General features: G+C 39.6%; 6 protein-coding genes across 9 annotated transcripts in view; 1 reads left to right on the plus strand and 5 right to left on the minus strand.

Moving 5' to 3' along the window:
* Positions 1-2,590: 2,590 nt before the first annotated feature.
* LOC138938070 (KH homology domain-containing protein 4) lies at positions 2,591-11,390 on the minus strand. Of its 3 annotated transcripts, none has more exons than XM_070304802.1 (16): positions 11,001-11,387; positions 10,814-10,916; positions 10,572-10,704; positions 10,364-10,477; positions 10,171-10,292; positions 9,885-10,081; positions 9,662-9,810; positions 9,510-9,575; positions 9,264-9,421; positions 8,224-9,171; positions 7,816-8,040; positions 7,658-7,713; positions 6,081-6,184; positions 4,352-4,396; positions 4,050-4,265; positions 2,637-3,845 (listed from the first exon to the last, which is right to left on the minus strand). In XM_070304802.1, the coding sequence occupies exons 2-16, from the start codon at positions 10,853-10,855 to the stop codon at positions 3,574-3,576; spliced, it is 2,847 nt and encodes a 948-aa protein (XP_070160903.1). In that variant the 5' UTR covers positions 10,856-10,916; positions 11,001-11,387; the 3' UTR covers positions 2,637-3,573. The 3 variants fall into 3 exon arrangements, with proteins under 3 accessions (XP_070160904.1, XP_070160903.1, XP_070160905.1); XM_070304804.1 differs by having other exon boundaries at positions 3,753-3,867; positions 11,001-11,390; XM_070304803.1 differs by lacking the exon at positions 4,352-4,396 and having other exon boundaries at positions 2,591-3,845; positions 11,001-11,388.
* Positions 11,391-11,704: 314 nt separating this feature from the next.
* On the minus strand, positions 11,705-15,380 carry LOC138938072 (BTB/POZ domain-containing protein 1). The gene is made up of 6 exons (XM_070304805.1): positions 14,687-15,380; positions 13,834-14,520; positions 13,609-13,768; positions 13,319-13,476; positions 12,999-13,233; positions 11,705-12,904 (listed from the first exon to the last, which is right to left on the minus strand). The coding sequence occupies exons 1-6, from the start codon at positions 14,968-14,970 to the stop codon at positions 12,743-12,745; spliced, it is 1,686 nt and encodes a 561-aa protein (XP_070160906.1). The 5' UTR covers positions 14,971-15,380; the 3' UTR covers positions 11,705-12,742.
* Positions 15,381-16,739: 1,359 nt separating this feature from the next.
* LOC138938288 (uncharacterized) lies at positions 16,740-82,236 on the minus strand. The gene is made up of 5 exons (XM_070305150.1): positions 79,762-82,236; positions 28,688-28,944; positions 19,485-19,603; positions 18,392-18,728; positions 16,740-18,172 (listed from the first exon to the last, which is right to left on the minus strand). The coding sequence occupies exons 2-5, from the start codon at positions 28,721-28,723 to the stop codon at positions 17,921-17,923; spliced, it is 744 nt and encodes a 247-aa protein (XP_070161251.1). The 5' UTR covers positions 28,724-28,944; positions 79,762-82,236; the 3' UTR covers positions 16,740-17,920.
* A 19,958-nt stretch (positions 82,237-102,194) lies between these two features.
* Positions 102,195-103,147, minus strand: Rpl24-like (ribosomal protein L24-like). The gene is made up of 2 exons (XM_070304985.1): positions 103,027-103,147; positions 102,195-102,713 (listed from the first exon to the last, which is right to left on the minus strand). Exons 1-2 carry the CDS (start codon positions 103,105-103,107, stop codon positions 102,270-102,272), a joined length of 525 nt encoding a protein of 174 aa, XP_070161086.1. The 5' UTR covers positions 103,108-103,147; the 3' UTR covers positions 102,195-102,269.
* A 1,797-nt stretch (positions 103,148-104,944) lies between these two features.
* On the plus strand, positions 104,945-108,496 carry LOC138938438 (neither inactivation nor afterpotential protein G). The gene is made up of 9 exons (XM_070305393.1): positions 104,945-105,324; positions 105,837-106,039; positions 106,318-106,677; positions 106,845-107,015; positions 107,086-107,239; positions 107,363-107,484; positions 107,671-107,854; positions 107,971-108,181; positions 108,276-108,496. The coding sequence occupies exons 1-9, from the start codon at positions 105,204-105,206 to the stop codon at positions 108,409-108,411; spliced, it is 1,662 nt and encodes a 553-aa protein (XP_070161494.1). The 5' UTR covers positions 104,945-105,203; the 3' UTR covers positions 108,412-108,496.
* A 96-nt stretch (positions 108,497-108,592) lies between these two features.
* Chinmo (Chronologically inappropriate morphogenesis) overlaps positions 108,593-144,179 on the minus strand; it is a 53,755-nt gene continuing 18,168 nt past the window's right edge. For both annotated transcript variants that reach the window (XM_070305395.1, XM_070305394.1), the window contains exons 3-7: positions 134,786-135,006; positions 133,997-134,346; positions 133,332-133,579; positions 132,949-133,224; positions 108,593-117,957 (exon numbers count right to left, since the gene is read on the minus strand). In XM_070305395.1, the coding sequence (XP_070161496.1) occupies positions 117,725-117,957; positions 132,949-133,224; positions 133,332-133,579; positions 133,997-134,346; positions 134,786-135,006 (1,328 nt within the window). In that variant the 3' untranslated portion in view covers positions 108,593-117,724. The remainder of the gene's footprint in view (positions 117,958-132,948; positions 133,225-133,331; positions 133,580-133,996; positions 134,347-134,785; positions 135,007-144,179) is intronic.

Here is a 144,179-nt window from a genome sequence, read left to right on the forward strand (position 1 = left end):
GATAGGATACATTGCTAAGTTTAAAATTAACACCGTATGAATGTGAAACGTTTCGAAAATTAATACAGCAGCGGCAAATATTTATTCTCGATCTTTCGCATTCGGAAGAAGAATTTGCCCCACGACAACGGCTCCATGTAACACGTCCCGATAAATTTGAACTTCTCCGAAGTATCGAGTAACGCGATCACGGAACTCGACGAGAGCTGCGAGTTTTCTAACGTAACAGTTAGGAGACCACCAGATACGGGCAACGAGTCCTGAGAACCGCCGATGGCTTTATCGAATTGGTATCGAGCGAAATTTCGCTCCCTCCTGCGTAATCGCTCGTCCTGAAACACGGATGCCTTGGTCAGGGATTTGATTATCGCTGCTGTTACTCTGGTGGTGATCCCTCCTCTCGCTTACCCGACGGCGTTTAACGGGGTTAATTGCGACGATTGCTCGCTGCAAATGGAAATGGTGCGGTTTTACCGCTGTTTATCGGATCGCATCGACGTGGAAAATGGCAATCCGCTCTCGAGAGCGATGAGTACATCGATATAAATTGGCTACTTAATTGACAATAATGATTTATTATGGGGTTTTTTTTTTATATAAAAAATCGCATGCCCACAACCGTTATATCTATACATGTTGTATATCTATTTATAGAGGTAAATGGAGGAATGATATATATTGCTGAGAAAGGAGATATATAAAACGTGATTAATATTCGAGCACGCGGATATAAAATAAGTGGTCTTCGCGAACGCGTAATCGTAAGAATTATATTTGACTAAAATAATAACGCTGTTGTTTCTCTTTCTCTCGCTAGATGTATATTATATCTATACAATAAGTCACACTTCGTGCATATCAAGATAAACTCTGCAATTAATAAATAACTATCTCTCCTTTTCTCTCTCGCCAACATGACGTTATTTTCATTATACAATCTTGTATCTTTCTTTTTTTTTATCTAAATGTACAGGACTTAAATTGTGTAGATAGGATTTGTAGATAGAATTGTATAAATAATCTGTAACATTTACATATACTTTTCAGTAACATCCTTCCTTAGAATAAATAATAGTTAAATTATAACAACTAAGAGAGAGCACAAGAATTATTATAAATAGATTATTAAATTACAACAATTATTCTAAAAAACAAAGCGCAAAAATAGCATGTTGCACTCCAAAATATTCACATTTACTATAAAATTATTAAAATTATATTTATTAAAATTTTACTCATTTATTCAGATTGTTGTGGCTTAATCGTCGCTCTATTTATAACAAGGTCATGTTTGTCAAATACATGTTATCATCTAAATGCAGTTATGCGGGCAACATTAACATAATCAAAAAGAGGTCAAGATAACATGATTGTTAATATAAAACTGTGACTACGACAAAAAGATAATATCAAATAAGGATTAACAATCGTGCTATCTCTCTATTCCGATGATGAGACACGCGAAGTATTAATAGTGAAAAGACAACAAATCACCAAATTTAATAGACATCCCTATCTTATTACATACAAGTATTTGATTTTTATCATTAAATTTATGCATGCTTTTATATATATATTAATTTTTTTCTTAACTATAATATTTTCAGAGATACAACGTAGAAGAAGAAAGAATCTGGAAAACTGTAAAACAAGTGTATTATCTATGCAAAGAATATTTAGACATGCACATAGATTTTAAAGAAACGACAATGAGATAAAAAATAACTGCTTCGTTCAGTTATTTAAATTATTACATAGTAATAACTGCTGGAAATAAAGTACACATAACATTCTAAATATAAATTTAAAATAAAACAAATGTAATCAATGAATAATACTCTCTTTCTCTCTCTCTCTCTCTCTCTCTCTCTCTCTCTCTCTCTCTCTCTGTCTCCCTCTGATGATTATTTGTATAATATATTTTTAGTTAAATCAAAATTTAAAAAAAATATATTAGAGTTAACCTCATGCTTTTGGAGTTTTTAACTTCTCAAGGAGTTCTCCCTAATAGAGAAGATTTTTCCCGAAATTTAAAAACATTAAACATTTTATATTTTTATGCAAGATAAAAAGTATATTTCTAAAATATTATGTCAAAAAAGCATGAAACACATTATAATATGATGGCTCTAATTATTATTAAAAGCTAAGATATTTGTTTAAATTTTTGAGATATCACAAGAAAATTCTTGTAATAAATCAAATAAAAATTGATGAGAAAAACATGAGAAAAAGATATCGATGTAACGTTAAAATATCCATATAATTGAATAAATTATAAAAGTAATTAATATATATAAGTAAATTAATATATATATATATATATATATATAGTACTTACCGTATTGCACCGTTTCATAGATATCGCGAGAAATTCATTTATAAAACAATACAAAAATAAATTCTTAAATTTAAACTATAACATCTCCATATTTTTAATCTAAACTTTGGTTGATATCTTATATGCACAAATATTTGTACATAACTTATTACATAGGCATCACACAAATATTTGAATTATAATACTTCTTCAATTATTTCGCAATTCTCGCGATGTCTCTCTAAACTGACGCTGTCTTTTATTGAAATATACGAAATAAATAAATAAATATTTTTTCATTCCGATTTTTAATTAATTAAGCTATCAGTCGTGCTATTGGCTGCCTTCTTCAATATATGCGTGTTAAAAAAATCTGGGGCAGAAATTACTTTCGTTTAGAGAGATATTTAAAGTTAATAAATTTAATGTTTCGATCTCAAATCGAGATAACGCCTTTGGCGCGGTACATTCTTTTTATAAATCTTCCGAATTTCGTGACAATTGTTTTATACATAATGTTCTTTTTTGCATAAAAAATCACGCACACAACTATTATACATATTGTATATCTATCTATAGAGATAAATAGAGAAATGATATACTATCGCTGAGAGGGAAGATATAACGTGATTATTACTCGAGTGCGGAAACAAAACAAGTGGTCTTCGCGAACGCGCAATGATAACATTATTTGATCAAAGTAATAACGCTGTTACCTCTTTTTCTCGCTAGATGTAAACTATGTCTATACAAGTCACGTTTCGTGTATATCAAGAGCTCTGCAATTAAAGTAACTATCTCTCTTTCTCTTTCTCGCCAACATGACATTATTTTCATTACACGATCTTGTATTGTGTATCTCTCTCCATCTCTTTCTCTCTCTTTTATCTCTAAATGTACAGAATTTAAATTATGTATATAGGATTTTAATTGTATAAATAACCTGTAACATGTACATATATATTTTTATATGCTTTTCTATAACGTCCTTCCTTGAAATAGATAGTTAAATTATAATAGCTAAGACTACAAGAATTATTATACAAATAGATTATTAAATTACAATAATTATTATAAGGAACAATCAAAGTGCAAAAGTAACTTGTTGCACTTCAAAATATTCACATTTACATCAGATCGTTGTGGCTTAATCGTCACTCTATTATAACAACATTCGTCATGTTTGATAATTCAAATTCATCATTCATCGTCAAAGTATTAAAGCAAGAAATGTATTTGTAATTCGATAACTTTCAATTCATCCACGGTGGACAGGATGTCGGCGGTTGATATGTCTGAGAGATTGGCACCTGATAATGCTGCATTGCTTGAGGGGGATGCTGTAGCCGCGGTTGTTGGTGATGGGGCGGCGGTGGTGGTGGCGGATTGCAGATTGACTGCATCAATGGATGCGCATTGTAAGGAGGCGGCTTCGTCGTGTAGGGAGGCATCTGATTATACTCGATGTTTAACGGTTGCTCTAATGCGGTACTCTGAGTAGGAGAACGATTACCGTCAGCGGGACCTGAGGACAGCAGCACCACGTCCTTGAAGATTTTTAAATAGATGTCACATATCGCATGTACAAGATGCAATTAATATCGGATCTTCGATATACAGAAAAAATTGATACGATTTTGCAAAAAACATATAAATAATGTTTAAAATTTAAGGCATTAGATGAAAATAGTTATACGATTCGCGCGATAATGAATCAAATTATTTCTACCTCTTGGCCTAATCTGGGGTGGAGGCATGTTAATAGGAGGTAATCCAGGGCAGATTGAGGGTGGTTCTCCTTCTCTCGGAATCGGCGGTGGTCTACCCCAAGGAACTCTCACGTGATGATTTTGCCACGGCGCCTGCGGCGATGGGGGAGGCGGCAAAGGTGGACCGTTTCCAACAAGAATATTCCCAGATTCCGTCATTACATTCTGCTCATTTCCTGTTTGTAACATATATCATGTTCATTGAAATTACAACACAAACAGGAAATTTTTTACATGATGCGATATCATATACCCGACATACCTGAAGATAGACCTGCGGGCTTTTGATCCAAGTTCCGTTTCTCACCTAAACGATTAAGATGGATGATATGAAGGGAAAAATACGACATATCCTTAAATAACTACAATATATATACAACATAATGTTATATAACATATGGTAAATTATGCGATGAAATATTGTAAAAGAAAATTTGCTATTTCCAACATAATTAATCTTGATAATTTCAATATCTATTCATCAATCACAAACGTAAATTATAAAAGCAAATGTTTTCTAAATTTGGATGCAAATCTAATAGCAAATTAGTTGCATAACAAGATCATATCCATATTATAAGATGACTGCTGCCGGTTTTCTTATCTTCTGCTTGAGAGATCACTGTAGCATTAAAAAGAAGAGTTTAGTTTTCTAAACTCCTGAATCTAATCTTATAGGATTAAATTAGACATTTGCACAATATTTCACGCCATTAACCATTGCCAAATTTGCATAGCAATTTGGCAATCGCTATTAAAGTCTGAAAGCAAGCAATGCAATTTTTACATTCTCATATGTATTAGATGGTTACCATTTAATAAATATGATCAGTTCCACTAAAAATATGAAGCCATACAGTTATATATATATGTATATTTGCCATCTGTAAAATAAATTTATTTATTAAAACTACATTTTTCAAATTTTTTTCACTTTTTTACGATTATTCAGGCCACTGCAACAAGAACGATATAAGGAACATTATATGATATCTATAAATTATGTAATCATTTTCTCCCCCCCCCCTCTCTCTCTCTCTACATATATATATATACATTGTACATATTAATATTATATTATCTATATAAAAATAAGACATGTTTGTTCGAATGCAATATAGATCATCTCTATTCTTCCTGGATAGATATAATCGGGTGCAGACTGCGTTTAACCTAAAAAATATAAAGTCCAAGATATTGAACTTAAAATAGTAATATCAAAAATATATATGTAATATATATATTTCTTAACAGAATCCTAATAAAGTGTAAGCATGGTTAATATTGAATAAACAAATACTGAAGTGAAAAATCACAGGTTACACTTGCACATCTGAAAATGCAGATTTATTAAAAAAGACATTATAAAAAAAGTATTGAAATCAATATACTTGAAGCACTTTCACGATTGTATAATATGTGCAGTGCTTTTTTTGTCTGATCTAAAATAATAATAATAAATAAATTTAAAGATAATTATATACTCCCAAAGCACATTCTATGCTGTATCAGATTGTAATAATCCTTGTTATTTCCGGATGTCCGTTTCGGCAGGTATCCTCAACAAATGCATAAAAAAGCAGTTCGCTAAGACGAAAATTAAAAGATCAAAGAAAGTTGATATAATATGCGCTTAACACAAATTATTATTTATATTAATAATACACTATGATCTAAGAGTATTAAGAAAACAATGCTAGATACCTATCCAAAACATATTTTACTTCTAAAATAAATGATTATCGCATATTGTTCCCAAATTGCATCCATATGAATGCATCGTAGTTATGTACATGATAAAAAATATTATTACCAACAACAAAGTTGTATTCAAGAAGGAATCTGGAATCTGATTAAAAAATTGAATGTTCTTCAAGAATACAATCTTCGTGCTGGTTTATATTTTTTTATACTATTTTATATATCGTATGTTTCATAATTTCCAAAAGATATCCAGCATTTTTTCAAACTAAATACTCTTAGTTACAGACCTGGATGTGGAGGTGGCATTAGCATCTTGTTTCGATCTCCATGTGGCAGACCCGCAGGTATGGGTGATGGACCATGTAAGACTTGTTGTTGTCGATCACCTTCTCTGCTTAAACAATGCAGGTGCGAATTATTAATTCTAAATTAACAATCGTACAGAAACATTTCAAGCATTTAAGACAAAAATCACCTGATGCACACCCTTGGATACTTCTGAAATATGGAAAATACCTGGTTTTACCAGATCACAGTTAATCATATCAAAACTTACGTTAAAATGTTCTTAGAAACATAATTGTAATGTCACAAGACGTTACAACATACATTTAGATAGTCTGTCAATTATTTTAGCTGCTGTACTTTTTTCTGCAAAATAGCAACTATTGTCGCATTCCATCTCTTTTGGCTTATCACTTACACTAAGAGAACATATAATAATTAGTGATTCTGGCAAAAACTGTATTTAGATTTATGATTCCAATGTTATAGAATCATGGACAACATGAGGAAAATGTAAGATAATTTATTATTATCTCTGCAATTTATTTTTGCAAAGATAATAAAATTGTTCTATAAAAAAAGAGAAATCTATATAATTATTCAAAATTCAAAGAAAGAAATAATATTTTGTGGAAGAGCAAGATATATCCATAATTATAAAATTGCCGAACGTTTATAACTAAAGCAAAAAGTTCAAACCACTAGTTTACACTTCGAGTTAAACTATTATTATGGTAAGAACTGCAAAATAATTTATCAATAAGGATATATCCGGATCTTACCAAACCAATGAGTCTTGCCTATAGTTATTATCTGTATTATAAAATTTCGCGGAAAAATATAGCATTATCTGTCTGCAGATATATCAGTCAAATATAAAAAATATCTATTACAAAAACTTTATAAATCTGATTATATTTTTATTTTCCGCGCTTTTAATACTATTGCAATACCTCATTAGATAATGCAAGAAGCAGGTTTCTGTAAGAATACAGTACATAGTTTATATAGTACATGACACATAGCTTACATTTTCTTCATGTCAAATTCTACAATAATTTATAAACATTTACTATAAATGAAGCATAAGCAATCTGAAGCAAATGTTTCTTTATTTTCTTAATTTTTTCTATCAATAAGATCAATTTCATTCACATTTTTTTTTCATAAAGAGTTTTAATCCTCGATTGAACTTATTGCATGTTACACTAGTATTCTGTACTGAATATTTTAAACTTTTCTTAATAGTATTGATTTAAAATTGTTCACTCTTGGTAAACCTGCTTTATTCAAGCATACAAAAGTTTTTTTCTCTACCAAGAGATACACAACTAAACATATAATCATTACTAAAGTTACACACATTAAATTATATACTCCTTATATTATATACAGGTACATGATTTACATGTATACAAGGACTATATAACGTAACTTTATCAAGTTACATTAATTTATACATTGTAATATCTCACTTTTTTTTCTTTCTCTTTCTTTCTCTCTCTCTCTCTCTCTCTCTCTCTCTCTCTCTCTCTCTCTTTCTGTATGAATAAGAATAATTATATTTTCTTCGACTTACCCTGTGCCGTGACGCTGCGCAGGTAGTGGAGCGCATTGGTATGACGGTGATAGTTCCTGCAACATATATTCAAGAGAATTCATTATGTAGATATAACAATTACCATTTATATAATCACGTATTTCAGTTTGTTACATTTGTGGCAGACGATACTTTACCTGTCCTCCCTCAACATCTGAAAATCTTCTCTTTACTCCGTGAGATTTTTGCTGTTCCGGCGACTCGGGTTTCTGCTCGAATTGCAGATGTGGCATCGTATAATGTATTTGCGCCGGTATATGACCGTTCTGATATTGTATGTGCTGAGGATGATATTGTATTTGAGCTTGTACTTGCGGTGGAGGTATGTTATGAAAAGGTATATTCTGCGGCGGCATTTGCATCTATAAATAATTAAAAAAATATATATATATATATATATACCATATGTTATATATCCTTTTCACATATGAGCCTCTCAAAAGCCAAACTGATCAACTCCATTTTTTGTAAATTACTTAATTTTAATACTAGAGCACTACTTATTTTTACAATGGACAGTAAAAATATGAAACAAAATGTCTAACCTGCAATTGTCCTTGTGGTTGCGGCATTTGCTGAGGCTGCTGAGTTTGATAGAGCCAGGGAGCGTTCTGCGGTGGAGGCGGTTGCGTCGGCGGCGGTACGCTGGTAAGAATATTCATGGAATTCGGCATCTGGCTGATTGATGGCGGCGGTACTATTTGCGGAGGTGGTACCGGCTGCGGTAACGGTCCCTGCTCCATCGGACATTCTTGCTGATGCTGAATCTCACCGGCGGGAGGAAGAGGCGGTTGCGAATGATGTTGGGGCGATTGGGCGTTAGGAACTAGAAAAGTTTGCGCGGACGGCGGAGGAGGTACTTGTAAGTGAAACGGTGGCGCATGACCTTCGAATTGCGGAGGTATTATGTGTTGGGCAACAGCTTGAGACTGCTCGTGATTCTGTTGCAGCTGGGGCGGAACAATATGCTCGCCGGGTTGCAAAACAAACTGAGTTTGTGACTGCGACACAGGTACCTGTTGATATTGTATCTGGTAGGTTTGCGGTACCGGAGGCGGTGGTTGATTCGGCGGAAAGTTTGGCGGGGGAAAATGAAGGTGTAACAATGGCGGTGGCGGTTGCTGCGTTATATTGAGCGGCGCTGCAGGAGGAGGTTGTTGCAAATTGACATTAACAGTTTCGATAATTCCCTGGGACGGCGTGGCGGGCCTTTGCATGTTCGGTTGCGTGCACACGTACGATACTGCCCCGCTCACCGGCGCGTTACTACTCGTTATAAAGTTTTGCTGTGCAGGACTTTGCGGTGGCGGTTGACTCATGACGTACATTTGAGCCATAGGCTGCGGTGAGGACTGCGATCCTGGTTGAATTCCCTGGATTTGTAATGACTGACCAGAATGTATCTGATACTGAACTTGACTTACTGTCGATGGAGGACCGATTAATTGTACTTGCCCAACATGTGGTGGTGGTGGCATAAAAGTTTGTATTTCCTTCAAAATATTCATTTATATTACAGGATTTATTTTCTTCAAGCAATTTTATCTAATAACAAAATATCTAATTCGAGTTTAATCATGCATACCTGAGCTTGCGAAGATGGAACTAATGGTCCAGTATGAGATGGTATATGAACTCCTGGAGGAGGAACTGATACACCAGGTCCTGGAGTACCAGCTACAGTAGCCGTAAGAATTGTTGCAGGCAATGTTACAATATTACTTTGTGGATGTTGTATAATATCTGCCAAATAAAATTCTAATTAATTTTTAAAAATATATATATTTTTTTCATAAAAATATATTAACAATATATAATTCATATATCTTACCTTGATGCTGTATTGCAACCATATTTGGTTGGCCTAAGGTACCAATGTTCATAGTTTGGAATTGTGCTATATAAACAGAAAAAATATTATTACAAAATTTCTGTGGATACAATTATTGTAATCTTGAGAATTGAGAGCAATAAAATACATACTTTGCGGTATATGTGATTGTTCTATCACTTGCTGAGGTTGTACTGGTGGTGGCTGTTGTTGAATATAGGTCTGTAATTCGGACTGTATTGTCTGTATTAAGTTAATAGCCAATTGTTTTGCATTTTGCAATGCTTCCGGCTTTGGATGTCTAAACAGGAATATCTTATCAATAGCTTATCTTTACTTAATTATTAAATTGCTTAAAATCTCAGGAATTCTTACTCTATATACAGGTGAAGAGGTTCTGGAGATTCTGCTCCCACAACTGGATCGATAAATTGGGATCCTCTACCTCTTAAAGTTACATTTGCTCCAGTTTCACCTTTAATGTAAACTAAATTTGCATCACCAACACCTAATATTCGCCAGCGTAAATCAAAACCTTGCGGTGCATTCTCGATACCAATGCATATCTTTTCCTAATAATTTGTAAATATTTTCTATTAATATTGCTACATAAAAAAAAATTGTAATTGTAAATAAAATGTGGAATGCAGATATTATTTACCACAGTTGTAATTCCGGAATGTAAACTCATAAGAGGTGGTGGAGCATTTGTAAATCTGCTTGGTCTATTTAAAGAACTTTGATGTTCTGTCTTAATAATTTCATTAATCTTTTGGATTGCCACTGTTAAATAAAATATTTATTACAATAATACACCTTCAATAAATTTAAAAAAAATTATATATAATACATACAGTCAACATTATGTCTTGTATGTCCCTGTATATATAAATACAATGGCCTCTCATTTGGACAACGCAGCTTTTCTTGTTCTGTCATAAAACGCCCACGTGTTGATACAGTTGCTCCTAAATTAACATAATATAGAAAATTAATAAATTTACATAAAGGATATATAATATAACATAACAATATTATATATGTCAACATAAAATAAAATACCTGAATACGAATTAATTTCATCCTGTGTGTAACCCTTGGTAAGCAAAGTTCTAGCACTAGGTGGTGTTTCGTTAATCTCAAACTCCCATGTATATGTCTCTCCATTTTTAAATGCTGCATTTGATGCCGCTATCTAATTGCAAAAGTTCACACATATTAATTAAAAAAATGTACATCTAGAGTACAACTGTGAAAAGACAACAAATTACACACATGCATTACTGCACCCAACATACATGTACCTTATTATTAGAGTCAGAACCTTTTATTTTTCCCTTAGCCATAGAGATAAAATGTATACTACTGTATGCAATATGGCAATTCTCATGACCCTATCTTCAAAAGCTGTAGATTTAAATCAGAAATAAGCCATATGGAGTAATGATACCAGATAAAAATAGAAATATATAACAATTTCTATCAACATACGCGCCACAAAGTTTTACCGAACATCATAGCACAGAAATCATTGGAACGGATTGTCTCAGTATAAAAGAAGATTGACACACAATCTCACACGCGCTCTTTTTATAAAACGGATAACTTTTTTCTTTCAAGTGTTTAAGTTGCATTAAAGTCTACGGCAGTCGCAGTTTTCTTAATCGCCTATCGGTGATTAAGTATTTTTTACGAAATAACTAATTCACTCTCTCTCGATTTTGCAAACTACTCTATCGTAACTAATACACCATCGGAGAAAATAAATTGACATACATGCTATCAAGGCTATCTCTCGGCACTGCAATGCAACCGCCACTGCAATTGCTGCGCACGACATCAAACTTATTCATCAAGGTGACGACGAAATGTACTAGGATAAAAACCAACTGTAGGTAAATTCTTGTATCTATTGAATATTGAATGGATTTTTTAGATATTATCTTACGAATAAAATGAGATAAACAATATACGTCTCATTCACTTCGAAGAATATATCAACATTTTTCAAAATACAATATATACAATACAATTCTGTAAAAAGAATGAAGTATATTATTAGGATGATGTTATGAAATGTTTTCTATGTGTGGAATAAATCTATTTAATTATGTAACATTTTACATGTATACTATCTAAATTTATAATTAAATATAATCACAAATTAGATCTTATATGCGCTATTTCACGAAAAACAGTATCAGATTGACATACTTAAAGTAGCTTATCTCTAAAAATGCTAAAGATAACAATGTTATCTTATATTAGCTAGCACCATTCATTATTAACAAAAATCTAAATATATTTTCTTGAATCATGACAAAAACAAAATTTTATTAAAATTGAAATAAACTATTGAACAAGTAACAATATTATTTTGTCAGAGAATTATAGTATGGTTTACAGTGGTGTTTTATATTACTTTTGTTCGACTATTTTTCATAGTGAGTTGTAACAATCAGATTCTCTCGGATTCTACAATACATTGCTTTTGTGATTATCAAAATACTAACTTGTACTAAAAAATATTCCACATACTTTAGGCTTTATTACATTAATTAATTTTGCATTGAAGTGCTATATACATTTCACTTGTTACATTTGCAAATTATGTATGTTGATATACATGTCCTAAACGAGAAATATTTAGGCAGAGTTTGCACATGACCAATCTTTCCCTCTTGTACTTATCATGATTTTTTAACATTGTTATACAATATTGTTATACTATATTTTTGGTTTCTACATAGATCTCAATTAAAACAATAAAAACAAATTTTGTACATTTCCAATTCTAAACATTAATCCTATTTGTTTAATTAATTAATAGTTAATATATCAACTCTACAGCTGATACATTTAAATCATTTTAATGTTTAAATTTTAAAAAATATACATATAATATATTCTGTATATATATTTGCTGAAAAATTAAAATGCATATAATTTCATTATTAATATATTATAAATATTATCATAAAATTTGCATATTTTTCAGAATATTGTATTTATTAATCATAGCAATCATTAAAGTCAAGATATCTATAAAATTATGAAAAAATCTTGGGTTAACACCTTTGGCATGCCTGTATGTGGCTCACTTAAATCAAAGTATTTTAAATGATCACAAGATATATAATTGACAAAACTTGACATATATATCCAATATAATTTATCTCCAATGGCCAATTAAGCAAATATGAAGAATGTCAATATTACATACACAAAAGATATTACGTGTAAAAGATAAGCTCAGGTATTTGACCTTCATCAGTGGATGTACCATTATTATCTCCCAACTCGCTACTGAATTCGAATTTCACTTTTGTATTTCCTGAATCACAATCCACTAATACTGTTCTTAATCCTTTTGTGCCATAATATGAGCATGGCCCCTGAAATAAATATACATAATATTTTTTATAAAAAATCATATGTATAACAATATATATAATAATCATTGAATAAATAGCAAGTTTGTGATAAAACCTTGAAGGTTGCTGATGCTGTATAAATCGTATTTGGTAAGATTTCCGCTAACTCTTTAAACATTAGACGGTATGTGTACTTTGATCCATCACAGCTAAAACTTGTTGCATTTGTAGCTATCACTTTTCCCGACGCAGTGTGAATTAATTCCACAGATACTTCATATATCGCTGGTTCTTGTGTGCTACCATAAACTCCATAGCCAATAAGAAAAATACGCCTATCCACACTAAATCTACAAAAATTAAAATATTTTATAATATCGGGCATTGCGCAAGTATTGTTAACTATGCGCTATGATAAAATTCAAACTTAATTACCGGATACGATCACTAGTTCCAAAATATCCCCATCTACTTTTAGTATGCTGAAATCTGCACACAGTCTGTTCCTTGCCTGTCACACAACATCGTGGCATTGTTTGAAATCCCACTGAAGGTTTAGGATTCAGTATAAAATATGAGAATAAAGATAAAACCTATAAGATATTTGTTTATTAAATATCATATACATACAATATAGCTCTCCTAAAATTTATAAACTCCTTTTAAGAATGTAATAAGAAAATTTATAAAAAAGATATGTATTTAAGAAGTATTGTAATACTAGCCTCTGAATAATTTAATAAGCCAGATTGTGCCGGACCTGCGGTAAACTCTTCTTTTGACATAAGTGGAAAACGAACCAATGACAGAGCGTTACCTAGGACCAGACGTTGATTTTCTGGAGTAACTGGTGATTGCTGCCTTACACATTCAGCCTCTGACCACCTATACAAAAATTTAAAATAAAAAAATATATAAAATAAAAAAAACATTCTACAGTTGCAACATACCTTAAAACAGCCTGAAACAGCTTAGATTCCCTAACACGAAGTGTATCTCTTTCCAAGACTATCATCAATGTATCGATATCAATATCTGTGAATCCATCTGCATTGAGAGCCTGAGTTGTGAATCTATCTATCGTATCCAAACATACCGAGGCTAATTGCGGTTCATCAAACAGACGGGCTTGTGTTAACAGCAAAAAAGCATTATCACTGGTCAAATTATTTTTTAAAAAGTCAACGCAATGCTTTTCTAAAGCGGATACTGCATATTTTTTAGCAGTATATAGCGTTGTCATCACAGTTTCAGGATCTATCTGTATCTCATCAGTATATAGAAAAAGTAGCACTGCCAAAAATGCAGCAGGCTCTACATCAGGTACTTCTATTTCTGAAGAAGCTGTAGCAAGCGTTCCATTAAACATTGCATCGAATACAGCGCTTCCAGAAGACAGGACTAGTTTGTGAGCTGGTATGCGTTGTTGTTGCGCTCCTCTTCCCACCAGAAAAGTCACATCTGACAGTATTTCATTATTAAAAAGAAATACAATTCTTTCGCGCATCGTCGCCTTTGTACCTTGCCAATTGTATGTAACTGCAGACTGATTTTGTGTGGAAGAGTTTTCTAAGGCGATAGTATTCTGTGGTCGCCCTTCCAAATATGACGTATTCGCCGCATTAATAGGTGGTCGGCTGAAAAGTTTAAGATTATGACAACTAAAGTATCAAACTGATGAATATCAAAGAGCGCACAGTAAATAATACAATATTTGAAACATTTTTATATATAAACAATAATCAGCTATCTCACTCTATGTAAAACTGACGTTTGACATGAAATTGTCGCGGTGCTGCTTACTTATCGCCGTTCGTGTACGAGGCCTCGCTTCGCGCCACGGACGAGCTCGTCGTCGGCTGATCCTCGTCGCCGACAAAGTTGAGCGCTCGTCGTGCCCGGTAGAGAGTGATGTTCCGCAGCGGTTCCCGCAACAATGACGATCCATTGCCTCCGGTGGCCGTCGAACTGCTAGCCGTCGCGTTCTCCGTCACGTCACTTTCGTCCTCGGCGAGTGTCGCCAACCGTAGACCCTGCAGCCTCGACGCGACATTGGGCACCTCGTTCAGGGTGGTCTCCGTAGACATAGCGTTCCCACACGAGAGAGAGACGTAGTACTTGCCGAAGTACTGCCCCGTCTCATTTAATCGCGTCGCTTCGCGCAATCGACGGCCCTGCGTTTGCCGAGTGCGATTCTTATCCTCGTCTTATCTCGCGGTCTCGCGATCCTCTTCGGACACGAGCAAATTCTCGCTCAACGTGTAGACACCGAGAAACGACGACGCACTACAACGACATCTTACCGAATTCCTATCCTCGTCTTCGCTGCAATCCGTTTATCCCCCAAGACCATACGTGAAGGGACTGCAAGCTGGAAGGGATAAATTCTCGTGTGTCGGCACGAACGGCATCGACGATGAAATGTACCCTCGAAATCTGTGTGCTGCGAAATATGTAATTAACCGCTTCGATTATATCTTTCATAATTCGCGGCTTTATATATCTTGATCATTTTAAATATTTATTAAACTACAATTTAACTCTTGGAGATTTTAATATTTTGCACTTTTCGTACTTATTTTCTCTGTTCTTTTTCGCGTTTCAAAAGTATGCTCACATTTCATATTATTAAGTGCAGAGAGTGCAATAGTAGCGAGCAATGAACAGACCGAAGTTGCGAGTAATCGATTATTTCGATACTTCGAGAATCTTTCGAATTATCGCCATTCCCGAAAACGCGCCGCGTACCGCGAACACGTATCTCGAGTTGCTCCGTATTTTTCGAGACGTATCTGTATCTGAAAGTATTTCAATCTCGCGCGCGATAAGTTATTTAAAGTATCTTAGAAATGTTTTGTTCTAATGTACACATTGTGCAATTATTAATATCGCGATTTCGCTATTGGCAATCAGAATCTACGTGCCTGATATCCATTGTAACGATCACCGCCATATTTCTCGCCAAAGTGCATTGTATATGACCGTTACCAAGTATGTATGCATTGTACATTGTTTTCTAATTAACTACATCAATATATTGTATTTTATGTAATTCGTTATTTCAACTATTCTTAATATCTATTGAAATATAATCGAGAGAGAGAGAGAGAGAGAGAGAGAGAGAGAGAGAGAGAGAGAGAGAGAGAGCAGGAGAGAACTTTACTTTTCTTTCTATATATGTTATATTTAAAGAGAGAGAGAGAGGAAATTTATTACTTTGATATTTTACTATATATATATATTATATCCATATGTTTTGATATTGTAAAGTCGCATATTAAATGAATTATTATGTGTATATATGTGTGCATTCTCTTTATTAGGCTATTTTTAACATACAAAATAATCGCCTCTCTCTCTCTCTCTCTCTCGATAATATTGTGGGTAGAATAAAAAAACAAGCTAAAATAGTAACAGAAAAGTTCTAGTCTTTCTACGAAACAGGAAAACTTATCTACAATTACGGATCTTTTTAGCAAAACAAAATTTATTAGAAATTTATTTTTTTCTTCTTCTGTCTTGTTCAACTATTTATTTAAACAAAATCATATATTATAGAAAGGAAGATGAATGATAAAATCAAATTTTATAAACAAGTATATTAATGATATTTATGTACAATGTTTACAATATACGATACAGAAAACATGTCCGCATGTTTATGGTGTTACATATAATACAACAAATATTATCAACTCATTCAAACTATTAATATACGGCAGTTATGATGAGAAATATATGTGTAATCGAGAATAATTAAAAAACCATTAATACTATAAAACATACATAAATATTGTAATATAAAATAGCAAACTGCTTATTTCTCACAAAAATATGTACATTAAAGATTTCTCAGATAATTAATGCATTAATATAGGGTTATCTTGCCAGTATATATAAATTAAAAATACAGATGTTACATTGCGCATCACAATATTGCATAAAGTGATCGAAACTCAAAACTATCAATACGCGGTGCAAGAAATTTACAGGAGGGAGATAAGGAAAATAGTTTATGCATTTTTTTTAATCGATCCGACTGTTGATCCAATTTCTTTTATTTATATGCATTATGTCGATGTGCAATGGAATCTGCAGAGGAAAAAAACTTGATGCTAATAACTTTACAAGTATTTTTCCGCATCTCTTACAATAATCAGATTTATTAATAATTGTCATGGCTGATTGTTGGCACGTCTTACTCATTCTAGTCAGCTCTTTCTATGAATCCTATTAGTTAAAATATGTATGTGTGTACTTTGCACCAGGTTAAGTAAATTAAATAAATTTTAATAGACTATGATTCACACATTATTTCAACGCAATAACGTGGATTACAGATCTATACATAGACGTAGAAAATTAGATACTAATCAAAATACTATATATTCTATTACAACTATATCGTATGTATTAGCAAGTACATACAAATTTATAATATACAGAAAAGTAAAAATACAGAATGAAAACTGGCCGCTGGTAAAATGAAAAATGGATTTGGTAAGCTAAAGTATTAAATTAAATGAAACGCACATCGAGACATACGCTTATTATATTAAAAATTAATGAAATTATTCTGATATTATTCTAAAATATTGCTTTCGCTTATCACCATCTCAATCAACTACTATTCGTTGTCTCCATTTTTCAAAATTTTTCTATCAAAATAATTATGATAATAAATAGGAGGAAATTATAAACACTTTAAAATACACTAAGAAAGGTTTTCATAAACGAAGCAGCAAAAAATATAAATCTATTAATTGATGACAAACGCGTCATTTACGAAACGACGCGTTTCACACGATAATGTCTAATAAATTAATTATGTAGTTAATTGTCATCAGAAAATTGATGATACGATCGTTGGTAACGTTTTCATTGCGCCCTGCTATCTGACGAATGTTGGTACTCTTCTTGTTCTGTATGTAGTCTCGCATTCGCTCACGTACATCCTCTCTCAAGTCATTCGCAAGTCAGTAACACAATTACACATACAATGTCCTGTCCATGTCATTAAGACACGAATCGATACTTTCACATCTCAAAATCCAATTCTGGATCCCTTGATTGACGCTGTTTGCTTTTCGTTCTTCTCGCCTTGGTCGCCGCGATTTTCTTCTTCTTCGGCTTCGGCATGATATGGCAACTACAGCCGCTTCGGATCATGATATGATCCAACGCCCACCCGGACCCGCTTACGTTGTTACCGGAAATCGTGGGAACATCATCGTGTTCCTTGTGATGGTGTTCTTTGTGATGGTGCCTTCTGTGCTCCTTCATTTCAATCTGTACGAATTGGAGAATTATCATATTAATTACATTAATATCTCCTAATTTCGATTATACATATTAACATTTATAGTTATACGTAGTTTTAAATAGATTGATAATACAATAGCAAAAGATATTGTAATGGTGAAAATATTAATATATCTCATCTTTTTATAATAAGAATCTATTACTCTTAATGATAGAATTATGATAGAGAATTTTTCGCGATCGCACCTTCGGTCCAGGATTTTCGACGATAGCGTAAGAATACGAGAACGTTTGCACGCATCTGGACTGGTTGCTGAACTTCCGGTCGATGAACCTGCACGGCTTATCGAGAACGTCTGGTCTGCAAGAAATCTCGTAGAAGCTCTGAACATTCTTGCCGTCCCGATAGAGCGCGACATACATATCTTCTTGATTTCGACCCCCGATCGGTTGTATTACCTCCTTTACCGTAGGACAGCATTCGACCGGGAGGCCCTCCTTGCCTCCTTCCTCACGTATAATCTTATGCATGTCTCGATATGTCATCTGCTTGTTCGTCGGCTCCTCCAGTGGCTCCTCTGTCCTACAATGGCAGACATTTCTCCTGTTTAATCGATTCTTATTTTTAATTAATTCTTTCGTAATCAAGCGTCTCTTTTCACTCTATTGATAATTTTCTTCGAAAATGCAAGTAGAGGGCATATGTTATTTACGAAATTTTTGTCGGATCAAATTCTAATCATTGCCGAACAACATGTACGATCGTCGTGTTAACAAGCGAGTTAATGGAGAAAATATGCAAAAAAAAAAAATTGAAAAATAAAATCATGTTTCGTGCTACGCCATGCTGGAGCCCCGTTGAATTTAAATCGGATTTAGCTCGCCATTGGAGGAAACGATATTCCTCCCATGTTGACCGCGCCCGTATCTAAATTACGCTGTAGAATGTTGTAGCGATTTCAAAAAGTTCCGCGAGACACGATATTTTACTTCGTTTCGAATACATTATTAGCATTTTATGCACAGTAATGATAATAATTAAGATAGCGTACCGAGAGAAAACTACCGAATAAAAAATGGACACGAAATAACAAATACGAGGTACATCACGTTTCAATCAATCATTATTCACAATTATTATTGAACAAAGAGCCATGATTACGAAAAGCACAAAAAAAGGAGAACATACAATATATCTTAATTAGAAGTTGTTGTAAATATTGAAAAATATTAATTTTGATTTTTGTATGCTTCAATTAGATCGAGTAAAGGAAATTTAATAACGACAATTATTTCCTCGTTTTATTCCGTCATATTTTATTCGAAAATCTTTACTTACCAGCGAGAGATATGTCCTCTGGAAGGCTGTTCCCTGGGCCTTCGAGAGGAGAAGGCTAAAGTCAGATTGTTGGCGGCAGTAAGCCGCGGGCGACACAGGACTGCGGTCAGCCAAACCACCTGTAACGAGAATCATGAGAACGCATAAATTATTTGTTCACATGTTTGACATCTATGATCTCTCTCTCTCTCTCTCTCTCTCTCTCTCTCTCTCTCTCTCTCTCTCTCTCTCTCTCTCACTCACTCACTTGACGCGACGCGATGCGAAGGAATCATGTCTGTCGCTCACTGGCAAAGATGCATGATCTTACAATAAATATTTTGCGTATTGTCGATTTGGAATCGCCTTGATAATAATATCGACGAAGGGATCGCGCGTGAGAAAATACTGGTACGCGACTGAGACTGGTACGCGAGAGAACGCGCGAATGAAACACGGTGTTAGTCACGCATCTCGCCCGAATCCGCGGCACACGTGAACGGGCGCGGTATATACGTGTGAGCTTACGTGGAGGTGAAAACATTAATTCGGCTTATAATTTTTATGCAAAACAGGCCTCACGGCGCCGCCGCCGCCGCCGTCGCCGCTCGCTGCTCGTTAATACGTAAGCGTGCCTCTTTCTCGCGCGGTACACCACACTTTCGATTTAATTGCGCCGTATAAGTCGTCATCGCAGGAAACACGCGGAACCGGCCTGCTTCATTCACCGAACTGAACCTCTTTCTTTTCTTTATTACTTCGCAAGAAGATTCTCTCTTACGATTCGCGTAAAGTGTAATATTTACAGCTCTAAAAAAATACGGGAAAGAAAGAGCGATATCGATAAATAACTGCAGAAAGTATATGCACGCAATATAGGAAGGAGCATGAATATTTCACAAATGGATTCTCTCCACAGCTAATTTTGAACGAAAAATAACGCGTATCGACAGAGATTTCTGCTCATAATTTATAATAATATACTGCGTTATTATATTATCAAGTATAACACTTTCCTTCCATATAATACATTAGGAATCCCTGTCAAAGGATAGAACGAAAGCCTCTCGCCGAGGTTTATATAAACGAGACAACGCGATATAAAGCCGACATCGCCGACGTTTAATTAAGCCATCGTTTCTTCGGGTGAACAGTTAACTAAGCGGCGGCGCCTCCCATACGAGGAACTCGCATTCGACAGAATTGCGCGTTCGGATTAAATGGATGTTTAATCACGCATCGAGACCACACATCGCGTACCCCGCGATTCTTATGGAATTCTTGCATCATTCGGGGAAGGAATTCTCTTGCTGGCAGTGCGATTTTAATCGCATAAAGATGTATTGGGTACGCGGTGGCAACACGACTTAACGATACTTCGCATTAATTGCTCGCTAAATCAAGATAATGATTATTACCACAATGCGACCAAATTGTCCGATCATGTACACGTGTGCCAATAAAAAGATTCGGTTATTAACATTTGTATTAAAATCGGATAAGTATATAACCGGCAGATTAATAAACTATATCATCTATATGAATTTAACGCAGCCTCTATGTTTAATATACTATATTTTCAAGAAAATGATGATATTTTATTTATAGCTGTCCTTAGAGACAATATAATTTCGTTCGTCGTCGAAGCCATAAAAAGATTAACATTTTGAGAAAATGACTGTTATATCCGACTTTAAGAGAAAAAATAATAGTAATCTTTGATATATCTTGATTCAAAATTATTTGTAATTATTTGCAACAATTTCTCTTTCGTTTTTAGTTGCGCTGTTTAAAAGTTACAGTATATACGCAATATTAAAAAATAGTTCATACATAAATAACTATAATATATCAACCTGCAGTAAAGATTATACCTCTTATACGCGAAATCACGGCCGCAAGATTTCACGGCGATGCTCCTAAAAATACGAAGTTAAGCCGTTACCTCCATGTCATGCCCGGACCAAGAGGATGTCAATTAGCGCCGTAAATTCTTTTCTCCCTTTTCCCGCATTTTTTACGATAATGAAACGAATGCTTTCTGCGAAAGTTGAATTTAACCGGACGTTTGTCGAGCCAAAAAGTACGATGAGATAATCCCGGATATATTTCTCTGGCCAAACGCGCACTCGTAATCCCTTTTCAATCGCCAGGCGATCATTATCCGTCTTCGCAAGTTTATCTAATGACAGTTCGCAGCTATCCCCATCTCGATCATTTTCAATCGTCGGCAAATAAAGATTTATCGCCACGACGCATCCGCGCGACGTAAAAAGTTGCTTGAGCTACGGCTACGCATTGCAAACTCGTTCCGCTTTTACGAGAGTACGCTGTATATATTTTCATACAGAAGGAATTCGTACGTTGATTACCGGACGAAAATACGAACCGGTCCATTATACGCCTTCACGCAACGTGAAGTTAACCGGAGATGACATTTTTATTGCTTCTTTGCATTCCAAACACTTTCGTTTTCCCTATAAGTAATTTATGTACATTCTGATTTACATTTCAAATCTCGGCCGCATGTATCTCTTATCTGAAAACGTTTACCGATCACTCTGTATCGATCAGTAACAATTATCAGTGATATCCTATCTTCCCGCCATTTGTCTAATTGTTTGAATATCTAATATGGAAAATTAATCGTTAGAGACAGAGAACTTTCACATGTTCGTATCGCTAGCATAATTAATCACAATCTCATTGACCTGATAATACACGATCGCACTAATGACACTTAATTCCAAAAGTTACTTAAATTATTCAAGGTGACGATAAAGCAACATTCTTTTCTCTCTCTTAATCCGGTTGCCTTGATGTATCAAATAGAGGTGGAAATATCGTCCCTCCCACGTGGAAGCGGCGGAAATAATTTGTGACGCAATTAGAGTCCCATAATGCATTGACGATGACGGCGAGGCCGGCGGTCGGTCCGGCAGCGGGGCCCGAGACTAGCCCCCCAGCTCTTCGTATCTCATGCCTCCCGGAATGCACTCCGGATTCGAGAGAGTTGCGATATACATACAGCTACGATATACTCGGGATATACCGATAATGTTCGGGGAATCGTGGAGACCGGTATCCGGATGAGAACGCTGCTTATCGGCCGACCGTGTTTATGTCGCCACGTGGGTGCCCACCCGAGTCCTGTTCTTTCTTTCTATCTTTCTCTCTTCCCATTGTAAGCTGCCGATCCGAAAAATCGGTCATGATCGATCTCATGTTCATGTATACACCCAAGTGTATATATACGCGAAGTCATCGGCGACTATATCTCAGCGGTTGTCGACGACTTAAAGTCATCTCTCGAAATGTATTTAGAAATATTGGAAAAGAAAAGAAACGAATTTCGATCAAATTACCGATGAAGAGGTGAGATCCGAGGGAGGATATTTCGTATTATATGTCATTGTTATAGACATTAAAAATTTTCAACTTTCTCCGATAATTCATCGGTCCACGAGCATGATTATTAATCCTTGCAGCGAGAAACGCGAGTAAACGGTTAATTAAAATCTCGACATTTTTCAATTCTCAATAGCGTATATAATCGGCGCGCGTTATTTATCGTTACCGGCGATAAGATTTACAGGGTACACCGTGCTGATCTAGGCAAAGATGTTATTATACATCTAAAACGTACCGGAAACACTAGAGAGATTACCGATCATAAAATATACACGCGCATTCGCGTAACAAGAGAATGATATCGCGCGAACGTAAATTCCATTTCAATGTAACGATACGCGCAGCTCGCGTAAAAAAAAAATCGCGAACGGCTAAATCGCGGTAAAAATTCGCGATCCTTCTATCACGATCGGAGGCGGCATTTAATGCGCGTACAAACATAATCCAGCGGGCATTCTCTTTCGCGCCATTGGCCGCGACTTTTTCACCTCCGGTTACCGCGGGTGCCGCGATTGGAGAAACGCGTGCCGATAATTTATGAGTCTGCTCGAGTGTAGCCGATGCGGTTTCCCGTTCGCAGAAACTACCATATACGTTTACATTGTGCGCCTGTCGCCGCCTGTGTCCGAGATGTCTGCTACGTCGTAAATAATAAGATATTGTCGTGTCTCCCTCGTTAACAAGCTATTGATTTGAATATCAATTCCGAATGACGAAAGATATCTCTTTCGAAATGCGCGCGGAAAAACGCACCGCGTCCCACTTGATTCGATCATCGTGGCTCGATTATGCGAAATACTGCGATAAGGCGTAATATAAATACGCGTAAGAGTTGCCTTTATTACATTGAAAAAATATCGGCGATTGATTAAACACATCGCGCGTTTATAGAGCGTAGGCTTCTGAGTTACATGAACATTGAATTGTGAGAAATCATTCGCGTTATTCACTCTGTAAAGAACATATTCATGTTAGGTCTACGTATATAATTGATTCGTCATGGAAAAATGTAATCTTCCGCGACTTTTACTGCTCCATTCATTTAAATTAACGTATATTCGAAGAAGAATAAGCACACTTTGGCACACAACGTACTTTCGGCTTTTACGCGTCTGTAACGATCCACGGATCGCATTCCGGCAAGATTTTACGACATGTTCGACTATAACACAGATTAGACGTCGTAGATAGTGTACTTTATACATACTTCTATACATAACGAAAGTTGAAGTATGAATACATATACAATTTCGATAAACACTTTTCAATATTTATTATTTATTCTTATCTCCTTTCTTAAAAAAAAAAAAAAAAAAAAAAAAAAGTGTTTTTTGCAAAAAATTTAAGTACCCTCGTTAATTCGTTTATAGTCGTGACAAGTAATCTGTCATTCCCGTCGAGAGGCGACAGATCATCGCTAATGATTCTTTAAAGGATCTCCACACGTTGACGAGCATGCGATAATTATCGGTGCTTCCGGATAATTAAAATGCTTGTACAGCGACAACGACAAATTAAGCTCGAGCCGCTAAAATAGCAGAGCGTTAAAACGGCCGGTTAGTCTTTGCTGGCAATCTCATTAAAGGTAATTTACACGATAAACTCGCGACAAGACTCGAAGCAGTGGCCCGTGTTTACCCAACTGTCAATGCAACGCTCGTATCATTAGCATAGTCTTTGTGCATTTATAAAGACAAGAGGTACTCCCGGCTTATTGCAGCGCCAAAGGTGGTTTCAACACCAGCATGTTTCGCCATTTATTAAACATTTCGTAAGAGTCACTCGATGCCCATCATTTTTGACGATTTCGTCAGCGCGATCCGATCTGTAATCCTTTATATTTTATACGATGTTAAAAAAAAATGTCATTACATTATTTAATATCTAAGAGAGAATACGAATTATATTTTGCATCCAAATTTTTTTATACATTCTTTTCCGATAACTGATCGAGAGCCACTTTGTCATCCGCGAGACGGATTACGATAGTGATTTAAGTCCTTAGCCATATACATCGTATATCGCTCGCGTCTAATTTCGTTCGTTCAAGGAATCGAAAAAGACATGACAAATAACATACGACGAGTCCACAATATATATTGCGCATCGACGTGTGACAACGCGACGCACGGCGCGAGTTAAGCGAGCGCAATGTGATTTTTTTCACCGTGGAAAGGTAAACATCGTGGAGCGCATGACAAACGGCAACTATCGAGTGCCTGTTAGAGATAGGTAAGGAGCAATGAAAGGTCCTCCAGCGTGCCGCCCGGCACAATAAACGGCCAACGTCGAAGTGGCTCGCACGGGAGGGCACAACCCGCGGGCTGTTTAGACAGCGAATGCTTCGCCGTATGTTATGATTGACGTGTATAAATATTTGGTTAGTCGCCTTGCCATCTCGTGCGTGTGATGCGCACGGTGCGTAAATCGTGCGTACAGTTACACGCGCGCGCGCGCGTTTCCATGAGACCGCAGGACTCCCGTTCTCCTCTATACTCTCGTTGACGACGGCGAATTAAATGACGACCCGTTCGTTACGCGCGAGATTTCACAGATGGTCGCGAGTGTTGGTCGCGATCGGAACAGGATCTGACAGATCGGAGCGGAACCGACCCAAAGGGGTGTATAGGCATCATATAAATTCTTTTTTACATACACTCCACGCGCTAGTCCGGCGCAAAATCGCGATTCGAGTACATGGGAAGCTGAAGAACGCGACGACGTATTTTTATAAAATAAATGTCTAGCAGTATATTCCGTCGCGACGACACCTGTCCCCGGCAGGGTAGCCGCGGCTGTTTTGTATCAGTCGAGACGAGTGAAATGTTAATTGGGAAAACGAGGAAACGCGACTCTTGCCTATGTTTCTTATATTATAATTCGAGAAAGAATGCCGATCTCGCGATGTATGCGCCCGGCTATCTCGCGTTGAGATATGTGCTTTTTTTCTCTTCTCTGCCAATCGGGTTTAATCGAGTTAGAACGTAGGAAAAAAAGAAACTATTGGAAGGGGTCGACGTCCCGGCGGCAAATACACCCACGACGACTCACTAAATCATTTGCGCAAAAAGCACGAAGCCGAACCACCTGCGTACAACTCTGTAGAGATCCACCCTCTTTTATATTATACAATATTATGCCTAACTACGATTCATAATATATTATTTCCAAATTGTTTTAAATTACAGGCTACGCGACTACGACGGGCCCATACGATAATAGAAGAAGGCGTTCACGCACACGCACACACACACACACACACACACACACACACACACACACACACACACACACACACACACACACACACACACACACATCCGACAAATATCTTTTATTGCGAGACACTCATGAACCCCTGGAGCATTATGCCAAATTGTTGAATAGCTAATATAAGTAATATATACCCAAACATCGTAGTTTTCTTTTTTTTTTGCCATTGTATGCTATTCAAAAGAAAAAAAAATGACAAAAAAGAATAAATATAATTTTTTAATTAAATATAATTTAATTAAGGACTATAAGTTTTTATTATATGATAGCAATCAGAAAAGAAATGGTTGTTTCGATGGGTTTTATAATTTATATCGAAATGCAATTGTGAGTCATCATACAAATTATATAAGATTTATACAACCTCATTTGTCTCTAATAAATTTGAAAGTTTACGAGTGCGTTTAATGCATTCTACCTGTGAATCAATCTGTTGCGTTAGCATTTGTATAAAAGCCAAGACGGCGAAATCACGTCTCGTTTCTCGTTGGTCTGCTGCCAATCGTCAGTTTTAGCTCTTCCCACATATTATCCGCGACAAGGCGTGAAATTCGCCTTACTGTCGCTGATCACTAACGATACACGTAGGTGGATGATTCAACAAAAGTAATTGGTAGACGGCTTCGAAAGCGATACCTGAAACCGTAGTCGGCATTCGATTTCCGATAGGATCCAACCGATAAATATATATCGATCTAACAAACCGGAAATTGCTTGTAGAATCGTTTCTCGATCATTCGCGATGACTTTGCTTTATGGCTGACTCTCGTTTCGAAAACCGAGACGCATTACTAAAAAATATATCCGCGCGCTATTTCGATTAAAATCTGATATAATAAGTAAAAATGAAAGGCAGAGATTTACTTTTACGCTCTTAAAATAAATTGGGACGTAATGAGCGACGCACTTTTGCATAAATTAAATTTAAACGCTCTTTCGCCAACGCTCCGCACGAACGTGTTGGACGACGCGCCGACGGCGTAATATTCACGGTAATCCGAGGCAACCGGGAATACATCGAAGATCCTAGCTCTCCAAAAATGCCGGCGGTATCTTCATCGCGCGCCAGCCAACATCCGGCATTCGCGCAAAACGGGAGACTCGTCGTCGCCTCGTCCTTTTCCGCGCAACGACACATATCCTTTTCAGAGAGGATGCGTTAAGAGGATTATTTATTGAAGGCACATCGGCGCCGATGCCGGATCGATTAGCATAGTAATGCCGCGCGGTGAGGCCCCGACGACCCCGATGCCGCGTACACGATTTACACGCATGTGCGTGCGCGCCGCTAATCTACCATTATTAAATTATCGGTGCAACGCGCGCGCGGGCTGCACCGGCGATTATCATTTATCAATATCACGGGAGCGTAGTAACTTGCCGCCGATCGACCGTGTGTCTGTACGTTTCGTCGGTGCATAATGTATGTAAGATAACCCTGGTATGTGCGAGACGAACGATCGATGATAGGGATATTGCTTTTTTTTCGCGATGCTGTAAAACTGCCGTCTAATCCGTGGATACTAATTGCGATCTCGATACATGTAATGAATAAATTTTCATAGTTCAATTTATCGCGCTAGCTGAACAGATTCAATTCTTAAACGAAATATAGTTTCCAAATTAATCGATTGATTCTGCGCACACAAGCTCATATAGCTTGAAAATTAGATATTTATCACTAAAAATCTATACCTATAGATACCTGACAGATTTAATCTTGGTAACGTTCGAAAATATTTTGAATATTATTAGAGATTCCGTCGCCTCGCGACTCGGGCTCGTCTAACAAGCGAGAGAATGATGCCGAAAGACAGCTGTGGGAAAATGCGACGAGGCGCGGACGAAGGGAAGATGAAAGGAATGAAAGCGCACGATCCACGCCATAATTCTAGGAGTTTATCGATGCGCCTCCGTGACAGGCGGTGGCTGAGGAGAGAAAAACACACATCGTTCACCGCTCTATCGGCCGTCCGTAGTTGGCGCGATTGTGTGCGCGGGCACCCTACTATCTCGATAATATGCTAATAACACACACGGCGGGCGGTACTTTACGATCGATGCTGGATATCGTAATTATTGTTTCGCTACGTCCATTCGTCCGGCGCAATGCGACGCCACGGACGTCGATTGTTGCGTCAATCGTACTGGGAGTGCACAATTGTAATTACCAGTAAGCTTATATTACATATTCAACTACGCAACAGATGCACGAGTGAGAATTTTATTAACATGTATCTCTTACGCTACTGTTAACACTTTGAGCACCGAGCAAATTTCAATTGACTTTAAAAATTAATTTTACTAAATGATTATATAAATTAATTATGGGGGCAGTTATTAATTGTTAATTTCTTATTTCCTCTAGATTTTTCTTTTCAAACTTTAGTTCCAAATTTTTCAATTATAATTTTTTTTTTTGCATATATATATATATGATTCTCTAAACGCGCTACAGAAGAGTGAATTTCGAGAGACGTATCAACTTTAAACGCACAGATCGCAATTTATCCAATATTCGTCTTACAATTAACACTTACCGCGACGAGGAGGGTGCTGAGAGCTTCAATTCGCATAGTAGCTGGCCAGGCCAGCAAAGAGGCCGTAGGTTGCGAGCTGGTGGATCGATCCGCTCGTATCGATCCTTGAATTACCGATCCTTCGACTATCGGTTTTTTTATTCGGCGGCTCTAAGTATACTTGGTCGACGACGATGAATCTCTCCCGGCTCCACGTCGATTTCTCGTGATGATCCGCCGCGCCGATCCGGCGATGACATGGCTACCGCGCCGCCAATCTGTCGACAGATAAACGTACATACATATATTAAGGGCCTCTTAAAACGCCGCGTTAATCGCAACGAGATAATCATCGACAAATCATCGCCATGTTAGAATCGTAATCGACGCCGGCGATCGATTTCATTTCACGATGCACGCTATCGTTCGCGTGTATTTATTACAGAGACTCGGCTTCTGAATTATTCAAATAGATTTCGTAACATACATTATCGATATTTAAAGACTATAATCCAGTTCGGTCACTTTCATCTAATATCTAATAGATAAGATTATTATTCGGCGATATTACGAAGTAAAGCTCATTATATTGTGTTTTTATATTAATTGCAAATGTCAAACATATGATATTTTAATTTGCGATATGTCTTTTTTACACTATCATAATCTCGTGATCTACCACACGTTCTCACCTTTCATGTGGAAAAGTATATTTAAGCAAACTTATGTATTATAAAACAGCCACGTCACTTCAAACTCGATTGAGATTTCGATCGGCCGTTCTTTTTTTAAAATGCTCAAAGTTCTATATATCAGGATTGATACTGCGATTAAGACGATTCTTCGGTAAATCATCCGCGAAAATGGCGAACAAATCGTGCAAACGACACTAGACTTTCAAACTGCGTGAATTGTTTGAGAAGACAACGCGATATGTCAGGACGGACTATGGATCTAACATTAAGTCTACGGCAAATCATTTCGTGCAAAAGAGGTGCGGGCGTCGTTTACGTTTCGTCACTCGATGGCGACGACGCTGCAAATCGATATCTTATCTCACGTCTCGCTTGTTTCCGTCGATTTACATCGCGCAGCGACGTGTTACTGACCTACCGGAGAGAAATGTTGTTCCTCGTGGGAGGCTCGACGAATATTACTTGCGCGAAAAACCCCTTTTCCCTTTTCTTTCTTTCTTTCTTTCACACTATTTCAGCATCGTTTCTTTCGTTATTTATCGTTTATTCGCTTGCGCTATATCCATCAGACTTCGGCTATCGCATTATTGGTTAATAATAACGATAAAATGTCAATGTGAACGATAATTCCTGCTTATTGTCCGTATCCTGATAATTCCGCATATAAATTCCGATTGATAAAAGTCGAAGAAAATACGAACGACATACGTAGCAGTATGGCGGTGTCGACGCTCTCCTGGCATCATTCGTTATGCGAGTTAATGACTCTCGAGAAATCATCGATTGGTCCCCGTCTGGAAATCGCGACGCCTCTCACACTGTGGAAACACGCCTTCTCACCGTGTTGTAATGGACGGGACTTCACGCGTGCGTGCGTTCGCCGTTCAACCAGCAAACGAACAAGACGCCGAGCTGTTTCGATAACGGGCGAGAGATGCGAAAGGAAGTCCGCGCCGCCAACACTTCCCCATCCAGGGGAGGTCCCATCCAGGGGAGGTCCCATCCAGGTCCCTCGAAAAATCAGACAAATTGACGCGGCTAAGATGAGATCTGTCTGCAATCGCGTGTTTCCTCGATCATTTTGAATCAATCCCAGGCAAAATGCCGAGATCGAGTTGTTATTGTGTTTAAGATGTAAGAAGAAAATGGATTTGAGAAAAGACGGTGCTCTCTTAATTCTTGCTTATTGTTAGTTATATAATCCCACGTATCCAAACGAAGTTGCAAATAATCCTGAGCGAAACAAAGTTTCACGCTAAGTGTTGCTCGAGTTATTAAACATAACCAGGGATTAATTGGTACCACATATTTGTAGTATTTCAATATTTATATTAAATATCCCAAATCGCTTATCCCAGATAGTTAGTCACAGTTGATTATTAATTACAATACATATTATTTTTGTTGAAAATTTGCCTAAATCGATGAATTTCTACAAGTGATACAATCAAACACACATTTATCAAATCCAGTTATAAATAATTATGTGACTCTATATCATACATATTCTACGACAAGATGATCGGTCTGTGTATTCGAGCTACCGCGAGTGCGTCCATCGTCGTGAATCATCGACATCCTCCTTTCGGTGATAATCAAAATTCCGTTGACGATCATCCATTCGTTTCCAGAGAACGACCGATGAAAGCGGCCGCGGCGCGTAATCATGAGCGGATTAGAGTTATAATTTCGAATTATCGCGCCGACATAGCGTGGCAGAGATGTGTAATACACACCATATGATATATCGTTGCCAGTGAGTCATGGCGCGTGGAATTTATTTGATAAGACACATGCACCGGTTGGCGAATCGTGTCGCCGTTTTTTATCATACGGTGTCTCCTCGACATAATCGATGATATGAAAGGGGTAAAGATCTGACGTGTGAGCGGGGATATTCTCATTTCGTCACCGAATGCATTATCGCGGATATTATCGGTGCGATACGTGGAATTCGGTCAGAGTCTGCATACCTTCGCGATTCGCGCATCGTTCTCGTATGCGTACCCGCGTATCGCATGCCGAATGACAGAACACGGTGGAACACGTGTGACATGATCGATTCTACGCCGATCAACGATAACCGGAGGCGCGCCGTTATCGCGTACCACAGACTAATGCATTCAAGAAACACACCGAGCCAGATTTACAGTCAATCGTTGTCGCGAGCTATCGGCGAACACGAACTATTCTTCGTGAACATTTTACGCATAAATTATAAATCTCTTCGAAGTTATAAAAAGAAATACAATTTTATTAATATTTTATAGGGCAAGTAAGATTTTCAAGAAATATAGATAATGATAATAGATACATATACAATCGACAATGCGATGTTATTTAAGTGAGATTAAAATAGAAAAATAAAAGAGCTTGGGGTAAGGAAAAATGAGAGAGAAAAAGAATTAGATATGTAATAGTGTAGATTTATTTAGTGAAATACTGTAGCCGATGACTGGCAAATAACTTTGGCAAATAGCGTCAGATGTACAATAAAATTGGTATAGTTAAAGTTTCACGCGCACAAACGACGTCGATATTAAAAAACTACACAATCCTTGAAGGGAAATAATTATAATAATCCGAATCTCCCCAATAAATCATTCCAACATAAATCCGTTGTAATACCGGTGCTACGATAACGATGGCACAATAATCGCGCTGTCCCGACACTCCGTTCGATTATGGAACGGGATTTCTTCACCGGAAAGCTGCCGCGAATAACCCTGAAGATCAACATCGCATGGCGACGAACGGTGATCGTCGCTGGCAGTAAGTGAATTTTTAATAGAAAGCTTGACCAATCCGGGGATACCGTATCGCCGATATCGTGTTGTCCACCCACGTAAAACTATGCCGACTTTCTCTTCTCCCCCTCCGTCTGCGCCCTTTCCTTTATTTCCTCGAGCAAATGTACGAACATGATCTGTCAAATAAACCCCGTCGAGATTACATTGCGCGATCTCCATCAATCGCAATATATTAATGATCCCGATGCCGCAGAGATAAACGATCGATCGGCCTGTGCTCTTGAATCACGAACAGGGGACAAGGATCTGTAGTTTAATTACTGCGTCGTTTACGAGTAACACGAGACGCATAATTCTCGCACGATGACTTTGCGATCTTGGTAATTTGGCCAGCATGAGTATTCCCAATGGTATGTTATTACTCGTTATCGCGAGACTATCGCGGTACAGATCTTTGTTAAGCATTACTATCCCACCGAGCCGAGCAAATCGCGATATTGTATTCCAATCGATAGTTAAACGCGAATGAACCTGTATAATGGATGCATTTTTTTTTTTTTTTTTTTTTTTCGATCGATTACGACGAAGATAAGTGATACGAGTGTGTAAATGCTGTTATTTCGACAGATGACGTTACTACAATTGGACTTAGGTAACTGATAAGCGTTACGCTTAATTTAGATTTTTGCACAGATTGTTGCGAGAATTTCGCCCGAATGGGCAGATATGACGTACGATCGGGGGTTTGTATCGCAAAATCGCCGCGTAATACATCGATAAGTACAAAATATATAGAAGCTCATTGGCATTTCGCAGAGGCGGAGCCGTCCGCGGGCTTTGCGTTGAGTCACTTATCGACGGCGGCGCCTGGCTACATCGCGATAAAAACATCGCGCCTGAGAATGCGTTGAGCCTGGTCAGCCGGCGCCTTCTATCTCGCCGTGCGCTGTTATTAGTTTATTACTATTAACTTTCGCGGTAATTTACTTATACATGCGTTAAACCCTCGGCGACAAGAATGTCGAGCGCGTGCAGTCAAACGGATCGAGAGAGGCTGGCATTCGGAAAAATTATCCGTATTCTTAATTATTCGTGTAGTTGACACGGCTGTGTTTTGTAATCGCGCGGTCGAACTAAATCCATTGAATAATTAAATGAACTGAATCCTGGGAAATTAAATCCCTCTAGCGAGAATCTAACGAGAACCACTAACGTCGTTTACAGTGCCGACAGTTCGCGATACATTCTCGACAACTCGCAGTCGCGCGTCGCGATATATTCTCTTTACGAGCCCCTTGACGTTGCCATTCTTTTCGCCTACGCGACGAATACACCTTAACGAATCCGCGATCTCTAATTTAGGCTGGCAGTTCCGAGAATAAATAAGGAAACCGCACTCGTTAAAGTCATACAAGAGCACGCATTAATTTTGCATTTTTTTCCATCTGGAAAAATTCTGTCACTCGCAATTCTTAATCTTCTTGCGGCTATCTCGTCCTTGACGCCTAAATGAGATAAAGCTATCTGTCGCGTCTTTTTTATGCGATAATTTTCCTTGTTATACATTATTATTATTTAATTTTTTTGTCAGAGTTTTTGTATCCTCATCACAACCTTCTTACGTAATAAACAGAGATTTGTGCAATTAAAAGTGATTTTATGATACAGATATCCGAATATAAGATTCGTCTAATTTCTTGAATTCTTTTCGCTCGAGCAGCTATATATTGTAGATTTGATGATACATATGCAATATTGTCTTTTTTTGTGGATGACGACATTATTAACATTTTTTAAATTACATCTTGTAACAACTGGACATGACCAGAAGGAATCATACCGTTACACGACAACTTCTTTTACTGCATCCTTCGAGTCGACGACGCGCGCAATAGATATACATGTCCCGTGGACATTTTACTATTTCACCTCTAGCCTTCCCGTACTTCTCCCTTGCAACGTGTTGTCTGTTCGATTAAAAAAATTCATCGTGACAGCGAAGACCGCGTGGGCATAAGTTACATCCGTTCAGACACTAATAAGACACGAATCATCGACGTTCGCTCGTCGATGTGTCGCATCTGAATACAGTCTATACGCGAACGGTGAATGCGATGGTATTGTTTAATATATTCCGATATCTTTAGCCGGAATCATCCGGATCGATACTGGGTTGATTAGCCGAACATCTACCCGCTCGCGTTTGCTCTCGAGAAAATCTTTGGGAAAAATCCGGTGAATGAAAGGAGGGGAATTGCTCGAGTTATTTAACGTACATACGTACACGATAGCTATGAAATCGAGATCAGCTCGCGATACGACTTGTATTACCGCGATAAAATATCACGATATCCCGCACGGATCGGTTTTATTATCGGTTCGCGATTTCCGCCGTTTAAGTATAGGAATATATTAAAAATCTAAGCAAATTATAGATAGATTTGCGCGCGCGAAATCTATTACCTGACATAGAAAGATCGCGGAAGACATTTATCGAACGGCTATCCGATATTATTATACATAAAGGAATGAATATACACGATAAAAACTTTCATTTTTACATATCAAATTTTTACGCAAATTAAATACAAAATATAAAATTTCAAAAAAATATTTGTCCGTATCGCGAAAAAAATAAAAGATAAAATCGTTAACCGGGATTTCGTCTTGATTCAGATGGCAGTTTAAACGACAGAGATCGAGTCTCCAATACATTTAATCGATCGTGATGGGGTTTGACAACTATCGGGTATAAACAGCCACCCGGGAGAGCTGTAAAACGCAGCCGGAACTGATCGTCAAATACGTTAAACTCTTATCACGCTTGATTTACATGATTTTCCTGCTATTCAAGCGTGTCTCCTGAGATAGTTTCCTCGACCGTGGCTAATCACAAATTTATAAACATATCAGAAATATGCGTTGCGTAAATCCACATTTCTGCATAATTATGTTTTCGCGATGTTTATATGTGAAGCAGCGATCATCTCGCGCGAGCGAATCGGATTTATCTTTCAACTATCATTATACCGTTAAATTTGGATGACATAATAACTGTTGCGTACCGTGTGAAGATATTCTGCTAATGAACAACTTTATATTTCGGGCCGATGATAAATAATTAGTAACGATACGAATAAATCCTGTTTAAAAGTCGAAGTTCATTTTCACCGGATCCTCGCAAATAGGCCGACTCACCTTCGAAACCGGCTTTATGATATTAAGCGCGAATCGGATATTCCACAGATCGAGAGATTTTATTCGGAACGAACCACAAGCCCATTCATGGTATCATTTGTGAATGGCCCTCAGGGAACTGGCCTCGGCTGAGATATCACTGGATGAAGCGAGCTCAGGCGAGAGGACTGGTTCCCGAACCAGTCGCCAATTAATGCGACACCGACAAAGCTGATGATGCTCCGTATTTATTACATATTAAGCAATTGTAGATTTTTTTCAATGAAAACTTGAAATTCGTGTTCCCGTGACAACGCGTCGATTCTGCTGATCGCGAACGATGATGATAAAGAGAAACATATTTTGCCGCATCCTTAACTTATAGATTTTCCTTTCCATTAATTCGAGGACATTGAAGTCTATTATATTTGTAACAGCAAAAGTTACAAAAAAAGACGGTATGATTTTGAAAGAATGTTTGTAGCGATATATAATATTACCCATATTTATCATTCACGTTCAATGATTTCAAACGTTCGAACGTTCTCCCGATACGAATTCAAAGCAAACGTTGCAACGAATGTGGAATTTAATACGGGTGGATTCGTGCCGCGCAAAAGAGGCGCCTACGTCCGATTGTCGCCTTTATAATCTTACTCCCACGAGAACGACACGTTGAATAAGCAGATGGATTGCTTTCATTATCGTGATATACGCGATGCTGTCCGCGGTGGCTAAAATCTAGGTAAAGACTAAGAAATGAGATCTAACGAGTGCAATAATAGAGACGCAATATCGGTAATAATGAGCGATGGAACAATGGCGGGTTCGAAGCATCGTAAATTGAATCGTAAATCGGGTCGTATTATATAATTATATAATATCCAGTAACGTGATAATATCGCGATCTCCGATTCTTCCCTCTAACACTGATGATCGCACGACGGCTATTTTATCGCATATATATCCAGCGATTTGATCATCCTTATGAAATTTATATTTTTTTTTAACGATATCGATGCATCGTGACGTTTAGATAAGATGATATTCATCGGTATGCGGTGAGAAAAATCGCGTTAAAACCGCGAGATATGCTTACACGTGGCGGCAGACGGGCTTATCGTCGTTTCGCCAATAAGCACGCGGCAGAATCAGAAGCGGATTGAGTCAGATGCATCTAAACTGCATGAATTTATTGCACTTTTATTGCGAGATTCGCAATAAACGCGCAACGGTGCGGTGCGACAAATTCTCGTTAAGAGGATTCTCTTCACATCGAAACCACAAAGATCGGGAAAAAAGCTCGTCAATCGCAACGAATGGAGTGCGGTTAATTGCCATGGTCTCGGGATCGTAAAGATCTTTTTTTACTTCACCGTCTTGCGGTAAAGTTCGCACGTTAACTTTCACGTTTAATTGCCATCCGCGATCGGCGAGCAACATCCGCGTTTCATGGCGGCTCTCACGCTGCTCGACTGCTTTTAAATAAATCAATTTTTAGGCTCCACGCTCCGATCTTTTACGGAACTGCTGCGTCTCAAATACATTTTGAAGCTCTTAAACGCGTCTTTAAGATCGTAAATAAAAAGAACCCCGAACAACCTGCGGTATATGGTAATTGTACAGATTCTCTTGCACAATACATATTTCCATAATATTCTTACGCATTCCCCGCTTTCTCGTCATTTATAATCCACTTTATAACCCAGCATGAATACAAATCACTGTTTGATAGAATATATTTAACACGCTCAAATATTTTTATAGAGAAATAAGTCGAGATATTTTCACACAAGTCATAAAATCATGTGAACGGCATTGCAGTATGAAACGAAATAGAAAATAATTGCCTAGTGATATCGTGCAATATTGAAGATCTCGCGAGCAGAAAGAGCGATCTCTATCGAGCAATCAACATTGTTGTTTCATCGCGACTACGATGATTCATTCACACTTCTATAACGCCGAGAGCACATTATACATCCGGTGCCTTAACCGCGCCACCTCGTCAAGAATGTTTTCTTTCTTTCTCCCTCTCTCTCTCTCTCTCTTCCTCCCTCTCCTTGATTTAGCGCCAGCTGCATAAATCTTTGAACCGCGAACCGTGAGCGAGAACGGTCTCGCAGGCGACCGCAGAGCGACATATTTACAGTCGTGTAAATCCCTTTTTTCTCCCGACATTTTGCACGAATGGCGCGAGCCTGAGCTTAATAGCGCGTGACGTGCGAGATCGATTTTTTTTTTATTCTTCATTTTTGGGAAGTCGATCATTTCCCGCGAGATATCGTAATCGCGCGCGCTCATGTTTTATTAATTCGATCCAGACAACGATTTGATTGAATAAGTACCGAAACGTTAATGACACGATCGAAAATATTTGACCAAATGCCGTCGAGTGTTGTGACAGCTTTTTCGCGATTATTAATGTGATCGAGATTAATTTCTGAATAAGATGATCCGATTTTGCTCGGCGTTGTAAAAACCGTGATCGAATTTATATAATGTTATCTTTCGCAAAAATAGCATACATATATATATGCATTTATATAGTAATTTTATATATATATATATATATATATATATATATATATATATATATAACAATATAACAATTATAACAATTTTATATAATAATTTGTATAATAATTTTATATATATAATATCTCTTATTATAACTTATATATTAATTACAATAACCATAAAGAATGACTATGTAATCGTCGCAATCGTACTTCGACAGATAATACGACGACACACAGAGCAGTTCGCACCGGTATCGTTGCAAGAATGACAACAAGACGTGTGTAAACAATAGCGTTCTATACATTACGAAGTTCGGCGCTATTGTTTATAATGCGTAGGTAAACAGCACAGATATATATCGTCATATTATCTCTCGAAGTACGTAGTCGTCTTGTTATCATTCTTACGACGACACCGGCGCGACGAGGTTACGGTGCGACTACTCTGGTGTCGTCGTATCATCTCTCGAAATACGATTACGACGATTACACATCATTCTTTATGATTATTACAATTAATATGAGTTATAATAAGAGATATTAATTAATTGTCACATAAAATGCGTGTATATGCTAATCATAAACAAGAGATGGCATTATACAACTTTGTACATTCGCGTGATTTCGTAGCTCTCAGCCAATCGTAACTTCGTATATAATTGATATTTTCGCATTCTTCAGTCGCAATAGAACCTTGATAACTTTTCCAGTATAGGACAAGAGGAACTAAAAATTTTTCGAAAGAAATAGTTATAGGGAATATCCCCTACTTGTCACTACTTTCGTCTCAAACATATGAAGTACGACCGCGTGTAGTCTGTGCCCGCCGTCTTGATTAGCCTATTATGATATGGAGAGAAAACGAAGTTCGTGATAAAAATATGTATGGTCAGGGTATCAAAGTTATCCAAGACAAACTAAGAAGAAACTCTATTGTATAAAGTGTGTCGTACGCGGTCAGAATTATTACATAAAGTGCTGTACGATCGTCGTATTCTGGTGATTAAGTTGCTCCAAATGAAATTTAATTGTGTTTCCGTAAGTGAATGTCGTATAAGTGCCATCCAAGAAGCAAAGAACAAACAAGAGAGGAAAAGGAAACTTGCGGAAGTATCTGATGACAACGGAATAATCATGCAGTGAGTAATTTATAATGTTGTCAATTTATTATTTGTTATTCGTAAAATTAATTGCTTATTTATTTTCGCGGTAGTAATTGGTTTTACATTGTATAAAAGAGAGATAATATATATGAAAAATATTATAGATTTCTTATTTTTTAAAATATTACATATTAAAAATATATAGTATATATATATTTCAAATCCTATTTAAGATTAATAATTTTGTAGATTATTTATACAAGATTTAAATTTATATTCAACATTTCATAGACACAAGCTTATATTTATAATAATGATTTTCGGAAATTCTGTACTTTCTTTATTAAATTTGTATTTAAAAAGATGAATAAAAATTTAGTTGCGAATAATTATTTTTCGATATATTAATTACTTTACAATGCTTTATATAATTTAGATATATTTGTATTTTACAGATCAATGTTGTGTTCTACGCTATTGTACACATCGTATCGGTGAGTGTTAAATTACATTGCATTCCATTTTAATATCGTAATAATATTATATCAGAAGTATTGATACTTAAAAATTTTAATTCGTAATAATAAAACAATAAAATTTTTTGCATTATTTATTCTTATATAAATTATTTGAAAAATATATACAAAGAAAAAAATATAGAGGATATATATTTTAAAATTCATAAACTGAAATATTATAGGAAAAAAGTTCTCGAAATATATTAAATTATAAAAATATTTGAGATTTTTTGTTTCAAACGATAGTTTTTGAGATGTAATAGTTGAAAGTTGATCTCTCGCATTATACGTTTATAGATAGTCATCCGACCGTGCGATAGATTAGTTATTTCACACTTTGAGACCTCCGTTAATTTGACATCCGCATTCAGGATTAGATCAGCAAATTACCAACAAATTAGCCGTAAATTAGCACTTAATTATGCGAACTAAACATCCGAATTTGATTTCTCCTAATAAAAGAGCGAAAGGTTAACGGAAATAATTTTTTCGATGAATGTAAGTACATAGCTGTCATATTGCTAATGACCAGATTTCACATATCATCAATCTTGAATACGGTCACGTTTATGCTAATGCTGACTCGGCCGAAAAGGGCACATACAAGAAAACGAACCTGTCAGAATACGATATATACGCTTTTTTATTCCACCGCGATTAAGGGTTAACATTTTAATTCGCTATGAAAGATCAATAAGAAAAATTGAGATTAGCAATTTTTATAATATTTCTGGAGAAAGGTGCAAATTTTATTAAAATCCTTTTTTTCCCCAAACCTCGTGGGGAGTTCTTTTTTTTTCTAATTTAGATTCGCAAGAATGCATCGTTATACGGATACACAGCTACACATATATACACATATATATGTAGTTAATCGCCAAAGCCGCGTACCGGAAGAGGGTAATAGTAAAAGACGCGCCATAAATATTAAAACTCGAAGAGTGTTTAGAATATCGGAACTACATCGTAAAAATCTCGTTAGTATCGGTATGTATAGCTTCTTGCATTTTCATAGTGGATATTACTATTTTTATTCAGGAAATGTTTATAAATAAAGTGAGATGATATTTCATCTCGTTTCCAATCATATTTTTCTAATCTTATGAATATTTTGTCTTATTGATATTGTCACAATCTTTTTGCTTACATATAGAATATTATATAATACTTATAAGAAAATATATAATATTTAAGATCGTTTCTCTGTATTCTTAAATACCTCAAAAAAACAGATAAAACCCCCACAGAAGCCGGAAAAAAAATCTCATTTGCATGACTATAGTCGCGTCGATGTCAATGTCTCGGTAAACTTCAAAGGCAAACATAAATCGTCGGTTGTATCTCGTTTTATTTTCTTTTCTTTTTCGTTAAAAAAAAAATCCACTTCTCTCTTGCATAGATCTTTTAGTTCTCACGGCGTCATTATCGATATACCGGGCGTTGCGATCGATTATAATGAAATGTTTCGATTTGAATAACGATCTATATCAATCGAGTAACATTGTAACGCCATTTGAAATTGTAATTTCACTAAAACGAGCCATTAACTGATCATTGTCGATGGTCTGTTTTTCGAATTGCTGGGATTTTATCGTCACGTCGCGCGGTTAGCATCGTAATCTACTTTGTTCGCAGTCGTACGTATCGGAATATAAGAAAGGGAACGTGACTAATGTTTATGCAAATTTCATCCGACGTTCTGTGGGCGAAATGGCGAACCAGCTTCCCATTATCATCGTGTCGAATCTCGCGAGGGGAAATATAGATCGAGCGAGATCTCGGTGTCAACGGAGTGACAGCCGTCGCGGCGAACTCGAAGGAAGATAGATCGCGTGCAGAAAGGTGAGAGAAAGAGATGAACATGGGTCGAGAAAAGGATATGCGATCGTGCAGAATGATGAATGCCCGCGCGACTCACGGCGGACAGCGTTTTAAATGTTTATCTCGCAAGAATAGCATACGCGTGCACATGAAAAATCGACGCGAACTAAATAAATTATGATCTATAATATATATAATTGTCTGTCGAGAAAGGCTGCGTTGGCAGTGTCAACTTTATCGCTGCTATCTCTCGTCTGCGCAGCTTAGATTCGGAAAAGTATGTCTTTAAAGGACATTTGTTAACATTCTCACGTATTTATTCGTACGCTGTTGTTATTAGTTCGACTAATTTTCAAAGATTTGATATTATCATTCGAATATCTAAAAGAAGATGAGACTTTACTGATATTTTAATGAGCGTAGGGAACCGTTCATCTCCGATATTCAAGATTTACAAGCCGGTTCACAAACGTTTAAAGTTCGACTATGTAAATTCGTCTGTAATCGAGTTATATACCTCCCAAAGGTATACACACTTGCGTAATAAATAATGTAAATATTTTACATATGCAACTTTTTGCGAGGAGTCGTAAAAGCGGGCGAGGTGCAAGCGCAGTCTCTTAATTGATCGTCTTTACGAGCAAAATGATTATTCGTTACAATAATTAATTTATTCAGAGACAGTGACTTGGCGAGTGTATATCAACGCTCTAATTGGCCGTAAAAAAAAAAGACGTGCATATTAATATTTCCCAATGAGATATTGCATGTTCTTCAAAGAAATACAAGAAAATGTTATTTAAATTGAAATCGTGTCGATATAGATTCTCTCGTGTGATTCAGCTCATTAACGCGGCAAATCGCAACGTTGTTCGAACGCAACGCGGCCACACACAGTGCGGCGTAATTAGATAAACGTGTTTCGTACATTATTTGCTTAAACATCAATCGAATATTATAATAGGGATGCGCTCGTGTATAATTAACGAACAACGCCTCGGTATGCAAAAATTTATCGCGCGAGCGATAGTCGGCGAGTCGGCGAGTCCGCGTCTTCGGGAGAGGATTTTTAATTTCGGATGCAAATTCCGCGACCGGCCGAACGGCAGTCACTGCCACGGGGACGACTCGCAGGAGAAGCAATTAAATTACAATTTCATGGCCTAACGCCCCGTAAAGCGACGCGCGGAGCGATTCTCGGAGACGCGACGCTGTTTCATTTATCACTCTCTGCCGCGCGCGATCCGCCTCGGACTTCTCGCAGCCAGCTGATTGCATCACCGTGCGCGCGCGATGCCCTTAATCCCATTACGAATAGTAAAGTGGGAAAGGGAGGCTCGTACGCGCCATTGGACGGGCGTAAAAATGTTGTGTCAGATCCCATCTTGCCGCTTGTCGTTCGCGTAATTTACCGTGCGTCGTGCGCGAGCGTGAGATCGCGCTGCCTTTTACGCCTAATTCGACCCGCGTCTAATCACAGCTTCCGAGAGAGCGTTTCGATCCTTCGGCCGGTCACTGTATTTTTACACAAGTAACAAGCGGGACCGGCGCATACGACCTTCGAGAGCGATCAGAAATCAAGAGATACCAGAATAATGATTGTATGTACACATATATATATATATATATATATATATATACATATATATATATATATATATAAATCAAGTGTCCCCCTCTCCTTTTCCTCTGTAATTATGTTGGATATATACGGCGCCATCAATTTTATGAATGAGATTAAATGTCATTGCCGCGACGTCTTGTCTTCCCGTGTATCATTGTAATTACTGAGTGTACAAACCCGCCCGTACAAGAAAGAGTGTAATTATCGAGTATTAAAGATCGTTAAATTGTAGTTAATTTTTCACGGGCTCCCAACACATTCGCCGATTCCTGGATCGCGCATTATTTTAATCTTTGCGTCAGCAACGTCTCGCGATAACGCTGGCAATGCGCCTCATTGTCAGCTGGTTTTCGCGTAGCATTTCACCTACGTTTCTTTTATGTAATCTTATGTAATCTTCTGCGTTTGAGGGATTAAATATCAAATGGAGGAAGAAAATAAAGGTACTCTTTGAAGATTATCTCGCGTAAAAATGTGATACGATTTTTTACGAGTCATTATATAATTACGTGCGAGATCGCTGGGAGTTGTCGATCATGATCGAAAAATTTTTTGCGCTGCCCCGAGCAAATAACTTATGATGATCCGGATGATTCGTGCCAGGAGACATTCTTCAGTGAGCGAATTCATGCCACGGATACGTCTCGACGGCGTTCGTGGTCAACAACGTCGTGAGTAACAGCCGTTAGGTGTTTCGCGAGACGATTAAACCGGCATCATCGGCCGCCCTCTCATTATCCCTTACCTGCCCGGTTCCTGAGGTGCGTCTCTCACCTCCGCCTCCTCTCGTTCCCTTTTTCTCACCTCCTACCTCCATCTCCCCTTGCTCTCGTGAATAAATGCATAAAGTAGGGTGAAAACACGAGAATGCCGTAACGTCATTACGCGGTAAAGAGACTGCAAATTTGCGAGAAGCCGCTTCGATGGCATACCAAACCACAGAGTCACCGCAAAAGTCTCCCCGTTTGCAGATTTACCATAAAGACTGTAATTTCCTTTTCGACGACGATGCGTAGAGAAGAGAGAAGAAGCACGCGCACAAATTTTCCGAGATATATATAAACGACATTCGTGGCATCCAGTTATCATTATGATTAAGATTTATAAATTAAAAAAAATTCCATCTTCAATTATTAGACATTATTATTTACGATTTGTGAATATTTACGATTACATAGAGTATGACCCGTTGTTTCATAGGGATATAACTGTCAAAAAATTTATAACTTAAAGATATAGGTAGTTTATTGCATCTCGCGTGCACACAGATGAAATATGACGAGTCCCAAGGAGGACAGTGAAGAGTTAATACCGTCGTGTAAGTTATAACTGTGCGTTGGGCGTTTTGTTGATAATATATCTAGCGAAATACTTGTAACGGAAGGCACCGAGTCGATGAATATTATAAAGCGATTAAGTCGGTGTTAAGCTGCACGCACGTGCAGCTATATACCAATCATAATTTAAGCGATCGGATAAAATTTTAGCAATAAATTTCTTTAGTACGCGCACATGAGTCGCGCGACATCGGAGTAATTGAATCTTGACTCAGAATATCTCATCTAATAGATGCAATTGATTAACATAAATGTTTCGAAATCGATTAAAATCTGCTTCTAAATTTTTCTTCAGCATTATATCCTGGCACGCAATCTATCATATTTGCTTTATTTCTGCGCCTTATCGAGTTATCTAACAACAAACTGAAAAGATTTAATTCTTATCGAAAAGATATTATTACGCGAAAAAAATCATTGAAAATATATTCGATTTTTAATTCGCGTATTTAATAATAAGTGTCACGTATCTCGTTTCCTCGGCTATTATAAACGAGAGGAAAAAACTGCGCGTAATTCTTTCGCGCAAGAACAGTGTAACTCTGGCATCGCGGCACGAGCTATGCACGATTAAGAGGAGACGGACGGAGAGGGATCTCTTTGATATACGATCTGTGCTTTTATGCACTCTCGAGCGTGTCATTCTGACGGTCGCATTAGCGCAAAGTCGAGATGCCATCGCCACCACCAGCATCGACCAGCCGCCGCGATTCACGCGACAAAGTTAGTCAAAGCTCGCGCACCAGCCATCGGTTGACAAATCGGCGGCGGCGGTCGACCGACTTGACAGCTAACACCCATCGGACCGTTTCATAGTGATAAATCGCGTCGGTACATCAGGTCGGAGCATTAGCACTCCGACACTCGCGTTACTTCTTTACGTATCTCCAATTGATTTCATGCCCTTTTATCGCGGTCCATTTATTATTTCGGCGTAATGGGACGTCCCGTGAAAATGACACGACCGTCATTTTTACCCGAGGATTATTGACATTTCTCCTTTAATCGAACGAGCGCTTTCTATCAAATAGATATAAAGGAGAATGGCTTATTGAAACTATGTACCACCAGCAGGAGATGAAAATAGGTTTGAAATAAAAATGAAGATTATGTTCAAGGATGAAGAAAAGAATCACGTCAAACGTATGCAAATATCACTTAACGAAGAATGATAATGCGCAACGCGCGCGGCGCCGCATCTTTCACTTTTCCTTCAATTATTATAATGCCTATCTGTCCTGACATTATATTTTGCCGTTCAACGGGGAGACCTTTCAATCGATAGACACAGATAGTTAAAGATTTCGCGGGGTCATATGCGACACAGGATGGTAGGAACTTTAATCTATCGCGATTTCGCAAAGATCGCTATCTCGGCAATCTTATCGCGCGGACTATCGTTAAGCTTTTACCGTATCATTACGTGCGCGTCTGTTGGTCGCGCGTTACGAAGAAAATCGTTTATATACTACGTAATATTAACTCGCCACCGTATTATTTATTATTATTCGCAATTATCGTAAGTGAAACGCCGCGTGAACCTGTTTTATGTTACCACAACGAGAATTTTTTTAATCAATAATCGCGCACGAGAGGACATGAGCGATATATAATTAAAATAAATATTAATTTTAGATTAATTTTAATTTAAGAAATTAAGGCTCTCAAGTAAAATCACAAATTTTAAATAAACACTAATAAGAGCCCGTAAATATTAATTACTTTCGTTATATACAGTTGAATATATAAGCTTCTTCAAATAGTGATAAAATTATTAACGAAGAGGTGCATCGCGTACAAAATGCGCATCGTAAATATACATTTTGTCAAAATAGCAGCACTCGAATAAATGTCATTGTGTTATTTTTCTCTCTTTTTCATTATAATCGGCTCATGTAAGATGACGTTATATAACATTATGAAACCGTTCTGCTGTGCCTTCAAGTTTGCGATAATCCGACAAGTGATTAATTTCATCGTGTCTTTTTTCGATTGTTGATCGTTTCTTACTTTACATCGCAACAGATGTAACGCATCGTAACGTAAATTAAATCGACGAAAAAAGAAGTATAATTTCCAATAAATATGCCTCGGCAATCGAATTTCATCGCGCGTTGAGGTTTAATTAAAGGATTAAAGCAGCTACAATGATGATAAATACCAAGTTGCTTTCAATGTAAAGAGGCCGCTCCTTCTGAATATTTTTCACGTCGTTTATTCTCATTCGCTTTCTCGTCACCTCGACTGATGGTATTATTGCTTCTTCTACTGCAGATTATGCTTGAAAATTCTAATTAATAACCACCCACGTATTAAGATACTCATTTTCGCATAAATTTTACATGTTTATAAAATTTTTATGAAATAATTTATAAGAGAAAGAGATATAAAGTTAAATATTATAATATCTAGTATTAAATGCGCAAAGAGAATGTAAACGTGTAGTATCTCGTCAAAAATTATATTTTGCGTGATTTTACAAATGATAAATTCGATAAGCAAATTTCCATTTTTTAGCAATAATTGTATTATTTAAAAATCTGTCTTCGACATTTTTTTTCTCTGGAAACAATTCGATAACGGCAACTATTTTACCGTTCAAATATCTTCGGAAATAAACGTCGGTTTAGCAATGCTTATTCGCAAAATCGCCTGCTTCTCTAAGTGCATGTCGCTGCTACAAGAACAGCCCACGAATTGACTCGTAGATTGTATCTGACTACGGCCTACCATCATGGAGAAATGGTTGTGGGCGGGCACCCAGGAACCCGTATTGAATAGCGACGCACAAATCGCACCTTGTTGGCAGCAGTTGCAACCGTTGCCGTTAAGGAACATCAATCCTCTTTCTCTCTGTCAATGGCGCGTAATTCTGTTAGCACGACTGCCAATTTCGAATATTTCGCCTTTCGACCTTTCTAAAAAAAAGAAAGAGAGAGAGAGAGAGAGAAAGCGTATTGCAGCTCTACAGATAGATCTTATAATCGAAGATTATTACATAATCCGTCTCTATCAATCTATGCACTTTGTCTTGCACAACACATTCGTCTAAACTCATACATTTTTCACATAAACAACACATCGGAATCTTGTCTTGGTAAAGGTTTTACGATTGTTACATGTCTCATGTATGATCGAAAGCGTTTAGCAATGCTTGTATTTGCATCCATTTTACGAGCGTGTTACAATAGTGTGTCACGCCTCGAATATTAGAGCATCCGTCCAGTCGTTTATGAGTCCGGGTTCGAGTTTCTGCTTTATCAGCTCCGGTCGCACCGAGAAAGCGCATCGAATGGTGAATTAATACAAGGCACGGCGAGCGTAAACCGGCTCTAATTGAATATGCCACATGTCACCTGGTATATTTGCATCCGTGCCGATAATACCGGTGTGATGCATTACCCTGGCGGCTTGTCTCGCGCTGACAGTCCAAGTAAATCAATACGCGAGCGGTTAATAATAAGTATCGTCGTTGTTAACGGTGTCTTGTTGCCGCCCGACGTGATATCGCCGGACAATAAAGCTCGGGGGCGGCCGGCGCCTTCGGCCAATACGTTCATGTATGTGAATCTTTTTTTTTTCTTTTTTTTTATTTTTTTTTTTTTTTTTTTATTAGCACAGAGCGCAAATAGGCGTGGAGAAACAAGCAGATCCGTGAAGCGAATTTTACTGTGGGGAAATCACGAGACGAGATACACGACATTATTGCCAAACGTTCGACAAGATGAAGAATAGATCGAAATAGCGTTTCATTTTTAAAACCTTGATTGAATTAGTAAATATAGGAATAATTCAAGTCGAATCAATCTTATCGCTCATATTTCTTAATACGATATCTATATTGGGAATTTTTATACAAATGTTATTATTATATATATGTAATTCCCAACCACACGATATAATAAATAAATTCAGTTTGATTTTTGAAAAATGGTAAATATCCAAAATAATAATATTTTAATTCTAGAATATAGGGAAGTATATAAGTGAAAATATCGGAAAATATTTCACAATCTTTTCTAAGATTAGAGTGCGTAAAGCAATCTGCTTGCGATTCTATTATTATTTTTCTCTTGATGCAACACGGGCGCTTATTCGCACGAGAAGAGCAGAAAATCTCCCATAGAGATATTAGTCATGAAATATCCCGTTGATTTCAGAGATGACTCGAGTAACGGTTTTACGAGACGCGACTTTGACGTTTAAGTTTATCTGACGTTTTCTGCCGTTGGTTCCATAGATTATGATTTTACGTTCATGCAGATCGACGGTCGGCGTTAACCGTAGACCCATCTTAAGTTATCTCTCGACTGACGACGTTTCGTAACATTTGTGGCAGTCAACGACGAACTCGATCATTGAGAGTGGATCACGCGCGGTAAAAAATCAACCACGGTGATCTGTTGAATGTACGATTCAATTCACTCGAGCACGAGATGAGCCTGCGAGCTTAATCCTGATATTTCAATAGAAAAGAAAGCGTTGGCGAATTAAAACGTCCCCTATATACGTTCGTTGCCACTCGATGTTTCGTTTATGAGTAGCAAATAGAAATGCATCTGGGTTCATTCGTGGAAAATTCCTGTCTACGGACCCGCGTTAAATTGAGGCAAACAGCGGGCGGGCGGGAATCGCCGGGTTTAACTCCTCCTAAGGTCTCCCGATTATTTACCGTTCACATGTTCCTCAATATTTGACCATACCGCCACGACGCGACGTAACACAGGGAAGAGTTACATTCCGTTCACACACAAGCCGAGCGCGCATTGGCGACGACGGAGTATTCGCCGAGGCTCCCGTTCCGAGTGGCTCCACTCCAACGGGAGGGAAGACGGCAATCCTCCACTCGCACCCGAGAGACAAGATACAGAAACAAAAGAGATCGACCACCACCTAAACAAACGCGTATCCCTTTGAGGGGCTCGGCTCTCGAATTTTTCTCTCTCCCCTTTCTCACCAGAGCCTCGCGCGGCGCTTACGCGGTGGCTCTCTCGGTTCTCACAGTAATTATGTGGATTTTAGACAACCATGCGCGAGAGAGAACAAACACTTTCGTCACATAGATAGGAAAGAGGCACCTTCGCCTCGTGTTTGTTCTCGGGATCTCACGATCCCTCGTCGCGACGCGACGCCGGCGATGTTTTGGATTAGCACGAGCTACGGGAATCTCGTGCCGAAAATTCCGTCGGACGGAATTTATCCTTTTTCAAAGCGTATTCTCCAAGTCCGTCGAGGAAACCGTCCATTGTCGTGACGCTTTCAAAAATCTCGAGATATCTAGCCACTTCGCACGATCGCGCATGTTTCATGGAATTCGATACTTTCACCCTCTCTTCTCGCGAGCCACAACTGTTTGCGGTAAATTAGCGAGGACGGATCCCAGAGGTTTTTTTCCTTCTTTACGCGACCTGTTGTATCGCGCGAACGGAGAAATCTGAGCTGAATGGAGAAGCAAAATTCATATCACTGCAATCTTTTTTTTTACAAATAACTTTGATATAATATTAAAACGTGGAAACGAGAAAGATCGTTAGCGGGAATTAACCATCGAGCGATCCTCATGGGATAACTTTGTGAACGAATGATTAAAATGATGATTACCGGACGAGACCGTTTATTAAAAAAATCAGGCAGGAACGCGCGGTCAGATAGCATCGAGAGCGGATGAAAAACTGGCGCGAAGGCGAGTTTAGGGCAGTTAATAAAACTGGCTACATCATATCCGGCATTAAACGAGCCATTTCGTGATACTGGACAATTACGTGACTGTTGCGGCGAATTCGGTGAAATCGGACCTCATTTGCGGTATTACGGAATCCGAAGTGGCGCGATAAAAGCCGAAAAGAGATACAGTCGCGAAATATCCGCCTTACGAAGGCCGATACGCAATCAAAGATTATTGTACGCGTCTTGAAAAATATCCGGCAACGGTATACATAAACGCGCGACACAATGTTGCCACTTGATTACCGTAGAAATGAAAGGGTTATAGAATATCGTATATTTTATAACGGAAGAGATAACGCAAGATGAAGCCATTGAATCTCGAATGTCTTAATCTCGAATCGTTTGCCCTGCTTTTTTCATAATTACATCAGAGAATCTAGAGGTTGTAAAAAAGTGTTCAAATTACGATTTCGGCTCCTCTGATAAAATGTTTTCATTAAGAATAATGTGTACAGAAAAAATTGAAGATATTTCTTTTATAATAATTTCTTATATATAATCACGGGTTAGTATGATTTCACTTGTGAGAGCCTCTTAATTTCTTCAAATCTTATATATAATCTTGTGCAATTTATATCTATAATAATGTTGATATATATATATATATATATATTGTATATTCTTTTTACTTCGCTAAATGCAGTCTCATAATTCTGATGGCGTGACTCGGAAAAGAAAAACATCGCTAAAACTGTGACAGGTAGTAACAGTTTTCTACGGCTGACAGTTTGCGCCGGCGAATGCTTTATCTCGTTAACGAACCACTAGATCTCGACCTGTAATTCGTCTAAATGCATAGCGACGTGTGTCGCGCAACGATCGCATAAACTGCGACCGGATCTGAATCTGAATGCGGATTAAATGAACAACGCCTTCTCGTGTTGTCACACGCCGTATCACTGTTGCCATAGTTTCACATATAATCACACAGAATACATAAATATTTCCTAGTATAAATATATAAAAATCTTAGATTAGATCGTCTCGAAATAAAATAAATACGAATTGGAAACTTGCATACGTTTCTTTAGTTAAAATAAATCGAGAATACCAATAAAAATGCGATATCGCAAACATTTTGTTTCGCGAAAAATATTCTTAGCATAGTGCTGAGCCATTATATGTAAAATTGTTCAATGAAACTGTAAAATGGCGTGAAAGGAAGTCGGGGAAATTGCCGTCCGCGAGAAGAAGAGCGAACACAACAACAACAACGACGACGACGACGACGACGACGACGACGGAAATACGAAATGCCCAGGGAGTAAAAGGAACAACGCGACTCAACTTGCGAACACTGACAGTTCTGACAGTCGACGGGATTGTGGGCGGCAAGGTCGTGATTTCCTTCTGGCGTGCTGGTGATCGCCGGGAAACAAAAAGACTCCGTATGCACCGGGGGGCCCCTTTAGCTTCTCGTCCTTTGCCGCGCCGACCGCAGGAGAAGCGTCCCTAATCGATCTCGAGTCACGCTGCAAACATTTGGTACACGCTGATGCATTGGAACACACCTCGTCTGATGGTTAAATGGATTGCATTTTGCCACATAATTAGTAATTTTCACAATTTTTGGATCTAATAATAAACTCAATCTTTCGTAAAATTTATTATAATTATAATAATATGACGAATTAAAATGCGTTTAAATCATGTCTCTATACTTCGGTTTATTATGTTCTCATAAATCAATGTGTGTTACGACACGGGTTATTCATACGAATTATCGCGATCTCTAAGATGCCGAAAGTTCATGCATGTAGCGACAGCGGTTTGGCGCCTTTCGTACGTCACGTCGCGTCTTCGTGCCAAGAGTTTCTCGGAATCACATAGGAAACTAGCTTTGATCGCAGATCAGGAAGATGTTTTGATTTCAGCGCGGGCCGAAAACTTGCTTTGACGCACGCGAAGAAATTGCGGATATTAATACGTGCTAATGTCTCTATACCGACTTTGGCGTGTGTAGACTCGAGATGCAAAAATAAAGATGTGTACGTATATGATTATAAGAGAATTATTGCATTATAAGAGAATTATTACACAGTTGGAAAATTTGTGTTAAATTTAATATCGCATGTCTCAAACGATCCATACAAATATTTAATACAAAAATTTTAATCGGCATATTTTTAAACAAGAAAACATAAATTTTCCAACTGTGTATTAATAAACTCGAATATTTTCTAAAAAGAAGCAATCTTACGGAAAGACAAAAACTTCGAACGCTTTGAATCGCAGAAGTTTCACACAGTATCTAAATAAAAAATAATATTTTCCGTGGAAAGAACTCTCGTAGTTTCCCATTCAAGATTCGACGCGTGATAGAGAGATCGAAAAAAATCCAGCGGCCACCTGTGGTTGCTCGTTTCAACGAGCATTCGTTAAAAATATTTATAGATCGAAGATATAGAGAAAAGAGGAAAGAACCAAAGTTTAATTTATGAAAATATATGTTAAGTATTATATATACCGTCACATGAGTGTGTATTCACACGCGTGTTCAGGATAGTGCGCAATGTTGTCGTTGCGCTTTGTAGATTCCCGAAAAAGAGATTCCGACGATTTAATAATTTCCGTCTTAGCTCTCTCGATTAATTAAAACGCGCTGAGCATTCTCCGTCAATGCATCGCGTAGCTCGATAAAGTATATATCGTTCCATTGCTGAAAATCTTGCGTTTAGTTTATATTAATGACAATAAAAAAGGAAGGAGAAAAAGTTATCAACCAGAAGTATTTCAGTTGTGTAAATATTTTATTGCAAGAGAAAATGTTTTTTCATCAGATGACATTTTATAATTAAGCCTTTATTATCATGTAACCGTCCAGTCCTTTCTCTAATGAAATTAATGGCGAGAAACATCACGTGTTCTTGAAATTCCACAGAAATGTGAAGCTTACGCGGATTACAAAACAGGGTGTCTCCATCGTGTAAATCAGTCGATGCACCTACAGACTGTATCTTTGTAAGCTTTTAAATCTTTAAACAAGATACGTATTTATAAAAGGGATTTTAATGCGGGTAAAAAACAAGAATATAAAATCATGTCACATTATTTTAGGAGCGCAGAAATTTAATAATAGCGCGACCTATTCGTATTACATGCTCGATAAAATTTGATTTACGAGTTCGCGTAAATTGATTGAGCTTTTGATTGTTTATTGAGCAACTAAACCCGGTACTATTACGGTTCCTTTTTTTTTTTAGACTTTGCTTTCGTTGCGAACGTCCCGAAGAATGCAGATCGAATTACGAGGATTCAATTCGCTTAGAATTTGTAACTGAAATTCAAATATATTATATACATTTCACGTTATTTAAAATTATATAATAATTGTGTGCGAGAAACACATGAACTTTCTCATAAAGCTCTTGTCTCCTACATCGTTTTAAGAATTTATTTTGTCTTTATTTTGAATTTCGAAATCTTACTGTCTAGAAATTGAAATTCCTCGTGTGCGATCTCCTGTCGCTTCTATTTGCCCGGGATATAACTTGAATGCGTGTATATATATACATATGTGTGTGTGCGAACACGAGGGTGCTGACCCGTCGCGACAGGGTGCACAGCGGGGCGCCGTTACTTTACATCTTAAGCTCCGGATGGAGAAAGAGAGAGAGAGAGAGAGAGAGAGAGAGAGAACCAGATTTCTCCTAGGACATATTCTAGGCGAACGACGGGTCGTACGAGGTCGCGCGTCAACGGTGCGACGACGCGTCATCTCTTTGAGTCGCACCGCTCGACGATAAATCTGTTCGACCCTGCTGATTCGCAACGGTGTGACAAACAATCCGTGAGTTAGCCTGCCGAATGACAGAGCACTTCGTGGAAAGAAATGGTCGGCTACAACACATTCGGCGCGTATCGGAAAACGACCCATCTTTATGAATCTAAATATCAGGGAAGAATGCTAATAACGATACAGCGGTCTCTTGTGTGATTTAATATAATCATTAAACGACGAGAAAATTCTCGGCTGTCTCAAGTGTAATGAATGATGCAGACCGTCAATTAAAAATATCTCATTATCGACTTGTTGATTCGATCGGGCATCGTAGCCAATTATCACAAGATCGATGGACTGATTAGAGTTTCCTCGTCAAACGTCGGCTCTAACACAGGAGAAACATTCTCTCCGAAGAATTATTTCGCAACGGAGTTCACCGTTTGCGCCCGCATTTCCTCGAAATTCTAATCCCTGGCAGCGTAATCCCCGATATAAAGACGTCGATCGACGCGGATAATGAAAAAGTGGGTTAATGATATTGTAGAACAACAACAACACCGCGCAATACCATCGCCGTTTGACAGGCCCGGCTTTCACGTACGCACCTTTATTGATCACCTCGTAATTCGTGCAGGCGCTATTCAGGACCGATCGATAAATCAATGCGAGATCAGTTGGAGTTGGCGAGATCAATGCGCACGGCGTAACGAAATCGGCGTTCTGGCGCCGTTAAATGACAGGTATGTTCAATGGCGATACGTTTGCGTGCGTGATTAACGACATTCCACGCGAAGGTGCGAACGAGCACGGATTGCCAATACGGAACCGATGCAGATAATACGTATGCGATACATCGGTCGATCTCTCGCCGAAAATTTCAAGGTCTCTAGACCGCAAAGAAAAATTCCAATCGTCGCGGGTGCGTTGCTCTTTCTCGAATCAAGTGAATTGCGTGACGCGCGTTAAGCGAACGCTATTAATAAACGGGACGAGCGATTATGCAAATGGTTATGGCGAGCTGTAATCGATATAAAAACCGATAGACATAAACGCCCATGGACTTCCTTAGATAGCCGGCGATAAAGCGCGTTGTACGAGACAAGAAATATCGTTAAGGAACGAGTATCGGTGTGCCGGCGAGCCTTATTTTCAATTGCAGAATACAAAATGTGAATTACAAAACGCGACCGCGCAGGCAGATTTGCAGATACAAATCGCAAATGCGTACGCTGGGTCGGATTAAAATCTCAATACATGATTACGATGGCACGTGGAAGAATTGGAATTCAGAGCAAGTATCGCTATAATACTGCAAGCAGCAATCGCGATATATTCCCCTAGAAAAATGTTATTTCTGGATTATTAGCTTGACCGCTTTCGTGAATCTTTAGTATTCTATCCCGCGATTTCTCTTTCTCTCTTCAGAATTCAACCAACGCGCGTTTAGTTACGTCGGCATGCTTTAAAAAGAAATGTAAACCAGTTCTATCCGAACTAGTCCTTTGATTAGACAAGCGATATCATCGCGTATGGCCAGATAATAGTAATGAATGGCGCGAACGAGACAGATTCAAATCGGCGCGATCGTTCCCCCTGCCGACAGTGACAGTTCCCCGTATTCCGTCCGGGCAGAAGAAGATGTCGTCGATAATTGCCTGCGGTAATGTCGCTATATAACTCGCGTGGCTTGTCGTACGAGAGAATGAGAGAGAAAAAAGAACGCCGTAATGTTCGACGTCGTTAAATGATGCGACGATCAATGATCCTCTCCTGGCTCTGTTCCTTGTCTAACGCACTCGCATTGATTCTCGGTCCTCATCCTCGCTCCTGGACGAGGGTACCGGTTCAAGAGAAGTACCAAGAAAATTTCGTGTTACCACTATAATAAATCGCCGGGTAAAGTTAAACGGTAGATTTAATCAATGACGCTATTGCTTTTCTCTCTTTCTGGATTACGTTTCTTTTTCTTTCTTTCAGCCATTAACAAAAATTTTTTTGATCTTTTCAAAAGTATCTTCTCGAGATATATCCCTTTGCTTATCTCATATTACTAATTAATTGTTCAGTATATTTCTCACTTGTATTAAATGTTTTTTTTTTTTTTTTTTTCCTCTCTCAAAGCGTTCTTATATTGCGCAATTTAATCTTAATATTTCAGCATTTTATTATATTTAAATTACGCTTTTTAAAAATTAGATACTGTTTATATAAATGTTAAATAAATTGATGGATTATAATTTAGACTAAATTGTAAGTAAACACGACGATATTTCTCGCAACATTGTTGTACATACAAATCCGAACCATATTTTTCAACTTTCTCGGAATCTCGTCTCGACGTTCGACGGTGCTCGAGGGTGCCCCGCGTATGTACTAGAAGGATATCCTTTTTCTTTAGACACGGTACGCGGTGAAGTGAAGTACCCGGTGACTACCTGCGAGAAGACAGCCTTAAAGATACGCGAGAGTGTGACCGTTTCGCGCGGTATTTCCGGCGCCATTAAACGGTCGGTCTAGTCAATAGCCACTTGGCTGGCCGCTTGTTTACTCGCCAGGTTAGCGAAATTCCTCATACGAAACCGCGTCCTGGCCGCGTCTCGATGTTTCGTGTTTCTACGTATGACCGAGTGACGAATCGTTTACTTATTTTTCATCGCTGATTTATGCGTGACGAGTCGCAAGTTTAATTCTGGAAGACTTTCGCTGTTGTCTAGGTAATTGTTGACCATTTATAGGCCTATCCATCATTAATTTTCATGATATTATTGCAAAGACTTTTCTTGATTATCCCATACTAGAAATTAAAAAAAAAAAAAAAAAAATTATTCTTTTTCCTTGTGTGCTTTGCATACTCGAGTGTAAACGAGACTTAACGTTTCCTTTCAAATGGCGTGGCTCGCCGCTCATCCGCTTGCTAAGATTTTCTTCCCTGACGAGGATGTAGTCTGAGTGGATAATAAGGATTCGCGTACCTCGGTAGCCGTATCGCTTAAACGCGCTTGGTAAGTAGCCCCCTTCTGCGATTGCAAAACGTTTAAGTGCATGAATGGGGCGATCGCAAGTGCTTTGGGAATATCTACCATGTGTGTAAAGTGCGTGGTGAATATGTTAATCTATTGCCGTTGAAATGTAGACATTTCAAAAATCTCGCGAGTTCTCCATGTTTCTATGCGTTATCTTTAAGCGCATATAACGAGCTCCAACACATGATATTACAACTCACAATTAATTGATCAAATGTCTGTCTGCCTCCTTCGAGATCTATGTACAATCTGCTCAAAAAATTTTCGAGGGAGATAAAGCGAGAAAAGACATTTAAAAAGTTATTGAAACAGATTAAATTACAGAATGATCGTTCGGCGATCATATATTTTTAAGTTTTCGCGAAATAATTTTGGAAAATAATGGTTTTGACACTTTCAACGAAAATCTCGCGATAATTTACAAGTGTCAATGTGTTTCATAGAAATTCTCCGATCTCTAACAAGTAAACTCCGCTCGTCAGAGTAAACCAGACATTTTTACCGACTCGAACGTGCTACTGGCCACGGAATTTCAACATAAGATTTGTATAGCACATACGCGGAATATTTGGAGTAAAAGATACGATGACAACCGATACCGAGAGAAGACACATTTATCGAACGGGATCAAGCACCGATATTAATACCCGAACAACAGACTTGAAAGTCGACGGAATCTTCGGCGACTCCTTTCATCCACCGTGGCGTCACATAATAACATAGAAAGTTTATTTGGTACTCGACGCGCGGAGCTTGTGGCTTTGATTTTCCTAGTTAAGAGCATGTAAGAAAGGCGTATCATGTTCCGATACAATCATCTTCCTCCATCAAGTCAAAGTAAATTCAATTTGTCAGATGATCAGCTGACGGTGAACGAACAGCACAAGATCGTTGCATTCTTTATAATCCTTTACGCCTGTCTCGACAAATTAGAATTGTTTTTCCTACCGTCTCTTTTAAATGTAATTTGAATTTAGAGATTATATATATAGAAATCTCCGAGAATATTCCTCATCGAAAACATTTTACAAGAAAAACTTATCACACGATTAAAAAATTTCTCCTGGATTAATTGACTCGCATTAAATGACAAAATTTTTTCAATTCTTCCACAGAAAGGGTTCAAGTAATAAGTACGTGCCATATATAGGTCGATCGATTCCGTCGTTATTTCGAGGCAAAAAAACAAAAAAAAGAACACTTGTATATATCCGATTACGCTCGCTCGAGCTGTAAAGAGTGACATCACTGGTAACGAGAAACGATCCATACGAGATCCGAAAACTTTATCTCTCGTCGTCGTACTCGCGCGGCCGGTCGAGCGTTATCAGAACGCGCCAACTGCCAAATGCGGCGACAGGACAAGCGTAAACTTAGCGAACGGAAATGTTCCGACGTGTTGTCGACGACGAGATGTAGGGGACTCATGTATTCCGGAGTAATTCACCTGTCGGATTAGCGTTTATCGGAATCACGTCTCAATTAAATGCCACTGTCAACCGATACGACGGCGCGTTAGAACGATCGTGGTACCGTTTCCAACTTTGTCGGTAACACACTATTTCTCGCGACTCTCTCAATCGCGAGATATTGTTACGATTTCGTAATCCGCGTATAATTCATCGAACAACTTTATGCCTCGGAAATAAATAGCCGACTATTGACACAGGATTGCCGACATATACGCTGTCGAATAATATACCGTATTTATATACCGCACTCTGCGAGTCCTCAAGTTTCGAGCACAGAAATTGCAAGTTTACGATCGTTCCATTTCGCGAAGAGGGTGTTGCTCGCACATCGCCCGTTCTCGTTTATAACGCGAAATTAAATATACCGTGCTATAAATACGCCGATATACAATTTATAATATATTTCTCGGGCCATATATTACGCGACGTATAAGTGCCGACATGACTGGCAAGTATAGGGGAGATGGGGGACCACAAGGTGCATAAATACGCACGCACTTATGTACACTCATGCCCAGTGATTTACGCATTATGCGGCACGACCGTTTACACAACCAAAGGTGCCGTAGACAAAATAATAAGAATAAACGGATGATGCCTCGGAAGCCATTGTTCGAGGCGGAAAGCCGGAGTTTGATAACGAGCGTGCCTAACGGCGAGTCGTTAGAATTCTCCGCCGGTTAGAATTATTTTTAGAGATGCATTTCACAATCGAAAATTCCTAAAGAATACGCGGGTGCGTGATATTCAATATTGACTCGTATAGATGTCCGCGATATATCGCGAGTTCATTAAAATCAGAGAGCGACTTGCGCGGCGATAACGAGAGCGTATCGGACACCGTTCATTCTCAGAAGGAGGCCGAACGTTTTATTTCGTCGTGGCCTTTATGAAGATACCGCTGACAACCGATACCAACGGTTTCGCCGGACACTCGTCGAATGATACATGTTACCCAGCCGCGTATCGGGATTAACAGCGCGGAAAATTAATAATGCAAGCCGAGAGAAACGGCGAGTGTTAAATTTGCGCGAAAGGGCGACCGCCGATTCTTGTATGCACGATTGGGCGATAACAGCTGTCGCGGCCGATAATGAAAAAAGGAACGAATAGATAGGGCGTATCTCATGACGAAAATATGAATGAAAATCACGGGATATTTTCGACCATAATCCACGAGACTTTGCAGCCACCTTACTTAATTGATTTCGTGCAGAAAAAAATCGATAGATGTAAGATTAAACAAGTCGCTCGCTGTACTCGGAGCATATAAGTGATCGCGAATTAACCCGATATAGCTCACCGACGACAGATGAACAGTCGATATTCGCAGTCGCGCCAATTGGCGCCGATGGAGGGGAAAAAAAAAAAAAAAAATAAATTAATCACCGGTACCTGTTTTTGTGCTCGCGCGAGCGAGCGTGCATTTGCGATAGTATAACGCAACTCGTGTCGGAACGTATATTATATCTGTCGGTACTGCAAATTATCGGCCTGCAGCGGGAATTCGAAAGCGATCCCGTGTCTTTGCATCCGAGTCTGCGAGCGGATAATTATTATTCCGCGCGACACGCGCCACGATAGCTTTGTTATCGGCGAGAGCCGATATACTCGCGAGGCGATGCTTTTTAAGCACTCGGCGAACTCTCTTAGAGCGCCGATGCAATTAAAGCGGGGTAACAAATTAAGCTTTTTTGCCGCCACCGTTATCCTATATCCGCTGAATTCAATCCCCCCATCGTTTTTTGCGTTTACCCGAGGGGACTTAATATCGTCGGTCAATTAAAACGCGGTAGCAAATTACACAGTGGCTGTTCGCCGACTGTACGGCGATTTCAGTTTCACTTAAATGCACGTTCAATAACCGATAGCCGATTAATAACGCCGTTAATACGCCGATGGCACGCTAGATTAATCTTCTAACGTGAATTTCAGATTTGTATCGCGACGTGGACGAGCGGAACACGTTGTGGCGAAATACGTCGTGTTTCATTAATTTCATACCTTGCGTACTCTCGTTAATAGCATCGATAATTTGTCTAAGGTAATTGATACTTTCGATAAACGGATTATTTTATCTCAGATAGTAGGATCTTGGCGAACCTCGGCAAAGCACTCATGATGGTTAATTAAAATTCAATTAATACAAGGATAGATAATTAATGTAGAGACAAAAGTGAGACATCGGGGAAAGCGACAATAAATTATAATCGAAAATACCAATCGTATGTAATGGGAAAATATCAATTGTAACCGATGAAATCAAATTTCTTTACATTTGACTTTACGCTTATAAACATAATGATTTCAATAAAATTAGAGATCGATAATGTTCAAGCTGTATTACTTTCAAGATAAATTTGAAGGATCCAGTACTTTTCATAAATTAGTTTTAATTTACTTTTATTAAATTAAGTTTTCAAAAAAGAAATGATAATTATTTGTCTGAATAAAATTATTATTATTACGAACAATTATTATCATTTTCTATATTGAAAACTTAGTTTATCGAAAATAGAGTGAAAAATTTCACATAGGTGAAAAAGAGACGCGTCAAGTAAAATCGATATGTATCGAACGTACAAGGATCGTCGGAATGGCAAGGACCTCAACGTGATCTCCAACAGGAGCTCCTTTGAGAAGAATCTACGCTTTCTCGCGTTTCTACAATCGAGCGTGTATTCTTGGCAAGGATTATGAGACTGGAATTCACACGCCAGATCACGCATCGCAGGAACAACGGACCGCGTTGTTCACAGACCACTAGCCACTAATCGTGTCAAAACACGCGTTAAAAATCATCCGACCCAGACACATAAGCAGGCAGCAAGACGGCCGAACGGTTGGATGAACGGATGAAGGAACGAAACCGGATAGACGAAGCACACGCGGTGCGCAGAGAAACCACGTTGATGCCTGCTGGCTTTGGATCAGGTTGAGTAAGTTGTTCCGAGTTGTTCGCCCTCTTCTTACCGTGACCCGTCTACATTTCTACTCACGCAAGATAATGTCGACTATTCCGGATATCCTCGCGACGACTTGCTCCTTCGACGTGACTTCCATTATGTGAGAGGAGAGTCAGGGACCTCGTTCGATCGAAATCTCGATTTTATTTATGATTCAATCGCGTTCGGTCTCTTAATTTTCTTTCTACGAGAATTAAATATGTCGATTATTAGTATTAATTAATATTGACAAATTATTCTTCCATTATATAAATTCCATGTTGCGTTATACATCGTTTGATCTTTACGTATATAAGACAACCGATCGAAAGATTAAGCGAATTAAGCCATTGACAGTCTAGAAAATAGTTTTACGTGTTTGTACAGCCTGGGATTGATCAAAGGCCTTGGGTCAAATGTCTTTTGTGAAACGTTCGCTTATAATGAGCTACTAGTAGAATAATACAAACGGCACGTCGTTTTAGTGGCGCTTTGAAGTCGGTAACAATTACACTTCTCGAAATATTCTGAGAAAGTTATATAGGCTCCTAGAGCCGGTCATAAAATTCAGAAATATCAACCTCCTGAACATTCCTGAGTAAGTCATAATAATATACATGTATCTGATAAATCTAGAATTTTATGCAGCAGCGAAAAATCCTTATAAACGCTTTATCGTGGCAGTCTTTACGTACTCTTACGTAATCTCATTCCTGTCAAATAAATTTCCACTTACAATTAGTACCGAGATTGAACAGACAGATTTTGTACCAGAGATTTAATTGGATCGCGTTTTCGAAAATTCATTAAAAAAATATATACTTATGACTATCTAGATTTTGAATTCGTTCTCGAGATGCATTTCGACCGCATAATAGGAGACAAATGTGAGATTTAATCGTAATATAATCCATCGCTCGAATGTATACTCGCAATTGCATACGGAAACATTGTTGGAAATGAATACCTGAATTGGACCAATTTGTCAGCGCGATGATTTCCACAAAGTAATGAGGCTCGTCCAATAATTCTTCCGCGAGATGAGTCGCCTGATCTCGTTGACCGAAAGATTTATGAATATGTACGCAGGATGGAGGGGGAGAAAGGGAGAGGAACTCGAACCAGAAAACTCTGTCACTGCTTCTCTGATACGCGTCCGTGATCGCCAACTGAGCGGAAATAAACGTCTCGTAAACCTGCTCGAAAAAGAGAGAGCCGAGAGCTTCGGCTACCCTTTTTTCTCCCTTTCGGCAAAATCTCACTCGCGGAACGCTTAGAAACCGGGAAAACACCGGAGAGAGAACCAGCTTTCCGTAAGTTCTGTCGATGAAAGAGGATAAAATATCCTCGCATGATAAAACTCTTCTCGTGCTAGTCATCATCATAAAGAAATCTTGATTGAATTTTTTTTAGTTCGGTATATTTTTTGTCTCTTTCGCGCGCGAGCTAAGACACTGAATCTTAAGGACGTTATAACTTCTTTCGAGCGTCAAAAGATTAATGAACGTGAGACTAGAATATAATCTATGAGCGAATCCACTCGAAATCGTTGGGCACGTTTCACTTTTGTCAACTGTCATTTATCAGCTTGAATCAATGAGGATCGATCCCTGTCCTTGATCGTAGGAAGTATCGTCGCGATATATTTCAGTCTGAAGTCTGATATCCCCGAAGACACATGTTCGCATCCTACCGAGATCGTCAACCATGCGGCTCGATATCTTTCGAGGCGGTTGTCGGCAAATTACTTGGCTACTCGTCCTAGGATAACTAACCAGAGTATCTCTCTCGAGCGCCTGTAACTCAGATAGCTATCTGGATAGTGACGTATCAATCGGTATATATATCGAGTCGCCGGCGCTTGGGGCGACGACGATATAACCCACAGATATCCGATGATTCGTTAGGATCAGCCCCAAGTAAGCAAATGTATGGGATTGTATATTTTATATTGTATAATCACAAAGTTTTTTTTTTATCTAGATCATAATTCCAAGGAACAAAAAATAAATTTTGGAGAACTTGTGTAGAATTTCGATTTTTTCGACAAATTGATACTTCAAATTTCGTTCGTTTTCCTTTTTCAAGAATTTTCTATAAAGTGTTCTTTAAAGATTTTAACTTTTCTTAAAAGCTTTTTAAAGATTTTTCTAAAAAATAATTGTATTCAATATAATCTTTTATTGATTTTTATATACTAATTTGTAACGAGAAAAATAATTGTAGAGTGAAATTTCAAATGCATAAAATAAAACATCTTGTCATGCACGACAGCTGGTTGATTACGAACGGATTAAGCGCTTTTAAATGCGCGTTTACACGAACGAGATACTATCGGAACGATCTTTATATAACAATTCCGGTTTGTCGCGCCGTTCTCGTCGCGAAGTTCGGATACTTGAAGTGACGCAGCTTAACAGAGACAACTTTTAACATGCTTCTTTTGAGTAGCGCACATCGTTTTCGATCGCAAGCGACAGTCACGATGACACTTTGTAACACTTTGAACAACGGCACGTGATGATTTATCAAAATAGCAATTAGCATTGCCATCTTACGATATCGAACCTTGATCGATGACACATTAAATTACGTCAAATTATTAGATTTGCTATTAGTGGAAATAATTCTTTAAAATTTATTCTCGTAAAATTATTTTCATTTTTCAGTTTCTTGAAGAAATGAAAATAACAAGTATACACATAAGGTTTCTTTTTAAGTAGAGAATTTCAAAATTACGAAGTTAATTATTCAACGTACATTCTGTTCAGCGAGCAAATTTCGCTTTAATCCTCCATCATGAATAGTCAAATTAAATACCTTGTTTCACAATTCTCGAGCCTTTGTTATTCCTCTGTTTCATTATTATCTCGCAGCGATGTGCAATAGTAATGAGTGTCAAATTGTACTACGAAACGTTTTTCTATGCTTTAAACACGGCAAAGGAGGTCGACGGGACACATAAACGATTGTTTAGCGATTGTCTCTGGCATGTTTACGATTTGTTCTTTAATGAGAATCATTTCTCTCTCGCGTCGTCCCATTCACGTTCCGAACATAATCATCAATCATACTGCCATCCATAGAACTTTTCCCCATGAATTGAAATGAAAATGAAAATGAAATGTTTGCGTTGGACGTTTCTTCACATGGAATGCACGTCAAACGATACTATTCATAGGATGCTCGCTTGCACGAGCACGAAGGGAGAGGAAAATCATGAGATAGACAAATGAAGGTTTCAATGGGGCAGGAGATAATGATTGCCCTGAAAATTTCACACCTCGTAGTGGTCGTCGTAAACTGATCGTCGCCCTTGATGTTAATAAACGCTCAATAAAATAGATTAAAGGCTCCGGTCTTTCACTCACACGACCGAGAACAATAATTTACCCAATATGGATGATAAAGAATTTAGCAACAATATATGAATACAGAGATAATAAGATCGAACATAAGAATAAGCGCTTTTGACCAACCAGAAAATTTTAACAGACTATAAATTGATACTACAAATAACAATATTGCTTTTTAATCGAATCTTCAAATGTTGACATATTTAGATTATGAGGTTTCATTGTCGATTGTTCTAAAGATCATCATCGGCTGGTGATACGACTTTACATTCAGTTCGAGCGTAGAGATCATAATTAACTGGATAAACCTCTCGGTATCGATAGGTTACACACGGTGGACATTTTCCCACAGCTCGACCCGATAATTGTACTAATGCGCTTTGTTTGCCGAGCTCGCTCTTCGAGGACATTAAGGGGAGAATAGCTTTGAGAGAGCTCCTACGCTCGGGAATAAAGGGTTACATCCTAAAAGTCTAAAAAGGCGAAGGGAGACTATAAAAGATAACGCGATACGTGCAGCCATTTAATGATATTCCTTGCTCGACTAGATTGACTAATATCGAAAAAACATGCTGAAAAAAGTTACGATAATTTAATTTAATTAATTTTTATTTTAATATATTTTTTGTATGTGCATTTTTATCCTCGAGAAAAATTTTCATATTTTAAAACTTATAAAACTCCAAGAATCGTAAAATGATAAATGGCGAATATCTTGCGCAAGTTTAATTGATTAATGGATTGTTGGACCGTAACTAATCGAAACATCGTGTTCGCCAATACTATACGGTATGCACTTTGAACATGTAACAATTCAAGAACCATAATGACGCAGCAGGTAAACACGCGAGAAATGATTAACGTTCCGTTATCCCGACGGTGAGAAAATCAGTTGAAATTCCCACTGATAACTACTGCGATATCCATCGATTTCTCCGGTTTAATGACGTACCGATTGATCGCGATTGGCAACGCCATGAATTTACTTTCGTGCGTTATCGCGCGTGTCTCGAAAAACAAAAATAAATGCTAGCCTCAGATAGATCGACGATCATTTCTAAATTCGATCTGGTTATATATCATAAAGATAAACAGACTTTAAGAGCGAATAACCAATCCAGTAGAATCGATCTAAACAGATAGAATAGAGACGAATTTATCACTACGGTGTAAGCAATTTTTTTTTAAGTTAACTAATTAACTTGATTATAAATAATAATATAGTGTATGTTGATTATTTGCAAAATTGCAGCAGATGTTTATGCATAATTTATCTTTCAAATTTATTTTTTTCATTTCGTTAACACAAAGATAATGAACTCGATTGTTTAATGTAGCGAACTCTATATACTGATAATAAAATCGATGATAAAATTGACTATAATTGCATGGTAAAAAAATTATAGTTAGGATACTCATTTTTATAGTCATCATTATCATTTTTATAGTAGATTCTATTATAATACTAGTAATATCAACCATACATGCGTGTACTATATACAACCATATACTATAAATTATAGTGAACTTATAGTAATTTCAACTATATTTTCTTATCAGTGTAAAATACATTGAAACTTGTATAGGTACGCGATTTTAAATAATTCTCGCGCGTAAAAATAAAATTTCTCTCGACGTAATCAAAATGAAGTAATTTGTGTATTTAATATATGTATATATGTATAATGTTCTATTCATAATAATTGCCTTGGACATAAACGACGCGATTATCGAATCCAGACAAGAGACTCGTCGCATTTAGAAACTCACTTTATCGAATAAAAGTTTCCAAATCAGGCTGATGTGCCATTAGATGACCAAAGCTTTTAAGCGAGCGAGCGATTAGTCTGATATCGAGGTAAAACAATCGATTCGTCCAATTAGTAATCTGACGTACTGGCTTAACAATAATTCAAACGACGCTTCTTTAGAAAATAATGATTTACACGACGGACTTTTAACTTTGTCATCTATTGTACTTTTGTCGCAATAATCAAATATCGACGACTCTCAATTTTAATACATATATCACGATTTCCTCAAAGCCATCAATATCTTGTGATTTGTAATATTAAAAAAAAAAAAAGAGGAAAAGATTTCTATAATAATAAATCAATAAAAATAAATAATATTATTTATCATTTCAAAATTATCCTGCAGTTTAATTGATTAATATCGAAATATCTAAATATTTTGACTGTCCTTCTGTGGTCCGGCGCCAATGCAAAAATGCATGTTAGGTGACGTGCAATTTTATGCGTTTATGAATCCGACACTTTGATCAACATCACGGCACAAAACGCGCCCGCATTTATAAGCGGCGCAAAATGATACCTTCGTATCGATCACGTCGTCGCGCATTATTTCAGATGGCTAACGCGCTAACCATGTATATCGTATCCGCGGCATGCGTGGAAATTAGCGGACTAAACGGAATGCGAGCCACGCTGAGTTTCGTGATAATTAAACGAATGAGATGTAATATCGTGCGAGACAGTAATTCGCGTAAACGACGGCGCTTTAATACTAGAGTGCGATTTTTTCGAAAACTCATTCGATTTCTAAGAACTCCCGTCTAATCGCAGAATTGCTTGTGTATATGTGTGGCTGTGCGCGAACTTCGGTAACGGACGGCATCGATATCGTTTCGAAACACAAATATAACTGACGTGCGAGTTCTTTTTTTTTTTTTTTTTTTTCCCACATCGTCTATAGTCTATATGTAGAACAAGATAAACCTCGCATACTTTACGATGGCGAATACTTCGCAATCAGCCCTGTATATAAAGCGAGTTTCACGTTCTACAATAGATAACCTGTTTAATCGACTCACAACGAGCAAGGTTTATTATTTGCCTTCACGATCACATTTTTGCGCGTATTTCGCGAGAGTATCGAGTCAATATTTTTTCATCAGTGTTATCAAATGATGAAAAAATACACCGAGCAGGTTCGACGCTGTACATTCTACCCGAAATTTTTAGGAGAGAGAAAAACACACACATACATTTAGAACAGAATGATACGCACCAATGTGCATGATTAATACTTGGCTACATAATCGACAACTGACATTGTTGAAAAAAAATCAGTTTTACAATCGAAATCCCATTGGTTGTCCATGACATTTTTTTTTTTTTTTTTTTTTTTTTTTTTTTTTTTTTTTTTTTTTTTAATAGTCAACAAAGCACGAAATATTCTGAAAAAATGTAGATCTATCCATAAATTTACAGATGATTACTGCATTTGCGGATGCATTTTATGAACGTTGAAAAACCGCCTTCCGTCTAAGAATTTATCAAATTTATATGAATTCTTAACATCCTGTTTTTAATAAATTTTTCAATACAGGAAATGATAGAGTATTTAGTAGTTTGTAGTTATTATTACAAATAATTCGAAATTATAAGATATATCAAGGATATTATTTTAAAATTGGTTGATAAAATTATTTTTTCAAAAATAACTATCTTTTATGGCTTTTTTTCAACTATATAAACGAAATTATTGTTACCACAAACAAAATACGATTGTATTGAAAACTTAATTTATTAAGAGTACTATTCTTATGTAGATATTTATCAGGATTTCCTTCTCGATTCTAAATCTAAATCGCCAATAACGCAACGCGTTGAAACGTCGTGTAAATCGTCCCTTTTTCTATGTCTATTCGCTTGTCTCGACTTCGTTCGCGTAAAGCTGAGATTACGAAGAGAAATCGGTGGCTTCCGTATATTATGATATGAGAAATCATCGGCTTAAAAACACTAATCGGTGATTTTCAAATTAAATAATTGCGAAATCTCTCGCAACATCGCCTCTCCTCTTATCTCGGAAAAATAACTTTTTTTAATTGCGTCGCTCTCAGCTTCTCTCACGTTACGCTAAGTTTAATGCCTGTCTTGATATTAATCAACAGCTTTCGACTGCGATCATTATTTGCATATCGCTATACCGTATATACACTGTCCCATGCATTCCTGGAAAATGTGTTGATTTTTCATCACGATGCAATTATTGACAGAGATTTAGTATCGCGATTGATGTTGATTAATTCTTTCCGTAATCATTAAATATTTATGACGATTACTTTCCGTACTCGCGACATATCAGATATCTGCGTATATATCGGCAGTAGATTCTGTTTCGAGGGAGAACTTTATAGTTGATGGGTAGATAACTCGTGGAATATGCAGTTGAAATCTAATTTAAATGCAATTATTTGTTATATAATAACATAAGTGGATTAAAAATTCAAGAATAAAGCAACGCTAATAATAAGTGGATGTTTTGCAATTTAATTTTGACGTGGAAAAGATATCCATTTTATATTTGGAGGCCAAGTTATACATGTGCGTCTGTACGTAATATTGAAGGACAAAGAAACGGAAGACATCTATTGGCCGGGTTCTCGTCGATCGAGCTAAATGGCTTAACCTCGAGTGTCATGTAAATTCGGCAGGTGCATCCACGAAATCGAATTCTCTCGTGCCGTAGACTCGATCCCCTCCGGCTGAAAGTCTGCGCATTTCGCCATTATTCTTTCGCGAGGGCCAAAATTATGGACAGTGTGAATGAAATGAGCCGGTAATGCCGGAACGTACATAGCCGCTAGCTATGGCATTCGGTGACTTATTGCGGGATGTTAATCGACGTTCGATGTGTGTAGGTGGTCCGTTTTGTGCAAAAATGAACGCGCAACAGCATAGGTAAAAGAAAATCTACATGAAAAATTTCTCGACAAAAACAAGGCGTATTTTTACCAAATAATTTCTCATTATATTATATATCTAAAAATACTTTTAAATAATAGACAGCCTATGAAAAAGATATGAAAAAGTAAGAGACGTTTTTGTAAACTACCATATATTATAGCATTTTCGACTGAAGCAGATTTGATTGCTTTGAGAGCGATTAAAATCAATTTGTCATGAACATATATGTATATTTGACCGAAAACGGGTTTTGAATCTGATTAATATAAATAATACGTTAATAATATAAATAATATAAATAATATAAAATAAATAAGTATAATAATAAAGTTTCGTTTGACGTTGTTTTGGCTTTAAAGCACAAGATTCTTTATCCTGATTAATCAATTAAATGCTTATTCGAAGTGTTTCATTAATTAATCTAATAATCCAAGTATCCCTAGTAGCCTAAGGTGGAGTTTGTGACGTTATTAATCGCTCTCGGAGCGATCAAACTTGCTTCTCTCGAAAACGCTATTAAACAGCCGTCGAGAAATGCTGATTTCTAACTTAAAAATAATTGGGAGCATTTGACGTAATATTGATCGGGAAAAAATAGAATCGTACTACGGTTGTAACGTCTATTAATTATAATGAATAGCATATAAATACACAGTTTCGAGCATAAACATATCGCCGGCTACGCGCGGAGATGGGAAGCGCGTAATTTAGCATCGGATACGGGTTAGCGCAGAGATTGGATCAGCGATTGGTATTCGCTAATTACGTGTCTATCACGTCTCGCATGTTCTCGCGATTTTCTCCAATGCACATACGGAATATGCGCTAATAAAGCGCGTAGTTCCATCAATTACAAAAAAAAAACGACAGTGACGCGCATGCCCGGCTAATGAGTTCTTAGTCATTCGCGTGACCGCGAACGGTCGATTATCGCATGGATTTCGCGAAGATAATTGCGATGATAATAAATTAGGTCCATCATACGTGGGGTAATGCTCATTGATCTCCCCCGTACTCCCCAGACGATAATCGAACGGTACTACTCCCCGCACGCCCGATTAATGCCGACCATCCCCGTCGAATCGTTTCTCGGTAATCAGAATTTTTTTTCCAAGAAACGGAACGCGCACGATCGTATACTCGTCGTAGAAATTTTTCCGCGCGTAGATAACGATCGTGCGCCGGTAATTAGAATTTTTTCCGAATCCGGATAAGGATCGTGCCCGGGCGATCGGTATTTTTACGAACATCGAACAGCAATCGTGCACGCCAGATTAAATCCGCCGTGTAATCCAGCGACCGAGTAACACAAATTTGATCTATTGTCGTTTTAATATATCTCTGGAAATCTAACTGTATGTAAGGGAAATAAAGGACATTCTCTTGGCAGCGATGAGATTCCGGGGTAAATCAAGCTTACGTGAAACCGTGACGTAAAATTTTAACGCGATAAGAATATTAATTTTTTATTCTGCCAATTATTTCCGGACTCTTTCTCTCTTTCTATTTAGATCGCCATTTATTATTTATTTATCCATGATTGACGATAAATCACAGCGATTGATTCTTCGGGCGACTAGGCCCGCCCGGGCTATTGTTCTCGCTACGAGCGCACACACACAAATATAATGTATATATTGGGGTAATGGAAGTCTAAATGTCAGCGTAAATATTCATCGACCGGCTGCTGCAAAACGGTCGCGCGTTGGATTTCCGTTATTTATGCTGTTACGGCCGTCGCGTTGCGGTGAGGTCTTTATTCTCAAATATCCGTCCGGGTTCGCCTCTATCGCGGTCGGTGGACGGTAGTGCTTTTATGCCCCGCGCGTTAAAATTTTATTGCCTTTCCGACCCGCGCGGACAATCTTGGCCCGCCGGCCCGTATATCATAAATGTGGGCGTAATGTGACATCGCGTTACTTATAAAATCGATTGTCATTCGCGGAACGCGTTGTCGCGAGTGCGCCCCCCTCCCATCGGATTGTTAAGTGGACTTTGTAAGAGATAATGGCTTTCATAAATGAGGGTTATATGCGCGAACATGCCGGCCGGGCACGATGCCAATCGCGAGAGAACGACTGGCGTACAAAGGGAAATTACATGTCGCGTCGTATAAAATCAGCTGTTTCGTTTTTTCTACCCTGCCCTATCCTATGATTTATCGCCGTTATTATCTTACATTTTGCATTCCGTTCCATGTAATCCTTAGCGTTTTAGATATAATTCTTAGAACCGCGCGCATCGCATTTATAATTGGAAAAAAAAAGAAAAAAAGAAAAAAGAAACAAATGATTACAGTTTCATATGAAACGTAACTTCGATTGATACGTATCGATGTATTGTCTCTATGTGGCAATTTTGCACGCAATCGCAATTTGTTTTATTGGCACTGAGAATCGCGAGAGCTCTCAACGAGGCGTGGCGAAATGTTGTATTGTGCCGCGCGAACCGCAGCATTCAATCGCGTTTACGACGCCACTTATCATAAGTACCGTATAAACGGCCATAAGGCCAACTCCCGATTGCGCTACGGCTACCAACTAATTTTGCGCCGTTTATGATTTTGATAAGCATCCCGTGTTCCGCCATGTGTGTTCCATGTTTTTTTTTCCTTTTTTTTCCTGTGACCCGTCCACCGATTTATTAATACGCAATGCGGTAATTTAAAACAAACGCGCCGATGGTGAAGAAATAATATAAAGAGCCGAGTAAAGACTCTTTGACGATCGTTTATCATCATCGAATTATTTCGCCGGATGTTTTTGCAAAATGGTAAAATCAATTGTATAAAACAAGATTAACAATCACGTTCACTCTAGCATCCATCTCGATCGAATCGAAACGATTATCGTGTCAAAACGATGCGCAGTCGTTGCGGTAAAAGGACCTCTTGTTGAACTTAATCAACGATTTACGACGTAAAATATCGGTACGCTAACGATGTGCCTGGAAAATGTCAAGTGGCACTTTTCATAAGGCCAGGTCATAAAAAGTGTCTCTTTATTGGTTCGTTTTACAGATGAGTATAAATAATCGTGCGCGCTAAACAACAAACGTAAAGCTATTTCGAGAAATAAATTGCGAGGGAAGCGATGGAGAAAAAGATCGTAAAGCGCGGGTAGATGGGTATACATAATTAGATCGAATAAGCAATCAAAATTCATCTAAGTAAAAATTGAAGAATGATAGATAATAAAAAAAAGGCTTATATTTTTATGTCAGATACAATGATATTTTTTTTCACAAAAATACAATCAAAAGTCTCATATCTTTAGTCCAACTCAATCTTTCGTACATTTGCTCCTTGTGTGAAATGTCTGTTAATAATTCTTGCTGACAAATATAAATGTAGTTCTATATCATGCTATATAAATCCAGGATATTATGTGTTTAAAAGTTACGTAAACTTCGCAATATTATATCATTGCTACATAATTGATATGGATATCGACAATTGAATAATATACAAAATTATATATGTCAAGTATTATTTTATTGTTATTCTCATAGTAAAAGATTTAAGTGTTAATGCAATCGCATTTAGTAATATCGTAAAATCGATAGATGATACAATGCGATATCACGAGCGGAGAACCTGTGGCTTTTTTCCTGAAAATCTCGTTATCCCCTCAACAAACTCCGGGATGCCGTTATGTCAGAAGATAACGAGTGTCGACATGTAAAATGGCAGCCCCTCGCACAAAACTCATAAACTTACCGTGAAAACGTCTCTATAATAATCACTTTACAGGCGGTAGCGCGTCGCGGTTTCACCCGCTAATCGTCGTTTAATTTGCGCCTTCGGCAACGGTACTTGCCGGCAGCGAAATCGCGCGTGGTTCGCCGCAAAAAGCCGCGTGAAAACCGCGAACGGTCGCCCAGGTCGCGAAGAATCCTATCGTATTTCGGACAATATGAAAAATATGCCAAGGTTATACGCATGCATCCGAACGGTAATGCAAATTGCCCTAGCGGCTCGTGGCTGCTCAACATGCGCGTATTCAGCCGTAACCAAAGTATGATATTGCGAAAATTCCTCGTTAACGATCCTCCTCCCATATGATGATCGTTATGAATTATGACACTCGCGTGACGTTAAATCCCGAATGGTCATATTACTTGCGCATCGAATGACCGCAATTTTCATGCATTGTGAACGTTATAACTAATATACGATGCCTTAGTTATAAGTTATAGAAATGCATAATACATATCGATCTGTCGGTATGTAACAGTGACATATTTACATTATTTTACAATCGCGCGCGTGTATATTCTGTTGGACGACAGTTGGCCTTTTACCGTGATCCACCTTCGACATTTCACGGGACACTTTCAAACGACAGACTAGAGATTCAAATTTGTTCCATTTAGTTTTTTTTTACGACTGATAAAGAAATGCATGAATATCGGTGGTAATATCGTCGGAACGATGCGATTCGCGTCTATGTGACATAAACGGTAAATCATACAATTGCAGGAGAGAGACGGTTTCCGTTTCCGCGTGAGAGTCGCCGATCTATAATGAACGCTAATAATATCCTCGAGCGATCGCGTCGTCTCGTTGTATCCAATTAGCCGCTCTAAGTTACGATAACGTCTAGAATTCTTAACAAAAGCAAAAGTATCCGTCGCGTCGTAAGTCACGCCTACGAGAGTCGCCGTTTCGAGACATATCGAGAACAGGCATCGTCGATCGGAACTGCTTATTCTCCGTTTTGTTTACATTTATCTGACAAATGTCACGACAATGTCAATATTCGAAAGATATTCATACATCGTAAAAAAAGTATGTAAGATTGCATGAACAATAATCAATGCTAATCGTACGATAAAATATTATGTCGAAATATAACGTTAAATTATGCGAAGATTAACGCCGTGAATCTCCGCAATTGATTTTGACACAGAATCCATCTCTACGCGAGCGCGGCGTCTTCCGAACTCTTCCAAATTCCTAGAAGAGCGGGATTTCTCGTGGGGTGGGTGGGACGTACGAATCGTGTGGAGAGAAAGTGTCCACAAACGGGGAATTATAATACTCGCGGCGGTCACTCGCATCGAGTACTCGGTACTTAAATTTGAATACACGCTGGCGTGTCATCGAAGCGGCTTCGCCGTCGCTCGGAGCTAAACGCGCGCTTCTCCGACACGCTATTTCACTGTTGTACTTGTAGCATCAACGTCATCGCGAATACTCTTCGCCGGTTTATTTATCATCCGAATATTTTCGTTCTCGAAAGGGTGAGGATGCGCGTGTGGCTCGTATCTTTTGTCGAGTCAAGTGGCACCCCGTTTCGTTCCGGCATCTCGACATCTCGAAACACTTAGCGGCTCATTCCCAATTACATCGTTCGACGTGTCAAACGCTAATTGTCATGGAACGCGAAAGTATCCTTCCGTTTCTTGACTCTGGTATATCTTTGAAGCGCTGAAATATTCCAACACTCGCGCATATCTATATCTAATTGTTCGCTGATGATGAAGAATGTTTTTGCGAAGTAATAACGGATGAATTAAACAATTATAAAAATAATATAACATTATAAAATAGTAATAAATAAAGTAAGGGTGAACATCCGGTTCGATTAATAAAATGTATCGTTGAAAGCTTTGAGTTCGATGAAATTGGTGAATTTTTGTACGTGTACTATAATTTGTCTCAACGCGTTGAGATTGAACGTCGTTGACGAGTAGATCGTAGAAAGGACGGTGCGAGATAATATATCATTCCCCTTGAAATAACAAAACATCAAAAGCATCCAACGCATAGATTCGCCGGCATGCCTTGGCGTATTATGAAAATAAAGTTTCAAAATAAGACAAACATATCAAAGATACGATTATAAACTTATATGATATACTGTCATTAGACACATGCATAAGAAAATTCTCGATCTCGAAAACAACCCGATTAAGATCCGATTATTCAATCAAAGACAGCTTTTCAAAGAGGCAGTTTTTTCCCGCAGCACATATCGCATAGTTTCTAACGATACGTCTAAACTTAATTCGTTCACGCATTCACTCGCCGTGATTTATTCTCGGGATGATCGTTCAGGGTGAAGCGCGCAAATTCGCCGCGTGTCTCGCATAACGGACGCACGCTTGTCGGCTTAAAGCGTTAAGGCGGATAAGCAGCCGCGACGAAAACGCGACGGGATTTCGCGCGAAACGGAGAGACGGGACAGGTCCATCCGACTGTCACGTCCGGCACGCGGCATGACTAATTAATCCTGAGCCCTACAAAGGGTTATTTCGGTCGATCAGCCGGCGATCGACTTAGCGACTACTCTGACAATTATCGCGGCGACGCGACGGTCGGCGGGAAAAGCCGGTCGGCGCGGCAGCGCGATTCCGATCTTTGCGTGGCCGGTCGATCCACCTCACGGATAAATTTATCCTCGTTAATTGCGTCGCGATCGACCAATCGACGAGCCTGTGCCGCGCCATTGGTCCAGCGGCGTGTGCCAGTAACGGTAAGAGAACGGTACCGTAAGATCGATCTGGCTGGTTCACCGATATCGATAATCGTCGTCTTCGATGAGCTCTTCGATCACCACCGTCTGCCGTTTCGTCAAGGACGAGTTGACACTTGCGTCGCACGTTTTGTAACTTTTACTCCCTCGCTACAAACAATATCGGACCTGGGCACACCTTGCGTGATTTCCCATTAGAATATCCATAATATCAAAAAAGAATTAAAAATGTATAAGGGTTTTTTTTTTTTTTTTTTTTCCTCCATTTGTCGGACGCAATTGAAACTGAATTCTTTTCGTTGACGTAACAGTTTATCGCGCTGGGGAAAATACCGGCAACACAATCACATGTCTCGAAGAAGATCGTTAACCACAATAACACGTTCTCAAGAATCACGAGAACCTTACAGATAAGGTGCGTTAAAAATTGCCAGCTGATATCTCCCGGCAATCAATAGGGGATCATCTCCAGCATTCTTTCCGATAATAACAAACACACTGTATATCTTCGAAGAGTAGTAAAGAGAAATTATAATCTGATCGTTTCTTATAATCTGACGCCCGTCTTTGCGGAATTCCGAGAAGCATTATCGGATAAATCGTTATCAAACACATTCCGCGGATAAGAGACGGTCATTCTCCTCCTCTCCTGACTCCCTTCTTCGTCCCGACACGACACGGTACTCGCGTAGGCGTCGCGAAAGAATTACAGGTGCGATCACGGACGTCTCTATTGAAAACACCTCTATCATAGACTTCGCGTAGGAACAGTATCCTTCGAGGGAAGAAGCAATGAAAGAAGGTGCGCGAACGCGTCAACGGCGATGTGGGCTTGACATATGTTGTCTCTATCGACGCGTTCGCGTGTCGTCCATGAGATCAATGTTCTCCGCACGCGACGAAAGAGTTAACGACATGCCGCGAATAATGGCCAGATGAACGATTTGATAACCAGAATTTCCATTAATGCCTCTCTCTCTCTCTCTCTCTCTCTATTTCTATACTCTCGATATTGTCGAGCCATTTATAAATGTCGTACGCAATATATTCCGCGAAGATAGCACCGCGCAATACAAGGCACGAACAGTGTCGCTGAAAATAGTCATTATTTGTACGACGACAGTCTTTTTCCCGTTTTTCCCTCTACATCCCGTTTCACTATCTAACTAATCCTTAGGTACAGCGGCGGATCTGCTACATTTCAAATGTCCCGACAGTATCTCCGGCCGCATCCGCGCGTCTATAAACACGAACGGAAATATACTCTGCGCTCTCTCCTCGCTCCTGGCGGTTGTCCATTCAGAGAAGACAGCGCGTAGAGTGGTTAATTTCATTCACAGTTCGCACCCCCATCCCCGCGATCGTTTAATACGCGTGCATGTTTTCGGGGCGTGCGTGGACGGACGTAACTAAACAAACCGTCCTGTACTTAGATCTGTCGGAGTCCGATCGCGGGACGACGACGTGGCAAATTTGCGCTTCAGATAAAGATGAAAATTCATCGTCCTTTCGAAATGAAAAATATCGCGCAATCGGCTTTATCATTGCATCATGTTAAACAAACACGTGTCGAAGGCAAGAGAGATTACACCCTCTGACTTGCAAAGATAAAATTAAAAAAAAAAAAAAAGAAAAAGCGACGTGTCGGTTAACTCCACTGACCGCATTGTAACGCGTCTCGATCGAGTGGAGATTATGTGGATCGCGTTGATTGCCTCGGATGATTGTTATCTCCACACTTGTAATGATATTTACAAACATATAATGCTACTCATTCTCTCACCTATCGGAACATTTTTTCTTCTAAAGCAGCTTGAACGGATTTAAACGCACGATTCAAGCGAGATATTTTTAGAATTTCTTCGGAAACTGTTGAACAATTAGATAACATTGAAACATTTTTCTCGCGTTAAACGTGATTATCCTTTCACGCTGATATCAAAGATAATGTTCGCATTAATGATTGTAATGATAAATTAATAAGATTAGAGAACGCGAATCGGTTTTTTTAATTAAAAAATTCAGTCGCTTTATTGGGCTTTATTTTAGCAATTCTACTCTTATAGGTAGTAACTATTTTATATATAAGAATTAATTAATTCTCTCTCTCTCTCTCCCTCTCTGATTTACAAAGCGAGTGTCGTCGCTCGCGCGAGCAGGTAAAAATCTTTTAAAGTCGCTATTGAAACGTGGTGCGTAACACGTTGCATGGAAAATGCGATTCTTGCCATGATGCTCATCGGAGTCGACGTCCAGACGCGCGCGCATGTCGGATGTGCGCTTCATTGCAGCTCCATTGCGGCTATTCGCCTGTCTCTCGCGTACAGATATACACGCGAGAGAAGTAATCGAGGCGCATGCACGCGTGCACGCATATATATTGTGTATATATATATATATAGAAAGAGATATAGACAGAGGTGGAGACCGCTGCTAAAACCAATATAGCAAAATACAACTTGATAAATAGCCGTCATTTGCGGCGCGGACGATGGCGATTAATAAAGAGACTCCGCGAAGCGCAGAAGCGGCTAATACGTCATTTTATTAGGAATAAAAAAATTCGGAAAGATCAAAGAGTACATCTCGAGTGTGAAATATCATATGAGAACGATGGAAATGCAGCAAGTACGATGCCGTGACGCGTAATAGCTTGTTAACTGTATTTTCCGCGAGAGAGAATGTAAAAAAATATGTTGGGTGGACGATGTTACCCTTCGCTCCGTAAGATTGATGTAAGCGCGGGTGAGGGGAGAGAGCCGTACGCTTATAGGGTTAATAAATCGATGGTCACGCGCCATGCAATCAAATCCGCCGCGATCGGCCTCTGCAATCTAAGCGTACGCGTACATAAAATCGAGAAGAGGAGGAAAGGGGAGGTGAAGGACCGGGAAGCTGCCGAAATTACAGCTATTATCGCGATAGAGGTGAGAACCGGCCGATGTTTGCTTAACCCGATCGAAAATCGACGAGAGGTCGAGTACACGATTCCCTCCCCCCCCCCCCCCGATGTACCAATTCTGAGGGGGAGGAGAATGAGAGGGAGAGAGAAAGCGTTGTCGTTCACCCCGAAAAATGGGGATGGGGGGGAGGGGGGAGGCGGACTGTAACCCGTTTAACCCGCGAGTTAACGGGGCGTATCCCGCGAAACGGTGCAACCACGATTTACGATCTCGCGTTTCGTCAGGGTGACCGCGTTCGATCGTACTTTCTTCTTTAACGTTAGATGGATACTACGTTTATAATTAGGAAAAAAAAAAAATAGACCCGAGATAGGTTTGATATAACGAGGACTATCTACTATCGGTAGAAAAGTATCGTCAAAGTGCCTATTATGGAAAAGAAACGCGATTGCACCGAGTCACCTTGTATATCCCTCTGTGTTTTCTTCTCTCTCTTGCTCCTTTCGCGGCTTTCCCTCTCGGTTTCCCGCTGCTTTCATCTTCGTTCTCGACGTGTGCGCGGATTTATTATTTCTCGCGATGGTATTATACGATGATCGTCTTCGAAAGGCAAGCGACTCGCACGCGTTAAGGTTGAAGGTCCCCCTCAAATTGTTTGCGTTACAGACGCCGGATGACGTCAAGATTAAAGTCTCCGGTCGCGTGTACCGCATACGCGACTCGGGCACGCATGCACGCGTCCACGAAGGATATCGCGTTCGCATTTCCCGCGTTTTTTTCTCGCCTCTTTTTAAAATCTACTTAAGGCTCGTTTCTAGCTCGTATTATGTTAATTTCGATACGCGGCGAAGAAAAATTAATGGCGCAAAAGCTGCGGTGGCTGCAGCGACGGTCAATCGACAAATCATCCTGTCAACAATTCTGCAAACGGCAGGCGACGAATAATTATCGCGATCGAATATTTTCGCTCTGATCGTGTGAGAACATATCTAAATCGATCGTTACGCCGTTCTCAATTTATCCAATAATTACGACCTCATTAGATGAAATATTTATTACGGTCTCTTGCGCGCACGCATCTGACATGTGTTACGTATAAATTATTCGCCAGTCGGATTAAATTCGCAAGCGTTTTCGATATTTTACGATAGGGATAGCTATATATAATTATATCGCGCGTAACATATTAATGAAAAACACTCACCAGGTAGAAGGCAACGAGGGACGGTTTCGCGTGGCTGAAAGTCTGCCGGCTCGAAGCGCTTCGTCTAGATTTTCTTCCGCAGCGAATTTGACATTAAGGTTCCCTCGTGTGCCGAGTGAATCTTGACGGCAATTGACAGTTCTTCAGAATTCCCGGTCGAAGATCTTGAACACGAGGATTCGATCGGATGCGGCGCGATATATATTTGCGAAAAAGTTGGCGTGAAATAATATGGAAAAAAGAGCAACTGTCGCGGATTACACGCGGAGTACAATCGTCGAAATATATATTATTGTCTAGTACGAATAACGGCGCCGGACGTTTCGCGTTCTCGCGCCAAGAAATGTCACTTATCTCCCACGACAGAACGTCGGAAAAATTGATCGAGAAATCAAGCGTTCGTCTGGAATAGCACAATCGCACCCTCGACGTAAGTCATTCTAAAAGACGCGCGCACTCTCACGTTACACGGACGCGATACTGTTTGTCGGAACGCATGATTATCGTCGTGGCCGATTTCTCTGCCGAGCTTCCTCGAATCGCACGAAGGATCACGAAGAAATCGAACCGGAACAAACTTCAAAGAAGCGACGCGGCCGCACTGATTACAACACACGTGAGAATGTCAACGCGGACGACGACGAATGCGCGTCCTCGCGAATAGATAGGCAGTTACAGGTAGTCACACACAGCGCGCACATTCGCCTCCGAAGGATTTGTCGTGTCGAAGTTAGTCGTTGGCACTCGTTTCTCACCGCGGTAACGAGAGGCGGGAAGAAGATCGTAGGTGAAGGAAAGCGCAATAGACGGATTATCTCCCCTTCTCGCCCGTTCCTCTTGCCTCTGATCGCCGTGCGTTCCTCGGTGCGGAGAGAGAAGCGCGAGGCGCATAATTTGCGCGCATTACCGTCGAGATATACGACGGTTCAGCGGGAGACGCCGATCGCGAGGAGAGCAGGACTATACGTTACTTCCTTCCGATCGCGCTCTGTTGCCCTCCGGCTCCGTGCCGGACGAAAGAAAGGGACCGTGCGCGCGTATACGTCTTCTCCTCTCGTAATTATTCTCCTCTTCGCCGGGGGAATGAGACGAATCGTTGCTCCGTGCTATCTCGGCGATAAAATAGCGATCGCCGATCACGTGGACGTATTATCGACGCAACGCTGAGAGAAGTTGAACGGCGTTAGATTGCACGACGAGACGCTCGCCGTCCTTGTCATCATCGATGAAAACACGCCGATGTCGATCGACCGTCGGCGCGCTTGGCCGACGGCGTTCCTCTCTCGCGTCAAGAGTCTTTCCACGATATACTTTTTCGAGGTAGTCGATCGCGAACCCGTCGGAGAAGTTGTTGCGACGATGGATAACGGGAATAGGAAGAGAATTTTTCTCGAACGGCTAAATTGCCGATAACAGGCGCTCTCTCTCTCTCTCTCTCTTTTTTTTCTCGGTTGTCGCCGTTCTACTCACTTCCTTCCGCGTGAAAACTACCTCTTCGGTCGGTCAGGCACGCGGTCGGCGCCCGTTTACGTAACCATGCGAAAGGGTACCGCGTGTTTCTCGATGCGCCACTCCGTTGTTTCGCACAGCTTTTTTTTTCGTAATCGAGACGACAAGTCGATACCGCGAACATGTGGATAAGTACGACGCGAGGTAACGTCGGCGCATCAAACTTCGCTGCGATCAGATTTTCAAAGACGAGAACTGCATCCTATCCCTTTGATTGTCATCGGCGCGCTGCTACGTTTAATCGCGGCACTCTCGCGGAATCTTTCGGATCGCGATGGAAAATCACTGGGATTCTTACGAAGCGACGAGATAATCGTAGATCTGATTCCGAATTCGCGTCCCCCGACGACCAACTGGCGAGAGCGGTAAGTTCTCGCTCGCGCGGAAATCCGAGCACTGACTGACTCGCTGCGGCTGAAGCGGCGCGGCGATAGGCGAGGCACGCACCGCTCTCGGTCCTCCCGCTGCGTGCCGCGCGCCGCAGCCGGCTGACTCCACGGGGTAAGAGTGTCGCCGAACGGACGACGTCGACAGGTTGAAAGTTGCCCGGATAGATTATCTCTCTCACTGACGCTCTTGCGACGCGCGATACGTCATTCCTTTCGCGTAGACTCAGCGGACGGACGTCCGATACGTGCGTGCGATATTTTTTCCATCAACTTTGCTTTCGCGTGAATTTTTCGTAGCTACGCGTCAGTTCGCGCTCGAATCGAGCGATCGTTCGCCAAACGGATGCGTCCCCTGCCGTCCCGCTCGGGGTGAATCCTTGGGATGCGTCCCCGATCACGCGGGGGTGGCGACTCGACGATCGACGATGAGGAGTATTTGTGCGATCGTGACCAGGTCGACGGGACGACCATGACCATACGGCGACACACCGTAACGAACACCGACGACGATCGTCGCTGACTGGCGGTTGCGACAGGACGCGAGAGAGCGTCGTGGCTTGCGCGGCTTGCGAGTGCGATGTGTGTCCGTGCTCCGTGCTCCTCTCTCGCCGGCTCGTCGAGCGACACGAGCGCATCGGCATCGGTCGACTCCTCACCACCACCACCACCACCATCACCATCACCATCACCATCACCACCACCGTCACCACCACCATCATCGTCGTCATCACACCAGACAAAACCCCGAAGCGCGGCACGCTCCCACTCTCCCCGCGCGCGGGCACGCTTCCCCACCATCGCGTCGGGATGCCAGCATCCCCGATGACGGGATCTCGCGCCGGCACGCGAATAACAGGCGAATTTTTAACAGGCCGGTTCTCGCGATAGTCTACCCTCTCGATCTCGAAACAGCCTTCTCTAAAGCGCGACGCGACATGGTTAATATTTCGCAAATTTTCAAATATGAATTCACCATTCATATCTAATGTAGAAAATATCGATAATTTTTGTGATCTAGTTTAGATTAAAACATTGATAGTAGCTAGATTGTTTATATAATATCGCGGAATGTAGGCAACTTAATTAATAATTATTAAATTTATCTTCTCTTATTCTGCGCTAAAATAGCAAATACTTACTTTATAAAAATGATAATCGGAATAATTTATCGCATCTAATAAAAAACGTCGCTTATCGATAGCGGAATTAGATTGATATGTTTATATAAAATTATGCTCTTATTCAAAATCACTAGCATTTATGCAAATAACGCACGATTAATGCATTAAATGTACAACGTGTACATTTATCGGTCATCTTGCGCAGGTGATTGAACCTTCTCGATTACTCGTACGCGTTGTCGTTACTTTTACACAAGAAGCTACCTATCACAGTCGTAAGCGGTAACGCGGTTTACCTTCAAAATCGCACGATTTAAACATTCAAAGCAGAAATTTATTTCTATGCGTGAACCAACCTGACATATACACGTGTATATGTTTTTCTTTTTAAACAACGTGATTTTTTTTTTTTTTGCACCGCCACTGAATTAATCTCGCGTATCGATTATCCACGATAACATCGCGTTCGTCACCTTAACTGGAAACGCCGCCGTTATCGAAGCCGACAATATTATGTCACGCGAAAGCGTATACGCGACACTTTTACAAGGCGATTTTGTATCTTTCCAGCGCGGATCCACACCACAAGTTTGACGTGCTCCGACCGAGCACGTCGGGATGCACCTGCGGATCCACGGATGCATAACACACTCGGGGCCCCCCGTGCATAAAATACTCCTCCCTCCCCCCCCCTCCCCCACCCACCCACCCTCCCCCACTTCTCGCGCGCGGTGCTGAACGACGTCAGAGACCAATCTCCGGCCACGCGAACTGTCTTAAACTACTTATTTCCTCGCAAGAGAGACGCTTATCTCGATCCTGGAGTCGCGCGAGGTTCGTCGCTCGCGTTAAAAACGCCGCGAAAGATCGCTACGTAAAAGGCACGCAAATTACCAGCCTGCGCTTAATTGCGGCGAAATTACGTGGGATTTAATTTTCGTTAAACTCGATCCGCTTTTAGTCCGCGTCTCAAGAGCGGATAACTATCAAAGGATGTACCTACTTATACAAGATAGATGAGTAGTTAATTAATCGATAACAAGTCAAAGAATATCGTTAAATAATTTAAATGTTTCGCATACATTTATCTTTATTTTACGAGAGAATTGTTTCATTTTGACACTAGTGACGACAGAAAAAATTTTAAAATTCACGTAATCTCTCAATAATGAACAGAACTCTCAAGAAAATTCTCACAAAGATATTAAAATGATTAACAGGCGAATTTGTTCATTTGCCTGTTCTTCCTCTCTATAAAACTGCCATACGAGATTGGCGCGTCTATCTTTATCGGCGCATTCTATAAAATTATTCACATCGCTCGGTGCGTTAAATCTCCTCGTTGAAAACGCAGCTCTACGCATCAACGAGCTGATTTACTTCCGGCTTTTAACGCGAGCGAATAAAAAAGATTATATCGGGCGATGTTAAACGATCGCGAATGCGTCAAGTTTATCCGCTCGAGTTTTAACATGGCGAAGGCGCGAGAAAAGACATAACGAAATGAGTCGTAAAATATGACACAGCTCGGAGCACTTCTCCCCTCTATACGTGTTTGCGCGCGCGCGATCCATCTTGCCCGGTGTATTACGCCGGTCCTTATCTCATCTTTGGGGAACTTGTTTAAGACCCGTTTTGGCACCTCAGTTCTCCCGATTGCGACCGCGCTTCAATTACCGACGCTCTTGTTCCAAGAATGGATACGCGTTCATTGTGGAATTTACGAGACCTGCCAATTTTACTCCTGCGCTTTTGCCAAACGGCAAACAGAGCCTCGAAGGCGCAATGTATAATGACGTTGCGTGCGTCATGTTTTAAAAAAACATTATTTTATTCTATGAGAAAAAGGAACAGAATACAATAATTCCTACAAGAATTATAATTTCGCAGAAAAATTAATTCTTGAACGAAACATTTATTTATATTTATTTAAAGACGTAAAACGCGTTACACCGATATAGCTTTCGCAATTTAATCCGTAGATGTCTTACAACGCCAACTATCGAAGGATTCATTTCTACATCGTGCGAAAGAGCGGTTCGAGGATCGAGAACAAGACTAGCCGCGATTCGTGACTTTTGCGTGTTAATTTGGCAGGGGTTTGCGTGCCGCCTGTATACTCAGCCGCGTAGAGAAATAGGCATGCACTTAACACCTGTGAGCCCGCGATAAGTATACGCTGGCCTGTCGGCCGCTCGCACGAATAGCAGGTAGTAGATGCGGGTATCCTCACTTGTGCGAGAGAAAGAGGCGTGTATTCGTTCCAGCGAAAAACGAACACTCCCCCGGATTCGATGGGGTGTTAAGTTCACGAGATACGTTAAAGTACCGGATGTTTCGTGATGCGTGCACGACGTAGGTAGCTCGATTGCCGCTGCAGCCAGTTGCGAGCTTTAACGCGAACTTTGTTGACGAAATACGCAATTCGAAATCTTGCAAATGCAAAGGTAACGTAAATTTGATTGGCATCGACTCGAAGTCCCCTCTTAGATTTCGCTTTCGAAGCCTTTTGGCACTCTTGTCACATATTTGTATTTTAACGAGTTTCTTTGATATACTATTTGTCGAATCAAAATAAAATAAGATAAGTGCAAAATTTTATATAAATAATAATACAAAATAGTATAAAATTTTATTATGTGACGAAATATTATTATTATTATTTTTATACGCCAACATTAACTTATAGAAATAATTAAACTTGACGCTTCGTGAATGATAAAGATAAAAATTTAAACGAGATGATATGAAAGATGAACGTGATATATAATATTAGGGGATTTTAATATGGAAAAGTCTAAAGTTAACAGTCGTCACATCGATATACTTGTCAGCGGCAAATCTTGCAAATTTGAAGAGAAGTTCCCTCCTCGCACATTTATATGCGTCGCAATCGCGTTCCGGCTGTTGCATGTCGACGAAAACTCGTGATCGTGCGTAGAAATTTTCGTTCCTCGATCTTCGCCGCTTTTGCTTACGAAAGTATTGAAGCATGAATATTCACGAGGCACGCCATAATAATCGCATTAAACGCCCGTGCATCACATACAAAGCGTATCGTCTCGATACTGATGATATCTGTGAGACTATTCAAGTACAAATACACATATTTTATTTATGCCGAGACGTTAAATATATATAGTAGATAAAAAAGTATATCGGTATACTCTATTAGATGAAAGCGTCTCTCTATCCGACCAACACTTCTCTCTCACGTACTCTCTTTTCTCCGCCGTGCGATAAACTCCACGCGATAGATCGATAAACTGTTCGAGATTGTGCGAAGATAAAAATCTACGTAAATAAATCCACGTACGTGCCGGTGAAATAATCGGCCGATCGATATGTCGGCACGCAACGCACATCATTGTTTATGAATTGATTATTGAATATCTTGCGCGTGCGTGCAACTTTAAACGGCTCTGTGTGTGTGTGTGTGTGTGTTGGTTGTATTTATCAAGTTTTTTATATGATAAGTGCATGTTTAAAACGCGAGAATTTCATCGAATGTCAATGGATTTTTTCTTTTTTTTTTTTTTCCTTTATCAGATTGTATAAACAGAATGATTGATTAAGCGAATATTCGTTAAAATCGAATCCTGCCCTGCGTTCCTTTAGCAAGGATTAAAAAACGAGGATTATTTTTCACATTTATAAGTGGATAGAGAGGCTTCATTAATTACAGCTGATCGAACTGAGGATTATACGTTGTTCGTTGCATATTAATCTGTCAAGAATACAATAATATGCGATGCAAATACGTGATCACTTACCTGCTTCTAGTCCGTGCAAGGCGTAAATTAAAATCAGAGATGATCGTTTTGATATGCCAATGAAAGGTTACGCTTACAACGTGAAATCTGATCGTCCGCGGCGAAACGAAAACATGCCGATTGCATATTTCAGACGTCATAATTAAAGATCTTAATTTCAGCCATTACGGCCGAAATGTCATCAGCTTCTCTTAGAGAGATTCTTCCAACAAAAATTAATATTAAATAATATGACACATATAACTTTATTTACTTCATCAATTCAAATCACCAATTAATATGCTTTTTTAAATAATTATCATAATTTAGATTAATTTATAATATTTGTTGACGTAAATAATGCATGAATAGAATTTCAAAAATGCAGCGGTCATGCAGCTTTGATATTAATTTTTTTTTTTTTTTTTTTCGTGTTTCGAATTCGATCGCCACGCACGATTACATAGTCTCCTCTATCACGACGGCGCCTGTCTCTATTCCGGCTGCAATCTTGCGGTCGGTATTCTATGCGATGCGGTGACTTATTATTGCCTCTGGTGCGCCGAGCGATCTCCTCGGTCTTCTGACAGACCGACCGATGGAAGCGATGATGAGAGCACCGAAGCTAATTCGCGAAACGGTGTCGGATGCATCATAGAGCTATTTCTCTTTCTCTTTTTCTCAAACTCGGAGCAAGAGTCACGCCCTCCTCGTTACCCCGAAGGGGCTCTGCCTCTCGCCCGCTCTCTTCGCTCTCCTATACATATCTCCTCCTGGCGATAATATCTCGGCAAATACCGACTCGGGGAACCCTTTAGCATCGGCCAGGCTGCCGCCTGTGCGCGTAATGCCCTAAAATTAAACAGCCCACGGCGCCGAGGGCGACCTGCCCGTCACCCATCGTCGTGCCCGGTTCTCCTTGCCGCGCTGACTGGTCCTCGTATGATAAATAAAGATAATCCGAATGTCGATGACGGAGAAAGCGCCGCGTAGACGACCCCGGATCTCTTCGTTTTAATCCGAATGAATGAGAAACCGAGAACTTGATATAACATAAATCTCATTTTTTCATCGTTGAAAATTTTATTATATGTATATTTCATCTTTTTTTTTTTTTAAATAAAATTATTATATGAAATATTCTCAAGCTAACGTTACATCTGTAATTTCTCTCTCACGAGAGACCCGCGACATTTTTCTAGAGACTTCTTCAATTAAATGTGTACACGGCGTCAAGAGCGATCCCTTATTTTTCTCATCTTCTCGGACCTCAAGAGATAGGATCCAAAGGAACCGCGTTAATAATACCGAGCTGCATTCGCAGATGACGAACCTCAGCTGCGACATATCGCTGCTAAACGAGGACGTAATTCAGCTGGCGGTTCGCGTGACTCTTCTTTCCGCGGCGCCAGCGTCATGGAAAGAAGATGCCACGAATTTAGCGGCGCAGAGACAAATGACGATAATCGCCATAGCGTGAATTTACTTTGTCTCAAGCGTTTTTCGACGCTTCCAATAATCTTCTTTTGATTTCTTTGTATTGCAAATAGTGTGTTCAATTTGCAACCGATATATGCGGTTGAGCATGTAAAATACATTGCTTGAAAATATATACATTAGAATTCAATATTCAGGTAATATGGGTTTTTTTCTCAGCTAATCGTAATTTATTTTAAGATTTGTAAAAATCTATATTTTAAAATTTGAATGCCAATTACGTAACATATGATTCTCGCTTCAAGATGACATCAAATCGCGATCTGCGTATTAGATAAAAATAAATCAGAATCAGTTACTTCGCATCAGTTAAAATGCTGCGTACGCGATGAGAATTAGCAGACGAAGCTTTTCTTCTCAGGGTAATAATATAGTAGAAAAAATAGCAAAGGCCTTCTCTACTATAAACGCCCACTTAATGGCATGTCGGTGAAGAGCGGCGGTGACAGATTATTAGCCGGAGCATCTGCTAATGCAGATCTTAGTCTCTGTTAGAGCGAGAATCCGGGACCACCGTTCAGCTTCGGCTGAAGATTTACGCTTGAACCTTTCAGATAGCATCTCCGACGTATTGTCGCCCGTTCGATATCCGATACGAGATCGCTTGTCGTGAGATCGTGGCCGTATGCCCGAATTTATAGCGAGACTCCGCCATCCAATCGGAAAACTTTCACAAGATTGGAAGGAAGGCCATTAATAAAAGTGAATACATTCACACGTGTGTGTTGTAACTGTAAAATATTTTAAACATTTATCGCCGAGATTAATATTCTTGTCATCGTAAGAGAGCTTTTTAGAGAGCGTACAATTATAATTATTTTATAATATATTGTATTTATTGAATGTATAAAAAATATTTTTATTTTTATTTGCTAGTTTTGTTTGATTTTTCTATTTTTATATAAATCTCAAGAAAAATGGAAGATTTCAACTCGCGAACGACGCTCGCGATTTTCTTTCCGCATTGTGGGGTCTCGGCAAGAGTTCAGGTGCGCTTTACGAGGCTCACCGAAACGGACCGGCGTCGATAAATCAGAATCATTAGGGAATTGGCCGCGCCTTTCACGATTCCCAAATCGCTTCTTGCGGCCGTCATCGAGATTTATGCCCCATAAAAATCTGTATCGCCGCGCGCGGTTACCCGCTTCTTCTTTCTCGCCGTTCTCTCTTTCTCTTTCTCTTTATCTTTCTCTCCACTCAGTCAAGCGTCTTTCTCTTAAGCCGCGCAGATCGTGAATTACGAAGAGCAATCGAAGAGAAACGTCTTCTTCTCCACCTTTGGTGACCCATCGACGAAAGCGAGCTACCTCGCCTCGCCGACGACACAGGTTAACGGTAATTCTTAATTTTACGATCCGGTCGATTAGTGAACCATCCATGCGGAAGAGCTTCTCCCTATACGTACGTCGCATTGTATTGAGATATATCCTTCCGTTTTATCAGCTCGTAAATTGCGTAATTCAACCGTCACATGGGTGCGCCTGCGTACTGGAGCGGAATATCCGCACCCGTCTGCGAAATAAACGCGTGACGTCTTGCTGAATGGATTTTAGCTCTCATCGCGAAAAGATCTAATTTTCGACAATAAAATTAGAAATGCGAGATTAATTCGGATAATGCGCGCCGCAATTACAGCTTTCAACATTATTAGCTTTTGTCGAAACCATTCGCCGTGACGAACGATCGCGCGAAAACAATTATCTACGGACGCGAACTTTAAATTGACGCTTCCATTAATCTTCAAAATAAACACTCTTGAGAGGGATTTTCCTCCTATTATAATGTATATTAATTTCCTCGTTTTATTCTCCTGGCGAAAGACAATTACAATCGCGCGATTTTCGTTCGAGGATTTATTCGAAAATTGTCAGGTGAAAAAATGCGTAATGGCGTACAAGAATGCTGCGAGAGATTTCCATATGGTGCAACGCGTTACGCATAACTTCATCGCGCAAGTAAGCGCGCAAAGTCCGTGCTGAATTGAAATCGACTTACGATTCAAGCTCGCCTCTTGACTTCGATATCCGCAAAGTGCGGTTGAACGCGCGCGGCTGGATGCTGTCGGAAGGATGAGAAAACTATGTAAATACTAACGATGAGAGAAAAAGAAGTTGCAGTTTTTTTACGTACGTGCGACGACGAAAGACATTGTTGTCGTGGACGATAGGCGCCAGTCGATCGAGTGATGTCGATTTTTTTCCTCGATGTTACTTTGAACGATCAAATTGATGCAAATCGAAAAGCGGACGATCGATTATTATTTTCGTGATCGATATTTCATTTTGTAGAAACCTTGAGAATGTTTTACAGCGAAGGGTTAAAGTTATATGAAGCGGAACAAACTCTCATTTTGAAATAATTTCGTGAGATATTTTTCGATATCATTCGACACGACTGCGATTATCCATTCTTTCTTGGAGCGTCAATAAATTGAGACTAGACTGCGGTACGTTTCCACGTTCTATTCGCTTTCAAGACGCGAGCATAAATTAGTAGTACGCGGTACGCGTGTAACGAAGAACTCTCGTATCCTCCGATCGGGGGAGATTAAAGGGATTATGAGACGATGAGAGACCCGCCGCCGCGGCCGATTTTCTCGTTCGATGTAGAATTATCGTGTGATCGTCTGCCTCCGTCGTACATCTTTCTGTGTATCCGCGGTCATAGTCGGATTTTTTTTTAATGAATTATTTCATATGGTTAATTAGTATTATGACAATGAATAGTTATTATTATAGATTCTAAAGTTTAACTTATAAATATAACATTGCAAATTAATGAAATTGTATTGAATGAGTCAGTAATAGTATAGCTCTGTTACAATCAATGATATTTTTTAAAAATACATCTTATATAATATTATATATGAAAAAATAAGCAATCTAAAAAAAATATTATGCGAAAAATAAATGGAAAAAAGGTATAAAAAATATATATATACTTTGCAAATACATATAATTATTACTGATTTTTCTATTTTTTTTTTAAATATTACTGCCATAATCAGTCGGACGTAAAACGGAGGAATAAAGTGTGAGCGTTTTCACTGATCATTAAAACGTTCACTGATCTTCCGTGTCATCTTGTGTCACTGATTCAGTTTAAGAGAGCGCGAGATCTCGAATAAATTCAATGTTTCTCTTCCGCTGACTCGCGTCGGGAATCTTGATGCGCGCGGCTCTTCGCCGCAATAAATAACCCTGTATAATGCGGTATTCGCGCCACGTATCTCGGCTATCGTGTGTCCATACGATTTACATGAGATGTGCTAACGATACGTAAACGGTAACGTTCCGTCACCTGTCATCTGAGGTCTTTTTGGCGAACGTCGATGTGAACGCCGATTAAACGTCATCTTTTTTAATTTGCGTATCATTTGACTAAGATTTCCTTTTTTTCTTATTTCGACAAACCGTACGCTCGCCGTAAACTTTTCTTCAGCGATAAATATTTATGGTTATTAAGAGCGAAGCCGAGCACGCTTCTCCAAACACTTTCTCGTCTAAACGAGAGAGATCGGAAGTTAGACACCGAATGACTCAAACCATTTTGGCGAATCGGGAAACGGAGAGGCGAGTCGGATCTCCGAATGAGTAATTGTTTACACGAGTAATAGTAACGGACACGAGTTTAGCATGCCGGACGTGTTCTGTGCAATGTATCCATCACGCCTACTCATCTGTATCTCCTGAGACGAAACTGTAGCCGCTCAGTCTCGTGTACCGAGATGGCCGACAGTCTGTTCTCTCGAGGTTCGTTCTGTACTTACGATAGAGTATTGAGACTACGAGTATACAAACTATATTGAGCTGGTAACCGGATGTCCCTTCGGGCACAGATTCTGAAACCCGATTTAAATGAAATCCAGCGTATGTTATGTATTTTAACAGCCGTCGAGAAAAGGGAGCATCGAATATCAAAATAAATTATATAGCACAGATTTAAGAATCTAGTACATAAGTCATTGTATAAAAATATCGTGCATATCTTACAATAGAAATATATCTTTAAAATTGAAGCCTGTACTCTAAAACAAGATTCTCTGACGATTGCGATGACGCGATGTTTCCAACACGTGGCGCTCGTGTGAAAAGCCATTAAATGCACAGCACCGCGATGATTCAGAGTATCGAGGAAAATAACGTCTGCACGTCGAGACGCGATCGAGATTAATCAGATGATTCAAAGGACATTTTTAATGTTCGCCGAGAGAAAGCACCCCTCGACTCACTGCAATATATAAGCCAATGAACAGAGTCTCCCGTGCCGATTATAATAACGCTATTAAAAGATTATCATTGAGATGATATTATACTACATTATATAATTATAACACTCACTCTCGAATAATTATCCATTTGCGCGACTAATAACGAAAGACAAGAGATCTGTAATCATGTGATACATGTGTAACGTATATAATATATATTATTATCAAATAGAGACTTCTTTTTCCTCCGGATTTTTTAAATTACGACGCGCGTTTACACCTATGTTAAAACCTGTCTCCTATCATATCGGACGATGTGTTTACGAAGCGCGAATAGCTATCTACGGAGGGAATCGAGAAAGAAAAGAGGAGCGAAAAAGAGGCCCGGGAGATGCGTAAAGCCTTTCGATATATCCCGCTTCACGGGCGTTATAAACCACAGCGTGCGCGTTCACAATAAGATGCCGGATAAGAGGCCGTGAAGTGGCCGCGTGAACGTATAATTTGCCGGCGTTTGTTTGTCCCGGTAATTAATGGTACACGGTACCCCATAACATATCAGATTGTAAAAATGCCTCATCTCTCTTTCCTCTCTCTCGGTGGAAACGACTCGCGCTTTGACAAAGTGGATTTCCACGAGATGGTATATCCTCTTCCCGAGAAGGGGACACGCGAAGGTGTGAAGGATGAGCCGTGAGAGTGCCGGCTACCAAAATCCCCGGGCTTTCGTGGGAGAGCCGGCCACGGTGAGTACGTGTGCGCACGTCGTGTGTACGTGCGGCTACATAAGTTTACATAATTCCAGCACGACGGTGGCTGCCGCCATAAACTTCACCGCTCTCGCATTAGTATATCATCAGCCGGATTCCGATCGTAAAAGCGTAATGAGGGAGGAAAAAGGGAAAGAAAAAAAGAATAACCGTTGGTCGATAGAAACTTTGTAAACTCTCTTTCTTTCTCTCTCTCTCTCTGACTTTTATTACGATATATTACCGAATATACATCGCTTTAAGCGACAATTGAAAATAGCCGTTACTAGAGATTACTCTAATTTGACGCGATTGAAAACAAGATCGACGAATCTGAAAAAAAAAAAAAGAAAATGTAAAACGCTCAGTCATTTTAACTACTCGGTTTTCGATACTGTGACTCCAACGTTTCTACGCGGATCTCTTCAGTTCTTAATCCGAGATTTTACGGTACATATCGACGTATGCTTTCCTTTCGTAATTCATCCGTCGATCGCCAACGTGGTCTCATCGCATGTCCCTGGCTACTCGTGAGAATGGAACGGAACGAATGCACGAAACACAACCGTGTAATATCGCGTTGAGACGTCGCTCGTCGTCGTGCTCGATGGAGGAAAAGGCGACGTACGTACGACGTTTCTCGACTTCAACGTGATCGAGAGCCTCTCACGTTGACGTCTATCGCGATGCTCGGCGAGAATATTGCTAGCGTTAACAGTTGGTTCATAGCAAAGTCCCTGTGTGCCTGACAACAATCTATTATTATCTAACGAGGGAGGAGATGGAGGAACGGGGCGAAGACTAAGATTCTTCTCCGGCAACCTTTGGATTTATTCGGATAAATGAAAAGATTATTTTTTCTCATATGATGGATAAAGCCGCTTTCGCGCGAAGCTAACGGTCTTTCTGCCGTTGTCTTTTTATTCTCATAATAAAAACACGTGTATTTAAAAAAAAAAAAATACATGCAAATATGATGTTTCTTCCGATGTTGATATTTTATTTTTTGACACAATTAGTAGTAATCGTATGAGATCGTATCTACATTTAACGATCGCTTTAGATACGTTTATCTCTGTATCTTATGTTTACATAAAATAAAATAATAAAATACTGTGTATGCACACGCATCATTTTGTTCAATTAAGTCGCCGATCGTTAAGCTTTTCACGCAGATGTAGAAAAAAAAGCTGTCTTCTCCTTTATACCATACCATAAATTGTGCCGCTCGACGATAATCAAATCGAAGACTTGGCTAATTACTTTCACATTTTTCCTTGATTTTAGCCTCGATTTGTATTAATTAATGTGTATAATGCAAATTTACAACCGTTTGCGCAATCGCAATACTGTCCGCAATATCTCTCGTGTTAAACGGCTCAATGATTGATTTATTATTAGTATATCATATTTACGTCACATATAAAGTAGCGCATTATTCGAATATAAAAATCGTGTAAATATTATAATAATATTGTAAATATTCAAGAATCGTAAACACAAAGTGCACTCAAATGATTTACTAAAGAATAAAATCGTCGCTTATACTCTGATAGTCTGCAGCTGAACAACAATGCGATACCAGCCTGCGTAAGGGTCCGTTACAACGTCGTCAAAAAATTCGCCTCGTAGTATTCGCCGAAATAATACTCGTCAATGTACTCGGAAATTTGATCATTTAACAGAAAGTTAGCCACGATGCACCGATATATATCCGAGAATCGCAGGCCGTTCGCGGTAACTCATACATGGGACATATAAAGACGTCAATTCACCGAAATGCATGCGGTCTCTTACGTCGAAGCGCTTCTTCCACTCCGGGTTTACGTTCTCAAAACAATGTTTCATGTTTAATGTATCAACGCGCCGAATCGGACGTAATATTGAATCAACGAGGGTCCGGTGAGCGAGAGATTTCAGATCGAAAATATATACAAAATTGTAAAGCTATATATAATTATCGTATTGATATATATATATATATATATATATATATATATATATATATATATCATATTTAGACTTGAAAACAATTAGTTGAAAACGCGGAAATTAAATGCGTAAAGCAATTCAACTTTCGTCGAGCATTTAAAGAAGACACGTTTAAAAAATAAAGATGCTTTCGAACATCCTTTTACTTGCGATTGATCGCCTAACGTGGATGGAATTTTGTCCCGAATGGGATTCGAAACGTGTGATATTAACTGGCTTCGTTCAAAGCAACGCCTGGGCGATGCGCAAACAGGCGAATCTGCCGCTTGCGGCACGATCTTTATGTTCCTCGACCGCGGGTGATGCCGGTTTGTTCGGGGAAATTCAATCGTTTCATGGACGATCCCATCTAATCCGTTTAAACGGCGTCGGCGCGACAACGTTCGTATACGTATACAACGTCGTGTTTAAAGACGACGCACCGATGCGTCGTTTTGATCCTAAAGAAAGACGCACATGGGCTAGAATGCGCATTATACGTTCGCCTCCTGCAATATCATTTCTCGTGACGATGTAACAAGGAAAAAATAGATTAAAAAAAATTTAAATAAAAATATATTTTTTAAATAATTTGTTAATATACATAAAGAAATCTATTTTTTATATTCGCTTACACATTATAAAAATAAATATTAAAATTTCGTTTTTAAGAAAAAATAACGATTAAAAGAAAAACTTAAAATTATATATTCTTTAAAAAACATATTTAAAAATCTGTCATATATATATTATTTTACTATAATTAATTATAATATTAAAAAAAAATATATATATATATAATCTTTTTTCTTTATCCTTGTGACTTATTCAATTAACTTACGCTCCAGCCAATTATCTAGCTTCCCCCCTCATACTTTGATCCGCCGTCTGTCGTCTAGTAACCAGAAGCTTCATCAACAGAGGTTACGTCGAGAATGTCAAACATTCACCTGTCTCCGGTAGGTCGTATCCTCTTCTGTGGCTATATATATGCTGCTTTTGGAAACGATGTTTCCCCCCTTTCTCTCTCTACCTCCCTCATCCGTTATCGGTGAGCGGCCGGGTGATCGCGCTGCCGCTATCCAGCTGATCGGACCGAGTGATCTCGAAGTAGGTGATGTCTGTCTGTATATCCATGTCTGGCTCCGGAGCACAAATTAAGAGAAACGAACGAGCTGCTTACCTTATAGATAACAGTCGGTACTGCGATACAGACCACTGCCCTGTCGCAAATCACGATTGTATCGTTGAGATCAAGCTAATCATGGACTTCCTGATCTTTCCCGTCTTGGACTTTTGAATCGAATCTTGAGAATCGAAGGGTTTAATGTAAAGGAAGTTGAATTCTGTGTTTTGCGATAAAATCGTGGCGAAATGAATAATATTACCAAGCAGAAAAGTATTTATATAGCAGGCTATATATAAAGATTACAAAATATTCACACATGAATATTCAATTTTAAAAGAGCGCTAATCCCTAAAACATGATATTTCAAAGTTACTTGTGTCTAATGACTGTCTCTGGAGTTTAATGGTGTTGGCTATATTTTTATTATTTCCACGTAATGTATTGCGTAGTGATAAAGAGAATCCCAAAGCGATGCGACGGGCAGTGAAAGCGGCATGGGTTAGGTCTTTATCTGAGTGCCGGTAGATATTCATTCCATTTTGAATCCCATTGTGATAAGGGACGACATCGAAATTTAATTAAACGCGCCTCACCGTCTGACAGAACCTAGTGCCTTTTAACCATGATGTTTACGAGCTCGGACCGTTATAGCTTTCCACGCGACCAAACTCAAGAAAATGAAGCTACACTCGCGTTAAGAAAACACATGGAGAAAAAATTAATGATCTCGGACAATTTGGTAACAATGTAGTTTGTTGGAAAAACAATCGCGCGATTCACGCCAGATTTGACTGGTGGATAAAAAACTTCAGCATTTCGTGTCATTTTAAATATTGCAGTTTATTGAAGGTTGTTTTATGATTATATATTAGCGTTTCTTAATCCTGGAAATTGCATTTGTCGAATATTAATTATCAATACGAATATATATATATATATATATACGTACAATATCATCGAATTACACTCGAAATCGGTAAGATCTAAAGAAATTTCCAAGACGGTTCGTCGCCGTAAAATAATATTGTCCAACCAAATGCCGGGGACCTCCAGAACCCCGGGCAAACTATATTTCTCGAATCGCCTTATGTATTTATCCTGCATACTCGTGATTTCGGTAGAAGATGTTATTACAAGGACCTTCCTACGATACACGTCAACCATTACGTAAACGTCGGCAGGAGCCCGATAATGCTGGGATTTGTCAACGCAGCTTCAACGCTCCTTTTGTGCCTCCCTGTCCGCGTGGGCGACGCCGAAGGCACGGCGATGAAAAAGAGAATCGCCAAATAGACAATAAAAAGTACACGAATATACATTGATCGATCGCTGACAGTTACTGGTGTGCGATGAGAAAGGAATTATTGCGAAAATGCAAAGGAGAAACACTTGTAGACATATTTCACGCCACTTGAAGAATAGAGAAACACACTTGCTGGAAATTATTCTTCATAATAATGATGTAAAGGATAACATTATACTGTTAATAAACTAACGAGACGATACGAGTTCTTCTTCGAAAGGAACGACAACACTTCTCGCGGTATAAAATCATCGTTTCTAAAACATTGTTATAGCTTCGACACGAAAACGGCTCCATCATTCTCGTCGGATATATTATTCGCGAGGAGGACCATTGATCAATCGACCGTACATATAAAACACGCGTACATACAACTTTTTCTCGGCCGCACACGAGCCATTATATTACAATTCGTAACACGCGTATCTCGTATTCCGTCCCACTGTGTTGTCTGTTTCTTTAGCAAACACCGGCGCACCTTCGCGTGTGTGGCCGAAAGCATTTCTCTCGCTCGCGAATTTCGATACGAAATCTTCGTGATTCTTTTCGAAGGATCCTCGAGAGATACTCTCGGCTCGTGCACGCATACTTTATATTCCGAAAATTGCAAATCCTCTTTCTTTCAACATATCGCGCTAAGAAATTAATTTTTAATCCGTCGTTAGTTGCAATATTCACTAGATACACGTTACATATATAATTAATATATGAACATTTGAAGACAGATTAAAATAAAAATTATTTATGTCACCTTATTTATTTTAAGCCATATTAGAATACTATAAGCACGCGCTACGCGCACGCCATTTATTTTATGTATATGTGTATTTTATGTATATGTGTATAATAATTTACACACACACACACACATATTATCTTTAAATCTCCGTTTTTCAAAATAAATTAAATTAAAATTACACGCACACACACTTAATATTTTAACTGTCAAATGCGTCGCTCAATTATGATAGACTTTTTATAAATATAAAATAATGTATAGCGCAGCATCGAGATAACTAACCAGCATCGCGAAAAGAGGTAATACTTGCGAGTATGAATTTAATATGCCTTTTTAAAAATGGATATCTCGACGAGAGCTGTTCACGGCATATTATTAAAATATTATATAAAATTTGTGTTATATAAAATATTATAAAACACCATTTAGTTTTTATAAATGATATAAGATAAAAATGATAAAAAAATTGCGATATCTCTTGCAATATTGGTTTGAGCATAAAAATGTTAAAAGTTTCTTTTATATTTCGTGGGGTGTTACGCAGAACTGTAAATAAAAAAAAACAAAACGGAAATGTAAAAAAAATCTATCTTTCCCAATACTTGTATATATCTTTATACGACACATATGAAAAATTGTGATTTCCAAAACGCGGAGATATATTCTATTTTATTATAATAATTATTTTCTTATAGTTTTAACCGTGTTTTTTCGAATTCGAAGGAATATTAATCATTAACAGCGTTAATTAATTCTTTTACATTCATATATATAGATAGATAGATAGATAGATATATTGTCAGGTTTTCGCAAAATATCATACGGAAAATGGTGATATCTCTTGCAACATTGATTGGAGCGTAAAGATGTTAAGAGTTTCTTTTATATCTCGTGAAATGCTACCCAGCATTCTAAATAAAAAGCCGGAATAGCGAAAAAATTTATCTTAAAATATTTGAAAAATTTACCTTTATAATATTTAAAATTAATTAAAAATATATATTTATATAGAAAATTTAATATTTTTGTATATATAATATCTATATAATTTAATATTTCGCGTATATATATTTTATATAGTACATAAAATATATTTCGGCAACGAATTAGGATAATACCTAACATGGTATTTGGCCTTGGCGGCGTAAACATTGGCGCGCGTAAACATTGTTTATGTATCACGGCCTTATTATCATTTATACACAAAGACACTTGAATAGAACTGTAGTGGGTCAAATTCCTTTCTTACGTCTTATCATTCGCGCGGCGATACTCGAGCAAGAAGGTAGCAGTGTGTCGTCGGTGCCGTCATCGTGCCGCGGACGGTTTTCGTGTGTTTCGCGTCGCGTATCAACACAGCATTGCAACGAGTCGCACAATGGCTCATACGTGGCACGCGCATTTGTGCGTTGAACGCACATTAGTACGTCGTCGTTGCCGTCATCGTGCCGTACGAGCAACGATGCGTCGCGTTGTCGCGATATCGCGTTTTCGCGTCTTCGCGTTGGACATTTATCTCGTTTTCACGATTGTCATTGTTGCCTTCTTACTGCGGGGTTCCTGATATTCAATAGATCACTTAACTTTTCTTTGTGGATTGATCTTACGGGGTCCGATATAGAAGCAAGAAGTTGATCGTTCTCCACACCTTTAAGATTGTTCTTGCCTTGTCGGATATTAACCGGCGTGTTATCTGGCGGAGGGATCGTGATCTGGTCAAATAATTGGGCCCAGTTATCCTATATTGAACGCGGCAATAACGTAATGTTTTTATAACAGTATCATAAGATATATAAGATTTTATCCTGTTTCCGATCCTCCCCGAAACGGTACATATATTCTTATTCTCAATCGCGAAATTTGCGTAAAATCACGTATTTGAAAATAAATCGGGCGTTACGTTCTATATTCACGAATGTCCTATTACAGACGTGATTATAAAAAGCGTTTCAAATGTCTGTCGAAGCATTTTCGTATTATATATAATAATTATATCGTTTCTCTGATTATTCCAAAAATTACATATACATACATTAAAATCGAGTATTATCTCGACTTATCTCGGCTATCGTCGATTTTTTTATTTGTCGCGTTTTTTCTCGAATGTTAAATCGCAGTTTATTTTGTGATTTAATCATTAATTTACATCGAAACTTCATCTACCTTCTCTCGATTATTTTCTTTGAATCTACACGAATCTACACGATTGCGTCAATAGACCAAATATTTTTTTTTTACAATTAAAAACAATCTTCTTAATAATAGGTCTTATATAGTCTTCTTAGTAATAGGTATATTGTTAGGTTTTCGCAAAATATTATACGAACAATCGAGATCTTTTGCAATATTGGTTGGATCATAAAAATTAAGAGTAAAAGTTAAGAGTTTCTTTTATAGTTTCTTATAGTTTTAACCGTGTTCTTTCAAATCCATAGAGTTTTAATCGTTAACAGCGTTAATGAATTTTTTTTTTACACATTTATAATATTACGTACATATTAATTCGAATTACCCGTTTTTTCAAAGTCGATTAAATCAAAATTATATATATGTATATACTTAATATTTGAACTGTCAAATACACGGCTCAGTCATGATAAATATTATTACACATTCTCATATATTCCCGATCTAAAGCAACAACACTTTGTCGTTTGCAAGCCCAATCGATCCGAAACCGATCGACGTTGCGTTATTAGCTGATTTTAGCCTCGGAACGATGCCGACGTCGGCATAACTCAAAGATCGATTCGTCAGAAAGATCGGTCGCAGCGTGTGTTCCTTGACGAAAAATCTGCAAGCTCACGCCCGTGAAAATATTGTTTGTACACGTAACACAAGTGTGTCCCGTCCGAACTCGTCGGTGTTTCCTTTAGACGCGTATTCTTACAAGGCATTTCGTCTCGTGTGCAAATATCGCGCCGTAGTTTGCCTGGTAATTGCTGGAAACACCTCGCAAGTGTTTACAGTGTCATCGACAGGCCCGGTCACACCTCGCCCGTGCGGGTTCTACGAAAGCTCGTGTCCTATCACAAAGAAGTGATGCACGGTCTAAAGTTTAAAGTATAATTCGAGAAATTTTCCATACGCGAGATTCTATTAAACGAGAGATCTTAAAAGCTCGATTAATTTATTTGGATGATATAATTTTAGTACGCAATATATTCGTGAATTAAATGGTTTGTGTCATAAACCGTAAGATAAAATCTTTTTTTCTGTAAATTAAATTTCATCCTTTCTCTTATATACAAAATAAAAGAAAACTGTATTAATTATATACAATAAAGCTTGCATATATTATGCGAGTCATTCGAAATTATATATGCATTATTGGTCCTATAATTACATACGTATTTAATACATAGTAAAACTTAAAAAAAGATACGCGCACAATGCAAGCGATTGTCACGGATGCTGCAAATTTATTGCACAATTATAATATAATGGGAGAGCATTATTTATTCTTATTACAGCGATTCTTATTATTGCCAATGATGAGAATATTATATACGACTGGTATATCTTTTATAAAATGCATGCACATCCATAACGAGTATAATGGCTGAGCATTTATAGGCATCATACAAGGTGAAATGAAGGGAATAAATTTCGATCTGCATAAATCGTTCCTTATGGCTCCATCTATAGGAACTTCTTAGGAAGAAGTCGATTTCAGTTGATAAATCAAAGAAAACTAAAAAATTAAATATATTAAATTTGAGTTTTCCTTCTTTACACTCGTTTTTTTAAAAAGATGATACAACGAATACAGAGTTGAACAATAAAGAATTTTAATGCTATTTTTAATATTCATTCGGCTTTTGTATAGTTTTCGGTTAATGTATTACATAAATAAAAAATGGATATTAGAATTTTTTTTATGTAGTGTAAAATTATATACATAATTATATAATATATAAATTATATATATAATTATAAATATATAAATTCTATGTCTATAAATATTAGAAATAAACTAATGTCGAATTTTATTTATGTGATGTGAATGATTTGATTCTTCGAAATTTCTGAGAAATTTTTTAAAAAGAAATTGGATATATCAACTTATAATTTATTCCACATAATAGAAATAATTTGAAGTACAGAATAAAATAATATACAAAACTATATTTAATAATTTAGTTGGCTTCCATTTCCTCAGCTTCTAATTCATCGTTAGATTCTTCATCTATATACATTTGTTCTTGTTCTTCTGCTTCTTCTTGTCTCTTCTTTTCCTTAAGACCAGCAGCTGGCGAGCGAATAAGAGACAAATTACGTTTCACCTCCTTAATATCTTTCTCTTCTTCCAATTCCCTTCCCTTATGTAATCGCTGCATAATGTGTAGATTCTGTCGCTTCTGTCTAATAGTTTCTACTTTTTTCATTGCTTCCACGGACTTGGTCCATAATTCTCTGTTATATTTTATAGGTATATTTCTTCTTTTTTCAAACTCGAATGATGGATCCACTGTCAATTCTTTGCCAACAGTTTTTCTGTATGCTTTGGTCCATTTGACTTTTCTGGGATTCTTCTTTTTCTTAAATGCAGCGTGACATTTGGAACGACAAAATTTGAATATCTGTAACATTTGTAAAATACAACAATATTATTTAATAAAGAAAATCGAGGGTCTCATTAAAGATAGTTACAACCGCGATTATTAAGAGAACAAATGAAAACACAATGATCTTTTCAAAGGGATTTAGTTTCTATTCCTGAAAATAAATAAAATATGTGAAAAAATTGCTGAGCATTCTTACAATTAATATTTATTGAAATGTTTACGAGATGTATAACCTTGTTTCGATACTAACGCATTAAGCAATGTTATTCTCTCCAAATTTATATTCTACAATTTATATAATATTTAATTAACTATGACTCTTTCTTACCTTACAATCATTCCTCACGAATTGAATCCCGTGTCCCGGGTATATTCGGGATGAGCAAAAATAACACGTTTCTATGCGCATTTTGTAAGTAGTTCTGAAAAGTCTAGCCCATGCAAACACATGGTCTGTTAGTGTTTCTAAATGGTTTCTAGATGAAATAACAGATGGCGAGAGGTATCTCGATGTCCGTATATCGACTATTGTCTCGAATTATCCGATATATCGGAAAAGAATTCCAGATAGTACGAAATACATACTTGACATTTTATATTATTTTTTAAAATAAAATGTGATTAAATAATTTTAGCATATAATGACAGACTGTAACAAACAATTACACATTTTAGCAAACTATTTATAATAGGCATGAGTCTTTATTTTTAGATTTAAAAAAATATATATCTCTGTAATTTTTAATAAAAATGAAAAATATCTATAGTTTTTTAAATGGAAATTTTCTAAGTTTTTATGAATTAATGTTTTTTTTTCTCTAGCATTTTTTAAGAGTCTGATTTAGAGCTTGAAGAATTCTCTCGGAAAGAATTATTACTCAAATCGATCATAATAAAAAGATTTTTAGCATTTTTTATCCTTTCTAAAAAAAAAAAAACGTGAAACCTCGAACTCGAATATATCGAAGCATTGAAGGACTTTTTTTTTCGTAATGCTGATTGGCTGCCTCGCTTGTGCGCTGCGATTTGCATCACTCGTGTTATTTGCGACTCTCAAATAATGCGAATTTTGACAGTTTAACAGTTTGTGATAGAAAAAGTTAAAGTTATGGAAAAAAAATTTTTTTAAATTAGTAAATGTCCATGTAATATTCATATATATACATATATATATAAATCTAAACTTTTTAATAATCTTTTTATAAAAATTAAAAGAATCATTTTATAAAATTTCATTTTATTAATTTTAAAAAATTCCCTTTTTTTATATTTCATGATAATTTTATCTTTAATATATTTTTTTATTTAATGACTTATAATGTATATATATATATATATGTATATTAAAAAGTTAGAGGGGATGTTGAAAAGTTAAAGAGGGGTTAAAAAATTTGAGGAAATTCCTTAAGAATTTTAAAAATTGCCAAATTAACGAACACCCTAATATATATATATATAAACTTTTTATAATTTAAATTTTCTATAATTTAATCTAAACTTTTTATATATTTAATTCTTTTATAAATGTAAACTATAACTAAATTTTAATATATATGTATATATATATATATATATATATATATATATAGGTAATTTCTTTAGATTAATGAAGCTAAATTTTATAAAAGAATTATTAAAAAGTTTAGATTTATATATATGTGTACATAGAAAGAAAAGTTAAAAAATTGAAAAATGTCCGTAAAAGAAGTGCGCGCGTGGCGCGCGCCTGTATTGTTCTAGTATAACAAAAGTATGAAGTTTGTACAACATACCTACAAATTTTGTTTTTTACAATTTTTGCTAAAACTTTCTTTTAATATATTAGGTATTGCAAAACCTTTTTCATATAAAAAGAGAAACACCAGAATTTTAAGAATAATATGCTAATGTCAAAAATTTATTTTTATTTTTGAACAATGCTTCTTTCTTAAATAATCAAAGAATGTACGCAAAAAATAAATACATCAGTAATGACAATATAACAAAAAGTTAAAAAAAGATAAATTCGTCAATAAGTAGTTTAAAATAAAATAAATACGTGACACATAGCTTGATGCATCTGATAGATAGTACTATCGCGCGTAAAAATAATTCGTTTGTCTTATATACAGAACATTGCTTGACACATAGAGAATGTGATCGAACAGTTTACTTAAAGTCTAATAAAATGCTGCGTGAAGATTTATATTATATGAAGATAATTATAATATGTAAACATGTGTGTGTGTCAATGTAATGTGTGACAGATAGTTTTTTGCGACGTAATAATTACATATTCCCGCGACGCTGTTGTCTCGGACGTTGGCGCGATGCTTCGAAGCGGCTCGACTTATAGACAAATATCGATTACAAACGGAGAGCTACTAATTTAATATCGGGATCGAACGCCGTAGCCGCTTATAGTTCCGCGTTCGTCTCGCGAGTTGTCTCACATCAGTGATACCGGGTGACGACTGTTGACCGGACGTGTTCTTTTGCCGCGCGTGTTTTTGGTAAGGAGAAGACATGTGGGGCCACATATTGATCTCAATCGCCATCCTGCTAACGTCGTTGCTCTATCATTATCACTTCAGCGAGCCGGCCAGCATTATTGATTATCCCGAGACGCATTATGACTACATCGTCGGTGAGTTCGCGCTTGTCGATTTACGTTTATCGGTATTCTTCTCTTCTCCGCGATTCCAGCGCCCTATTTTTTCCTCCTTCTCCTCTTTCCGATGTCCTGCGAGATACACGGTATCGATTTTTAATCAAAGTGGATTTGCGCTCGTCCCGCAATGACAAATTGCATTGCGCTAGATTGAAGCACTCTAAATGCTCTTTAGAATAAATAGAGAAAATATATCAATAACAAATCATTCCTAGTTCTCTTGTAAAGATAAAATTGTTTACCTCCATTGTATCAATTGCAAATGCATAAATTTAAAGATTATTAAAGAGAAAAGAACAATCTTTTTCCGATTTAAATTTATTGTACAAATTTCTAAAACTTGAAACTTAACTTAACAAATTTCTTTCATATTTTCAAATAGCCACATTGTTTTGTAATGATGGTAATATTTTGTCCATATCATGATGAAGTAAAAAAGCTACCGAGCTTTACAAATATTTACGATAAAAATTATTATTGAATTTAAGTCGGCGCTGGTACGTCCGGCTGCGTGATTGCATCACGGCTCTCGGAAATGTCAAACGTGACCGTTCTGCTCGTGGAAGCTGGCGGATATTTCGGATGGACATCGGTTATACCGCTCTTAGCGCCGATGATGCAAGGCACCGAAGTCGATTGGGCCTATAAAACGGAGCCGCAAGTTTTCTCGTCCCGAGGTTTCAACGGCTATGTAATTAAAACTCTATTTTGCGGTAACTCCCTTTCGTGTAAAAGAACGTGAGAAGCCATCTTTTGCTGCACAGTGTAATTCACAAAGCACCAAGATACGGCTATGACTGCAACATTCTGTCGAATAATAATATTCGTATCAATCTCTCTCTAAAAAAAAGGATTATGCCAAATAATAAATTATTGTTTTATGCCAAATGTAGGTAGACAAAACATTTAACAAATTCGTATTTTCGTATTTTGTATTTTCGGACTCCTTCATCGGTCATATTTGTTTAGAAACAAAACTGGCCGAGAGGAAAGGGATTGGGTGGGAGCGGGCAGCTTAATTATCTCGTCCATTCCTTCGGGAGGCCCGAGGATTACAAGAGATGGCCCAAGGGCTGGTCGCACGTCGATTTACTTTCCTACTTTCAAAAAGTGTCCGATATTATGAACGTTGTCCCGATGCCGGAGGAAGAGTATCTAACAAAGGCCTTCGTTCTGGCCGAAGAATCCTTGAAGCTGGATAACGTATCCTTGCGGAAGGCGATGTACACCGCGAAGAGAGGCACCAGGTGGAGTACACATCACGCTTATTTGCAGAAGGCTTGGAATCGCAAGAACTTACATATCCTCACGAATACACTCGTCACAAAGGTGCAACAATTTTGAAGTTGTATTTCATGTATCACACTACAATCCTTGATAAAATTTTACTTACTTATTTCATCATACTCAAAAATTATTATCAAAAATAATTGTTCATCTTTTAGTTTTCTAACTTTGTTTATAGAGGCACATCTCTCTGATTCGATTTTTCACAGATAGTTTTCAAGAATAATAAAATCGATGGCATTAAAGTGATGTATAAAAACGGTTCAATGGGGAAAATCGGCGTGAGAAAGGAAGTGATCCTTTGCGCAGGCACTGTCAATACTCCGCAGTTACTTCTAATCTCCGGCGTAGGACCAATCGGCGAATTGGAGAAGCATAAAGTAATATATTAGAAATATTACCGGTTAAATTTTTCAATCTCATATAAAACGGCAACGATTCGATCCGCAGATATCTGTGGTGCAAGATCTTGCGGAAGTAGGCCGAAATCTGTTCGATCATCTGAACGTGCCCGTTTACGTGAATTTGCGAGAGCGCGTCAGTATCACCCTCGTGAAATTGCAAACTGTGCCGGAGGTGTTCAATTATTTCACTTTCGGAACCGGTAATATGGAATAGCGCGCTAATGATCGGCGCGATCGTTTATCCGCGATATGCCTATTGACGCATTCCGTGCGGTCGATGTTGTAATCTCGCCATATACCTTTTTCCACATTGCATGTCAAAGGATGGTTGGCTACTAACGGCGTAATGGGATTGGGGCGTGCTAATAACAGTGGCCTCCTTCTCTTCGGAATAGCGTCCACGGAGGAAAAATTGCTGAAGGCCATCTCAAATTTTGAGACCGAGGTGAGTGAACCAGTCAGCAGCTACGCATTTAAATTTCAACTAACATTCGTAGTTTCTGCCTTTTCAGGGAAAAGATTACAAATTATATAATTTGATTGAAACATTTTATTCATAGTGATTATATTATTTGCATTTTCATCGAAGTCTATATATATCGATCTAAAAAGATTAACAATCGATTATCAGACGTATAGGTCGCTATTTCCGTCGTATAACGATAGCATGCACGAGGGATTCATTTATCTCGCGTCGTGTCTGCAACCCAAGAGTCGCGGAAGCGTAACATTAAGATCTAGCGACATCCGTGATCCGCCGAGAATCGATCCCGCGTATCTCCAGGATTCTGACGATGTCACGTGTACCTATCGAGGTAAATGGTCCCTCAAAAAGTTTTTATCGCCGCTGAAAAAATGGTGGAATTTTCTTTAGCACAAATTTATTTAAATTAATAATCAATCTCATTAATAATAACAATTTTTCGATAAGCTTTAAACTTCGCGCTGGAGACTCTTAATACGAAACTCTTTCGCGAGTACGGCGCGAAGGTCCACATCCCCGATTTCGAGGAATGTCGTCACTTACGACCGGATTATCGGGACTTTGATTATTCGGAGTGCGTCATGAGAATCGCAGGGCTCACGGCTTATCATCCGTGCGGCACATGCAGAATTGGCACGGTCGTGGACGAAGAATTAAGGTGAAAAATAGGGAGCGTTTACTATTGTAGGACACATTGTGTGAGACGAGGTCAAGCGGATTAATTGTAATAAAAATATAATCTCGTTCGCCAGGGTGAAAGGCGTGAGTGGATTAAGGATAATGGACGCCAGTGTAGTGCCGTCTCCAATTTCCGGCACGCCGAATTCAGTTCTTATCGCGATGGCCGAACGCGCATCCGACGTAATTCTGGATAGAACGTTTAATTGAGAATCGAGATATTTATTATTTGTAATATGTATATATACGATTTAAATTAATAAAAAGAAAAATAATAACATACATAGTTCAGGCATTGCAATTGTGATTAATCAATCGATGATCGATTGCAGTCTAGGGGAAACAGGGTTTAAGGGGAGACGAATTCACGAATGAACAATATCCATGGTGCTCCAAGTTTTTTGTAATTTATAATTAATGGTAAAGTTTTTTTCTTTTGTTTTACAGTAATCGAACAGTTATTAATAGTCTCTAATTAAATTTCGATTAATTTTTATACAAACAAAAGGAGTGAGTTACACTCAACGGCATAGCCACGAATCCCTGCCACCCCGTCCACGCTCGAAGTATAAAGAAAAAAAGAAACTTATATTTTTTTTACACGCTCTCTCCGTTTAAGAGGATTTCTTTCACCCCAGTTCCCGTCCGGGATCGTTTGCGATGTGTGGCAGAGTTTCGACGTTCTTCCTATCCCACTTTCGCATCTTGCATTTCCCTCTCTCTCTCTCTCTCTCTCTTTCTCATGCATATCCATACGCAAATACACATACGCTCTCTTCTCGTCTTTCCTATTTCGCTTTCTATCAGTTTTCACTTCTCTCATACGAATCCGTATTGGTATTTCTCCTCGCATCGATCGCTTTTCTTCTTTAGCTCTCGCTCTTTCTCGCAAGCACTCACATACACATACGTACATATCCACGCATACCTTTTGTCGCCTCTTATAAATAAAATAGTTCGTAATATATATATATATATATATATCTATATATAACGCGAAATGTCGTTTCGTATTTTCTCAAAAACACAACTATGCCCGTGCGCGCTTCGCTCATACCGCAGATAAACGAGCCCTCTCGGCGTCTCGCATCTGTTGTCTCTCCCCTTCTTTTTTTTTAGCTTCTTTCTCTTCCACCCCATATATATAGTAATAATTCGTAACGTAAACTTAATCTCTCAACTTAAAACAAAATTGGTAACCACGTATTCGCGGCGCACGCCGCGAGTCTCGCGTCCGCGCCGGACAAACCTTTTCATTCATCCGCGAGTGGATGAAAAATGATATGAATAAAAACAACGTGGCACGCGAATCAAACGAAAAAAGGGATTCGTAGACCGGGCGATTCCTTGAGTCGTATTATCGGCGACGAAACGATTCCGTTCCTTGACGAATCTGTGCGCCACGAATGTATCGTGCCGACGCGATCCAGAAATACCAGAGAAACCGAAGTGATTCGCGCTGATCCGATACGCATAAGTTGATTTGATGACAAATCCGATTACGCGCTTGCGATTTAATGCCAAAAATCGTATAGTCCCCGAGGGGCTATAAGATGTAGGATAATTACGCAAGATCTGGCGCAGATCAGCGAGAAACACGCGAGACTTCCCGGGGGGGAGGGAAAAAAAAAAAAAAAAAAAAATTCGCCATGTGATTTTGGACCTCGCGGTATTTTCGACGCGCCGGAAGGAGCTCGCCGGACGTGCACCGCGCCACCGGATGCATAAACGCCATATTTCTCTCTTTTTTTTTAATTATTTTACTATAGATAGAGTTTTTTCTCGCTTTAGTTTTCGTAGAGAATACAGTCGCATCGCGGGACCACGACGACGGGGATCACTTAAGATCTAAACAAGTACTCCTTAATGTTAGATATATAACTATCTATTTTTATATGTATATATATATATATATATATATATATATATATATATATATATATACTTTTTTCATATATATTTATATTGAAAAATGAGTGTATTCTCTCTTTCTCTTTCTCTCTCTCTCTCTCTCGTTCATCAATATAAGGATAGATTATCAATTAATTTGCAATTGCGTGTAACATAGACGCGTCCAGCGCATAGAAACATAAATAAATAAATATAAACGGATGTATTTACATTATACTCAGGTAGAAGAGGGGGAGGGGTATGTGATATCATGGAAGATCCGATGGGATATATATATATATATATATATATATATATATATATATTTATATATATATTCCCTTCTCTATTTATCTTCTCTGTCCCTATCTTTTTAAATATATGTATTTGTATGTATATTAACGTATAAATCTCATTCGTCTGTTGTCTATTGTACGATGCCGGTATATCTACGATTTTACCTCGGCGTAAATATGCGACAATGATAGAAAAAAACAAAGAACAAAAATAATACCTGGTGAAAACAAAAGAACCGGAGAGAAACCGTAGGTAGCTATATATATAATATGCGCGTAACTATCGGTATACATATATATAAATATAGATACGGAGTTCTGTGTGAGGTAGAAGCGGTTTCGTATACTTATTAATATGTTGTATCATTATTGTGTGTGTGTATAAGTATTGGTGAGAGAGATCTGCATGACTATCGGTATTCTCCGAGTATCGGGTAAACAACTTGCGTCCAATGAAAAAGAAAAGCTCGCATATCTTCGCCATGGACATGACGTTGAAAAAAAGAAAATGGAAGAAAAAAAAACAGAAATTAAACGGCAATATAATAAATAGATCTAATAAATCTGACAATTGTTCATTGATCAGAGAAGGAGAGGAGATTCCATTGTCATCGACGGTGATCCTCGCGTCCACCGAGACGAAATGAAAAAAGTGAAGCCTTAATTATTTCGTACAAAATTCATTTTTCAAGTAACGACGTTTTACATGTATGTACTACATTTAAATTAAAGAAAAATTATTTTAAACTCGGTGGGGGATGTAAACGGCCAGTCAAACGGATACCAGCAAACGTCGAAAAGGTCGATCGGCGACGAGCCACTCGAAAGGGAAGGAAAAGCAACTAGAAACGAGATGAAATAAGTCAACGAAGAATAAATATATCTAGCAACGAGAACATACGCACACGTTTGACGTTTGCGAGAAAAGGATTCGCGTTGAGTCGCATAAAGAAACTCGAAAAAAAGCGCGTGGACCCGCTATATATATATATATATATATATATATATATATATGTATACATGTATGTATAATTTATATGTATAATAACCGCCGAGACGCGATTACTATTTTCCTGCGGACGACGCAAGGCCGTCGAGCGGAAAAATTGCGAAAGAAAATCAACGATAAGAATCCGGCGGTGATTTCTGTAGCGAGTGATCGAAAAGATTCGCAGCGGTCATTAAACTCACGGCAATGCATAAGAAAGCCTTAAAAAAACAAAAACAAAAAAAAACGAACACACCTACACAGTCCCTACTATACACCCGACTATTGCATCACTTGATTTATTGATTTATGTTTATTTAAGAACCTTATCGACTATTATACTTTGTAGTTTGTACTTGGTTTTCATATTCCTGAGAGAAGGGTTCGCGACGCGTCGCGCGCCGTTCATCGACGTTCTCGGGAAAGTCTCTGTCTTATGATATTGATAGCTCTTTTGTTAGCTTCTCTCCGTGTCTTCTTCACTTTTCTCGATTCCTGCTCCATTTCCCGAGACGAGACCGACGGCGGCAGCGCGACGCGCCGATCCGATCTTGCAAACTATCGCTTTACTGTGTTATATACAATGATCTTTCGTAAGCTTCATTCTGTGTGCACCCTGTAAGTCGTATGTGTGAGGTAGCATTTGTACTAGTATCTGGCGAAGTATTGTGATCCGTTATTGCGGCGGCCGCGGCCGTTTTGGACGCGTCGGCGACGCGGTTCTCGCGGAGGCCCCCCGCCCGGCCTCTGTGGCAGTGGTTTTTGCATATTTTACGTCAACGCCACGACGAGAGATCAGTCTTATTGTTGAGATAAGAGATAAGGAACGGGTGCGAAATAGGTTCGCGTGACGTCTCGCCATCGTGCCTTTCGAGAGAGTTGGACGCGAACGTCGGTCCGTCGTCGATCTTATCCTCGAAAGTACGATCGTGAGACCTCGATCGGGTCTTTATATCGATGAGAGATGTACGAGAGGGATATATGAAATTGTCATCGCGTTGGATTCCGTGAGCGAGGACCGATCATGGTGGTACGGTCCTCGACGACGAGCTCGTATCCCCGACGCGTCCGGCCGCAAGGCGCATTTGGTCTCTTCATTTTTTTTTTTATCATGTTTACCTATAATTTACAGCGTGTATAGTAAGTTCACAAAATCCACACGTCTCCCGTCTGTCTCCCGTTTGTTAATCCTTAACATTACGTTTACTTTGTACTATAAGTCGCGGCCGGGAAACGAGCCGCTCGTTCCCCGGACGTTCGAGGTCCCGCTCTGCGACATCGTTACGCTATGCGTTTGTCTATTTGTTTGTTTGTTTGTTTCTTTCTTCTTTTTCCTTCACCACTTTTTGTCCTCCTCTTCTGCATTTTTCTTCTTTTTACTTTTTTTGCTTTTTCATTTTTTTTTGCTTCTTCGATTTTAAATAATGCTTATGCGCGTGCGTGATACATGTACTATGTAATCATTATCCAACTATGGTATAGTACTATTATATACTATACGAGCAAACGGTACAGTAGTTGCCAGTGCGCTCTTTGCGCGCGGTGTATGTGCAGTGATGACATTCAATTTTGCTTCCTCATTCACGTCACGCGGGCAGCCGTGTTTTTCCTTCCATCTTTCATGAAGCTTATCGCTGCCCTTACAACGCGAATGATAACGAAGGTTCTCCGTTGTACGGAAAGCCCGTTCACACCGTGACAATCGATAAATCGACGTGCTCGAACGCGCGCAATTTCCAATATAGCAAAACTGGATCGAATTATAGCATAATATTGTTAATGCGACACGACGATTTTTCTGAATCAACGCAATCGCCTCTTTAATGACGTTCGAATCGTATGCAGAAAAAAACGGATCGAAAAGAAGGAAGTGTAAGACTTCCTTTTTGCATCGAATGTCTTTTCGTCGTATGCTTATATTAATTTAGAAGATATTAATTAACAAGTAATTGGAGCCAAATTTGTGGAATCAAGCGTCGCGACATATTCACTTGAATTTCCCGTTTCGATTATTCGAATGAGCTCTCACGCACAATTTTTTTCCTCGCATACGCTTCTTCTCGAAAGCGCGCGCGCACGAGCGAGCCACAGTGTGAAATCTTCCTCGCGTCTCTCGTGTCAAGCCTTGTGTCACACACGACATCTATAAAGGATTCTCAATCCGTAAAACACATATTATAGAAACAACATGCAACATTTTATCCTACGCCGTGATACAATAATGGTACATACATACGCGTACGTTTGCGCGCGTGCTACGCGCGCAACGCGTACACGCATCGCGCGGGTGTCGTGTACATGTGTAACGTGTACGTGTGTATGTTTGTTTTCTCTCTGCGCGTACATATATATACATATAGACCAAGTATAATTTTTACACCGGATATAACCGGACCCGAGGACCTTGAAAATTTTGAAGACGGAAGCGCGCGCGTCTCGCACTTTCGACTTTCGGCCGCGGATCCGATTTCTTATACGCGTACCTCGACGAAATCTAATATATTATTCTCGAGAGCCCCCGAGACTCTCGGAATTGACGCGAACAAAATCGGAGAGAGAATCGAGGAAAAAGAAAATAATAAAAAAATAAAAATATATATTTCGTTCGCATACGGACGCCATTTCGACAAAATTCATTTTGAGCAAAGCGATACGACGAAATCGACAACAATTTAGAAAGTCGAGTTAAACGCGGATTTTCCGAAAGACAAGAGACAAACACCAATGAAGCAAAGTTTATCGCGAAAGGGATAATTACGGAAGAAAAGTCGGTCCGAGATTTCTGGCCGCTCCAAATACATTTACGCGCGCATAGCCGATGTCGTGATAATATAATAATGTGACTAACTCTAAATTCATTTTAATTCTACGTTGATTATCTTTTAGGTACGTGTGTTTTTTTGTCATTTCCTCGACCGAAACGTTGCCCTCTATCGTTCTATCAATGTGTACGTGTGTGTAAGTATTGGGTAAGTGGAATACCTTTACTACGTATGCGCTCTCCTATAATCCTTACGTATGACAAAACAATATTAAACCCTGGGTTTAACCGCCTCTTCCCGTCTGAAATTCCGCGCCTGACATTATTATCCTAACTTTCAAATCTCGCTCACTGCCGATATAATTGGGGGGAGGGGGGGGGGGAGGGGATCCTTCTACTTCTTAAACTTAACGCTAATTCATTGTACCACTTAAAGGTATCCTTTCTCCCTCCCGTCTTTGTTGTATGCCTCTGCTTAGCAGAACAGCCGAAAACAATAGATATATTTATATATATATATATATTTCGTATATATATTAAGTAAAAGATTTTCATTATAACTTGGCATACGCCGTATCTATTTACACGAGAATGTGTTCTGCGTGCTGTCCACGCGTGTGTGTATGTATGTGTCTCTCGTCCACTTCCTTTCTTTCTTTCTTTCTCTCCATCCCCCCCCCCTCCCCCCCCCTCGGTGTGTGCGTATGTGTGTACGTGTTGCGCGTGTGTGTATGTTCCTATCTTCATCACATACGTAAACGACACATAACATCTTTGAATATCCTTCCCGCGGCTTCTCCCCGTGGAATTAACTTCCCTATGACTATGTAATCTTCGTCGTCCAGTATCATCAATCCCATCACCGGTTAACTTCGTGCGCCCTCAAGATAATCGGTGTCACCTTCGTCGGAATATAAATTTCGCTTTTTCTTTATCGCTATTTCTTGTCGTTCGTCAGTATATGGCCGACTTTCGGCAATTAACGCTCTTTCTTTCTCGCTCGCTCTCGCCACTCTCTTTCTCGCCTCCACTTTCAGCGGATGAACGCGTCGCAATTTTGACAACGAACTTTTGCAAATGTGGCTCTTCCTCCTTTCCCCCGAACCATCTCGCACGCGAAAACATCTTCGCGAAAAACCGCGCACGCATTTATTAGCACGGCTATACGTGTACGCACGTTCTCTCCCATTCACTTCTCTCGCTAAGACTTACAGTTGTACATACGTAGACTTGTGTTACTTTATAACGCGCCCTCGCAATAAAAATTGAAAGAAAACAAACGGATCTATTATACTAATAGATAGACATCATCGTATGATCCGAGGATCTCGGAACTTTTCCCGAATTTCCTGGAGGAGCTTTTGACGAATTCTGTTGGCGGGATGAAATCGCGGCGGAGAGTAAATGTATATAATTGACTAGTATTGGATAAATTCATTCTGATTTACGATGCGAGTAAAGATAGATCGAAATTGGTTCGATTGTGATGAACAAGTTCCAAGATCCACGATCTTGCGTTACCCTACGCCAGGGTAGCAATGGCAGGAGAACTGCTCCGACACTAACTGGACAAGTAGTAGTAGTAGTAACGGCTGTACGGAATGTACAGATTTTTATTACACAGTGTAATCATATAGCTATTGTGTTCCCTGCGTGTATAATGCATTGCAAAATAATGAGGTAGTACTGTCATACTTTTTTGGCAGAGTATACGCGCGCGTGCTCGCGTACATATTTGGCATATATTGAATGATATAAAAAGAAAAGAAGAAAAAAAGGAAAAGAAAAAAGAAAAACGGAAACAAAAATGAAACTGAACTCTCTCTCTCTCTCTATCTATATATCTATCTATTTCTTCGGGTTCTCTATCTCGTGTACTATTGTATCCTCGGCTCGCGCACGACGCGCTTTAAATACTAAATAATTCTCTATATATCATCTATTGTCTCTGATAAACTTACGGTATAGGCGGTATCGTTGTGAGAATAACCATTTAAACTTTCTGCATAAAACAAAAGGGAGAACAAATACAACGGAAAAAAATAAGAGAGAATAATCTGTATAAAGTGTAAATACTGTAACAAGTAATATCGTGGGTGCCATCCTGACTAGGAGTATATATCTCTATATATCTATACATATAGGTAATGTGTAATATAAATCTATTGCATTGATCACATCTCTTATACAACCGGGATAGCAACTATTTCGCGCGCAATCGCGCGCACTATTTTTTTTTTCACGTAATCGATGGCTCTATACGCTATATTCTCGGTACGCGACTATTGCTCCGCGGACAAAAGTCCATATCTTTTTAAACATTGTAAACAGGTAACAAAGTGGTAGTGATTGTTTCGCCGCGGGATTTAATCGCCGCCGTGAGAAACTTTGCGTGGCGAACGCGAGTGGACGCGTTTCTAATTATTATTATTTTAGAAAAATCAATGTGTCAGCGTAATGATGTATCAACGTGAGATTATATTGCTCGTCTCTATCGCGCCTCTTCGATGCGCGTTCGCCAAAAAGTATTCAGTCGTACGTTATCCCGCGGCTAATCGCACGATGATCATCCGTCCTAGTAATCTCGTAAATGTCATATAAAATCGTATCTGTATAAAAGGTCTGCGTGTCGTCGGGTGTCATCTCGGCGCGATATGTGTGTGTCACCACGATTATTATTATTATTATTATTATTATTATTATTATTATTATATAGCAATCAAAGTGTATGTCACGCGTGTGTACGAAGGGGCGAAATTAAAAGCTGATGTATCCAGAGTAAAGCGTCTGGTTTGGCACTGTGCGCATGTAACGTCTATAACGTCTCGTTCCAAATATATTATATCACTCAAGTGTCACGATTCCATAGACTCGATTCACCGATGGCGATAATAATAGCGGAAATAAGTGAATGGTTAACGATGAAATATACCACGGCGAGTGTAATTCCCCGATATCAACGGTAATGATGAATTATCTGAAAAAACACTGCGCTTTTCGCGCTGTGATTAGTTTACCTGAGTTTGCGTTGCTCTCTCGTCGCAGTCGCCTGCGTCGTACGCTAACAATAAATGTCTCCGTGTGTGAGTATATATATTTATGCGCGCTCTGTTCGCTCCGCTTTTTACCTTCGCTCGCTATCTCTCGCCCGTTTAAGAAGCTTCTAGCGTTCAATAATTTTTACCTGACCGTTGCACTTTCATTGACTAGTTTTGTGATTCGCAGCGTTTTCGCGAGCGTATCCGTGCTCTTCCGTGTGTCTCTTCCTCCGTGAAACGTATCTTCATGGTCATTTCAATCGTTAACGCGTCTCGACGGATTTTTAAGGAGCGCACGGGGAGATGGAAATTGTCCTCGCGACGAGGTAACGGGACGGCGTTCGCTGACGACGACGAAGGGAAAACGAAGGTACCTACTCTGCAGCCTCTCCTCTATTTCGCACCTCTATCCGCGGTCCGGTCTCGCCGTCAGCTCTAACGGGGTGATCACCGGGATCGTTGCTTCCGGTACCAACGCGCGTGCGCGCGGACCGCGACCTCGACGACCGCGGTGGCGACGGCGAGGACGACAGCGACGCCGAAGACTTTGTTACTGGGGCACGGTGTCCGAGACCGAATGATTGGACTGTTGGAACGTCTTCATGTCGAGCTCCTCCTTGTGTTCCCGCGCGATGTGCCGTCTGACCGTGTTGTTCCTGGTGAACGTCCGCGAGCAAAACGGACACGGCACCCTGATACCCTGATGACGTTGCCGTACGTGAGCGCGTAAATTCGTCTCGTAACCGTACAATCTCTCGCAGAAGGGACACTTCAATTTTTTACCTGTAAAAATAAAAATATGCGTTTATGCAAATCGATCGTTTATATAACGTTTATTGACGATTTTATGGAGCTATCATGTGCAAATGGCAATTCTTTTCGCTTCATTCATATTATTCGTATATAAATAAATATTATATAAATGATGAATTAAATAAATAATTGTCGCAACTGCCGGAAAAAAAAACCCAGGTTGTATACATATAACATGGCGATTAAAATATTGATAGATGCAGAAAGAACTTAATAGAATTATCTCAAACACACATGATGTATTATTAATCAGTATTATACAAAGAAAGCGATATTTTTTTGGGGCGGTAAAGTTTGAATTTTTGCACGATTGCTCGATATTCTGCTAATCATAGCTCTACGCATATACGCGCGTGTAACGCTACAGCGAAACCTTCGTGGAAAGAAGCGTGGAAGATGCAGATTGCGCAACCCAGTCTCTCTCTTTCTCTCGCATAGTTCTTTCTGCCTGCGCCTCGCCATTAGTCCACCCATGGGCAAGAAGAAAATAAAGTTCAGGCGAACGATTCATGATGGAACGTTAGGCCAATGCCTCCGAGATTGTTGGCGCGTGCAAGGCCATCCTCTAATACACTTCCCATCTCGGCCCGATTAACTTGCGCCCGAAGTACCATTTATGGCGATCGGTAGTTCAGTCTCTTCGCAAGGGCGCGCAACCGATCGCGATTGGTGTAAATTTCGTGTGTGTAACGTCTTGAAAGAAAAGATATGCCTTCCGCATATTTTTTTACGTTAAATTTATTTTAATATTTAATCAGAACACGTTCCTACTATTTTTGTGCTTTACAATATATAATATTATATAATTCGTTTATAATTAAATTGGTATTTATTTTTAAGAAAATATAATGTTTTTGTATGTTTGAAGAAGTTAAATTAGTTTGCTAATGGGTCGGGTAGGTGAAATCCAACAAAGTAGAAACCATACGCTGGCTGACATTACCGCTAGACATTCAAGAGAGATATATATTCCCCGAGAGAAATATATAGCAGATAATTAAACGCTGCCACATTGTGGGTAAGCTGAGTCTATATGTTATAGAGATATAGAATCGTATGAGATTGTAATGGCGCGTTCTTCAAAAACCTTCACAGAAAGGTGACACAAAAAAAAGCTAAAAATAACTAAACATCTGAATTGAACTTGAAAAAAAAAAAAATACTGTTAGGCTTGCGCAATACACCTATGACAAAAAATCAAAGCAATTCTTTTGTTCAGTGCCATTAGCGTTAGAGAGGCTAACGTTACGCGAGTCGACCATGACTCGGTGACTCGACCCCTCTAGCCCAATGTAGCAAGAAGCTCATTGTGGCACCGAAAAACTGCGCACTCCGTATCTTCGAACGAAATATACGTTAAGTCTCGTTAATCCGTTCGAGATTTCTCTCGAATTACAAAGAAAATGTAGCAATTCTCCAACGTCAACGCGATCTCATCGTGCGACAACTGTCCGGTGACGTCATTGCACGCATTTATATTGTACAATAATGACAACTCGTGAACTAATTCTACGTTAAATCACAATCGATGAATTGGGCGAAATCGTGTTTGCGTTTTACAACCGTAGCCGAGAACGGGGCCATTCACCAGCTGCGTGACACACCGTATCATTACTGAAATTATATAGATTAATCGGAAACTCGACTCGGCGGAGAACCAAAGAAAGAAAGAAAGAAAGAAAGGAAAGAAACCGTCCATCGTTGGATGGCCGTATCCTCTCTTAAACGAAAGGATTGCTCGCTCGTCGTTCAGGTGTCACGAGAAACGGCTAGAAAGACGCGAGCGATGAGAAAATATGTATCGCGCACAAACGGGCCAGTCGCACGCTAGACTGTCGTAAAAAATCGTTACGACCACATGCAACGCATAAATAATCGTGGGCGTGGGTGGCGCACGCATGTGTGCGTACGTGTGCGCGTATGTCGTGGAATCGGACGTAACGATCGCCACCGGATAAAATTTCGCGCAAAAAAACTGTGATTCTTGGAGAATTCCTTCCGAAACATTCGCGACTTGCGAGATATTTCTAATCCTTCAATTTTATCATTTTTCAAAATCATTCTTGGCACAATTATCGAACAGATATTCTTCGATAGTTATCGCGTGTATCGTTTCTCATCACTTATGCAACGGCGAATAAACATTGCGCGCGAATTTAAGATTTATTTGTCTGATGCGAAAATTGTGTTCGGTGTCAACCTGACACGTGGAACAAACGAGCACATTTATTGTTGAACGTGTGCTGAAAATACGGTCGAATGATGATACAGCCGCGGCGAAAACATGCGCGCGCACGTGTCTTACGTGCGGCTTCTCGGCGACGGATAGCGCCTAAAAATAGAGGCCCATGGGCATCCTAGAAAAATGTAAACGGGGCAGCTCTTCGGCGGGTCTCGTGCAGCTGACTACGAAATTCACAAAGGACCCGCGCGCCGGAACAAAGGCGCGCGTACGCGCGAAGACGCCGCAAGCCGGAAGAGAGAGGAGTAGCAGCCGGCCGGTAGGCCGGCACCGAAGGAGAGAGAGAGTGCGAGAGGAAGCGGGTTTTGCGAAGACGATCATCGGCAGGAGAAAGGACGGGCGGGGGACGAAGTTACGAGGGATAGATACGCCTCTGAAACATGCAGAAACGCAAAACGATGCCGGCTAGGAAGCGAGACGACCGCGCTTCTGGGAAAGGCACCGCGCCATCTGCGCCGTCCAAGAAATCGCCGATCCGCTCGGATCTCTCGTGTATTTATCGATGATTACTACACACACATAACTCCAGTTCCCTCCCGAATGTATTAGGGTACGGAGTTATGGCACTCAAATACCTCACACGCGAATTCCGTTCGAGATCCTTGAGGCGCGTGAAAATTGATCGAGAAATGTCGCAATGTGACGCCCCGCCGAATCTTGCGACACGAATTCTCATCGTTACCTTCGCACGGCGCGTTATTATAGTAATAAATCGTTATATTACGAAGACGTTATATTCGAACGAAACGGCTCCTCGGAAAATAATTAAGCGATCCAATTAGCCGGCCGGGTCCGAGCTTTCGCTCGCATCTCGAATTATCGTCACGTCCCGAGAAATCCCGAGGACTATGAGTCGATGATCTGGAAGAAGGCGAAGAGAGATACGGCACGGGCTTCCGATTCTCGGAGGAATCGTGCGTGTTTGGACAGAAGGGCTCGAGAAGAGAAAAAGAAGGCTTCGAAAGAGAGGATCCGAGAAGAGGGACGAGCGGTTCGGAGGCGGCAAAATGGAAAGGTTAAGTTACGAAACGCAGCGGCAGCTTCCAAGGTCTCCCCCGCTCCAGCTTCTCCTGCTCACCGGCCGCCGCAACGACGACCTGACCCTTTTTCCCCTTTTCGGCTGAATGGATCGAACAAACGTGTAACACGCGAGGAGTGTGACTCTCGATACACGCAGCCCTACCGCAACGCGCGCCGCCTTCGCTCCAATCGATCGCGGCCACGCCATTGCCGAAGCGTGTTATCACTGTATCAGAGCACGGCCCGTCCTCGGCCCTCCGCTTCATTTTCGTCCCTCCCGGATGCGTAACGCGCCTCCCTTCATATCTCACGCGCTGATGCGTGCGTGAGCAAATTGGGATGATGGAGGACGGGAGTGATCCAGTGCGAGATGATATCGTGCGACTCGAATGCGTATTTCAGAGAGAATGCGAAATGGAGAAGAGAGGGCACGATAATGATTATCTACCTCGAGACCAAGCGAAGAGAGAAGTAAAGACGAGGAATATCAGTCCCGATTCCGGATTTTGTTATAAGATTCCATTATGTAGAAATGGAGTTCTTAAGCTGATCGTGTGTCCACCCTGCGAAAGATTGAAAATATGACGGACACGCGAAGAGAATACGAGATCGTGCGTATGCGTGTTGCGAGAGCGTGTGCGGCGCTGTGGATCTCGTCGGGCCTTGACACATTTCATTCGATGGCGTCAAATTGGTCAGACGAGCCTTTGCTCCGAAGAGGAATGAAGAGGAGGAAGAAGACGAAGACCAGAAAAGAGGGAGAAGGAGGAATAAAGGGACGGTCGAATCGAAAGGATAAAACCGCGGGGCACGATAAGAGCGACGAGGACGGTGAAACTAAAGGCAATGCGATGGAGCTCTAAAAAGAGGGAGAGAGAGAGAGAGAGAGACGAAAAAGAGGGCCGAAATGGAGAGAGATAGAAAAGGACGAGAGAAAGAGGCGAGGCGGAGGAAAATCAATGTCAGGCAGCGTGCGTTGCAACCCGAAATCAAGGGAGGCCCAGGCCTCCCCCACTGTTCCTATGCCAGCTTAGCATTCGCCGGTCGATTCTGCAAGGGATGGTGGGTTATGGTGCGCACCCTCTCCCTTTTTTAACCCCTCGGAGACCGGAGTAAACCATAACCTGCACAACGGTCCACTTCCCGGGCCTTCCTGAATCGCGATGTCTTTACGATTGCAGGTACGGTATAACTTCGCTTGTGTATCGGTATCGACAGCGATTCCTTTAGAATTTTAACGAGAGTACAGATTCATAGATGCATCAGTATGGGTAACTCTTACACAACAATATTAATAGCGACACCATTAAGTCATGGCAGGAGAGCCTACCATAATTCAATCTTGTCACCATTAATGTTGCTAAAAGTAAAGAGTGCGCATCCTGATGGAAGGATGATCGTCTTCGCTTAACTCGTTAAAGCGTCCCGCAACCACTTTTCGTTTCCGAAATGTACGCGTTGCTGAGAAAACGAGACGACAGGGAATGACGAAGGTCTTCCTGACCTCCTCAGGGCCATGAACATCGAGTTGCCTCGTTGAAATTCTGGAATACTTTGGCCATGAAGTCGACAAAATCCGGTCTGCTAGGGCTCGAAGATAGTTAAGAAACGAAGGGAATTCGAAGAAAGGCCTCGATTATGCATCTCAGCTTACTATGCATGACTAAGCGAGATATATATATATATAAAAAAAGAATCGCAAAATACGTCGATTTAAGCATCAAAACGCATCTCAGAAATTTAGAGAAAATTAAGGCGGACCAGAATAATAAATTAGAAGAAATAAATTTTTAATATGCGCCTCGTTCAGAGAATAACGCACTCATCTCTTCGCAAGAAATTTGGCTGACCACAAAAATCCGTTTTCACTGCGCGCGGAATAATTTAGAGAATAGATCTTTCCTGGAATCGCGTAATATATACCGATGTAAGGAAATGACACAACAATTATACCAAAATATAAAATGCGACATTTCGTTGCTGCTGTTGTGTAGACAATCAATTCTTAATTAATAAATTTAATTCTTCGAGAAACAGAAAGAGAGAGAGAGAGAGAATTTTAATTCAAGTCAATACGCCGTAATTATTATGCCATAATTCTCGAATGTGCTATCATAGTGTAATTATTATCTCATCGCGAACACGCAAATTCGGGCGCGCAACGGATTCACGTCCGTTCTCGTGGATTACATCCGCCCACGAAAGCTCGTCACTTTCTCGCTTCGACGCGCGCGGGTGTGCGCTCTGAAAAAGCTGAGCGTTCCCCGATCTGCGTGCGTGTGTCGCGATGAAAATAGTGTAGACATAATGTTCCAGCGAGACATGCGATTTTACTTCGGTCAGGCGCGAGAATCCCGGGTTGCGTCATCTTACGCGTACGCATGTTTTCCCGCGTGTGCGCACACCCAACACGTCCAACTTATGTGTACCAAGTTCACGAAATTTTGGCGGCACGTGCACCTACACATCGGCGCGGTGCGTATCGCACGCGCTTACGCGGCGCACACGCAACCTCGTGCACGCATGCATTCGTTATTGATTGGTACGCGAGCGAGTAGGACCGACGCGAGGAACGCACGGCACCCTACGCCACAATATAGTAAAAAATGAAGAAAAACATATTTCGAATATTTATTCGCCCTTTTTATTATATCCTAACATATATATGCATAAAATAATTGTTACCATATTTCTGCGCTACTGATGCTAGTAAATTATGAACTTTATATCGAAACAAAATGTCACGTATATAATATTTAAAAATAAACACATTAATTAATTTTTTTATCATCATACAATCAAAAATCGCAGTGAATTTTGTGAAAAAAACGACGCATTAAAATAATAATAATCATATATTATCAATACACCATTTTTTTTTGTAAAAAAAAACTATGCGATAATGTATATATTACGGTGATAAAAGAATTAATTAGTATGTAAATCACGTCCAGAGGATGACATTAATATTATTCGCACGTACGTGTTCATTTTTCGTACTAAAGGCACACAACACATGCGATATATGAATGTTTAATAATATTAATGCTATTGAACAAGATTGAAATCAGAGTTAACAATAGGAACGGCAAGGCCTTGGTCACGTGTGAGACAGTGGCGTAAAGAACATCGCGTGGTCAGATACGACGAGTTCGCCGGGTAAATTTGCGAGATAGTAGTGGATGCGGTAAATTTGCACCCACGCCGCCCGCCCAATTTAGCCCGATCCATTCCCACCTTCCCGCCACGAAAATATACGTGCCTGGGCGTCCAGAGCAGCTGGCGCTATCCCGCGTGTGCGTCGCAAACCTCACGCAATGACGCAGTGCACGCAGTGCGGCGTGCACACGCGAGAGACGCGTGAGCGAGCTTAATTTTTATGCCTGTGCATCGAGAAGAGAGTCCGTTAATTTAATGCGTTGCATAAATTTCGGCACGCTTTTACGAAACCCTCAATTAGAGATTTCTCCCCATTTCATTTATACGCCATGCGATTCTTTTGACGAACATATCCTGCATTTGTCAAAATTTTACGAATGACAGGTTTTTATCTATACTGAATCAAAATTAATTGCGAAAGAAAGGGAGAACGGAATTTTATATTATATACAAACGTTCTCGCTTATACACTTCAAGAAATATATAACACGCCTCGTGCTTACACGCGTGAGATCTGACCTACTACTTCATCGGTAGGAGAACGGCCGTGGTTCTCTCTTCTCACGCATGATGCAGCAACGATAGGAAAGAGAGAGAAAGAGAGACGGAAGAAGCGCGTCGCTCGCTCGCGAGTGTCCTTTGTGTAGAAAAACCTGGACCGGGGATGGCGCGGCGAGGAAACGGAGGATACCCGGCGAAGATAGGGTTACGCGCATTGTGCGTAGGCGGAGGGTTTGCGGCATGGTGTGGGCCCGTTGTTTTATTCGAACTTGCCGGTGCGAGGAGTATGGTAATAAAGCTCGCGATAGAGGGGGGGGGGGGGCTCTCGGTAGAAGGGAACCACCACACACAGTCTGGCTATTTTGTTCTCGCGCGCGGAGAAAGCGTGGAAAAAATGCGTCGCGCGCGAATCCGCGACGGTAAAAAATTCGACCCTCCGAGGGTTGGCTGGTGGTTAATGAAAATGAATGAAAAATTTATGGCCGCGAGTATCGACGGGGTTTGGGCTTCCGTGAGTTTCGCTCGAATTCAGGTTCGTACAATATATTGATCATAATGAAATAAAAAAAAAAAAAAAAAAAAAAAAATATCAAGATAAAGATAGTTGTAATCGCTAAAAAAAAACTTGATTAAGTTGAAAATCATGAAAATAAAGAAGCCAATATATAGATAGCTGCAATTTTTTTTTCATTGTTACAATCCACGAATCTCTTTGTACAAGATATTTTTATTTCATTGATGAATATATAGAATAATTGAATAATCTCTGAAATATTCCGTAGAGAGAATAGTTACAATATTCTCAAATTTCTTTCATTACTGGCGCGTAATAATTAAAATCAGTAAACTATACGGGCGTGCTATGAGCATAACATTATGTAAATTAAAACCATTATAATACCGCGCGAATAACGTAGGAGAGCGAATAAATTACTTTTAACTGAACACATATCCTTCGCGGTGCAAAGTGCGTTTTTCTCACGGCCTTTATACGATATTTTCAAGAGCGAGACATTATAATATCTTGAACCGTTCGTTAATTAATTTGGAAGCAAAAGATCGGCATCTAATTGCTTCATTCTTTTCAGAAAAATCCTTCAAAAAATTTGACATTTATCGCCATTTTTGATCATTTCTCAAATTTATTATATATAATTTAACTGTTTTAACTTTACCGAATCGATCGTAAACATATCGGCTCGGTCCCATCACGTATATAAATAATCCACGTTCACAGTGTGTCGATTTATCAACGATTCCACGAGTCTATCAAATATACCGATGATGGTTATTATTCTGATCAATAATGCATATCCATATGCTCGTACGTACACACATTCGTCGTGCGCGGCGTCGTCGCTATCACGACGAAAAACAACGAGACCTTCGCGAGAAAACGAGCGCGTTTCTTCTTTTTGCTTTTCGGTTTTGCGTTTCATGCTTCATTTATCAGTTCGCTCGTACGAGCGGGTGCTCCAATGGCCTTATCATGAATTATTTCGTGACCCGAATTCAGCATTGTACATATATGAGAGCCCGCGGACTCTCTATCCCCCCCCCCTCTCTCTCTCTCTCTCTCTCTCTCTCTCTCTCTCTCTCTCTCTCTATCGTATCCGGTGGTCTAACGGTAACAGCGAGCTGCACGTACGCATTTACGTGCGTGTGTGCGTGCGCGTGCGCGCGTGACGAAACAATAATACGTGCATTCGTGGAGTTTTTTTTCGTTGTCGGCACGAAAACGCGAAGCGCTCGTTGTACACTATGCGTGTGTGGGCGACATCAAGATTGGGCGTTATCACGGACCAACCAGATGATCGTATCTCGCTCGCCCCCCCCTCCCCCTTCTCTCTCTCTCTCTCTCTCTTCCCTCCGTTCTACCACCACTTCTCTCTTCTCCTCTTTTACGCTTCGACCTACTGAGAGCGCTTACGTGCAATCGTTGCAATCATTACGACACTGATGATAAGACCGTTTTCGCGTGGCATAACTCAATTCGATTTCCCGATTAGCTGTAATAATGCCGTTATCCACTGACTGTATATGTGTATGTGTGAGAGGTATCACATACATATTTTTTTAAATGACGATTTTTTCACGAATTAACCGTAATATCATAAATTTCGCTAATACCGAAAGGTATAATAATATTTTTATGTTTCACGAAGTTAAACACACATCAAACTTTACCGAAAGGAGACTAATTAATCCGCGCATTTCAGGAACTCTGGTATTATACTCTTCAATTGTAATCGATCTCCCTGATCTAGCTCAAGATTATCGATTTGATACATGTAAGTCGCTCTGCCCTCGATAGCTGGCAAACGATAGTGCGATATTATTGTTGTATAGAGAGTGAGATACGGCTTATTTGTCGAATAAAACTGACCGCCGCTCCGAAGGGCAGATAATAATTTCGTGCAATCTATCAGAGTAATCGAACAATTTTAGGCGGACACACGAGCGACCTCTAATTCGGGTTACTGCGATTCTCTACCGCATACCACCGCCCTCGCTTCGATCAATACGAACCGTGGGGATGTCTATCATACCGTTTTCTGGCTCGAACTACTATCAAACATTACGGATATTCGGACAGTTAATTTTTCCATCTCTACATGTTCATAGATTTTTACAATAATCGTAAAATTCACAAGAGATGTGATTCGCAATAGCTACTTTTTCGTATCTTCGGCGAGATCGTGACGATGAAAAAGCCCGGTGGGAAACGTTCACGCGTGAAAGAGACGTTTTCTTCCCCGAAGACAATTTACAGCGTCGTCTCATGCTCTTCTAATTCTCTTTCTAAAAAACACCACGCCTGGCCATGACACACATAGCAGCTAGCCTTTCGCATCCTCTCTCGGAAACGTCCAAACAGTCTAAATCCATAACTCATAAGGGATCTGCTGCCTCGTCTTCGTAGAGAACCCGCTATTTTCTCATGTCTCGAAAATAGCTACTTTTATCGGTAGCGTCATGCACAAAGGACCGGTTGATCGACTCGATTTCACAGTTTGCATCACGAATAAAAATAAAGCCCGATTAATCAAGTCAAAAATATTAAACAAATCGAGTAGAATTACTTCACTATATCTTCTATCGATGATGTAGCGCGTGACTCGAATTTATCAATTTGATCGAACTTATCGAGTTGATTAATTCGAGTTGCGAATACGGACGTAAAAATAAAACGTGCATTTAATTTTATTTTGTCCCAAGACTATGATGTAACGGAGTCGATGCATAATCGACACGGCCATATGGTAGGAAGGAAAGCTAGCACGGTTGCATGACTTTCGACGCATTGCCGCAATAGGCGAAGGCCTCGCATTCCTCTTGTGCAACAATTTTCGGCGGTAGAAGGTCTCGTGACGACGACAGTAGAATGCCGCGGCAAGGCTGAATTACATCTAATCGCTTCTAAGAAACTGCCAGCCGAATGAGTGGCCTTCTTTTTAAATGGCATGTAATGAAAACTCGCGTGCATTTTATACATGCGAAGCGAGGAGGAGCCAGAAAAATTTTTCAATATAATTACAGCAATAACGTTCTATGTATGTGTGTGTGCTTGATGAAATTTTAAAAATATAAAAATTTATAAATATTTGTAAGAAAATTCTTTATGTGCGTATGAATATTCTTTTTAAAGAAATAATTGAATACATTGTCGTTATTGTAGCGTTTAATAACATATTCTTTTAAAACCAAATTCAAAAAATGATCGATTATAGAAAAATAGAGCTCATTTTTGCATATCTTCATAACATTATATAATTTTAAATCCAAATTCTACAATATATAATTAAAATCTTTTTCACTCACAGCAATATTTTATCTCCATTATTAGCCATTTAAAAATCATTTATTTGTAATTAATATTTATTTATTTTTTTTTATATATATTTTGTCTAGATATTTTCGAAAGAAGTAGTAAAGAAAAAATCAACTCCAAATTGGTCAAAGAATGTGCCATAGAGCGATAATTGTGCCATAATTGTGTGTGTATGTGATGCGGAATATTCTATAATACAATATTATAAAAATATATATAAATATATTCGTATTATATGATTTAACAAATCGTACAATAGTCGTGAGAATCTGATGATGCGTTTCTAGAATTAACTACCCGAATAGTCCGAAAATAAAGATACCTAATCGATAAGAAAGATACCTAAGAACACCCTCCAGCCATGTTGACGATAGCGATTCCTATAATTTCTATAAGCCCCGTCGCAATCGTTGACAATATTTATCTCCACCAAGCGATCCTTCATACTTTCCTCGGCGACACGAGACAGTCATCCAACCGTACGTCGTCGCGAATACGTCGCCGCGACGGTGCACGTGAAATTAATACTCGGAAATGACGGATTAATGATTTAAGCGAGTCGCTATTTGTGCTGCACGAGGTTTCTCTCGTTCTCTCTCTTTCTCGTCTCGCCAAAGTTCGTCGTCTGGCTGAAATTTTTACGAGGTACGTACGCGAAATTGCAGAAGGGTTGCACGAGAGTCGATGAAGAAAATTAGAAAGAGAGAGAGAGAGAGAGAAAGAGGGAGACAACAGGAGAAATAACCGGCCGAGGGAAGACAAGACTGACAAATATATCTGTATATATTTATACACACACATGTCCGATGCAACTGCACTGTCCCTGCCCTCTCACGAATGAAACTTTATTTAATAATTCAGTGAAACAGGGAAATGAACGCAAATTCTGCGGTGTTCTCGCATGTGTCATCGTCTTAGAAATGTATTATTCGTCCAACGTCCGTAGGTAGCAAGAGAGAAAGAGAGAGAGAGAGAGAGAAAGACCGATTAAATAACATTAAGTATTTCCCGCTTCGAAAGAACTGACTGAGCGAGACATAGTTTAGCTCTTTCTCGAGCCTTCTCACTTTCCGCGTCATTTCATATATCGTCCGACTATCTTGCCTCTTTATCTACTGTTCCATTGGAGTTGGACTCCACCGGTTGTCATTGTAATTGATACGCGATAACTGCATAAATAATGAATTCGGCAATGGAGAACATAAATAATTTGCAAATGTCGCGGAACGATCGAAGGTTGGAAAATGAAATAATATCGGATTTTCTTGCAAGTAAGACAAACATGCTTTATCGAATGTCGTGATATTATATCGGCGTAGCATATATATCCTGCATCGAGAGAAATGGGATGATTTATTTCAATATTGAAATTTATGGCAATTTTAATAGAAAAGAAATTTCTTTAATTTAAAAATGCAATTTTTTAAATTTATTTTCTTCGTTTTAAACTCTACCGTGAAATGATTACGCAATAATATCAATCAGTTCATAAGAACATGAAACTTCGTTCGTAATAGAAAGTCAAGAGCATTCTCGAGATGAAGAGAAAGTATTATACAGATGTGTTCGAAACAAGAAACGTTAGAAGAAAAATGAAGTACCATATACAATCATATAAGATACTTTCGAAGTGTTGGCTTGTGATTTCACTTCAGTGCTGATCTTATAACTCATTTACCGGTATGATCGTTCTTCAACGAATGCAATCAGCGGCAAGATCAAACGGTACGGTTTACAAAAGGAATATGAAGTTCTGTATTTTTTTCAAACAATCGAAGCATACACTATATTTCGAAGGATAGCTCTTCCTCAAGTTTTTAACCTCGACACTCTAATACTTTTTATGCCGAATTATTAATTTATACATTTCTAACACGAGTTATCATCTAGCTATAACATATGCGAGAAGCTTAAGAATATCGTTCTTAACCGTTAAGCATATCATTTTGCGGACAGAGCGTAATAAAAAGTAACTCTCCAATTGCTTGTGTAAGAAGCATAAAATTCAAATCTATGGAGATACGAGACAACGTGTGGCTAGCCCTTCCTCGCCAAATAGCTTGCTCAATAACGTCGCATAAATTCCACGCCAAGATGATGATCGGGGCCGGCCAAGTCGGTGCGACTTCTAACGACTCTCGCGTAGGATCTAACAAAAAGTAACGACGGTCCCTCGGTAAGCATAACTGTACTCCGATAGAATAACTCAACAATGCGACGGTCACGATTTTTCTCACCGCGCGTTCTCGCCGCATTCCTCCTCACACGTGATTCAAAGAGCTCCGGCTTACACTTGCGCCATGGTCACACTTACATTAAGCGCAACAGAACAGGGAAGCGTCTCTCCGCTGTCATTCTACTTTTTTTTTTTTTTTTTTTATAACGTGTCTTTTCAGAGATTCACATTCGTCTCTGTGTCTTTGTCCGTACGACTTTTTGAATAATTTAAGAGCGGTAACGAGATCTTTTTATTTTAATGTCACATTCTCGTATTCGGTTACTTCACGCCGTGACGGTAACATCAAATTTTTTTTTCCAACGTGCGCAACACTATTAGAGAATATCTTTGAAGATTGCAGAGAGTAACATGGTTGAAAATGCAAAGAAGAATTCTCTCGAGATAAACGCATGGACGCGCTCCGAACTTTGGTACATTTAATAAATAGCTGCTCGGCCTATCAGCGACTTCTTTCACTCTTCCCTGAGCACGCTTAACGTGCACAAAATTATCTGTAATGCCCGCCGTCCGAAATGGGTTTCCCGTTTCTTTGCTCTTTCTCCTCTGCGGGCCTAATATCAATAACCGTTGCATTAGTTGACGCTTCGTTACTTTCTTTGCGGCGGGCGAGCGGGCGATTAAAAATGGCCGGGACGTCGTTCGCGGCGGCAACATGACTCGCCGTCGCGACGCCGACGTCCAATGCCGATGCCGTCAATCGCGTTGGTGTTGGTAGCCCATCGGCGTGCCCGTGTTTCACGTGGCGTCGTCGTAACGTCACGCTCGGTGATTTGCTCGCCGGAGCAAAAGATGTTCCCAGTGGCTGCACCGTCGCTTGCATCCTCTTTGTACACTTTGTTCACACCGTGAAGGTAAGTCGTAAGGCATATCATGGATCCCGGACGGCGACACGGACGGGAGGCCCCCGTAAAATCCACGGCGTCGTCGCTCTCTCTTTCTGCACGTTAGAGCGTCGCCGAAGCGGAGACTGACGTACACGTGGACGAAAAAAGATCTACACGAAGCCGTCCCAAAAACCGTCAATTATCCTTCAGTTACTTTGATTCTTTGATCAATCTGGAATTGATCTTCTCTCTTTTTTTGCGAAAATTAAGAAACTGAATGAAAAGAAGCATAAATTTTCGTAAACTCTAAATTCGTCGAAAAATCCGTAACTAAGAGAACGTAAGACGAAAACTTCAGACGGCGCTTAAACGCGCAGCCGGCTTCTTTTTACGATGCACCGTTTTATCTCTTGCCACGGAGAGGAGAATGAGCATGAGAAACGGTAGAAGAGGAATGCGGCAGTTGCAACATCCACAGTTAGGCTCCACGTGCAGTAATGATGATGCAACTGCTTGTGCATTTTGTAACTCTGGAGCCAGTGTGCGCCTCCTATCCGGCGTAGCGGGCCAGATAAAGTCTATCGGAATCATTTCGAGAGAGATCGCTTCGTGTCCGAGACAGCGTTGGGCAATATCCAAATATTACATTGCCTGCCGGCCGACTATCGCGTGTTTCGAGATCGGTCTTATATAATTCCCCAAAATGATCGTAGCGCATGCGAAAAGATGTACTCTTAGTGCTTACATTTTGTATATTTCGGCGACGAATCAAAATACACGTGATACAGAAAAGCGCGCGCGCGCGAGGTTCAACAAATCTACAAAGTTCGCTGATGCGTTCATTCGCTACATCATTCTTGATTTCACGTGTCAATAGACTCAACTGCGTCGTTATCTCTCAACCGCGAGCGTTTGCGATCTAATAGCAACCGACACGCAGCGCGCTTCCGATATCAACTCTACGCGAACGAGAGATCGTATAAAAAATATCGCGGATTAGACGGAGTAGTTTTACGCAAAGTTACGCTTTGCGTCTCGCATTCGGATCTCCGTTGAATTAAACTCATAATTTTCACCGCTCGCAAAGTATAAAATAAATACATGGATCTCTCGTGATGATGCAAAGACAATGGATGGCACTCACCACCGTCGATAGTAGAGACAGTGCTGGCCTTGTTGATTTTTGTGTTCCACATAGCGGGCGTGGCGGGTTTTTGATCGGGTGTCGGCGGATGAACCGGCGGCATCGGCACCATCGCCGGACCCAGCTGCGCCCCGTGCGGCAGATGATCCGAGTTCGGGCCGTATGAGCTCGCGTCCAGTCCCCGTCCAGGATAAACCTCGCCGGACAGTCTCTCCGCCAACTTCTCCGCCCTTTCCCGATCGGTCAACGCTACTGGCTCTTGTTTTATTCGAAGATCTGCGATAGGACACAAGTTTTCCGTTAAAGAAAATCCATCTCGTTTCACTCGATTTTATATCAATCTCTCTAAAGAGAGATCTGGGTCCCCCCCACTTCTTTCTCACCTTCGGCAACGCTCTCCTTGACATCACAATTGCTGCGTTCCTCGGACCGCGCCCGTTCCAATTGCTGTTCAAGTTCCGTGGGCGTATGAGGCGCGGTGTGAGGATGCAAGGGAGTCTCAGAGGGATGGGTGAACGGTTGGTAGAAATGGTTCTCCAGCAGGAGCGGATGCGGGGCAGACGCTGGCCGGAAGGCAGCGCCGTCGCGCAATACGCTCGCTCTTCCAAGAGTGTCGACGTCGCTCGGCGATCTAAAAATACGCGGTCGCAACGAATCAAGAATCTCACACGAGCGTAATCAGTGAAAACGTATAGCGCGGATATTTGGTAAACATGCGTATTACGAACAAGGTGGAAGTCGAAGATCCCGGAAATCAACATAGCCCGAATGAAAGAATGAAAAATACTTTCTCTTCCCGATGAAGATCACTGGAAGATTACGTAGTTTTCTCGCACAACATCGGGGAATTTGAACTCAACGAAATGCTAATTTCGATCGAAACAAAATATTTTAGCGAGTCAATTCCAAAATCGTTTCGCTTCTCCGTCCGCGATTTGTCACACATACGTCATCGCTAAAATCTTTAGAACGTAGGACACTCTCATCCGTGGCTATCCCGTGCAAGACCATCGCAGATCCTTCGGTCGCTGAAAGATATTATCCTTACCTCATCAACCTCTTCGGCAGGCTCTCGTAGTAATGAGAGCTCGAGTACATGTTGGGCACAGGATATGCCGGGGCGGGCGACGGTGCCGGTGTGGGGGTTCTCTTCATGCTGTTCCTGAGCATGGTGGCCTCGCCGGCCTCGCTCATATCGTTCACATCGCCGACACCACCCCCGTTGCCGACGGTACCAGCCACGCTACCGCCCCCGACGCTACCCCCGATGGTACCGTTACTGCCGCCTCCGCCTCCACTCCTGCTACCTTCTACGTCCGCGGAGGTATTGCTGCTCTCCGCGGCGTGCCTCTGCGCCACAGCCAGTTTCTCGTGCTCAATGATCGACAGACCCTTAACCTAGATAAGATTTATGGAGAGAGAATCGTATAAATATATATATATCACGGGTATAAAAATGATTAATTTATTTTTAATACGTTCGTTATAAATATCATCGATTATAATTATTAAAAATAATTCGTATAGCGCTTGTATTGCTTTGTATATATTTAAAAAAATACGTAAAATACTATTTTCGCAATAACTATTTGAAAATATTAATTAAAACATGATATTCTCAGTTCAAGAGTAACAATTTCGAAGAGAGTTTAACAAATTTAACTCTTCTTGTGAGAGCTCGTCCTCGCGGTACAAATGACACATAGAAAGAGAGAGATACAGCTAAATACGTTTTAGGGCCGTTGAAATATCTGGAGATGCCGCGCGCCACGTGTACAATTATATCCGGAGAACATTATTTAAAGTCATTATTTTTCGAAAAAAGACAGGCACATACTTGAAGGCATTCAGCCGCCTTGAGGAAGGAGCTGAGGGATTCCTGGGACACGTGTACCTCTCCACGGTACATGAATTCGAGGAGGGACGCCATATTGTGGGCACTCGTCCCATCGAGAATAACGATCAGACCCGCGGGAGAAGGCGGCATTCCTTCGAAGAGCTCCTGAAAGTGCTTGCTGCATGCTGCGAGAATTAACCTGTGCGCCTTGAACGTAACTCCTGGAATAGAAATCGTATACACGATTTTAAAAATATAAATACAAGTCATTTATTATCGGGAAATGATTCGAAATGAGTCATAAATAAATATTATTACATTAATTTTAATTATTTATATATCTAAATAAATTAGAATTATATTAACGGGACTTGCCTGAGTATTACGAGTGTTATTATTAATTTAATTTAGTATATACTTAATGCGTGCTTGTATACTCGGTAATTACGAGAATTAACGCGTAGGAAATTCGTAGGATATCGCGAGATTAGCATAGAAATTTTCGATGCACGCACAAAACGGAGCTCGGTCTCTTTCTCACGGCTTTCTCACAATGTAATGCGAACGAGCGCGGGAATTTTGGCGTGCAAAGGAAGCCGGTGACCGACGAACCCTTTTTTTTTTCAACAGGCCCACCATTTCCCTCTCCGCGAGGCGACATAAAGGAACCCGGGGCAAGCGCGACTGACGTCGATGCCCTTTCTCGCAGCCCGCTGCGTATGTAGGTCATCTTCGGACACGATCTTCCGTAATTCATAATTCACGCGCACGCTAGTATAATGCACGCTCGCCAAGCGCGCGGGCGTGTCATACGACACGGGTGACCGTTGCACGTAGGGCGTCCGGGATATTCAGAAACGGTTACACGTAAAAAAAAAAAAAAAAGAGTCGTGACCGCACAATTGATCATTGAAGCCTCTCACTGCGTCGCATATTTCGGAAAAAGTTATTTAAAAAATTAATTTTTTTCGCGTTACATATCATATATATACATACATACATGTTTATTTAAAATTTGGAAAATTCTAGAGACGAGAAAATATATACCCTCTTTGTTATAGTTTTATTCAAGTTTTTTTCAAACTTATTTAATTTTAACGCATCTAAATCTACATACATGTCTCGTTATCAAAAGTTATTTATTCCTCGTGTTTAATTTCACTCTCGTCATACATGTGAGTTTAATTAAATTTAAATTTGAATAGAAAAAAAGAGGTACTGTGTCTTTCTTTGTCATGGCTTCATTCATGTTTCTTGAAACTCGTTTCATTTTAACAATACTATTAAATGTACATATTCTTGTTATCAAGAGTTATTTGCTCGTCGTGTTTTACTTCTCCTCTGTGCTTCGTTTATTTCGTGCGAATCGAAAGAATGGAATATCTCATGAAAGCACCTCGTCGTTAAGCACAGGCGTGCGTTTTTAGACGGATGTAGGAAGAAGCCTCATCGCGATAGTATCCTCTCCGAATAAGGAAATCAAGTGCGAGAGGAGAAAGGTGACGAGGGCACGACCAGGTGGCTCAAAGCACCTGTCTTTCCGAGTGGCTCCCGAGTAGGACACAAAGTGTATCCGACTCTTTGAGCCTCCTCTTGGCGCGGGATCAAATTTCCGTGCACTCCCCGTTGCGCCCAATTTCAAGCCTCTTATCCGACGAATATTGAATTTACCGCGTATCCGAGAAAGAGAGCGTACCGCGGTTCCATGATAGCTCTCTTGGTTCTTCTCCCGCGGCGCTCACCGAAATATATCGCATATAAATTTGTCTTACATTTAATAATAACGTCTATCCCTAACGAGAGTAGAGTATCCGCGATATCGAATTTCGAGCTGAAAATAATTTTTGCATTTCCCCCTTTTCTAACTGATGAGTAATAATAATCTTGCTGCTTATAACTTGCCTAATATAGGATCGCATATATACAGGTGTTCAAACCAAATATACGCTTTGCTCATTACGCGCTATACAAGGGCCAACGGCCGAGCCGCGTGTGTGTGTGCGTGGGCGTTTCGCGACTATGCCGGCAGTTTTTGCGTCATCGCTTATGTCAGTGCAGAATCCGGGGACACACCGCGTCGCGCGACGAGAACAATAGAACGAAACAGAGATTCGCCGAATTAAAAGCAAAAAGATTTTTCATTTTGCCAGAGAGAGAGAGAGAGAGAGAAAAGTTTCATTTGGCTGTCGATTGCACAAAACAAAAAAATATACCTACATCTGCGAACCGCGTGCGCGATGGAAACGTGAAGCGCCAGGGCAATTTGCCCGGCACACTTGTGGAAATAGTGAAATACGCAGAGATCATCAGCATGTGTAGAGAGAGAGAGAGAGAGAGAGAGAGAGTCCCGGGATTATTAATAAATCTTGTAATATGTGTGGGCGTGTCGGGTAGCGCAGCAGACTCTCGAGATGTGCTTCTCGCGCGCATATGCCTGCCAAGCGCGATTGTTGTTCCCGTTATCAGTATGCATGTAAAATATATGTTGCAAAAATTTCAAAAACAGGCGTTGCGTAACGCGAGCGCGTGGAGACCTCGAGAGCGTGTTTATGACATCCCGCAACGCCGTCATCGACTCATCGAGGCGAGCGAGAGCACGGCTATTACTGAATGAGCGAAAAGAGATAACGCGCGGGCATTCTCGGCGCGACTGCGCGCGTGTACGCACACATATCTATTTAGATATTATTTATAGTGGAGGACTATATTTATAATGCGAGAGAGATAAAGCGAGAGCGGCCATCGTGATCGATGATGTTCGATTACGGATAAGGATTACGATAGGATCGATGGTGCCGCGACGAAAGCGCAAAAAAAAAAAAAAAAAACCTATCGATTAAAATATTTCTTTACTTATATAATGTATACGTCAAGCAATATACTCTGCAAAAATAATAACAAAAATTGCAACATTATTAAAACGTTATTAAGTGCGTTAATTAAATGTTATGTTAGCGTTTAAAGAGTTATCTAAAATCTAAAGCAATCATTGTTCTACGATACTCTATTTGTACTACTTGTCTACGCATTCTGACAATGCTAGCTGGAGAAATATTTTTCGAATATATTGCCGTGTGTTTCGCGGCGGGATTACTGACAGATTTAATAACGAGAAGCGAGATTGCCAGCAGCTTCTTAACTGCCGAAATTTGCAAATAAAACGCGCGTAGTTACGCAACAGTGCAATGCACTCTTCGCGAGCAATCTATTCATATTCCAAGGCCAGCCGGTAGAGCTCTTTGGGAGTTAGGGTTTTCGACGAAGCGTCTTACAGCGGTCATCGTTCCTCCTACTACACGCAATAATAATTTGGAGCCTACGTGTACGTGCACCGTGACCGAATGCGTATAATAAACGTCGCGGGTAAAACCAACAATTACGGCTTGTAAGTCAATGTCAATTGCGTCCCAATGTCAGCGACCGATACGTCGTAGAGCGGTTTTTATCAGCTCGAAAAATGTTAATCGAATTATATTACAGAAGGAATCTCTTAACCTTGCATCACAAAAATACAATAATAACGTTAGAAGAGGAGAGAATCTTCATCTCTCGAGATATAATATTGGAAAATCTTTTTCCCATCGATCGACACATAAATTTCCCAAATTGTCGTAAAATATGCCGGACGGTATTTTACACGTGTTTATAGAATACGATCTAAGAAGGAACCGGAAAAATCACGTGGGGCAACCTTCCCCGCTCATCCTCGTGATACGCGCGGAGCAGCGACACGCACCGCGGTATCAAAAGCTTCGCGAATAGATAAGACCGCTGCTCGCCGATTTGATTAAAGCAAAGTCAAGTCAAAACTCTAATACACACGGAGGAACGCCGCTAAGGGAAGGGAACGGCGGTCAATGCCCCGTCAAGGTCGACGATGCAGAGTGTGCTAGGCGAGCGAGCGAATGTATATTGCTCGCCTGATGTATTGTATCGGCTCGGCTCGGCTCGGCTCAGCTTCGTCCATAAACTTTTCGTCAACGAGCCAATCGCCGATCGTGCTTCTTTTGGGCCCGGCCAATGGCCGCGTGGGACCAAGGTCGTTTTTTTCGCACATAACCGAAGTTCGTTGCACAGCGCGGCAGAAAGCGGTGTCGAAGACGAAAAAAAAAAAAGAGAGAGAGAGAGAGAAAAACAGAGTATGGTGAACCGAGGAATGGGAGAGCGGGAGAGAAGAGAGCGCACTACACACGCATCGCGATACGCGCAAGAAACGACACGTGGAGAGACGATCGTGAATCTCGAGGTTGCCCCCGCGATAAAGCGCCGAATGCGTGTGTATGTAACAGCGTGCGCGCATACATACGCACGCGAGCGTAGGAAGGGTGCTGGGATGCGGAAAATAGACGCGCGTCTTTGTCCGCGAATGTTAATCGTCTCTCTCACTCTCTCTCTCTTTCTCTCGCATGCTCTTTCTTTAGGATGCTGCGTGCGCACTTTTTTTTTCGCGGAAATTCATCGAGGATCTGATTTCGTGAGACTAGAGTTACTCGTGTGAAAAAGCTAATATAATTCATTCGAAAGAGCGAATATGAAGTCCGTGTGATCGCTAATTAATATGTAAATATGGCAATCAATTTTTTTGCAAGAGAGAATGGCGAAGGAAATTAACGTAGTATCTCGTGGAATAAATTTTCCAAATATATTTATTTATTGATAATTAATTCACCTTTTTTTTGTCACAAATTTATTTTTAACGTTAAATATGCATCGCGCGCGACGTTGCACGGGATGTGCGATCGATATCGAGCGCGAATAAAAAGCGCTTCTAATTCCGGCCGTTCATCTATTGTAATTCACGGTCGTGAACTTGCTCACGCATCGCGCACGTACGTCCGTCGTTGCGCGAACGACGTAAAATGCATGCGCACGATCGGCTCGAGTTATTATTGCCCATTACGTAATTCGTCGTGTCATTGACCCATTTTCGATTACCGATATCGAGTGATTCGGAGGATTTTATCAGAAGGTTTTATCGCGCGCGCGGCTCGCGTAATGAGCGCATTCGTTTTCTTCTCGTGTCCCGACTGTTATTACAGCCGTACCCAAAAAGAGCGTTATCGCGCGAACGACGTTAACTAACTTTTGCCCCTCTCGCCCGGCGGCCCATCTGGTCCTTCCTTGCAAAGATTAACACGATCGATACATCTCTTCTAATGATCCGATAAGGGCCGCGCCGATGCCGTTGCGGAGGTGTCGCGCTTTCGTAACTCTTTGCCCGTTCGCCTTGTAATACTAACTAACTAGGCCTTGAAGCTTCACCTCCGTACGTGTCTAACGTTAACTTTTCTCTCGACAGCCAGTCCGCGGACTGGTGTGATTCGATTGGAGTGTGACATCGTGACGAAATTCAGATACGGAATTGAGAGAAGAATACGCCGCGCGCGCACCATGTACATTGCACCTTAATAGCCTAACGGATTACAGCAACACCGAGGCCGCGTTCTAAAATCGAAAGAGATATATTTAGAAACCGATTTTAAGCTGCGCTAACATTTCGCGGAGAATGAAAAAAACCATGTATAAAAAAATATCGTTTTTTTTTTTAATTCTCTTGATAGTAGAATATCATAATGTGTCTCGGTCGAGCGGTTCTTCCTCGCAACTTCTTTCTATCTTCGTGCCGTAACAAAGCCGCGAATGAATCGCCACGCAGATCCGCGTTAGCGAGCGGCCGGATTACATGTTTGTAATAGAAATAGCTGCGGAGAAGGCCACGCACACACGGTTCGGCTGAGAAGATCACCGATCACTCGGCTGGAAGGCCAGCGAGAAAAGGATATGTATATCAGTGAATGCCCGATCGGCAGCAGTCACTAACCACTACGCCCAAGTTTACATATAATACGCATCTTTTTCTCTTGTTGTCATATAATTAGTTTATTAATTTATCTTCTCGTAAAAATATTTTATCTTCTTGTGAAAATTTTTTTAAAATATTGTGAGCAAAGTTTTCGATAAATAACAGTCAGAGTCCAGGTACTTATATTATATAACCGATCGTTAAAATGTTTACGGCAACGTTCCGGTGTCTCTTAAGCTGGCCATTCACTTGGTGCATTCACCCAAAATGCCGAGGGGGATAAACTTTCGCATAACGACGCAGGAACGCGCGAGGACGAGGGGAGGATGACCCTAGGTAGAGAGGCAAAGTCAATGGCCGGCATCCTGTTGCATCAGAGCGCGGGCTTTAGTTAGCCTTGACTCCAGGAAGTGTACTTTTGCCACGAGCGGAGTTTGCGAGCGGCGTAACGCCGCGCGTTCGTTCACTCGCCGTGCGCGTTTCTCTTCCTTTGTTCTCTTTCTCTCTCTCCATCTCTTTTTCTCTCTCTGCGAGTTATCCCCCTCGAGGTTCCCCCGGTCACGCAACGAGGCTCTCGAATTACGATATACTATATCGCCTTGCATTCGGTCGACGTGCGATGACGCGCGTACGCGAGAATAATACGTTAGTTCACACGATAGGATAGGTCTCGGGAACGCCTCGGTGAAGATAGCACTCTCGATAGGTCCCGCGAGCGATATTAATTCGATTATTCTAAAATTAATTCCCAGAATTTGCAGCGAGATATTGGGAATCTCCGTTCCATCTCTCAGTTTGGAATTGCTTTTTATATCTTTTTATATATTCTCGAATTTTTACGTAGAGTTTACGATCAATCGCTGATTGCGAGATTTTCTTCTCGCACGAATGCACGAAGAATTCTTTTTTTGCTCGGAGCGATTTTATTTGCGAGGGCAGCGGCAAATTCCACGAAAAAAATTTGAATTTCACACACGGCACGTGATTTGGCCGAGAGATTCACTTTCGAGGAGACGATGATACAATCTCACAATAACATTCGCTTGACATTTCCTATCGCCGAGGTATATCGACATCCTTCGTGCACTGGTGCTTCACCAAAGTTCAATGGAACGTTTCATTCATGCGAAAGTATAGAAAATTTGTGCGAAGAGAGGCCGCAAATATTGGCCCGTCAAAGTTCAGTGCTGGAACGCGCTGTCAATATGACCACGTGCAGCTTTAATTCTAGAAATAACGCAGACTTTTACGATCTCGCTGTTATTTATACCATGTAAATATCTTCGTGGGGAATCTCATTTCTGTTACAAATTACCGAAAATATCGAAGATTTTTATATCACAAACTTGATTTTCTAATCTCGTCTATTTTTGAGAAGTTTCCGTTCTATTTGACGCACATGTCGACGTATTTCTTGCATTACGTGATATTTCTTGCTCTTCCGATATATTTATTATAAGCTTCAAAAGTAAAACGTGAATCGTTTCGACAGGCATATCCGTCGTTTGACCGCAAACAGTATCCGCCGCAAACGGATGCAATATTAAGTATCTCGCGATATCATACCGGAAGTATATGATTTGAAATATAAATCGTTCTCTCTCTCTCTTTCTCAGGAAATCGCGCTGCATCGTTCACGAAACATTTAATTGCATATATTCATCCACGCAAATACACCTGTAAGAGACATTGGATATGTACTAATGCGTGCCGACTTTCGAGTTGCAACATTCAACGAAGCGCAGACATGACCTGATTTTCTATCGAGAACAGATCTTTTTTGTTCAACCAGATAACACATTACTCGAAAAAATGAGGCCGCTACCTTATCGCGCTGCACCGGGTCTACTGACCCAGAAACCCGCTGATCCAAATCGCTTCAAGTGGATGCACGAAACAATCGTAACTCTTGCGCGTCGTATATTCTTTTATTTAGAAATTAATTTACATACAATTACAGATAATTGAATGGCTCGATGTATTCGAATAACGCTTGAAAGACGTTTTAAAAATTCTTATATATCAAAAATCTCTTTGGACAAAATTTAGAAAAAATATTTTCAAATATATGGTGAATGTGTTATAAATTGGTGGATTTAAATTTTCATTACAGAAATCTTATAGTTTTTAATAAAATTTTCCGAAAATTTAATTTCCTGTTTCATTATATTTTTTTTTTTTCAATGTTGATTACGCAAATAAATAATTGTCGAATAATTAAAAGTTCATTGTACTGCGATAAATTATGGTAAAGCAATAAACATCATTTTTGATATCCCGAGATTTCGCGGAGGGACTTTGATTTATATTGTTGTTCAGACACACGGCACATGAGATAAGTGTTGTATTCAAGGTAAATCGTGACACGCGCGTATCGTAATATTTCACGGCGGAGCGATTGCGAGGACTTCTCGCATCTAACAATACGATAATTCTATAATCCTAGAAGATAAACCCGTGTGCTTAATACACATATGGGCATAGAATTATGACCGAGGGCAGACGAACGGTACATGTGTGTCGTTTCTAACGCATGCCACGTGTGTCGTCTTGCAACGCGGATACCGTAACAGTGCGTATCACGCGCGACACGCATAATAGACAAAATGAGCGCAACATGAGCCGGTCTCGCGAAAGAGTATGCATCGGAATCCTAATGAAAATCGATTATATAAATTGCGCTATCTCTTGGTAAAAATTCTAACGTAAGCTATTTGTGAAATAGCGTGCACGCGCGCCTTTATCGCTCTACATAAAAAACGTCACTGACACGCGCGCATCCAACAGCGCTTTGATAGTCAGATAATAAATGAAGACAAAGAGATATATGGCTTCCTAATCCTAAATTCGACGTGCTGGTCGTAAAGTTCGTCAGATATGGTAGCGAGTCGCGGACGCACGCGCGCAAACACGCACGCATGCACGCGTTGCGTGCCGATCCGAATAGTGCCGATAGCGTTACCGGCGCCTGTCCGCGTTTCGATCGATATCCGTTGTTCGAGGGAGAGGGAGCGGTTACCTTGGAGCGGCTTATGTGGTTTCGCGCTAATACTCTATCTCGGATCGATAGAGAACGGGCTAATCGCACGGGGTGACATCGATTTACGAGGAGATTGACGCTAATATAAGCGCGCGCTTCTTTTCACGGACAGCGTGCTATACTTCTGACTTTTCTGCTTTCTCTTAGCGCTTCAATTTAAGGCATCGCGTGCTAATACTCGCGGACGCGTACTCGTTCCGTGTTTTCATTTTGATAAAATTGTTAGTGCGAGGCCCATTACACCCACACACTTGGCCCCATTATAAAACTTTATTTTGACATTTTATTATTCTTTGATTATACGATTATAGCTCATCCAACTCGCGAGATTAATATATTGTAGTTTTCTTCAAAATGTGACTCTCTATTACCACTGTTTCAAATGTACAAATAGGAAAAGGTTGAGAACGTTCGTCCTTTTACATACAGCCATAGAAGAACGTATGTCATACATATATAAAAATTGCACATTGATGTAAAAATCGAATAAAGAAGATTAATGGAGATGGATGGCGGAATTTATTTTCTATCTCTTACGTCTTCTCAATCGC

Source organism: Polyergus mexicanus, unplaced genomic scaffold (assembly GCF_030449975.1).
Source record: "Polyergus mexicanus isolate NDT 795.1 unplaced genomic scaffold, iyPolMexi1.0 SCAF_12, whole genome shotgun sequence".
NCBI lineage: Eukaryota > Metazoa > Arthropoda > Insecta > Hymenoptera > Formicidae > Polyergus > Polyergus mexicanus.

Bases quoted from the DNA above. Each gene is read 5' to 3' on its own strand.
- LOC138938070 (XM_070304802.1), bottom strand. From the start codon at position 10,855: ATGGCTAAGGGAAAAATAAAAGGTTCTGACTCTAATAATAAG. The intron at 4,397-6,080 runs GTCTGTAACTAA...TTAATCGTTTAG, and splicing joins AATGCCACCTCCACATCCAG to GTGAGAAACGGAACTTGGAT. The intron at 4,266-4,351 runs GTATGTCGGGTA...TGTTACAAACAG, and splicing joins GCCCGCAGGTCTATCTTCAG to GAAATGAGCAGAATGTAATG.
- LOC138938072 (XM_070304805.1), bottom strand. From the start codon at position 14,970: ATGTCTACGGAGACCACCCTGAACGAGGTGCCCAATGTCGCGTCGAGG. The intron at 13,769-13,833 runs GTATGTTGCAAC...ATTTTTGTATAG, and splicing joins CTGTTTCAGGCTGTTTTAAG to GTGGTCAGAGGCTGAATGTG. The intron at 13,477-13,608 runs GCTAGTATTACA...AATATCTTATAG, and splicing joins GCTTATTAAATTATTCAGAG to GTTTTATCTTTATTCTCATA.
- LOC138938288 (XM_070305150.1), bottom strand. From the start codon at position 28,723: ATGCGAATTGAAGCTCTCAGCACCCTCCTCGTCGCG. The intron at 18,729-19,484 runs GTAAGTAAAGAT...CTGCCATTGTAG, and splicing joins AGAGGACATATCTCTCGCTG to GACAGAGGAGCCACTGGAGG. The intron at 18,173-18,391 runs GTGCGATCGCGA...CAATTCGTACAG, and splicing joins TCGAAAATCCTGGACCGAAG to ATTGAAATGAAGGAGCACAG.
- Rpl24-like (XM_070304985.1), bottom strand. From the start codon at position 103,107: ATGCGCATAGAAACGTGTTATTTTTGCTCATCCCGAATATACCCGGGA. The intron at 102,714-103,026 runs GTAAGAAAGAGT...CAAATGTTACAG, and splicing joins TCGTGAGGAATGATTGTAAG to ATATTCAAATTTTGTCGTTC.
- LOC138938438 (XM_070305393.1), top strand. From the start codon at position 105,204: ATGTGGGGCCACATATTGATCTCAATCGCCATCCTGCTAACGTCGTTG. The intron at 107,016-107,085 runs GTAATATATTAG...TTCGATCCGCAG, and splicing joins GCGAATTGGAGAAGCATAAA to ATATCTGTGGTGCAAGATCT. The intron at 107,240-107,362 runs GTAATATGGAAT...TGCATGTCAAAG, and splicing joins TTATTTCACTTTCGGAACCG to GATGGTTGGCTACTAACGGC.